This window comes from Fringilla coelebs (genome assembly GCF_963513975.1).
Source record: "Fringilla coelebs genome assembly, chromosome: Z".
In the NCBI taxonomy this organism is placed as follows: Eukaryota; Metazoa; Chordata; class Aves; order Passeriformes; family Fringillidae; genus Fringilla; species Fringilla coelebs.
Genome location: NC_140031.1, coordinates 19,718,051 through 19,862,229, shown reverse-complemented (window position 1 = coordinate 19,862,229; position 144,179 = coordinate 19,718,051). Strand labels below are relative to the sequence as shown.

Here is a 144,179-nt window from a genome sequence, read left to right as displayed (position 1 = left end):
ATTATTTGTTACACTTATGCAAGAGCATTATCTTCAGTAAACCTATTTTTTCTATTCACCAGTCTGTTTCTGTCATGGCTTATTTATGTGTGAACATGACTGACTGAAGCCAATGTTGTCCACAACTGACAAGTGCCAGACCTACAGTTCAATCAGCCCCTTCTTGGAGATAATGTCAAGGGTTTGAAGTAATGGGACAAAAAAAAAAGTGGAGAGAGAGAAAATCAGGGTTAAATTGATCCAATTCTTCGCATGTAAAAGGGATTCTGCCTAATAACACCAAGCTCTTTTTTGCTCTCCACACACAATACAGCTTAAACAAGTCTAAATCTGACCTTCAAGGAAACATGTGACTGACATGAAAATACTGAAGTTTAAAGTGGTTTCTTCAGACATTTCCTTCCAAAGTGTTTCATTGCACCTTGCAAAGTGTTTCATTGCACCGACATAAAAAGCACATGATACCCAGGGTTTTTGGTTATTTTTAGTGAGATGTTTAGACTGAAGCACCCAACAATGACACATTCATTATTCTTTTCATTTTATTTTATCTTTGTTTAACAAATAATTTGCAACCATTAATAAAATTAAACCTGATAAATGAATGATGCAGCTCCTTTCAGTGTTGTTCCCAATTCCCATTTCCAATACAGCAAATGAAGTACCTGAATACATTTCTTTACATTAAGTCTCCACAGAACACTGCAATTAACACAAATATTCCTTCAAAATTACCAGCTGCTTCTGTGCTGCAATACATATCAGTTCTGGAATTTAATAACATTTTACTGAACTTCCAGAAGATAAAGAGATGAGCAGTAGTCACTAAAAACTCACTCACTAAAAACTCTATGGGTGTTTAGCCCATAAAAGAAGGCTTATGGACCTTAGCATTCCCCAGAAGTACCTGAAACGAGTCTGCAGCCAGGTAGGGGTCAGTCTCTTCTCCCAAGCAACCAGTGACAGGATGAGACAACATAGCTTCAAGCTGTACCAAGATCAGTTCAGGTGTACATCAAAAATTTCTTTATGGAAAGGATTGTAAAGTGTTGAAACAGGCTGCCGAGGAGGTGATGGAATCTCCATCCCTGAAGGTGTTCCAGAAATGACTGGAAGTGATGCTCAGCACTATGGTCTACTTAACACCTTGGTGATCGGTCGCAGTTTGAGCCCAATGGTCTTGGAGCTCTCTTCCAACATAAATGACTCTGTAATTCTGTGACTTGTTCTGTATGTTTTCTTCATAGTGTTCTCAGTAGAGAGACCCCATTAATTAGGACCCCTTCATCAGCAGCACACCCCTAGGGGGTTTATATATCTGAGTACTAGAACCTCAGACTGCTCTTGTGTTATGAAGAACAATGATTGCCTAGGCAACATTTGATTGAGTCATTTGCAGGTCTTCTGAAACTGGCTGCAAGGAATAGATACTAAACAAACCTAACCCTACTTCATTTTCTGGCGAGGCCACGTCTGTCTATGTCTTTCCAGTAGAATAAGGAAAAAGAAGAGAAGTGCACTCAGAGAAATAATCTATCTCCAGTGTACTACTCAGGTATGATTGCCTTCAAACATAGAGAACTGAACGGGATTGCACAGCAAGTACTTCCCAATCCGATGTGCCTGTGTTAGCAGGACACCTTAGAAAATTTTATACAGACAAATAAATTATACCTTTCCTGAGTTTATGTCTCCACACCGATGGCTAGTCAGAAATTTGTAATTACCTTTCACCTTCCAGAAAATATTTCAGTAAACACTGGAATTTGGCAAGCTTCCATGGTTTAAAATCTTACTGGGGAGAAAACACCTAATGTACGACACATGCAATTGCATATGAAAGTGCACAACTTTTCATTTGTTAGTGCCTGGGTTTTTTTGTGTTTGAGTTTTGTGGGCATCAGGGGATGAAAGCAAAATCTGGAATGCTTCAGTAAAGGAAATAAACAAGGTAGTCTCTCAAGTTCTTCACTTCCGTTCAGGCAAATGATAGAAGTGATATGGATACTACACCAAGCAAAACCTGCTTTTCTGCAGCTGCTCTAAAGTGTTAGGTAACCAAGGCTCATTAACCTCACAGAAGAAGGCAGATTTGATACAGTGATCACACCATGGCTGGGACATGGTCTGTTTGCATCAGGAACTGCAGGAGAATGGACCATTCCAGTTCCTCTATATAGTGTTTTTGCATTTTCCAGGTTTAACTAGTGAACTCTCATAGTACTTCTGAGAAACAGGCAGAAGCAAAGTTCACACACATGGCTTCACGGATGGGGGGAGATGTAGACAGGACTTTTCTCACATCTGAAGGCTCTGTGTGCCCAGCAGCATGCCTTCTTACTCCATTGCTCATCCACAACTGTGTGTATATATCACAGTTTAGAAAAGCCAGTCTTTATCTCACTCTACCAATTCCAATTATACAATCATGGGCTAAAGTGGTATCCTGGTTTGGAAGGAAGCGGGTTTTTTGGGATGCTGTGGTCAAACCAACAGGTGCTCAGATTTGAATATTGGCAGCTGGTGTGGCCACTGAGGACATGGACACGCCTGTGAGAACACAGGGGGTTAAAAGCTGAGAACTCCCAGGGGAAGCTCTTGGGTTCCGTCTGTGGAAGGGCTCAGAGCTGCCCTGCCCGGCTGCGGGCTGGGCGGGGAGGGGAGGCCATGCGGCCGCTGAGGGAGGCCGGGCCTTGGACAGAGAAGGGAGGAGAAGGCCCTGCAGGATGGAAGGGTGGAGGAACCCCGAGAGACATCGGGCAGCACCCCCAGGAGAGAGAGAGAGCGAGCCGGTGTCTGTGCCTGTGCCACCCTGAGGTTTGATAGCACGGCCGGCCCAGAAGGAGAAGGGGGGTGCGGGGAGGAGGCGCCGGCAGGGCCAGTGGGGGAGTTCGGACAGGCCGGGCCTGAGACTTTTAACCCTTTTTTGGGTGATGGGAACCTTACAAATGCTGATTCCTCCTGGAGCTGAATGAGAAGAGAGATAGAGATGAGATAAGAGGAAATGGGCAAGTGTGATGAAAGTCTAAGTGGAAGATGTCGAAGAGTTGAGAAGAATCCTAGGTGGGAGGAGGTGATGGAGTGGCCTTTGGCTGGACTTTTCTTGTACAGCCATGGACAGAACCATTTTTGCTGTGGCACAGAGACTGCATTTAGGGGGAGGCAATGGCTCGGAGCCAAGAGAGGGCAGTGATGTTCTGTGAAGGAGTGCACGAACAGAGAGGCCGGGTGAGGAGGGTGGTGGTGGTGCCCTCCATCTTCAGGGAAGGAGAAGAAGATCTCTGTTCTCGAGACCCCTCGGCCCCAGGGGTGAAATCTGGGGGGGACAGGTGTCCCAAAAGTGAGAGACTGTGCTTTTTGGGAACTGGGCAAACATCCTTGAAAAGGAGAACCCTAGAAGCAGCTCTGGTCCATGTGCAGTGGTGAGAGCACTGGGCATGGAAGGAAGATGTCACCATGGCAAATGATCTCCGGGCGGTGCCACGTGTGACAGGGAAACACAAGAGGTTTCAACTGTGTGTCCAGGGGAAGCCCGTGGTGCAAGAGAGACTCCTCTCTCCTTGATGAGCTGAGAATTGATTATCTAAAGACTGGTGATGGACTGAGAGTTGATGATCTGAGGGATGGATGTATTGGAAATTTGGTGAGGGGAGGAAGAATGTTTTTGGAAGGTTTTCATTCCGAGTTCTGTGTGTTTCTCTTTATATATAGTTGTAGGTTAATAAAGTTTTTTCCCTTTTTATTCCTAAGTTGGAGCCTGCTTTGCTCTATTTCTGATCACATCTCACAGCAGACACCAGGGAGAAAGAATTTTCATGGGGGCACTGGCATTGCACCAAGGTCAAACCATGACAAGTGGTATACCCACTTTCTCTACACTGGGATGTTTTTGTGTGTTTACTGATTTTGCCTGGTCCGATTTTTCCTTTTACTGTGAACACAGTGAGCAGTATTCAAAGATTGGGCAAGAGCACAGACAGAAGTAGTGCAACCACAGAGTCACAGACCTCAGCTCGCTTTGATAGCTTGCTGATATTAAATATCTTCCCACTACCATGTTAGGAGGTATGCTGAGCCTTTTTTATTTACACTTTTCCTTGCATTTTTTTCCTTTCATTTTTTATTTTTACGTTATCCTTTTCTATACATGCTTTTGAATTTGATTCCCAGTCCCTGAGTATGTGCAGAGACACCAGGGAGAATTTGTATGAACACATAAAGATGGATTTCAGGCTCCTGATCCTCTCCTAATCACTGTATTCTACAAGGTGCAGCCTGATGAAAGGCTAGATAAGAAAATATAACAGAAAAGGCTGAAAGTGTGAGAAGAAAATTCTGACAGGTGAGAATGTCTGTTTTGAAATAGAAAAACTTACTGGGGGGGGAAAAAACAGTGGAAAATGGGTCAGGGAGGCATGTTCCAGAAATTACTGCAAATGGCCTTTTTGGAGGCAGGGTTGCTCCTCCAGAGGTCATTAGCAATCTGGAGAAGAACAGGTATGTTCCAAGGACTCGGAACAGTGGGTATGGGGAGCCTGGCCCCCGTGGCTGGCTGGTGGCACAGGGAGGTGCAGGCAGGTAGCGGGGGTCTCTGCCCAGGTGCCCAGTGCCCACCCAGCTGTGCAAGGATGGTGAAGAGGATCTGGCACGTTGCAGGCAGCACCTCATGCCAAGGGTGAGCTGGGGGCACTGCCTGACTCCAGTCCTGCCCCTTTGATGCTGCATACATTTAAAATCACTGCAATGGTGTGCAGTCAAACACTGGTTAGGATAGATCTGTGGTGGGGTCACCATGAAGTATCTTTTATTTCTGAAGGAAGCATTCATGAGAAAGTAAGGAGCAAGTTATTAGCCCTTTAAAGACAAATAAAGCTTTTCTAATCTACATCAAACAGAGATGGGCTTGACTAACACTATTTACACTTTTAATTTTGTCTGAACTTACATGGTATCTTGCTAGGCTACTCTATGCTAACTGGTGGTCTAAGACCCAGAAACTCCTTCATTTAAAAAAAAAAATCTCTGAAAGAGGACCTAAGAGTGTTATATTATTCTGAATTCCATTTCTTAAGTTTCTTCACCTATAAAATGGGAGTATAATTTTCTTCACAACCTATTAGGGTTCATCAGTGGATGACTGTGCATGTACATAGTTATACCATGCAAGGCCATATTCTATTAAACTTACTCCTGACCCATTTTTAGCTGTGAAAAGTGTCCCTTTTTTTTCCACCAGAGTTGCCCAAAGGTGAACAAAACAGGTGAATAAAGGTTAGCTCATCCTCACAGTAAGTTGAGACCTTTGTGCTAAGTTCAGGAGGATTATGGCAGACCTCAGCTGTGTCACCTTTGAAAGGTCTAATACCTGCCTTTGTTTGGAAAAGCTGCAAGTAATAGGGCTGAGGTCTGTAGGAATCTAAAGAAATAATTCAAAACCACAGTAGCTTTCATAAGGAATAATCTTCTTTCTCTATATTTTAAGAGACCTATGAAACCCCAGAGAAGCCTTGGAGTTCTTTCCTCAATAAATTGAATTCTTCTAGAGCAATTCTGAAGCTTTTGAGTTTTGGCTCAACTCTGACCCTTATTTGCCAGCACTGCAGGACACTGAGCTTGCCCCAGTGCTTAAAATGAGAAAGATTTCTTTGTCTTGTGTGATGGGAACCATGGCACCATAGCTACTACCTTACTCCTCCAGAAGAATAGTTCCCGTAAGGCAAAGCTCATAATAATTTGCAGCAGCCTAAGGGCAAAACATTTCTAAATTTTCAGGAGAAATCACTGCATGTTGCAGGACTGCTGGCTGTTATTTTGTTTAAATACCAGAGACGTCCATTGAGAAGGTGGCCTTGAAAGTACTACAGTAAAACATTCATTTTTAAAATATTTTAAAATGTTTCTTGCTGGTGAGAGGAGCCACTTAATCATTTAAGATACTACATACAGGTCTTTCAGCATACTGATCCCTTTTCCATGACCATCACCAAGGTTTTGAATGCACTGGCAGAATTTTATTGAGCTGGTCAAGATGAGGTTGAAATATCTGCTTATTTCCCTTACAAGCATTTGGAGGGCCAATATTGCCATCCTAAGGATTAGAGTGAGATTCAGACACTGGAAAGAGAAAATACACAAAGTGAAAATTCCTGCAGTTTGGGAAGTATTCCCTGGAGCACTGTCTCAGCTACTGAGTCTGGCTGAGTTGCATGTGGGCTTTTCTTACAGGATTCCCAAGTGATTCATCTGCATTCTGACTCATGGCTGTGTTGATGAAGATGTGAACTAACCAGAAAATGTAGCACTCTCCCCTCTGCAGGGTCAGACCTGACCCTTTGCCTTCCCCACGTGAATCCTCTCTCCATGTCCTGAAGGAATGATTGACCATGACAAAGGCTGTCACATCCCAGCCAGTGACTGCCACTTCTCTAGGTGTGGCTTAGATGAAGCATGTTACCATGCAGTTTCAGGTGCTCCCCAGCCAGCTGCAGAAGAGTCTGGCAGTGCCAGGCAGAAGCTGCGTGTCAACTCAGAGTTGCACAACACTGTGAGATTTGAAGGCCTTCTAGCTGCAAATGTTGATAAATACATACGTTGTCCCCTTTGATTAAATAGTTCTAGACAGAGACTCTTAGCAAATAAGATTGATTATTATCAGTCTGGCATGTATTCATCATGAGATGAATACATATTCCACTGTTTGGAGAAACAGTTCTTAAGGTTCTGGCTTACACATATAAGGAGCTGACTCCATTGCAGATCTGCTTTCAGTATTACTGAAACTGAAGCCTCCAATGAAGACAGCTTTCATGGAAGACAAGGCTTGAAGGGACACAGAGATCAGACCCCGCTGCTCCAGGCAAATGCATCAAAATTTATTGTTTCATAAACAGATTAAGCAAAATGTAAAAACAGGTTTATGATCCCAACAGAATGAATGGATGTTAAAATAATTCACTACAGTGGCAACAAAAATATGGTGCTAATTCCTTGCTCAATTTTTTCCAGGCATGTTTATTAAACATTCATTTTGAAGTCAGTATTTTCTCTTAGCTGTGACTGCTTTCCATCTCAGCAGTAAAGCACTCTGCTTCCCAAGGTATTTACAGAGAGTGGCCATGTCCCTTTTCCCACAGACAAAGACAAGAAGCTGGGAGTCTGGCCCTTAGGACAGGCTACCACTTCCCTGGCAGTCCTAGGAACCTCCCTCTGCCCAGCTCCCATCTGAGCTCCTTCCTAAACAGAGGAGACCAGACTTACGTGCTCATTTACAGATGGGGTATCTGCAGTGTTGCACCCTCTGAGATCCAAAAGATATTTCATCCTAATGACACCACTTGGCTAGGGTTGCATGTTTTTTCCCACAGGCCTGTTATATTTGTAGCTATTTTATGCTCAGCAAAGGGTCTTAGGACTTTCTTTTGTCACAGCCAACAACCTTACAGCAGAAACATTTGTTCCCTGTGAGTGAGATGCAACAGCAAATCGTACACCACATCAGTTGGTTCCAAGCACAATTTTATCTGGTCCTTCCTCTGAGTTCATACTATCCCCCTTCAGTGCCAGAAATGCTTCCTACACCTCCAGCAGCCCCCGCCCAGCCCACTGTAATTGCTCACTCCTAATTTGGACAAAGAATGTCTTCACAAAAATAGCAAGAGGAAGCCTAGATTACTGACTGCATTTTTACACTCCTTTCATTCTCATTTGCAACCTTTTCACCACACACACCTCCCCTACCTCCTCCTTCACTGCATTAACATGCATTCCATTCCTCCCCACATCTCCCAGCCAAGCACACTTCTGTCACCAAACTGCTGGCCATTACCACAACTTCAATTTTTATTTTTATTATATAATCAAAATTCATAAGCAATTTCACAAAAAACATTCATCACATGCCAGATCTAGGGAAAAATATCTCTCTCTTATGTAACAGAAATAAAAAAACAAACAAACAAAACAAAACTATACCCATCCCCTCTGCCTCCTCAGATTTATATTTCATATATATATATATATTTTAAAACCCCAAAACGCAAACCAAAACAAAACCACCACACAAAACCCCCCACAATAACAGAAAAATGTCTGCCACTGAAGATGCTTAGCCACACTCAGCTGGAAAGTTAAGTTTCTGAAAATTTATGAGTCCACTAGGAATGAACTATCCCCTGGAAAGAGTGAGGTTGGCCTCTCACTTACCAGGGGTGGCTTTTCTCATCCATCCAGAGTCAGTGGACAATCCTGCTGGCTCTGAGCAGAGCAGAAGGAGAGAGGGATGGAGCTCCTCACAAGGACAAAGAAGAGGTAATGGCAAGGAAAATTGACTTCTGGAAACTTTTACAGATCCTATAAAAATGAGTCCAGGACCAGTCTGCTTAGGGCCACCTTCTGCACACCGTGGTTTTCTTGGTAGCATTCTTGTGTCCTCCAAACAGCAATCTGTGAGGGATGAGGCAGAGCCCTGCAGCAGTGGGATGATGGGCACTGTCAGCAAGGAAGCAGAGGAAAGCCCCACCCGCACCATCTTGTACCAGCCCTGCATGCAGCATCGGGGCTCTTCCCACCCGCCAGCAAACCCCAGCCATGCTTCTTGCTCCATGGGCCCTCAGTGGGAGCTACATCGGGGTTTGCCGTCAGCTGCACCTCTGGTGGTGGCTGTGCCCATGGCAAAGTTCCTGAGCTGTTGGCATCCACCCTGGTGCCTGCAGGAAGGGTCTCATGTCACACTGCAACACCTGCCAGAGGGCCTTTGGACAGCGTGGACACACAGGAACAAAACCACTGCAAGGGCTGGTATGTATTGGTCTATAACACTTCTGCAGACATGCTCTGACTGATGTTCAGCCTGAGTGCCCCAGAGGCACAGACGTTCCCTGATGCCTGCTGGGACCCATGCCTGCTCCTTCAGTGACACTCCATCACCCACGAAAGCCAGGCTGGAAAGGGCTGTATCTCTTGGCACCTGCAGGCACTCAGAGTCACACACATACAAGTTGTATCTTGGCCTGGAGGGTCAGGGCTTCCCTGTAGGATCAGCATCTCTCTTCCAGATGATGGTGGTGGGTGTGTGCTCTCTGCCTCTTTCCTGAACAAGCCAGCAGAGTGGGCTCCAAGCAAGAAGCCCATCTCCCGGGGGATTCTCCTGCTGCATGGAGGCCAGGGGCTTGTGTGACAAGCCTGGTGCATTAAATATAGGTGCATGAATGACTGCAGCAGCATGCCTCCCGCCCTGTTGCCTGAGGTGTCAAGTGGGGCCTTCATTAGCTTACAAGGGGCTGCTGTTGCAAACATGTCAGCATGAGCACTGTTCCCAGCACAGCTTCATTGCTTCTTCCTTGCCTTGCTGTGGTGAGAAATGTAACACGAAAAAATCTAAGAGCAAATTGTCACACACTCTAAAAGCAGGAAGGCTTCTGGGCTGTCCAGTCTCCTCTGGATATCACAGACTGTTAGGTTTGCTCTAGACGTTGTTTCAAGTCTGGAATCTGGACACACGATGCACTGGATGAGCTCTTCTGAGTCCCACAGGGGCACCAGCATTTCCCAAGACGTGCATCTGTCATCCTGGAACAAGTCTTTGTGTAAGTGGCAAATGGTCATGATGCTGTAACTTCCTCTCTGGGCCTTTGTAGTTATTGTTGTGCATGTCCTGTTTTCCATAATTATGTGATAGCTGGGTCAGTGTGAACTCCAGCAATGAAGAGCAGAGAGTAATACGACAGATCTGGCACAAAAGGAATCCTGTAATGAGATTTATGCATTTGAGGTTTACTTACTTAGCAGTTGTTTTCTCTGCTCATACCATCTTTTCCTGTTACACAATGGTTATCTTCATAGAATACACTGGATTTTAGACAGACAAAAATGACTTAACCTGTAATTAACCCCTGAAATGGTTAATTATCATCCTACCTGCCTGTACACAGAAAACAAAACCAGCATGAAGTGCCTTGTGCTTTCCATTCCTTGTGCCACTGAAAATACTACAGGAAAATGTATTCCCCTGGTACAGTACATAGGATGGAAGATAATGGCATAGAAAAGAAAAATTAAAAACTACCTGCTGAGATAAGCTAAAATACAAAATGTAAGGGGCAAATACTTGTCAAGAGAAAATTCTGAAAGCTAAAATTTACAGAAAAATTTAGACAAAAACTTTACTTATTGATTTGTTTTCAGTAGAAAAAACTGAAAAAAACCATGCACCACAAGAAAAAGGTTGCTCTGCCACAAGGCTGACTAGAGCCCCTGCTGCTATCATAATTGCAGAATAGTTGTGTACATACTAAAATAGGACATCCCTGCATCCCATATAACTCAGAATTGAAAATATCCGCCTGAAAAAATGCTTATAATTATATAAACTATGTTTAAAAAAAATGCAGAAGAGAAAATATTTTGTTTTCCTCTAGATATTTTCTTTATTGTAAGTGGCTTATTAGAATTATGGTATATTGTGGTTTGTAGCAGAGGATTTTGTGTCTGGAATAATTAATTTTCTCCTAACATGCTCACTTTAAGCATCCATTGAGAAAAAAGTATACCACACTGTAGTGATGTACTGCAACAGCAGAGAATTTCCTGTTAATCATATGTGATGCCAAAGGCCCTCCTGGCATTGTCTGAGACGCTGCTGTAGAGCCACTAATTTTGCATTGTTAGTGTCGATAACTTCATCTGAATACAAATATAAATACTATAAACAAATTTCAAATTAAAATACGACAGGAAATCCTCTCTCCTCCTGAAAAAAAAAAGCTGATATTTAATTTTTAGACAAGCTGTTTTCTTCTTAATATCTTCGCACACACAGTTCACCAACAGCTTATCGCAGGCTAAGCTGAGATGAGAACAAACAGGATGCTGTCAGCTGCTCTGTGTAGCCACCCATGGGGATGCTCTTACTCCAGGGCAAATATACACATGAGTCTGTCCCCCTGCTCAGGGAAGGAGTTGCTCCATGTAGTCCATAGGCAAGAGCATGCTCTCAGCTTGTAATCAAGAAACAGCTGACGTGGTCTATCTGCATGCCAAAAATTGCTCCAGAAGAGCTTTGTACTGGACCGTATTCCAGGCAGAGATTTACCCTGGCGCCAGGGGGGATTTAATTTCTCTTTTTGCTCCCAGTCTGTTGCCCCTTCCCCCTGCCCTGCACAGCATAAGGCTGTATCCAATTCCCCAGTTTCAAGCATCCATGAAGGTGAGCACAGCACCGGTGACACAGGAGGCCCAGTGCGGCCACAGAGGAGAAGAAATGGAAAGGGAAGATGCTGATGCCTCTTTCTGGCTGAAGATGTGTGCCACCAGCCGTTCCCCATCACATGAGCCACCATGCAAGGGTATAGAATAGCACTGAGAACAAGGTGTGCTTGCACCAGCACACACACCTTCCCCGTCTATTCACATACAGAGCTATGTTGACTCCAGTGTGTTCCAAGGTATCTCATAAACACAATACTGACTTTAAAAAGCAGAGATTAAGCTAAATCACTTAGAGCAGTTACATCCTTCTATGACTATGCAGGGCTGTTCCTTACCACTTGGAGCTGAAAAACACCGAATTATGGGCTTCATACACATTCTTGGCATATTATTCTTCTTTCACAGGCAGGAAATATTTTTCTAATCTTCATCTAAATTTGCTCAATATGCTGTCTCCACACTGCTGATAACAAACCTTTGGAAACTAGTACTCTGCAATAACAGCTTTGCAGCATTCCCTCTTCAAACTGCAAGCCTGGATTGTGGTGAGGGAAAGATCTTGCCTTAGAAGTGTGCCAACACTGCGGGGACATTACCGTGGCAATCAGTGCTGAGAGCACAGCAGTCTGACAGCAGTTTGACTTGGGAATAGCCAGCAGGGTGCCACAGCAACATGAAACTCACCATGAAAGCCCTGGGTGAGCAGTGAGGTTCACAGCTAACCTGGTTAGAGCTCTCAGGTTTTTGAATCACTCTGTTTGCTTTTTTCAGTCTTATTGAAATTAGTCAAAGTCATCATAGGTATCATCAAAGCTAGAAATGCATTGAAGGATACCCACAGGAAGGAGGCTAGCCTCTTCCAAATTTGACAGTGATAACTTCCTGGTGAGGAAAAGGATGTTACTAAGAAAAAATAGGAAAAAAAGGGCATTGATTGCTTCAGCTTAAAAACCCCACAATGAAATATTGCATTGTTTTGAAGTTTACTCTTGTCTTCCCTTCTTCCCAAGCTATTTTGAACTAGGAGACAGAAGAGTTACAAAAGGGAGAGATTTTCTTCACAACTTTTGCCTTTTAGAAAACAGACATTTCTGTGCTCTTTTTGCACCTTGTTTTGATGTCTGTTTGGTTAAAAAACATGCTTTTGAAAATGAAAGGAGGGTTGATATTAAGGATTCCATACCTAGTCTCATATTTCCATTCTTGTTAACTCTGTAAACCCTGACAGAATGACTTTCATAGTTTCAATAATGGCTGTCCTTCAACAAGATAAAATGCAGGTAAAATTCTGCTAAGCCTTGAACTCTGCCAGTCTCTCTCCATGTTGAAAGTACAAAGAAAGGATAGACCATGCCTTTGTAATTTCCCAAAAATAAACTGGAATAACTTCAAATTTTATTTTTCTTCTCAACTTAAAATTGTTTATCACCCCCACAGAGAGAGTTTGCAAAGGAACTGCTTTGGTTAGGAAACAAACTTTAGGGGTAGGAGTATGGGATATTTCTTTGCACTTTTCTAGAAGACTCATAGGTCTTTTCTGTATTTCTGTGTCATCCTCAGAGTTTTATTTCTGTTCAGTCCCAGGCTGAATTTCTCCAAGCAAGGACAACTGCCAGAGCTGCTCAGGATACCACATTTTCTAAGAAGTATCCATGCTGTCCACAATTTTAGTGACAGAGCAGCTGAGAATGTTCCAGAACTGGCCATGGAGCTCTGGCCCAGACTCCTGGGACAACAATAGTCTTAAAGCCCTACAGTTAAAGGCAGTATCACAGGTTTTTACAAAAACCCAAGCTCTTCCCCTCAGATACCTTTCTCCCTCCATAAAAATCCAAACTCCCTTCCTTCAGCTCTAGTTTCTCAAATAAGGCATTACTGGCCAGAACAAGTTCAGTATCAAAACTTGAGTGAAGGTCACAGCTACTCTATGCAAATGCAAATCAAAATACAGTCTACAGACATGGCTTCTTCATCAAACCACTTGGCACACAATTCTTCATTTTGATGTGCCTATTACAGGCATGGGCATAAAAGACGCCGTGGTGGCTCCATGGCACTGCAGCCTGCGACAACACACATTCAGATAAACATACTTGCTCACAGCAGGAAAAAGCTGGAGGTTGGGAGGAGGGGGAACAAAATCATCCAGCTTTTCCCATCCAACTTTGTGGTTCTAGTAAAAACACAATCTGATCCAGATTTCTGAAGTGTTTTGAATAAAGCCTAACAGCTATGCACCCACAGTCTTTTGGAGCTCTCTAACAGCCAAAGTAAAATAAAGTGTGCTATATGCTACAACATCCCAAAAGTTCAAGGGCATTCATAAAAATAACCTGGATACTCCAAAATACCTATGATTTCAGATCACCAAAACCTGAGAAAAGAAAAACTTCATCAACCTGCCCCTTGCATTTTTCCAATAAAAATAAAAGCCTGTATCAATTCTGAATGCCAGCAGATTGTGCAGGCTAAATATCTGAAAGGAAAACCTTTATTGTAGACTTGCAATTCAGAGCTTTTTGGAAGCAGCAACTCAGCAGGATAGTCAATAAGACTTGTAAATCCATTTACTGCATGTTTTAGATCAATTTCACTCTGAGTTCTTGTACAACATTTCAAACCTGCTGAACCCCTGAGACATTCTTTTCCTGTGGTGCCTTTAGAATAAATCTCTCAATCATCGGAAAACATTGTGTGTTTTCCTTCAGAGCCGTGACTTGTGGCTGGTATTTTAAGCACCATTAAAACTAAGGAGCTGAATGTTGAAAATAAAGCAGTAAGTAGATCTTTCGCAAGTTCCTTCCTTTCTTGCCATACCGTTGCTTTTGTCTTTTTTTCAAACAAATGAATGATTCAATTTTTTGTTATTGTTCTTTTTTCCACTGCCATGTCTTAATTGCAGCCTGCATGGACAAAAATTAACAATGCATCAAAAATCAATAAAACTATGTGCAGTGTTTTACTTCAATTCACTTACCTGTGTTTAGCTTTATGACAAGTTATGGCTTGGCAAACATCTTACCAGGGTCTGATTTTTCTTGTTTACATCTAACTCTGCTGTCACTGCCCACTGATCTTCAGTAACTCTCCTGAAGTCTTGCCTTGCATCCATAGGAACATTTTGAAAGCAACAGGGAAATTTGCTACAACAGCTGTGAGCTTTAGCCCCTCTCCTCTAGATCATAATATAAAAAATAAAATTCCAAGAAGGTGTTGGTCATGAGTTATTTTTGCCTCAATGGTTCAAGGGTTTTTATTCATAAGCTTGCTTCGAGGGGTGCCTTAAGGGATGAAAGAGTTATTGCTTGGCAGTATTTGAATGTTATCGCCCTGCAGTATTTGAATAAGTGCTACAGCTCAGAGTAAACCACCAAATGCACGCAAAGCTCTAACACCCCCAGACTGATACATGCAAGCACCTACAACTGTCTGTGGGGATTGATTTAGATTATAAACTGTACGCTGCTGTTGACTCAAGGCTGGTCTGCGCACGCAGGCAGTGTGAAGGGGGGCACGGGCTGGAGTCTGAGTGCCCGCAGCCCAGCAGCCGCCAGGGTCACCGCGAGCTGCAGACACCAGGCGGGTGCCATGCCAACAGGTTCCCAGCAACTGCAGCCAGCTCCCAAGGAGCTGACCTGGGAAATGGAAATCACTCAGAAGGTGACTCTACAGTGAAGGTAGCCCGTGGGTGAAGCTTGTGCGTTCTGGAAGCTGCTTCATCACTGTCAATACCTACCATCCACTAGTGATTGCTGGGCTTGGGTTACTGTTGCTAGTACACAATAAATTCATGTTACATAGACCCACAGGTCTCTGAACAGCTGCTGCTGGCCTCCACTAGAGCTAGTTCAGCTTTTTCCATTAAATAACACATTTAATTTTGTCCCCCATATTACATCTGCACACAGATTTCAGTGTTTTCATTATTTAGAATTATTCACTGAATAATGCATGGGAACATCTTGCAGACCGTGTACTTACTTGTGAATGCTGTGCCACAACTACTGCTCAATAGCTGGACTGTGTGATTGGTCACCAAAGTAAAAAGAATTTTTTATCCCCACACCGAGAAGTATTTTCAAGTTGCATGTTTTAAAAATGAGAAAAATCAGTCAAATGCACTTTTTGCCAATACCTATAACATTTCCAATTCCTTTGTACATTTTTAAGAGAATAAATTTTATGTGTTTACACATGCCATCAATAAAATGTGAAACAAAACTGCAATTGTAGGTAAATAAATAAAGTCAGCTCTTAGCCTAGTGGCAGAATGCTTACCTAGGAAATGGGAAATCTGTGATCAGCTTCCTTTTCAGCCTGAAGGCAAGGCAGTCACATCCCTGCAGCTCCTGCAGGTCCATTCCTCCCCAGCTGAGTCTTCCAGGTAGGGACATCCTTTACACTACACTTTGAAAGTTTTCCTCTTATGAGTCAAAATTATGAGTTCCCTGAAGCTGGGGGTTGGCAACCAAAAAAATCAACCAAACCCAAAAAAAAACCAAAAACAACCACCAAAAAAGAAACCCAAACAGCAAAAACCACAAAAACACACCAAAGAAGGGAAAACCCCTAACCAAACAAAAAACAGCCAATAAAACAAACCCAAATCCAATCAACCAACCAACCAAAAAAAAAAAAAATCAAACTACCAAAACTACTAAAAACCAAGAAAACCTGATTTTGTAACTTTGCAAGCTGCTTGGTGGGAGACCTAGACCCAAGGCCCTTTTCTGGAGAAACCCTCTGAGCTGCAGTAAGGAGACAATGGCAGAGGGTAGCACTGGTATGGTGAAAAACACCTTCTAAGCAGCAAGACCTGCTCACCCCAGGACAAAGGAGGTCACTGGTCTCTGTGTCCTGAGGGGATGTACAACAGCCAGAGTACAGCTCTGATTCAGGCACTGGGGAGGAGCAGGTAGAGAGGAGAATATCTGGCTTAATATCTCCTCCAATTGACTCCTGATTGCTGCTTAGCCAGTGTAGGAAATTTGGAGCTGTGTTACCCTTCCCATTGATTGACCAAACAGGTCCTGTTTTGACTCTGAAACACCCTGCCCATGATGGACACCTAGATCTTTAGACAGTGCATGGCCTATACAAAAGTCCCAAGCTCTGTACCTGGTCCCTTGGCCCTATTTTCAATTACTTCCCTCTTCTGGAAATAATTCTCATGTGACTCTCCCTGGCAGCAGAGGGGAAGTGCAGGACATTGTGGGGCCTCAGAAGACCTGACAGGAACCTTGCCTCCCTCCAGCTCTGCATGCATTGAAGGGGACAGGGGAGAACTCCGAGGCCAGAGACAAGGAAAGGTATGAGGTCATCCTTCCAATGAAAAAGTAAGGTTAACTTTGCAACAAATACCTTTTGAAAGGAGAGGGATGGTTTTCCAGAGCTGCTATAGAAACAGAAAAGCCAAAGGTGAAACAGAACAGTGGAATATGACAAAACCAAAACCTGTGCAAGATCCCATGTTTCTTATAAAAGTTATCGATTTTGTAGGTACCAGGGGTTTAGCCTCAAAAAAATTATGGTGGTTTCTGCACTATATCCTGTTCTTTGTTACCCAAAAGATCCAACTATAAGACAGTGACAGAGAGAAAGAGATATTGAAAAACGTGTCTGCATTTTTTCTCCAAGTGTGCTTGACTCATTTGAAGTGAGTTTTTCTGTCTTGAATAACTGAACTCACACATATTTTCCATTGTCTGCCGTTACCTGCGGTATCCACTGAACAAGAGATATTGAACATGAGGACAACACTGTGCAGCAGAAGGTGCTGTCAGAGGAGCAGAACTACTCAGTGATTTTGCCCTTGCAGGAAATCCATATCCACAGAGATTTCCTGGCATCACTCCCTCTGTCATTAGGTGGGTTTCTTTTCACAGTCATATCTTTGCTTTATGACAATCAGTCCTTCCTTCTGCCTCTATGCTTTTTTACCCTGCTCCATCTTGGCTGACATCTTCCCTTCTGCACTTTCGATTTCTCTTTGCTTATTGTCCTTCAGAAAGACAGTAAGTCTCCTGTAGGGAGAGGTTCAACTTGACTCATTTCTGCCTCAAAGAGAATGTAATGAGTCATTCTCTGGCCATGTTGCCCTCCCTCAAAGAACCAGGAGAATAAGTTGGATAACCTCAGTTAAATATGTATATATTAAAATTTTTCAAGACTTAGCTGTTTTTTGTACAGACCCTAAAATCTCAGTGTAATGTAAGCATGGTAGTAGCTGATTCCTCCTGCGGGGCTGCCACTGAGCAAGAGGCAGGAGATACAGTCACCCCCACCTCCCCCTGGAGCTGCTGTTGTGGCCAAGGACCCATTTCAGATGACTGTCCCAGTAAAAAGGGGGAGTGAAGGGCAAAGGAAGCATCCCAAACCACTCCTCATTCTGCCTTGGAGATGGTGAAAGAAATCCCTTCTCTGGGGGCTAGGAACAATAGGACAATCACAATTTATATAACTTCTGCTGGTGAAGCTACAGTGACATTACAAGGCATGTCAAACTTGTTGGCAACACAGAGCCCAGATCTCCCTTTAGCTGGAGGAGTCCCACCCAGCCACTTGCCACCCTCCTAGGATGTTCAAATGCATTACCTCAAGCACATTCCTCCTGCTTTTTTGCTGGCATTGAGATGTATTGTTAGTCAACATTAAAATGCAAATATGCATCCAGGACTGGATGCTCTCCTGCTTAGCTGGAGACACTAAGGAGCTGCTCCAGCAGTGCAGGTTCTAGCCACTTTGTTTCCCTTCACTGAGAAAAGTCCTGGGACACAGTCCTGTGCACAGAGATGCAGATGCTTTTAAATTGCCACCTGCACTTGGTTTCAAAACACAAGTGCAAAGGAATGCTCCCAAGTTCAGGCCCCTCAAGCTTTCATTTGAAAACAGCTCCTTGTATGCCCATATTTCCCATCTGTAGGGCAAAACCCTCCAGCTGCTGAGAAGCACAACTGACAACAATATGCACTGAAATTAATAAAATTTGGAAGTGAAGCAGCAGGCTCTATCCTAGTAACTGAACGCAGGGCTCTGTCAAATGGCTGGCCTGGTTCAGATGAGCTGCCTTGGGTCACAGAATCGCTGCGGCTGGGAGCTGAGGTAGTGAGGTAGTGTTCTTGGAAAGAACACCACACCCACAGCTCACCCACCCCTGGGCACAGAAATTAGAGGCTGCTGTGGCAGAGCTTAAGATCTGGATGTGAACAGGCACTGCCAAGCACACCTGTGCCCCCAGCATGGCTGGCTGGGCACTTGACAATGTCACCGAGCTGTAGCTTACTCAAATGTCCTCTCTCTCTAAGGATCACCAAAGTCAAATGCAGCATCAAGTCAATTATCCACTCCTGGACTCAAAGCAGGCCTTTCCCTGGAGCTGTATGAGTTATGGATTCAGTCAGATCCTTGGTGACACTGAGAAGATGTTTTTTGTTAAGAGTCAACCTAAAACAATTAAACTGGTTTTTGCTAAGGGAGCATTCACAGTGGATTAAAATGTTCAATTTAACCTCAAAACAAGATTTCTTGGGAGGGTGTGGGGGAAGGAGAATTGTGCCTTTTTCTCAAAATTAGGCCAAAAAAATATAGAGGGGGAGTTGAAAAAAGTTGCATTGTCTGCTTTAACATGAAACAAATAAAGTTGCTTTACAAGTCATTTTCCTTCCCAAGTTTAATGCAATTGCCTATTCAGCATGAGAATAAAATGACTCTTTCTATGATTCATTCTCATATGAAATTCAAAGGGTTTAAAAATGTGCCTGATTTTGGAAAGTTTCTACATAATTTTATAGCTCAGGCTAGTGTTCAGTTAGAAAGCTGAGTTCCAGCAAAGACTGCTGACTATAGTCAAGGAGAGAAATCCCAGTGCCCAATAGCATTGGCCTAACAGCAGGACCAGAGTGCAGCAGGGAGTGCAACCTCAGAATAGCTTCTGCAATGCTGGATGGGGCTGAGGAGGTGGAGAAAGAAAGAAAGAGAATCGGGAAGTTTAAAGAAACACAGGATGTGCAAGAGGCACCAGCAGAGTGATTCAGTGCGATTTTCCGGTAATGATGAAGTTGCAGGAAGGGTCAAGAGGCAACACCCACCCACAAAATTCCATCTCCTGAAACATTCAGAGAGGAGAGGGTGGTGGGACTGGGGTCAAAAATTTGTAGTTAAAGTTCTTATCTCTAAGTAGCATGGCCATTTGAGGAATCTTGTGTTCCTGCCTCCATGTTTCAAGGATCTGTATTTCTGCTCTTTGTGGAGAGATATTCAACCACATGTTCTTCTACACCTATGAGAAAATAGGATTAGACTAAAAAAACCCAAGTAAACCTGTTACATTACAATACCTCCTACAGCAAATTATTAACAATAATAAACATACTACATCACTGTATGCCTTTTAATGGCATACACAAATGAGTTCAGGATGTATCCCTGGTTTCCTCAGTCCTGAATATGATCTAAGAGCAGGAGCAGAGTTCACAGCCTTAGCCAAAACAGCCAACAGGCTGAGATGGGCCAGAGGCTCGATGGTCACCGAAGAATGTGCAGCACAGCTGTCTTGCTGTCTTTTCTATGAATTACCCTGTAGGCACAAGAATTACATAGTAGAAATATGAGCTCTTGGACAAAATTTCAGCAGGAAAGGATATTGCTGAGTAGAAGCAGAGGATGAAGTTTGAGCTGGGGCTGCAAATGCAGAGTAGCCCAGTAACGCCAAACAGTGCAGCTAGTCAGGCTGAGCAGCTGCATCTCAGGCTGGGGGAGACTTTCTCCCCAGAAAGAGTACAGCATGAAAACATGCTTACTCCTGTCCCTGGGCCTGCAGCAATGTGAGCTGTTCCTCCAAAACTATATTCCTAAATTCTGTCCTACCTTCTCGACTAAAGTCAAAACTGGTTTGCTAAAGTCCTATTTGCATCACCCTTGCTAAGGGATTCTGTGCAAGTCATTGTGATACAGGTCTGTAGTGTAAGTGAAGAACAGATGCAGCAGAAGTATAAATTTTAGGCAGGAAGAAATATTTCTTTATCCTATATGTGGACAGTATTTCAGTAAAGTAAATAAGAAAATATCCTGGAAAGTAAAGACTAGAATAAAACATGCCAAAAGCGGGGTCTCAAAAGATTGTTAGTAAATTCTCTACTTCAAAGCAGTAATGGGGAAACTACATCATCCCTCTGCCATTCCATACAGAGTCTCTCTATCGGATCAGTGAATAGGCAAGTGCAGCCAATCTTCTTGCAATTTGCCTGCAGGTTAAGAATTTGGATGTTGGTAGAAAATTTGATATTGAGTCTGAACATTCACACACATCTGGACTTTAATGTAACACCCTAAAGGAAGCATTGCTCTAAATTTTAAATCACAGTGAATTTGATGAAGGGCTTGAGATGATCTATAGGAAAAGGTCAGAAAAGCTGTAAATGTTTATTTCAACGAACTTAAACAAGTGCTTTCAATCCAGCTTTTACACTTTCATCTATGTTTTCACTCACAGTCTCTGCAGAACCCTTCTAGGGCTTTTCTGTCCTAGAAAATCTTTACCATGCATGCACTGAAAGGCAGTGTATGTGGCATATAGCCCATAAGGGACCAGGGCAGTGAAATCTGCAAGCAACTGCATTGCAATTGCTAACTCCAGCACAACAGCAGAAAAACCAGCTGGGTAAGAAAGGGGAAGCTTGGACACATTCAGAAACATTAACTCTTTTGGCAGGAAGGCTAGGGGCTATCCTGCTTTCAGCAGGAAATAATGAAAGATACCTCAGCTGTTGAGAAACCATGAAGAATATAATGGACAACAAACCTCATGTGAATCATGTTAAAGACTGTGCACACAGGGCATACACCTGAGAAGTCATCATACAGCCTTGCAAATACCTATTATTTGGGAAGGGAAAAAAAGTAGGGGAAAAAAATGAGAACAGACAAGCCAGGCCATTATTCTTTTCTCACAGAAATGTTAGTAGGTTCTGAGTCACTTGTGAAGGGTGGCAGAGACTTCAGTGGAAATGGGTAAAAGGGAACATTTTATCTGTCATTTGGGCCAGTTGGCTGCACACATTGCAAAACACAGATGTGCCTGCCCTGCAGCATGCATAGGAATAACTCACTAGACACGCCTGAGCTTCAGCTGTGCTCACTCTAGGCTATAAGCAGTATTGCCAAGCTGTGTTTGAACTCTGCCTAAATGGTTGGTGATTTGTATGGCCAAACTCTGGTTCCCAGAGTGGGAAGCCACCATGAACTGTGCAGGAATTTGGAACTGTTGAGTCTAAAGCCAGGTAGGTGTACACCCTCATTCTTGAAGCTAGCTAGCTACTAAAATCATCTGTAACAGGGAGAAAAATAATGATGGGTTCCATGGCAAGCTCCAATATTACTAACGACATGTGCTTGTACATCTGAGAAAGAAACATTTAAAAGATAAAGGAAATCTGTGTTAAAACTGCAAGAGGATTAAAAAAACCAACAAAACCTCACAAAACCTGAGTTTAACCCTGGTCACACTGACACGTGGCTCCTCACAGCACTATTCCATATTACTTGCTGTGTGCACTTCCTTGACTGAACTGAATTTTGGAGTAGTTACATAACACGCAGCCCCAAACTGTGTGTCACAGTCCAGTGACACCTACTTTTGTCTGAGCCCAGCTATTCTCAGTGGTTTGAGTGCTATTTAAAAGGCCATAGCAAGCATACTTGCAGAGCATGTGCTTTCTGGGGTTTAGACCCATGACAGGTGAATTCTTGGTTTAGTTTTCTCTAAACCCTCATCCTCTTTTTTCCATCCATGCTCTAATGCATGGAATTCCTGGTCTACAAAGCAAAGCAAGTAACCTGCAATGCAGCAGGAAGAAGCAAACAGTGAGTGTTCATGGCACAAATGTCAGGTTGAACAGGATCAAGTCCAGGCATGAATGGCTGCATACTTATAATTTGTTGAAGTGATGCTGCCTCTCAGGAGTATTTGCCATTCCCAATTCAGGAAGGTACATGTTTGCTTATTTAGGCTTGCACACAGAAATCAGGTTAATAGGTAATATTTGGTAAACAACTGCTCATACAGGCTCACTACATTTCTACAATGACTACTGCATATAGGTAACAACTATTTCTTTAAGCTATTGAGTATTGTTCCATCTGGCCAGTTTCCATGGAATACTTTTCTCTGTAGTGGCTACTGAAAGTGAATGATGATAGTATTCTCCCAGGTCAAAAGCAAACCTCACAATGCCTACTGTAAATTCAAGGGGCTCTCATGCTGCAACAACAGGTCCACAAAGCTGAGGTGCAGTGGCTAATACTACTTTATCATCTAGGGCATCTCCAGCAAAAAGAGGATGGGTATAGGGTGAAAGAGAATTGGAATGATTTTCAAATAAAGGTAGAAGTTCTCAGTATTACGATGCTGGACAAGACTAACATCTCTTGACTTCAAAGAATGAAGAGTTTCGTATCTCAAGCATTTAATGCCAAATATTTGCCAGGATTTTTATCTTAGTACAACTATTTATAGTGGCTCTAATGCTATGTAAAAGACTGCAGCAACACATCCCTAGGGGTTTATATTACTATTCAGCTTCATAGTTCTTTCACTTTTTCAAATAAATCATGAACGTCTTCAGATGTGTCAGAGGCATTCCATTTCCTCAACTGCAAATGACAAATGAATAATAATACACGTTCTTTACTTTTTTTCCCCACTCCAAATTCCTGTGCAGCTCTCCAGTGACTCCCGTTGCTGCATTTGGTCTGGTTTTCTGCATGTGTCCTGCAAAATGACCATGAATCTCTCAGATTTCATGCATGAAGACCATTCCGTCTCAGTGCCACACATACTGTATTCTGCTCATTTACTCTGACTGAATGTAGTGGTTTTTCTTTCCCATTTGAATGTACAGAAATATTTGAAAATAAGGGAAACATTATATGGAAATAATTATTCATTATTCTGTTGAACTTGGGCACCAAAGTAATCCTGTGAGTAAACATGGAGCAAGACCACTTTGTTGATAGTTTGTGCTGAAGACTGTGATTTCAGCCTTGTTTCCCAAGCTAAATAAAGCTAGGGCAAATATTCAAATGTTAAAAAAAGTTGCAAGCTATGTTTGTGGCAATTAGAAATTAAATATTTTTACTCATGCTGCATATTAAAAGAACATCAGTGGAGGCACTACTTGCATTTTGGGTAGGACTGGCTGGAATAACTGCAGACATACATCATAATCAAAGAGAGATGTATATAAAGCATAACACCCCAAAGTGACAAAGACAACCCTTTGTGTCATCCTCTTATGAGCTGAAGGTCACACTGACGGTCCTCTGTGTTAAAAAAATATAGTGCTGAAGGATCACCTAGGTACTGATTATTCTTTAGCAAAAAGGGCATTAAATAACCTATAGCAGCCTCCAATCTGCCATCACCTGGCTCCGAAGTCATCACTAACCTCTGCTTCCTCAGCAGAGACTTGTAGTGCTCTTTGGGAAAAGTAGAGGCTCCTGTGTGGATAACTGTTGGGAACCATATCTTTTGCACATGACTTCAAATGAAAAACTTTTGAATCAGGAATGACAATACATGTTTCAGGTCAACAGACTTTAAAACATTTTGAGTGAACAGACAAGATTCCTCAGTTGTCCCAGGTTTCTGGTTTACAATGCCATATTTAGTCCTGAATATGATGTGTAAGAAATTTGCTTTACCTGTAAGAAATTTGCCAAAAGAGTGCAGGATGAAGGAAAATTTCCATTTCAACCAACCTCTTTAGAAGCCATATCAAGGTCTCAATCTTGCTGTCAACTGGGAGATTCCTGTCAGCACTCAAACCAGGGAAATTCCCAAAGCTTAAACCTTAAGACTGCCCTGACTGGCTGCCCTCTGCTGTGCCCTGTAGATTACAGAGGGCTGTCCTGGAAAAACAAAACAAAACACCTGATTAAATTATGCTAATTAAAAAGTCTCCACAAAGCAAACCATGGCATTATTTTTGCTTTTGCAGAAAATGCTGCTCAGTAGCAGTTATTTTCCACAGTCAGTTCTGCTATGAGCTGAGAGCAGCATACAAATTGCCATAGTTTAGGAAAGAAATTAAACTTAGTTTTTCTGGAAAGGCACACAGGAGGAAAACAGTAGTTAAAATCATCTGAAGAAATTACCTCAGCTAGACCATATCTGAGACAATTGTAATGTCATCCTCATAGAAAAGGGTTTAGAAGACCAGCTAGTCACTCAGTACAGCTAAATCAGAAGCATCACTTAGTTTTACCACGCTCAGACTAAGTTTAAACTTAATTCCCAATCTGCATTTTAACAATAGACCTCCAAGGGCCACAGTCGGGGAATGTGGTCAAGGCAGAGGTCGTTCCTATCAATATTACCTGAGTTGTGTTGCAAACACAATAGGATACCAATGGTTTGTAACTATATCCATCATTAGAGCAGTTTCTACAGAACAGATAAGATCAAAACAAAAGCTCACTGACCCTCTTGCATTTCAAGATTCCATTATCTTTATTACAGAAATCCCTGAATGCAGCTTCCCATTACATATTTAAGTCTGTGTTGTCTCTGACACTCTTTAATTCTCTCAAGATCTGAAAGCACTTTTTCTCCACACTTATTAATTTTACATGGTACTTTGAGACAAGTTAATAATAGGATCCAGCTTATCCATTGTCCCACTGTTGAGGAACCAAAATGCATGGATAGCAAACCTAGTACTAACAGCAATGCTATTCAGATAATGTTGATTTTCTCCAGCTGTGTCAGAAAGTTAAACAATCTGCTGCTACTGATCCCCCCAATTACTGTGGAAGACAGTAATCAAACTCACAAGTATTATATACATATAATCAAATTTTCCTTCCAAATGCTACATGAATGGTTATTGCAATTTACATCTGAGGTTCATATGCTACCACATTGATACTATCTGTGCAATGGAGACACAAATTGATTAGCCAGACTATACTGCTCAGCAGAAGCCCTTCTCCTTCCCTGAAAATGTAACGGGCTCAGGAGGGAAAGGAGGCACCAGGGAAGTGCCATATAGTTTTAAATAGGAGAAATCTTTTTCTTTCTGTGCCAATTCCAATACCTACTCTGAAGGCATATGTGATTCAAGGTGACGTGGGCCATACTGTGGTCTTCAGAAGACACCAGTGTAATAAAAAGATTTACCTGACAACTTCAATTCAGGTATTATTAATTATCAAAGGAAGCCAGAAAGCAGCTTGCAATGAGTGATTCATTTGGGTAACACACCACTGCTCTATTTGTGATTAGTCTAAAACAAAATCTCATCATTATTTTCAGTTATGAAGTTTAGGGAAGTAAACTCCACCTTTCACAAAAGTAAAGCCATGTGTAAAGACTGGATACATTGCACAGTTTGCTCTTTGTTTCCACCAGAGTTACATGTTGTGAGCCCCCTCTGGGATACCATTAGAGTGAAGAATAGGGCCCTAACCTGACAAAGTCATCTCTAACTGGGACTCTTGCAGAAGGAAGGCAGGTTAGAGGGAAATCTAAAAAAACCCTGAGTCTTTGAAAGTAAAACCTAATAAATAAGATCATGGAGCTTCAGGATTTTGAGTTAAATGTTCTGGTGCCCTTTTGGAGAAGAAAGAGTATTAGAACCCCAAAGAGGATCCCCCAGAGTATTAGATTATGAACTGCAGACTTTCAGGAAGATGATGACTTTGAGGAGACTGTCTAGGTTATGCTCCAGACTACTGCTCTCACCTAACATTTGCACCAAGGCATTCCTCATGCACATAGATCCAAAATTGTAACTAGAAGTACTGCAGCTGAGCCCCTGTCTGGCCTATTGAAAGGACAGAGCTGCCAAGGTCACGAACTGAGGGCACCCAAGTTCATCTTGCCCTGTGCTGTGCTGTCCCAGCTTGCAGTTCATGTCCTTGGCATGAGGTTCTGAAGATGACTTTGTTCTCCAATCTGCCTGCAACTGACTTGGTACCCACCTACCCTCTCCCCTGAGCCTTCTGGGGCCTGCTGAAAATTAGGAAGTTTCTGGGAGTTTGGCAGGAGAGATTTGCTAAAGATATAAAAGGAATTGTGTGATACTGCACCTCCATCAGAGGGGAAAGCAGTCCATCTTATAACAGCCTTTACTGCCCCAGTTGTAAAAACTACTGATCACACCACAGCTCAGTCGTCACTCTATTTTCTCTATCTCTGGGATTTTCTTCTTTAATTATTTTTTAATGGTTTGGTTTGGAAGGGGACCTTGAAGATCATAGAGTTTCAACCCCTCTGCTGTGGGCAAGGACACCTTCAAATAAACCAGGTTGCTCTGGTCTTGAACACTTCCAGGGATAGGGCATCCACAACTTCTCTGGGTAGCCTGTTCCAGTGCGTCACCACCCTCACAATTTTTTCCTAATATCTAATCTAAACCTACTTTTCTTTTTGAAAGTATTTCTTCAGTATCTTCCTTCCCATCAGTAGCTGGTTGAACATCTCATCCCAACGCAACATGGTCCCCTTTTTATTTCCCTGTGGCCCCAGAGGCTGACCACAAACACTCCCTGCCTTGTCTTTGAGACTCTTCAGGCATATTTTTCACCCTACAGTCAACATAGTTTCATCCCACATGGTTCATTTGGGGCACCAGACTGCAGTGGGCTGCTGGCACACACCACACAGAGGAGACTCTGTGACAGAGAACATTGTGTTTCATGGGGAACAGCAAGGAAACACAACAACCAACCACTGAAAAACATATGTTGTTTCTATATATCATGCAAAAGATTTGAAAGACTGTGGTAGTGACCCCAGGCTCAGCCATGTCCAACAGAACAGCATCATTCCTGCATTTAACACTGCTGTTTGCTGCTTGTGCTGCTTTGCAGAGCATGTTATCCCCTGGGATCACAGCTCAAGTCTGAACTGCATCACTTAATCCAGGCTACAGATCTGCTTTGCTATCTCAAGTGTGACAGACAAGCTTCACGCCCCTGAGCAGCTGCAAAATGCTGCACAGCTTCCCTGCTCCAGTCCCAAGCTGCTGGCAGCTTGCTAGCAAAAGAAGGATCCACTCCAAAAGTGCTCACAACAGCTTGGGTGAAAGGTTTTTGCTACAGCCAATGTTAAATGCCTATTGTTGCTTATAAAACAGTCAGAAGCCCACTAAAATCTCTAAGAAAACGAGTAAGACACATTATTGTCTAGAAGCTAAGTTTTTCATGGGAGGAATTTTAACAAAAGCAGGTGTAATGGTTGCACTCAGAACACAAAAAACTAGAACAGTTGCTATATATTTAGATTTATTTCAGGACATAAGAAGTAGGGAAGAAGCTGGAAAAAATATGCACTGTATCACACACACAGAGGAAAAATTACATGTTCTGAAAATGGCTGTCATTTCCATATTGCAATTGTAAAAGCTTTTGGATATCAAACACATTATTTTGCTACATGCTGGCACCACTGGAAGTGTCACACAACACCCAGGGTTTCTTAGATGCCATTGAAGATTGAATTGGTTTGAAGAACAGAAATTACAAACTTCACTTCAGACAGAAGCCAGTATATCCTCTTCCAGAAAAAAGACAAATGTCTGTTTTAAACCCTTTTATGGTGGTGCCTGTTACTATCAACATCCTTAAGGATGTGTTTCTATTTTCATTATAAACTCGTGCTTTGAAGTGTTTTATAACTCAGCTATAAACATATGGCACTTGCAGGGACAGACACAACTCTTCTGTTTCTATATCAGGATTTTAAAGAGGTGTGCATGCACACATGCATACGTAAAACAATGGTGGCATCCAAGTCTTTAATGCAGTTCTGTAGCCCAAAATTATCTAAATGAAAAGAATTAATTGTCTTCAACCTCTGACATCATAGCTCTTTACTTTCACTGCTCTCATGTAGTCAGTTATAATTTAAGAAGTTTAAAAGCAGCTGCTGCTAGACAACAACAACTTCTACTGAGGGTTCTAATACTACCGCAGCAGGAGCTTCACCTGAAGAGGGAATCTCCCTTTTCTTCCCCAGGCACATTTCTGCAGCAGGCCTGCCAAGCCATTGGGTAAGCAAGCAAGCAGTAGTCTGAAAACCTACTTTAGCAGGCACTTAAAACAGCTACCTTTAAATAGGAGAGTTTTTTAAGCACTTGGTTGAAAAGAGCTTTGATACATTTGCAGAACATCAGTGAGTGAAACAGAGTTGTCAAGAAGCAATTTGTTTAAGTTTTATTTTTCACTCCTATTCTGCTTTTTATTTTAATCTGTTGTAAGGAAAACAAAGGAAATTAAATGAAAAGTTTCTCCATTTAAGAAAACCTGGAGGTTCTCTCTCCAGCTTCCCTGGCACACTCCCTGCAGCCCGTTTTGTAGATGCGCTGTGTCTCACACAGAGACCGGTCTCTCCAGGCAGAGCAGGACAGACTCCTCCCAGGTTCCATCAGTGGAGTTTTGCAGATAGGGGTGGAAGTGGGGATCACCCCAGCAGCTCTGGGCAGATGTCCCCTAGGGTGATACACTTTGCACGGGCTCCTACCAGCTGCTGAAGGCACAGGTTGTGCACTTGACTGAGCATCTAAACCCTCTTGATAGTGAAGTAGTTTATGGAAGTTAACTGTCGACCTCACTGACTATTCACACACAGCAGCTCAGCTGTAAGATTCTGCGTCTTACTAAACAGAGCTAAATCCAAAGACAATTTCAGACTTATATCTGGTCTTCATGTTAGGGATCCCTGCCACAGGACTTCTAAACCTTAGTATATAGAATAAGAATTTGTGGGGAAAAGCCCCAAAAAACCATATTTAGTCTTCTTGAATTACAGCTTCCAGAGATCTGTGTCCTGTATGTGCTTTCTGTAACATGAAAAGGGCTCTGCAGTTATGCTGCTGAACATTAAGTAAATGCAGCAAACTGAAAACCATTTGGAAAAGCCAGACATCAAGGATGCATTCCACTAGGCAAGGAATATGCTTTACAGCAGAATTTCAAAACTCTGTACTTTCTGAATTTAACTATAAATCCACATTGTTGCAATTCAGCAAATATCTTAATTACTCCCAATTCTTAACTACGGAAACTTGCCAGAACTGCTGGCAATTCCCAACATCTGCAGAAAGCCAAGAGCTGCACAGAATAGCACTGACTCCAAACAAAGGCAGCAGTCAGTCAGGCTCATGGATGGGATGGAGGACCCAACACAAGGAGGCCCTAAGGAAGGTATGTGATCTCTCAGTCACATACCATGCACAGGGATCAACGTGCTGCCTGAATCTTTGCCACCATTTGTACAGCAGAGAAGCAATTAGTACTAGTGAAAAGAAGGAAGAAGCATTTTCTCCAGGGCTCCCTATGCCCATGGCTTATCAAGACAAGGACTTAAGGACAGAAATAAACATGCTGACTCATTGTTTTGTTCCCTTTGCTGCCCTCTGATCTGGCCATAGCACACCCTTGCAGCATGTTCATGGATATGGGTATCAGCTAGCCAACTCAGAGGGTCCACACATTGTTCCTCAAATGCTTCACCCAACTCCAACATCTGAAGAAAATCTTTGGCCCATGGATAAGAGTCGTGTTTGGGCTTGGCCACCCACATACACACACACACATTGTCTCCACACCATGAGGCAAGTCTACATTTGTCTCTGCTTAACATGCTCACCTGTAAGTGCACACTTGAGTGGCAGCAAAAACAAAACCACTGTGAAATTAGTAGCAAATTCAGGTCCTGAACTCAGCAGATACTGCTTCTGCTCAGAGCTCTCAATGCAGCTGCACTTCTCAAGCACCTGTCCAAACACTAGAAATGTCTTTTCATTTTATTCCTATCACCAGAAAACAGAGATTTGGGATTGCTGCTGGTAATAGATAACCTAGATGTATTGTAAGTAATGCAGAGTGAGCAATGAGATAGCCCAGTGTAATCACCAGTGTGGCAAGTGTGCCAGAAACATGTTGCTCTCCAATTCAGTAGCACAAACAAGTTCATAAACTAGTGTTTTCATTCTGTGCTCAACAGAGTCAGTGACATTTTAGGTCATTCAATTAGGTCTCCCACATACACAAACTGTATACAGACCATGCGGGTGCTAAAAAACTGGCAACTAAAAGACAAAATTATCCTGTCTGGTTTGCCTGAACTTTTCTAGAATGGAGAATTTGTGCCTTGGCTGTGCATATGCTTAATGATGGATGCACTTCAACTCTTGCCAGTAATTACTGTTTTCTTGACTTGACTCTTTCTGATAAAAAACCAAGTGTTGTGAATCATTGCCTTAAAAAAAAAAAATTTGCTTTTTAGCTTCTGGCTTTTATTGCCTGCATTTGCTGTGCAACGAAGTCCAAATGCTCACAAAATGAATGACATCAAACTCTGATTAGTGCCATATTGCTTCCTCATGTGCAATGGCCACTTCTTCTTCCACAAATGAGGATAGCACATACAGCCCCTCATTACCTATGAGGTGTGGTAACTTACCAGTATTAGGCTCAAGGTTCCCATGCAAAGTCAAAGTGAACCCAGTGTGGACAAACTCTATTCACTATAGCAGTTAAAAGAGGAACATGGTTGAACATTGTATATACCATGTGACTTCATTTTAGATGGAGAACACAGTGATACCTGGGAAAATGCACGCTGTGAAACCAAAGCCACCATGCAATAGTTAAGTCTTCCTCACGTGGACTCTCCTTCACATAAAATACTGAGAGGTTCAGAGCAGATGAAAACTCTTAAGTACAGTCTCCCTCTACAATCACCACTCCATAAGGCAGTACTTAAGTTTCTTTTTCAGCTTTTGGCATCATCTCACATTAAAATTTCCAAACATGTCTATTAGGCTTCTCAGTTTCTCATTAAACGATTCAGACAAAGAATATGAAAAACCTGCTAAATTGCTAAGTCGCAGCTAAGCCAAAGGCCTTGTAGCACACAGTGGTTTTAAATCGGACTCCAGATTTGCAAGAATGGTTGGAGAGGCCCATTTTTCAAAACTAAAAGTCCCCAGAACTGGCAGCATGACAGAAGTGGAGACAACCTTCTGAAAGATGTAAAAATTGCAGGCTGCTGGAGAAAAAAGTATGCACTAGGTCAGACATTTGAATTGACACAGAGAGCTGGTGGAGCAAACACATCCTGAGTTATGAGGCAGTCTTCCCATGCTCCATCAATGCCATACCTGGAATCAGCCATCAGGTGGCTAGAGAGAAAAAGGTTTTAAACTAAGGAAAGAGAACACCACCCAAAAATATCTCCTTACTGCTCTCCCACCAAAACCAGCTGGAGAGGGGTGATGGTTGTCACAATGGTGTTAATGAGAGCTGCATTTCACACCTCCATGTTCATAGTACAACAGGCAGACTATGAGTGTGATGAAATTCCCCTCTAAGTACATTTATTCGCTTATTTCAGGAAGAAGTTAACATGTCTTCCATTTTGGTATTTATTTGGGATATATTTAATTAACCTACTGATCTACTAAATATGTTTGAAGCATCAGAGGCACAAAAGAAGTAATGTTTTCTTCAAAACCCACAATTTCCATTCATTTAAGTGACCAACTGTTGTTCAGAGTTTTACAAATGGGATCTTGCTGGGAAAGCATTTAATGTAATTTTCCTTGTTGCAACCTCGGCCTCCTGAATTGGTTTGGTTTGCTGCTCAAGGTTCCTCAAGATGCTGGCAAGATGGCCCAAGCAAGGCCAGCCTTTGTCCTACACCCTGCCTTCTCAGAGGCAACAGAACACCTCAGGGACACCATTTGTTAAGAAATGAGTTGTCATCTGCCTGACTCTTGCCTGGGCATTGGAAAAGCTGGGCACTATTGTGTTATGAGCAGATATTATGCTGCTTAATGCAATATAGATCGTCTGGAAATGAAGGCCACAAACCCCAAATGACTTTTCCTACCCACTGACCAGGCAGAATTTGGCACTACTTCTCTTGCTACTTTTTTTTCTTATAACAGGCTTCTCAAAAGTGTCTGCCAACATTAGCCTTGATGTAATTCCAGCAGCTTCACCAGAGGAATATTTAGCTCTGTCCTTAATCACCCTCATCCATTTTTTGACTTTGCAGAATCCTTCTGTGAACAGCAATGTGCCTTTGATGCCTCAGACAGCAAACCAAGACCTCCCTGTGGTCAAACAATTCCAAGGTCAGAGTGGTGGAAAGGCAGACAGTGCTGGTTTTGCATGTCAGCTGTGGCTGCTCCCTTAGGCCTCACTGAAGTCACCAGCCCCTGCATCAGCTCGCCCTTCCCATTCACTGCTCCACTGATTCTTCCAACACCAAGGACATGGTTACCAATAGCTCTGTTGCTCATTTTACATCATCAAACCACAAATACATCACCTTTTAGGTAAACATTTTTCCAAATACAAAGCTCTATAAAGTACATATGCAAAAGGACAAAGGCTAAAGAGGAAGAAAAGAAATCCAAACAATTAAATGCATTTGTCACAAAACTCAGCAAAGGATGACTCATTGGGTGGCTTCATGATTGTGGTACTTCCTAGTCATTATTGCTCTCTACCTAAAAAGCTATAGAAATTAGCCAAGGTTGGCTTTAGAAATAATTTGTGCTTTGTAGTCAATATATGTTAATAGAAATCTTAAGTCCTGTGACCTTGGAGTTGTCTGTACATACAGCAGCTAATGCGATTTTTTTTTAAAGACAGATTATTTTTCTCAGAGCACACAACTGTCCATTTTTAGTAAAAGCAGGGACACAGATAACACCATAAAGATAGATTGCAAACATTTCAGCTGACAGGTAGGCACTACTTGATGCTGAATGCCCAGGGTGTTAGTATAGGCAATATGTGCAATATGGAGAGTACACTTCACAGGAGGCAGATCCCAGCAGCCTCTTCTCACAGGTAAAGCTGTATCTGACACTTTGTTGTCTCTCCAATTATGACTCTTACAAAGCTTTTCATTTCACATTCAGTATAGTCTTGCCTGTTGCAAAGCAAGGGCTGGCAAAACACTGTGGTTTATTTTCTTTGTTTCCCCACTTATCCTTTCACAAAGCACACACTTTACAAGGGGGAAGCATTTAAAATAGTGGAAAAATATTTGTCTCTGAATACTTTACCTCTAGTCAAAACTGCAGAGCAAGAGGACACCTGAGGGTATCAAGCTTCTTAATTCAGGTAAAGGTATCAGCTATACTGCTGCTTTTCCAAATCATATCCTCCATTAAAATTAGATTAACTCCTGGAACTTTTGCTTTTAAAGCAGAAATGGAAGGTTGTATGATTTTTCAGTTAAAAAAACCCTAATTTTTACAAAATCACTGAGATGAAGGCAACTCAGTGTAAACAAATTACTGTAAATTCACTCTAACTACAGCTCAGAAGACAAAATTTCCATGTCAGCAGCACCCCAGTTTTGCTGCACTTGTTACTTACACCCACTTACACGGAAATCTGAATTGCTAAAAAACCAAACCAAAACCAAAACCGAAAGGAACAGCTCGAACTAATTTGACAGAACACTAAAGAAATATTAAATAGTGATTTTCAGACTTCTGAAAGCCTCTAGCAAGAGCCCTCAGGCTTTTCTTTTTTGGTGGATTCCTCCTACCTTCACAAACCAAGGGCAGGACATATTGAGATGCTTAACTAGAGATTGGCAAAATCTCTGTTAGAGCTTGAGGGCTTGTAAGGTGGTGTGAACTGCACTGCACAGCAACAGTGCAGGCACAGAAGAGATTTTGCGCAGTCATGAAAACAAGCCAAATGGAATTCTATCAGTTCTGCAAAAAGCAGCAACATGCTTGCCCAAACCAAGCGACAACTACCACAACTGCATTTAATTCTAATGCCTGGTCTTCAAAAAGGCTTCAGTTTTGCAATCTACATAATCCAGAATTATCCTTACTGTGGCATTATTTGTAAAATTAGAAAAAAATCCAAAAAACTAAAAGAACCATGAAAAAAAGCAACCATGCAAACCTTATTAAAAAATGAAGTGATACTTCCTCTTTTCCTTCCTGTGCTACAGTCCACAACAGATAATTCATCTAGGACAAAGTAATGAACCAAAAATGTAATGAGAATTCAATACTCGGAAGGAATTGAAGTCACAGAATGTCACACCACACAATTAGGTCAGGACATCTCAACTGTTCGAAAGACTTGGTAGAAGATTCGTATTTTACATGACAAGTTGTACAAAGATTCAGACCTTTTCCTTCTTAATCTTCAGTGACGCAAGCCTCACTGTCAGAATTCATGGTTACACAGGTATCTCTCTTGGTGCTGCATACTAATTCTCTTTTCAACTGCAGATACTAAAAAAAAAAAAGGAATTGAAAATTACCACATCAAATATGAGATCAAGTAACATTCCTAAGATGATTAAATAGTGGTAAAGCAGAAAGCTCCTCTTCAATTTGCAACCACGCCATATTCCATTATTCCCCAAGGGCCAGAAAATTCACACAATTCCTACGGAGTAAGGGCTCAAAAAAATAGAAATATCATCTATCAGCTGATGAGCAAGAACTTCATATTGGGTGGAATGAGCTGCATGACTCAAAATATACAAAACACTTTAGAAAAGCCAATCGATGAATAGGAATAATTGTCCTTGAATACATCCACAACACATCTCAACTCTCATGGCCACCCAAAAAATCGAGAGTGAAAACACCCCCCCACACACTCCAGAATCCTACCAGGACGGTGCATCAAGGCTTACTGTTTGATATACAGAATACACCTCTTCAGACACAGGCACCATTTGGTCCCTTCTCTCCTTACCAGGTCTTCCTCCACCAGCAGCTGTGAACACTACAATTCATCAGCAGAATTTTTGAGGTACACAACATTTACTTCCTGGACTTGGTGGTTGTATTGCATACCACCATACTGCAGTGATGTCTTTAGACGGGCATTCATTATCTATGAATGAATGAACACAATTAAATTCCACTAACAGACACCATTAAAGGAGGCAGAATCAACTTTCAAAAAACTAATTTTAATCAAAACAAAAAAATTGTTGATCATTAACAAGTTTATAAAACAGTGATTTAGTTACATAAATAAATTGATATCAGTGTATCAAATCTTAATTACTTTCAACTTCATGAGCATGTTTACATGGGTGATGAAGTACAACCTTTTTACCTATTATAATAAATAAAATGGAGAGCATGAAATAGTTTTTCTAAACAAAAATACCTACAAACATACCTCTAGCATGTTCTCTAATGAAGGGAACAAGAGACACTGGACAACTTTTGCACCAAAACATAAAAACTGCTTTAAAAAGCACAAGGATACAGAACCATCAGCTAAAGTAAAGACACTATACTGTAACCAAAGTTGGTATTTAATAATATAATGAACAGTTTGGTAGTTAGATCTCCAGTTTGGTTATTTTAAAGCATTAAGACAAGGCAAGATAGAAGGCTGCTTCTGTTTGAGTAATTCTAGAGAAAATAAAATATATTAAAAAAACAAACTGAAAAGTAGAACAGTCATACCTACACAACTTTCTGTCCTGCACAAAGTCAAAATACCTATGCAGAATATATATATATAATATATATATATGTTATTTGTGCACAAAGGTTAGCTTATTATTAGCTCACTGCAAAGGCGTAACGTATCATGTCAATAGTTTTGGAAAACATTTTGCGTTTTGTGTCAAAAAGGATATTCTTTAAGTCTTCTAGGCTAGGAGGCACAAACCCCAATTCTGGCATACTGTATTCTTAATGCTAAGGCTTGCTGCTCTGGCTGTGTATTTTTCGTTGTCCCTCTTTACTATAGTGCCTGTTACAAGCATGTGTGTATGTGTGTATACATATATATGTATACACAAGTTGTATAAATATATATATATATAAAATTTTCCCCAATAGGTATCAGTCCAACCATGCAATCCAAAAGGTGGCTCTGCATAGATGCCCAGCATATAGTTCACCACCTGAGCCAACCCTGAAGCAAGGCGCACTTTAGTCCTTCTGATAGGTTTTTTTTTTGTTTAAAACCAAGCTACTGCAGCTTCAAGTATTTTGCATTACATAGATTTTTTTATAAATTAGTTAATGTTATATTTTTCAATATTCAGACATATACTATAATATATATACAGTACAATAAATGCTCTCATTCTTTTTTAAATTTTTTTGATAAATCCCTGAGAATGTATGTTGACAGTCGCTAAGTTTCCACATGCACAAGCATTGTGTGCCATGCTTCTGGATGAACAGCACTGCAAAGCCACGTGGTCAGCCTTTTAACTATTAGTATTTCGTTTGTTGGTTTGTTTAAATATGCTGAAATGTAAGGATGAGTTACAAAGGAGTAAAGCTGAATCCATTCGAGGTACTTATCACAGGATGGAGGTGTTTTGTTTGGTTTTTAAAGCCATTGCAATATATGTTTGTTTTTGAGGCTGTGAACGTATACAGAAAGAACAGGAGAGCAATGTGGGCTTTTGCCACTTGACAACATATACTCAGTGTAAACCAAACCTTTTTTAACCTCTCTCTCATACAAAACAGAAAAAAGAAAAGAAAATTAAACACACAAACTTTCACAACATGACAGTTTAGTTTGCAAACTCAATATAACTATACACATATAATACCGGTGTGGCTCTGTTTCTTTAAGTTAAAAAGGATACAAAGGCAGGCTCAAGTAAAAACAAACCACCCCTCCCCCCCAGTCCCCCATTCACGCATTTTCATCAACCAAACCGTTCACGAACCAGCATCATCAGTTTCTTTTTGCCTTTGTAGATTTGTTTTAGGTTGTCAATAAACTGTGTAAACTGGATGTGACCATCATGAGCCATTAGGAAGGTCTCTCGTGCCTTGCTGAGGAACTCTATAAACTCACTATAGTGTCGTGGGCTGATGTGAGTGAGACGTGAATGAGTTGTATTAATGTAGGCTCCAATTGTGGCATCCAAGAGCTGCCGTAAAGGGGCTTTGTCCAGTGACATAAGCTTACCAGAGTTCCTCCTTCCATGAAGTCCCACCATGCCAGGAGTGGTCAAAGTACACCTACGCAAAATGTCCGACAGTACTGTTGCACACTTGACACTTTTGACCACCAGAGGTATTATAGCTGCTAGCTCATTTTTCCCAAGGGAGTGGCTGAGCGCACATGCCCAGAGAACGTCATTAATGGCAGGGTGTGTGTCCTGATTGTAACTCAGGTTGAGATGTGTCATGGCCAAAGTGGCCAGCTTGTAGGCCCGCATGGGGTAACCACGGTGCTCCATGTATCGTGCTATGGTAAAAAGCTGCGAGTAGCTCATGCCAGCTGTAGCAGCATCTAGAACGATTTGGTAAGCAGTCTCAAAAGCTATGTGATCCTTTTCACATAGGGTCAGTGCAGAAAGGGCACAGTTTTGAGGATCCTTCATGGCACACTGTAGAGCAAGCGTCCTAGCACTGCCAGCCAGCTTCTCCTGCTGATGGCAGTCCAGATGCAGACGGACAATGGTGCTGTTGGACATCACTGTCGTAGCAACAATACTAGTGGCTTCTGTTGGAGTGAAAAGTGTAAACCAATTTTGCATGATACTATCCAGTGCATAAACACCTGGGAGAGAGAAAGAAAGGATCAGCCACAAGTGATAAACCCAGCAGATAGAGATGTTCAGCAGATTATACTCTCCACAAAGTCTAAGAGGTTACCAGTACATCCCAGCAAGAAGGGCTCACAGACAGCATGGCTAGAAAAGAACATTAAAACTAAGACTACTGTACAAACTCTGCAGCAACCACATAAACCGAGAAAGTAACAAAAGTAGCCTGCAAGATAAGCTTTAATCTCCTGTTGTGACAGCTGAGCTGTTTTACTTAAGACAATTTGGGTAAAACATTCTGGCTCATTTCATCTCATTATCTCACTCAAAAGCAGCCCTCACCTTGCACACCAGGGCAATTGCAACCTCTTTTCTCGCTGTAAATCTCAAGGCACAGCACATGTGAAAAATAGGCAAAATGGCTTTATTAAGAGAACACTGTGGTATACCTTAGCAGAACTTATTAAGCACACCTTAAAGCAATCAAATTCATAAGTACATGATCATCAAGATCCTTATGAGAGAAATACAGTGAGCAATATAAACTAGCGGATATTATAATTCTCAGTGCCACTGTATTCCCAGTGTGTTTCACAGCCAGAGGAAACACTGACTGGCAGGTTCCATAAACTGAACCTAGAATTAACTGGAGTGCCTTATTGCTAGAGGCAGTTTACACACATTTGTGGCGCACCTAAACCACACACAGAGGTCTTTATTTTGTCTGCAGGACTCTAATGCTTCTCATGCACCCCAGCACTCATTTGCAGCAAACCAGCATAGCCAGAGAATACAGTATCTTTATTTAAATAAACAGATTCCCAGCATTACCATATTGATTCTTTACTGTATTGATTAAGACTCAAGAGTACTTTCCACAACATTTTAAGTTCTTCACAGGACACTACTATTAGAATATGTAAACCAATTTAAAGCAACTTTAAATCCAGTATCTTATTTGCTGAGATGCAGCTGCATGAAATAATACTTAGGCACTAATATCTGTAAGATAACCTCAGCAAAAATTACCTTAGCAAAGACATAAAAGCAATAAAACAAGAGCATTGCATGAAAATTTGCAGACACAAACCACTTTCTGGCTGAGAGCATACAAAGGCAAGCTCTATTTCCCCATGTTATTGACAACAATATATGGCCAGCTAAGCATAAAGCAAATAATGAATTAATACAGCAGCAGCAATCTTCCTAAATTCTGAAACTCAAGAAGCATCTGTGCAATACAATCCAACTCATATATTTGAAGAAGAAAGAAATACAACAGAAAAACACCCTCTCCAGAAATACCCTTACTGACAATTAAAATGGCTCCGTTATCATAAGTAGTTAGATTGTTCCCATTAGCATTGCTGCTGATTTTTGATTTTTTTTTTAACACCTATACACCTTTTAATGCAGTCATCTTCAATTTCTGACCCTGAATCCTCATTCTGAAGATGGCAAACCTTAACACAGAAGGTTTATGAGATGCCTCATGAAGACATGCAAGAAATCTATAGCAAAGCCCAAAATGATCCAAACATGCTACTTGAGAGAGAACAGATTTCCCACTTCTGTATTGAGTATTTTGGGTATTGAGTATTTGCAATTGGGTGCTTCCCATAGGTTATGCACACCTCCACAGTAAGGGGGAAAGCAGTCAACTGCATTACTCAACTATTGTCTCACTTGCTTTGCGCCTAAAACCACCCACTAATCACTACCAGAATGTGTTCTCACCAAAGGAATTTTAGAGAAGAACATGAAGTGGGAGGCATTTGCAGAACTTGGGTGTTGACAAAGAAGATCAAGCCCTGTAAGAGTAGCTGACAAGAAATATTTCAGAACATACCTACTTCTGTTGCACATGTTACCAACCACCTCACCATTTCCCGCCGTCGCCAATTCAGCGTTGACAGTGTCATCCGCATCACCTGTTAAAAGAACACAAACAAAATAAAAATTAATTGTAAACCCAGGCCATAGACAAACAGAAAGGAATTTTAAAGTATTCAAAGACAGTGGAGTTAAAAATGGCAGCCTCCTGCCCTCTCCACTCCATTTCCTCTTTTTCAGCTGATATGTCAAACAATTTGAAAAACAATGTTTGGATATTTTTGAACAGCATGCAGAGAGTAATTCCAACTGCAGACCCTTCAAGGATAGAGGACAGACTGTTTTACCTGGAGGCAAGAAAAAACCCTATCCCATAAAAAAGCCTTCTCCCAAGCAACAAAAACCAACCATCAATTACCAATTATTGAAATTAAATTACGTAACATCGCCTCCCTCTATGTACAAGTATATCGGTGCATATTCCAGGGCATATAATTGTTTTAAGTAGTCAGGTACTAGATACTGAACAAAGACAACCTAATTACAATTAAGTTGAGGAGAAAAGAAGGGGGAATCATCTGCAGGCCACTAGAGACAGTGCTGACACTGTTTCTTGCAGGAAAAGCCTTACTGTAAGAAACTACGCAGCTGGGAATTGCTGGAAATTACACTGCTATGCCTCTTCCTTCTGGAAAACAAATCTTTAAGATTCTTAAAACATCTCTGGTAAGCTTGCAACAGAACAGTGGGCAAATTCTTTAACAGTTCCAGTTTGTTGGGTTTGTGACATTACTTTCACTACATTTTGTGTTGAAGATATTCTGATGACACTGTCATCAACCACAAAAGAGTATCCATGAATATCTAAAGTGTGCTGTTTCCATTGAATGATACTTGATGAAAACTTGGGACACACAGGTCAATTGTAAGGTTTTTTATCTCTCTCACATAAACATTTAAGGCAAATGAAACAAACAGATTTCCACAGTGACCATGGAAATATGAAAGCCTAACAAAGGATACAGAAAACCCTCAGCTTTTTGATTAAAGATTTTAATACCTTTCTTCAGCATAAGAAGCAACTGGGAAAATATCCTTTCCCCAGAAGTCTTTGGAGCTTTATTTACTGAACCAAAGTAATAAACGGTTTTCTGATCTTTACGTGTTTTTTTTTTTTTAAAGAATTCCCTGAAGAGGGATGGAGATATTTGTTTTTGTTGAAATTAACTGCATAATCTCTAAGATTCAAAAGTGTCAGGTAATATTTACTACTTGGCTGTCTCCTTTCAGCTTGCAAAGTCTCTCCTCAGAGCCGGAAAACTGATCTGCAGTACTTGTACACCTCAAGCACACTCAGATGCATCTGACTATACCACAGCTTGTGGAGTACAGGATGTTGATGGAAGTGAGAAGGCTGTTGTCAACATGCTCTGCCAGTCATTATGGTTGACCTTGGCTTTCAAAAAGCATGTATCAGGTCTCATTTAGGGGAAAGGAAGAGAAAGAAAAGGGAAAAAACCCTGAAGACCACACAGAAAATACAGGGTATTTCCAGCAAGCAGAGTAATGTTATTTTCTAGCTAGTCCTATATAAAATCCTGAACCCACCACACTGGTCCTCTCTCACCCCTGAACAGAAGAGTGCAGCCAACAAATGCCAGCTCTATCTTCCACGTGAATGACACAAAGGGACTGTGCCAATTCTTGGTCTGTGTTTATCAGTACATTAAGCTTGTAGTAGAAAACAAAACTTAAAACCAAGTCCAGACAGAGCCCAAAGACTGTATCCTTTGCAGTGCTTAAAAGCTACATGCACCAACACTGCATCAAATTTCTTTCTTCTATTGTAATAGCAACAAATTAGGGAAATACCTGAAGACCCAACTCTAGAGAAACTTTCAGAAGAGTTATGTCTGGCAAGCTGTCCATGAGTGTTGCTATTTTAAATGCATCCTGGGCAAGTTTGAAGATGTGTGATGAGGAGTGGATATTTTTCTGGATGGATTCTAACACTGTTTCCAGTCTCCGAACATCACCTGCAAGGTGTAAACAGAATCACCAAAACGGAACAAGCTCTCAAAACATTCAGAGATCCATTATATTTGAGCCTGACATTGCTATGCAATAGTATGTTGTTTCAATTACACACACTCTGTTTTCAGAAACCTTCTATAATTAAATTGCTAATGAATGAGAGATATAAGAGACCACAAACTGCTCTATCTGAGGGTGTTAATGCAGCACAGGGCCAAAAGTCACCCTGATTTGTGAATTTTAGAACGGACTTGTCCACTTCTGTGTCTCACAGTCAATGTCATGTGACAGGAGAATAAAAAGCTGTCTCATCAGCCTTGTACTAAGCTCATCTAGCTACCAGATAACTGAATTAACTACTATGCTAGAAAGTTACATGACAGATTTAAGCCAGTTCAGTTTGTTGCGCCCATTTCAAACTATTGCCAGACTGTGATCTGGACTCCTAAGCCTGAGTTTTATGATCCGTTTACCCATGCAATATTAAAAGCACACATTTAGCTGAGCACGTAACTGACCGCAATGTACCTTTGGCTGCTGTTAGCATGGTTGATGCCAGCTCACACTGCTGGGATTCGATATGACTTAGGGTGAACCAGCGGGGATACCGGTTTGGAACAACAGATGCAATGTGGTGAGGGCGGGACAAGTCTCCTGAAGGAGCTGTGGATTCCAGTACCAGCAACCTGAAATAAGAAAGAAATCCTCTTTCATTAAACCACTATTACATTTGGTTGTTCAGGAGCTAAACTAAAGCTGCAAGAATACTTGGTATTGTCTATGAAATATGCTTTTTCCGTTCAGAAAAAAAACCTGGAAAACCACTTCTCTTCTTGGGAAATCTCAAAAGTTCAAACTTTCCTATATCAATAGGCATTTTTAACCTACCAGAATTTTCTAATGTACCCTAATCAGATGTTAGGGTGGTCCCAAACAGCAGTGACAGAGAAGTTTCCTTTAATATGACTTTCAGACTCCATTTGCTCATCAAGTATTCATCAATCAACAACAGCCTTACCCAACAAGGAGCATTCATACTTAAATTCAAATTAACGTGTTGTTGACTACTACAATCCAAATGGCAGCCCGCAGCAAAGCTATAGCCTTACTGCCCCTCCAATACACTAAATACTGACAGTACATCAGCTATGCTATAAATGTCAGTACAAAAAATAGAAGTAAACAAAAATAGGCTATTTTTCAATACAGATAGTTTCAGCATATGAATGGTTAAAGAAATAGTAATAAGGCCATGTCCAGAAGAAAAGCTTTTCCAGGGCTTAGCTTCTTGATGTCTCTTAGTATCTGTTTGTCTTTGTATCTGAGGTCTGTTTCTACCAGCTTTCATATGCCTGTGATTTTTGAGAAGGAAGTGATCTGTGAGGATCAAGGAAGTTCCATCTCTTTTCACAAAACTGCAACTACTGAACATTGAAAATCCAATGCATTGTGTTTTTCCAGTGATAGACTATTTCTTATAGAATAAGCCCATCTAAATGTAAGTTACAATTTCTTATATTTAAATAAATACCTAAGTTCTGTAAGCAGTTGTGGAGTATGCTGTTTTGGGGTTTTTTCCACATTAAGATGGATTTGAGTTCCATCAGGTTTTTTTTTTTTTTTTAGAGTCCTGAAGCATATGATATATTAGTAAAATAATAATACAGTATAATCATATATTTAAGAATTCACGAAGAACGGTAATTTTGAACATACAGAAAGGCATCTAGCAGGCACTTAAAAATACAACACACCACCCAAATAACTATCACACACATATAAGTGCACGAAAATAGGAAAAAACCCCTTGTATCAAGTAAATCTATTCTCCAGCACCACAAAGACACCTCTTCATAAACATATTCTAAGCTGATTTTTTCCAAGCATGGAGTGAGTCTGCAGAGGTACATTATAAGATAGCTTCAATGAACAGAAAAGATCCTAGCTATTAAATTAAGAAAGGGATTAGTAGGTTTTGAGTAAGAGTAAACAGCCAAAAATCATGAAAGTAAGGCTGTTTTGGAGAAACCTTTGTCACTTCGCATTTAACTGCCAGCTTCTGTGCGCTTTTGCTGTGAAAAGATGTGCTCTTGTGAATTGGTGGCTTTCACACAATTTTGGCAAGGTTAGGGAACACCAGAAAACCACACATAGATTTAGCATTCTTAACTTTTTTTCCCCCTTTGAAACATCAATTACTTAGTTAGGTTTTAGCAAAGCTACCTTGTGAATAAACATCACCATTAAAGTCTGGGTCCCGAAGCCTGGCTGAAATTCAGGCTTAACAAAGGATCAAACCAAACTAAGCCAAACATTCACAGATTCCAAGTGAGCAGTCAACTGCAGATCCACATTCTCCAAAGCTATGCTCCATATGTTTCAGTCCTGCAAGCAGAAAACTAGATAGAAGTGACCATCAAGAATTACACCACCCTGTCCTTGCAGACCTGAGGTGCATACATGAAAGGCTTTCTGGTCTGAGTTTCCATTTATTTCATATTAAGTGTTCCATACACTAAAATACAACTCAAAAAATTAAACAGCAACAGGTATTTTTGAATACAGAAAGGTTAAATACTCCTGAGCTGCCATGGGTAATTGACCCATGTAGACTTGTATGCAGACTGACACGGAACACTTCTATCTTAAGAGCAACTACCAGGGGTCTTGTGAAATTAATTTCTTTAATAAATGTGAGAAAAGAGATATGCTTCACTCCTAAAAGCATGAACAGCTGTAGAGATTTCCATGCAACACCTTTACAAACTTCCATATGGGATTTCTGTCCTCGTCACAGCCACTTCCTCCCTCCCATGGAAGAAAAAATGCTCAAGTTTTTATCTTCTGACCCATTCAACTTCTCAGCCATGAGACAGACATTCAATCTTCATGTTTGCTTTACTCTTGTCTCCTCAAGGCAGTATTACATTACTTTTTTATTTGGTTTGTATTGGGAGTCCTTTATTCACTGAACTAACATTCTGGTGTGAATGGAAAGAATAATCATCCTTCTTCAGGAGAATTTAAGAAGTGCAAAGAATGCAGACAGACATGGAATAGAAAGCATCTAAATCTGCCACCACTACTGCTCAAGATAGCAGCCCACATTTCTGAAGAGTGCCAAATATCAAACTGCAAAAAGAAAGATTACTGTCTAGGGCTGAACCTTCATCTGTTTTATAAAGTGATGAAAAAATGGCTATGGAGGGAAGATAGCCCTAATTGCACTGATGTCCCTGTGATTTCACCAGATGCAAACAAAAGGACAATTCTTTCTTATACTGGTCTATTTAAGAAGTAATTTATTTGGTTGAGATGACAGCTTTATAGCAAATGAGGGCTGGAGCTACCCAAGACAAACTGGAGATTTCATCATTTGGATCTTTCAGTGTCTTGTTTATTTTTCTAGTTGAGAAAGGAAACTTCCAAAAGAGAAGTTTTCAGAAGTTTTCAGAAATTTCAGAAAACCAGACTGGTTTCTGGGCAAATCCTTGTTCAAACAAAACTGCATATCAGCTCCATTTTCACTGATGCAGTCACGAAAGTTGCTTCAGCTTTGGAGGATCATTTCAATAGCTTAGTTTAAGGAGTAAAAATCCATTCAAACTACCTCTTGAGACATTGTGGTAGTAACTGAAAGTAAATACAAGACAAGTATGTCTTATTAACATTTTTCCTTAAAAAAAAACCAAAACCACACCAAAGACAATCAAACCAACCAAAAAAACCAAAAATTAAACAAAACAAAACCAACCAAAAAAATCCACGTACCAAATTTTGTACTATCATCCTGTTCTGATATAATCAGTAATTCATGTACTTACCTTGAGATAAAAGAAGACTAGCAAACTTAGCAAAACTAAGTGGCACAAGTAGCTTTCTGATCACACATTTGAATAATCTCAATAGTTCATCAGTAATGTAGTTTTGTCTTCTCAATCTATTTCCTAAAATGCTAATTGTAACCAGCAAGCATGCATGGTCACTCCTCACATTTTTAAGACTCTTCCCATAACATCCATTTACTAGACCCTCTTGGAGGCAGAAAAATTCCAGCAGGCTAAGCAGACCTTTGGCTTAAACTGACAGCTATATTTTGCTCCTATGCAGGGCCTCCCATTTAGTCCTTCAAACACAAGAATTATTTTCTCCCTATTTAGCTTTTAGGAGAGAGTAGCTCCAGAATAAACACCTCCAAACCATACAGACACAACTTGTTTGATGAAGCTAAATACTCATCATGTGGATAGCAAGTCCTTCAGTCACTGTGCAATCATGCTTGGTGATAATGACCAGGAAAACTCAACATTTTTTCTTTTCTATAATCTAAGACTTGACTGCTCTTAGTATTCAGCTGTGGCTATTCTTTGCCAACCATCAACTACTAGGTTCTTGTTAGTGAGCAGACAATTCAGACAGGATCACTTTCTTCCCTGAACTCTGTGTAACAACAGTTTTATCACTGATGCGTTTAGGTCCTGGAAAACTTGTTCAGAAATATTTTCTTAGATATCATTACCAGTCTGACCTGTCCTGAGACAGCACACACAACACTGCCCGAGAAACAGCTTTTTCCTGATTACTGAAGACAAATGGGATGCAAACCAGATATTTTTCTGTCATTGGACGTACTCCATTTAGATCCCAACATTCACCCAGAAGAGGCTAAGATGTTATAAAGCACTAAACAATGTACAGGCTCTGACCACACTACTCAAATCTATTGCTGGGAGTCAATTTATAAAGTCAATTTATAAAATGGAAGTGAAACAAGTTGTCCTGCTAAGCAGATTAAGCAGCAAACAATCCTGAGACTTATGGTAAAATACCTCTTTCCTTATTTCATTACCAATATCATCATGCACACACAACCAAATGGGTGGGAGAATTCATATACCAAAGTGGCTTTATAACACAAAATCTTGTGCCCCAGGTGTGGGGTTCTAGAAGTATCTGAAACAGAAAAGCCTGTTTTACAAGTATAAATAAATATTAATTGGACATTTATAAATTATTACAATATAGTTACTACAAATACCATTTACTTTTATAGATGACAGAACCAAAACAGTACTTCCTTGACTCCTTGAATGGAAGAATGCATATTGTACAAAAAGAGACTAGGTCTTGACTGCCAAACCTTTTCCCCCTTTCCGCATCTATTACTCGTGCTCTTTTTAGATGACTCATGAATACGTACCGCATGGCTCTCAGTGCAGTTTTGTATGCCAATTCAGCATCATGAGGTAGGAGAGAGGTGAAGAGATACTTGGCAAATGTGTGCATTGGAACACTCTCCCGATGGATGACTTCACCTAAGCCACTGTATGGTCCACCTGCGGGAAAAAGAAACAATATCAGCCTTTACAAACTGCTAGACCCCAACTTCTGAACCTTTAAAAGCATTCAGTACACCTTTAGCTAGAAGAGGTATTCAAAGACATAGCCTCCTGCACAAAAGGTGGTTACATAGCTATTTTCATTGAAACAGATAACACATCATATATACACAATGTGTTACAGTTATATAAAATACCATATATTATTTAGGAAAACAAGACACACTGCAAATTGTGTAATACTAAGCACACTGCCATACGAACGACAGAATGGTTACAGTACTTCATGGGACTCATTCAGCAAGCCTGGTATGCAAAAACAGAAAGTCATAATCCTAGCTCTGCCTCCACACAGTTATATTATGCACATCAATACCCATGCATCCTGTCAATGTGCCACTGCTTCATCACAAATTCACCAGGAAAAAAAAGAACGATGACCATAGAAAAATCTGTATTTTTAATTGAAATTACATTACTATTCACCACAGCAGCACATGGTCCCTCAAATATCTCACCTGACATTGGCATTTAAATAACCCTTTGGTCTGGATGCAGTCATGACTCAAGTCCCAGGTCCCACCCTTGGGTCACAACAACCCCAGGCAGCTCCACAGGCTGGGAACAGAGTAACCGGGAAGCTGCTCAGTGGAAAAGGACCTCAAGGTGCTGGTGACATGAGTCAAGGTGTGCCCAGGTGGCCAAGAAGGCCAATGGCACCCTGGCTTGGATCAGCAGGACCACAGCAGGCATTGTCCCTCTGTGCTGGGCACTGGTGAGGCCACACCTCAAGTGCTGTGTCCAGCTCTGGTCCATCACTCCAAGAAAGACACTGAGGAGCTGGAGAGAGTCCAGAGAAGGGCAACAGAGCTGGGGCAGGGTATGCAGCACAAGTCCTGAGAAGTAGCTGAGGGAACTTGGGCTGTTTATCCTGGAAATAAGGAGGCTCAGGGGAGGCCTAATGATTCTCTATCCCTGCCTGAAAAGCTCCAGACAACCAGAGACACGATGAAAGGAAATGGCTTCAGATTGTGCCAGGCACAATCAGGTTTAGACTGGATATCAGGAAAAACTTCTTAACTGAAAGGATGGTCAGGCATTGGAATAGGTTGCCCAGGGCAGTGGTGGAATCACCATCATTGAAAGTGTCCAAATCAAGTGTGGATAGCCACTTAGGAACATGGTTTAGTAGTGAAGATAGCGGTGGGTAGCTTAATGGCTGGACTTAACAGTACTATTAGTCTTTTTCAACCTGACCAGTTCTGCGATGATGAACACAAGGTCAGATCATGCACCAAAGCTGGCTGTTAGTCCAGTATACCCACATGATTTTAAAATTTCTATTTTATTTATGTGAAAACGATCTCTATTATTAAGGCAATGGATTTTTCTCACTCAGTAAGGTGTAGATTTCAATTTGATAACAACACCATCATGATAGACAACAACAAAATTAAAAGCAACAATTTACTTGCTGAGTTTCAAATGTTCACAGTGCCTAAGAATCCTATTTCTACATTTTTTCCTGCACACTTAAGACTGTTATTCCTGTTAATAGGAAAGCTATGTCAAACAGTTTCTGACTTCAGCGCCAAAACGTTCAGGCATTAAATGCAGTGAGATACAAAATAAGAATCTCGTATTAAACGTTACTGGACAATTATTGCAGAGATAGCACTCAGCAGTCCCAGAAGCTACTACTACTACTACTAAGACTCCAACTCATCACACGATGGATGGATGGATGGATGGATGGATGGATGGATGGATGGATGGATGGATGGATGGATGGATGGATGGATGTGTGAGTGCACTTCTGTTTCAGCAATGTTTTTGACTGCTGCCTCAGCACAACATACAAGGATAGAAATCACTAGGCATGAAAAAATTCTGAGCTCCATAGGTGGGCATTTCTAAAGACCAAGGCTGATTGCAAAGTAAATGTCAAAGACGATTTAGTAAGAGACAGCGTGTCTCATAACCATTTGAAATGAAGCTGAAAGCCATTCAAATCTAGCTGGCATTGTTTGAATGAAAGAAGCAATTTCATGTATGTTTGCCAGTTGGTGGTGCAGTCAGAAACTCAGTTAGGACACAAAGAACACATGACAAAGAATTTATATGAAAATATATTTTGCCATTAACTTAGCAGTCAAGTTCTTGCAAAACAGTCTTATGTTTTCCTTTCCCACACACTCAAATGGTAGCTACACACAGCATGCATTAATCTGCATTAACAGCATAGAAATCAGCTTAATATTGGATTAAGTTTTCTTTATTGTATCTACCGAGTTTCAACTAAAAACTCACAATTGGTATGATCAGCACCTTGAATCACTGCACAGCTTTTCCTCCATGTAAACTGGCAGTTTCTGCCTAACCTGGAGCAAACTGAAGCTACTGCAGAAAAGCCAGATTTCTCATCACACACTAATGCAAGACAACTGCTGCACATTGCTCACAATGGCAATTTTTAGGCAGTTTTATTAGCAGACTTCCTGCTATGATCAATTCTTTACTACTCTAAGAAAACATAAAAAGAATTTCAGTGATCAAAGTAGTAAACTGAATTATTGGAGAGTATGTCAGAGAAATCCTGGCTTTTTCTCATAAAGCATCCTTACCAGTAAACAGATGCAGCATACTGATATTATAATGCAGAGGAATCCTGCATGCTAATAATTAGATTGAGACAGTAGCTTTTCTTGTCAAAAGGCCATAAAGCAGCAATACAGATACACCACAATGGAAACTTTCCCTGTGTCGCAGCTTCTCTACAGTTTCAAAACTAGGCAAAAACGCTGACTTAAAGCTGGGAACCCTAAGCAATATATTGTACCTCTTCCATAAACCTGACTGTTGTGAAACCAACAAGCGCATACACTCAAAATCTGGGTGTCCCACCCAGACTTCAAACACCTGGATTATGCCTTTGGCTAATTTTTTCCCCAGTTGTTTTTTCTTCCATTCAAAAAGAACAAAAACCAGAAAGACAACCTTGGAACCCCTGACCATCACTCTCTGAACACGTGCTTAAGTGCTACACGTTAAGCCTATCTCAAAGTTAAGGCAAAAGTACACACTTCCATGTACAGATGTTATTTCAACACTGCCTAATTCCAAAACATAAATGGTGAGTCATGGTCATAACTTATGCACAAGACCAGACCCAAAGACACAATATTTGACCGAATAATTGAGATTCCACCTATGACATAAACTTCAAAGGCAAGTAATATTCTTTATTTTCACAAATAAAACGTTGCATTTCTGTCTCAGCTATTACCTGTGAATTTTCTGAGCTCTTCACTTTGGCACAATGGTCAAAATCTTCATACATTTATAAAGCTGCCAATATAGTTCCTTTCACAGAATACAAGGAATAGATAGAATTTTGGTATCTGGGAAGTGTTGATAACTGATATCTGTACTATACAATAGTTAGCCTGGAGTGTATAATGAGGTTATTGAGATTACCACATGCAACAAAAGTAAAGAACAAAGTGTATTCAAAAGGTTTATAGGTCAGTATATGCCTTATCTCTGCAGTCACATGATATCTAAAGCACAGCAATTCTCGTAAGAGACTTGATAAAACTTTCATGGAGTTCTAAGCAAAAAAACCCATCTGAAACATGTAAGGCACTTTCTGCAGGAACACTAGTTCTGTGTACTTGTGTAAGTGCAGACAGTTTAGAGAAGCATTTAGCATCTATGTTCAGCTACCTTCTAATAGGAAGACTGCTTGTTTTCGAAAAATCTTCACCAGTGTATCATCCAATTCAATTTCTTGTAGCTTAGAAATGAGCTGCTCCTCATTTCGACAAACCTTCTCTTGTGCATACAAGCCATCTGGCATTATTCGCTGCTGTCCCAGCCCTATTAATGCTACTTCCACAGCCAGCGTTAAGTAAGATTCCCCTTCTTCTAGGAACTTGTGTGCAGGCAGGTGCTGGTACTCAAGAGATTTGCATTGCCCCAGGTTCTCTGTAAGGGGTGACACAGAAAGAAAAACACATCAGCAAACCATTTTAACCCATAATCTGCCAACAATGCCACATTCACAAATGCTTCCACTGTTTGTATTACTATTTCAGAATTATTTAAATCATTAGCTAGTTTAAAAATACAACACTCCAATCTAAAATACATAATCTGATTCCAAATAGCAGAAATACACAAAAATAATTTGGTTTTAAATAATCCATTCAAGTAAAAATAAAAGTTTTCATTTCTAAACTGCACAATTTTTAAAAAGGCAGCTCCTCCCACTTTGTGTTAATGAGGACAAAATTGTAAGATCCATTCCAATTTCTTTCCCTACCCATTTCTGTATTTCCTTAAAGCTCTGGTGTGCAAGAGGAAGGGAAAAGTGCTTTTACACCTATTTAGGAATCAGTTAAGTTATTAGAATTGTGCAAATACAATAGGCCCAGGAACTCCTCACCTTTAATACATGCTGTTTCCTAGTACTCTTTTCAGGCTTTTAACTTGTTACACTTGTGCTTATGATAAAAATGCATATTGTTAACATTAGAAGTCCTACTTTTAGCAACAATTACAAGCAAATCCCACACAGGCCAAGCCATAAACTGTTTTTAAGAGTGCTATAAATTCATCTGGCACTTCACAGACACAACAAATGACAAAATGCTATTTCAGCTTGCAGCATTTTACAGCCTAATTTGGAAACAAAAAGTTGTAGTTGTCAGATGTAAGGAGATGGGCAACTGCAAAAAATGGAAAGGCTGAATGCACTTGGAAAATTGCATGTGTGTGTACAAAAGGAAGTTACTTTTCAGCACACAGTATTTTTATTCCATGGGGTTGCTTTGGTTTTTTAATAACAGCGGAGAATCTGATTTCCAAATTTTTTAATTGAAAGTTTCTCCAGAACTGGTGGGTAGGAGAGTAGAAATTTATTGAAGAAAATCTAATTGAATAAAAGGAGTTTTGAGGCAAAGCCCCAAGAAGATTGTGGATGTGTATATAAAAGAGCTTCAGGTAAAGTAATGAATCCAATTTCTGTCTGCACTTGTAGTGTTAAGAAGCTATCCCAAAGGTGGAAAAAGACTGAGAATATGGAATTAATCAGTTAAAATCCTGGGGAACAAATACTGAAATTGAAACAGCTGTATATATCCTATCCCTATCCTAAGTCATGTACTGATATGGCAACACTATTTTCCAACTTCTACCATTTATAGACTATATATGTTACCGATTTCAAGTGTTCTGTCATTGTTTTGTAATATTATGTACACTGTAGCTAAGAAATCCAATAACATCCAGGGCTGTATTTAGAAGTGTTGCCAGCAGGTCGAGATAGGTGATCTTGCCCATTTCCTCAGCACTAGTGAGCCCACATCTGGAGTGCTGTGTCCAGCTGTGGGCTCCCCAGCACATGGGCATGCTGTAAGAGATCCAGTGTGGGAACACAAAGATGATTAAGGGACTGCAGCATCTCTCATATAATGAGTGAGAGAGGTGGGATTATTTAGCCTGGAAAAAAGAGGGCTCAGGAGGATCTTACCAAAATGTATAAATATCTGATGGGAGAATGTAAAGAAGACAGTGCCAGACTCTTCTCAGTGGTATCCTGTGACAGGACAAGAGGCAATGGGCACAAACTGAAATACAGGAAATTCCATCTAAGCATAAGAAAACACTTTTTAACTATGAGGGTGGTTGAACACTGCAGGAGGTTGCCCTGGAAGGTTGTATAGTCTTCAAACTTGAAGTTATTCAAAACCCAAATGGACACAGACCTGAGCAATGTGCTCCTCTAGGTGACCCTGCTACAAGCAGACCAAGTGGACTAGATGATCCCCAGAGGTGCATTCCAAACTTAACAACTCTGTGATCCTATGATTTCTGGCAATTTCTCAGAACAAGGACAGTGCAATGTATGTGGAGAAGACTGCTGCTATGAAGTCTTATTGGGTTTTATTTCAAACATGAAATATGTAATTTTCTTCAAGAATGAATAACTGGTAACTTTTAAGTGCTTTCTTAGTTGTAACATTTTCTCCCCCTTGTGTTTTCCTAGCATATGCAAATGTGAGTTCTTATACTATAGAAACAGTGCCTTTGAAACTGATTCAAAAGGCAAGACAGAAAAATACCTCCAGTAAATGAAGAAATGTACCAGACTGCTGCATTTGCTTGGTCTTACCCGTGAAATCGGAGAATCCATGGAAGCTGTCATCATCCACCCTGCAGGCTTCCATCAGGCTACCAAAAAGGGTGCCAATGGGGTCCAAAGGGTGTCCCACCCAGCCTTCAAGATTTGTTATTGAGGTTACTCCCCTGTGGAGAAGGTCTGTGGCAAAAAACACACACAGAGGAGGGAGGGAGGGAGGGAAAGAGAGCTCATGTAAGCCCATCAAAACAATTACACAAGTGAAACTGCTTAAAATACCCTCAGTACAGAATTCAAAGCATTTCCAGTAGCTTCTGCACAGAAAGAGAAAATAGTATCTTTCAGGGTGAATTCACTGCCCTTAGTGAATATGTAAATGAGGAATAAGAAAAGAGAAAGAATGGAAGCCAAACTTTTTGAGCACTAGCAAAGCGTATTATAGATCAAAAATTTCAGTGGCAGTGTCTTTTGAAATCTCTTCCTTGATACTACTAGAACTCTTCTGAAAATGTCTGCTTGAAGAATTACAACAAGAACTTATTTTGTAAAATATTTACAATTTGCTCACTCAAAACCACACAATACCCTTTTTACATTTTTAAATTAACCTGATGGAACTGAAATAAATGAAAATATTCTAAAATATGTTCCAATTTCATAAACTGTGAGCTTATACAGCACCTCTCTCTCTGCACTAAACTCAGGATGACAGTTACTTTATAAAAAAACCAAATAAATGTTTAAATAAGGTATACAAGAAAAAATTGTCTTTTCATAGGATCAAGTCCATTTTTGGTCATTTTAAGATTTTAGTCCACAAATACCTTCTTCAGTATTATTATTATTATTATTATTATTATTATTATTATTATTATTATTATTATTATTATTATTATTATTATTATTATTATTACTATTATTATTATCATCATCATTATTATTAAGTCCACAAATACCTTCTGTAGCCCATACCCATTATTTGGTTAGAACACAGAAAAAATATTAAGTGCAATGAATTGGAGGAAGTGTGATTGTGGTAACAGGTATTAGCTATTCCCCAAATGCACATCCTACGGCAACAACTTCACTTTGACACTCCCAGCTTTCTTCCTCCCAGACGTACAGACACAAGTAAATGATGAGAGATCAGATGCATTATTGACTACCCTCTAAAAACTGTATACAAGCCATTATAGCTGCTCTGCTTCTCTGCCTGTCACACATTAACTTGCACCTTCCTTCATTCTCTCTTGTTCACAAAGTATCATATATCTGGGTAACCACATGCACTAATTTTTTAAGTCCTGCTTTCTCCTATTTAAATGAGTGGGGGCTACAAAATGAAACACAGACACACTGTCAGGATGGTAGAGATTTTTTTAAAGAATCCATTGGTGTGTAATATGAAAAAACTCAAGTAAATCATTCCATTACCTAACAAAGACAATAGGCAGAAGGAATAGTACCAAGAAGGATTCATCAGGGTGACTTCTTACTGATTCACTTTGTTCTGTTTATTCTGTTGTGCCTACTTATGAGCTTCTCTTGTGTCATGCCAACCAAAGGCTTCAATCATCTCATCAGAGATATTTAACTTAAAATCACACAAGGGGTTCTATGGACATCAGATCAGCCACATAAAAGCTAAGCAGAAGCATGGGGTGTTTGCTGAACAAAAAGCCTAAAGCTGGGCTGTAGCTGCAGTTTGCCTCTGGTTACAGAGACCAGCACACTTTATGGTATTTAAAGAGTCTTTTAAAAATTTCCCATGAAATTAAAAAAAAATAATAGCAGTGAGTGAAAACACAGAAACAACAAACTACTTTGTTTCAGGGCAGGATAGATCACATTTCATGCACTTTTTTAAAATGGTAATAGAATATTAGGTGATAGTTACAGAAACGGGAAAGGAATTTAACAGAGGTACTGAATGCTGCACTAGCAACTGGGAATGAAAAGGAGCACTATTACCACCAGCACACTTGCAACAGATTTCTCACACCTGCCATACCACACAGTGGTATGAACACACACACTGACACAGATACTTCCCTTCTTAATAAAAAAAGATTTCAAAAAAAAACACTTACTCCTTTTTTCTGTGTGAAAAAAATGCAGAGGCACATAGGAACTGCAGTTAATTTTTTTTTCAGCTAGGTGCATATATTATCTTCTAAATGCTCATTTCTGGGAAACATCTGAACATACACTTGAAAAATTTACACATATAATTTCACACTGGTATTTTTGACTACAATGCATGAGGATACATACAGTTTAGAATAACAGGGAAGATCTAAAATAAAATTTGAATGAAAGGATTAGTGTAGCAGCTGAGAAAGTAATTCTAGTTTTTCTACATACACTACCACAAAGCCACCCCCTTATCCACTGCCTCTTCAAACTACAAAGGTTCAGAGCAGAATTATTTTGGGTTGCAAAGCATTATAAGAGATTCTCTTGGAACACACTGCCAGATTTGATGAATTTTTGTAGTTCAGACTTTGCCTCGTTGTACCCTCTAGACTTACACATCAGAATATAAAGGTCAGCAAAATTATAGATCAGAGAAAAAAAAAATAAACAGCTGACATGCCAAATGCAAAGTGACCCGGTAAACAGGGTGACTATTTTCACTGTATAACCAAAACCCCTGATTGGAATAAAGGCCCTATCATGCCATATATATTGGAGAAGGCTGAAAAGAGCCCGGCACAGCTCTCAACACAGTTTACAAAAAACCTCTGACATCTAGAATGTGACATTTACCACCATCCAGACTGAAGAGTTAAAAGCCATCTCTTTCACTATAATTTCAAAACCAGTTTCCTCATGCAAACTTCCTGGTGTTACTGTCAACTTGCACGCCCTTTGCCCTCCTCTTCCACACATTTACCTTTCTTCTGAGCCCGGAACATTTCCAGCTGTTTCTGCTGCTGCCTCCTTAGTGTATTAACAATAGCTATTGCTAGCCTCAGTGCTTCTCGTGGGTATCCATGAGATCGTAATGCATCCACCCTCGCGCAGGCTGTAGGAACATGTTCTAAAACAGAAAAAGTAACTGAAGAATAGCAATGCCTCCATAAATGCAATGACCAGTTTGACTAGGTTACACAAAAGGGCTTTTTTTGTTTCATTTTTTTCTGTTTTGTTTTGTTTTTAAAACTATGGAAGAGAGACTTAAAGGACTACTTCTGAGCCAACATTTCAAGGCAGCCTCTGTTCTTTTTGCCAGGCTTTTCATCCATCTCCCCACTACCTCCCCCTTTAAAATAATGCCATAGAAAATGAACAAAGCACCAAGTCATGGAAACATCTTTCTGGTTTAGCCACTTACCATGCCAGAGGGGCCACCCCTGAGAGTCAAAGAGCAAGTTTTCAGTGTCGTCATGGTAACAGTAGTTGGTGTACAGGTCACTGCTGATAATGTGCTGTAAGTGGCTGTCTTGCCAGTGCAGATCACACGCCTCAATGGCTCGAGTAAACACTGTCCGATGTGGCCTGTTCGATGAATCTGTCATTTTCACAGGTTTAGAAAGCTGCATCAGCTTTTACTCATTCATACATGAATCAGTCATTCACAGTGTTCCTGTCTTCTGCCTATTCACCAACCCCCAGCCGATGGCAGTCTGCCTTGCCCTCTCTCCACCAAGCAGCCTGCAGATGATATTTCACATCCTATTATTACCCAAGAGCTCAGACAACGTGTGTGCCATTCATCTTGCATTGAGAGATCGATCCAGACACCAGCACAGCTGATGGCAGACAGGACTTTGCACAGGGAACTACTAAAGGTGAAGGACATTCAACAGCAAGTACAAACTAGAATGTATATGGCACTCAAGCATCCCCAGTGTCTCTCCTTAGATCCACAACTGTCAAAATAAAGGAGGAATAAACTGCATCAAAGATTTGTAATTTTTCTTTCTGAGAAGTGACACTAACTTTGAGCACTTGTATAACTTTGTTCATGAACATAAACAAATACTATTAATAAAGTGAGGTCCTGAAGCCATAAGGCTGACATAATCCTCATTGGACATCTTCCTAAGGCAAAATTTCTCTAGTGACATGCCACTGCATCTATCAATGCTCAGAAGTCATGTCAGAGTTATAAACAGCGGGTCCAGGTTGGTCTGAACATGATGAGCAAGCAAAATACCTCTCTAAGGGGTCATTTGCTGAAAGAACTCATCTTCCTGGCTGGTTGTGAAATTTAATAATGAAAGAAGTTTTTTCTGTCACAGGTGATCTTCCAAGAAAAAGAAACAACAATAAACCTGACTAAGTGTAGACCTGATACCTACCAAGAAATTTAATCTTAACTTTATTGCAATTGTATGCAGAATGTAGTATTACTGATGGTTTGGTGGACTATGAGCAGTTTCACCTGCAAAAGCACCCTGCGCTTTGCCTAGTTATTAGCAGTCATCTTTGTTTGAAGATGACTGTACAAAGCTTCTGTCAGATTTGATAATCACATTTGAGATTAGAAAGCATGATATTGAGTACAAAGACATCTCCTCCAAGACTGCAACACTGCAGCTGCACCCTCCGCACACCTAGTAATGCAGATGGTACACACAGAGCATATCCTACAGACATATGCTTCAGTTTCTCATATACAAGTTTCAGGTAGTTTAAAAAATCCCTCTTTAAAGAGCTATCAAGGCTTTGTAACTGCAAACAAAATAAAAACCCCAATACCAGAAGGAATACTAGAGTATACAGTCAAGCAAAAAACAGCGGGCTTTACACAACACACTTGAAGGACATCCGATTTTCATGTAACAATAATTAGAAGCACCAAGTGAAGAGTTAGAAGACCTAACAAAACACAAATACCTGCTCTGAAAGTGTTACAGCCCACGTTTAACAAAAGACCCACATATTTGCTCTTCTGCAAAGACAGAATTAGTACAATGGATTTTTGCTGGTCAGTCCTCAAGAGTTACTTGTCCCAGGAAAGAGTGCTGAATTCTGCAAGGCTAGAGTGTATAAGATAAAAGTTATATGTTGCAGTCAGTGCATATATTTAGGCTCACCTTGGTTAGCATTTGCACCCTGAGGCAAAGCATTGGTTAAATTGGACAGCTCGTTTCCATGGTTTCCATCTTCCCAGGGACAAACATCCACACTGTTCCATTTTTTCAGCTGTTTTAGCCAACTGGACTTCTGCTCCAACTTGCAGTGGGGATTTAAGACTATACACATCCACAGAGCACCTGATTTTAAAAAAATTGCTAAATTATGTTTTCTATTAAAAATGCAGCAGCCAATGACTAATTGCAAACTTCTACAGCATATACTTTTCCACCACTCAAAGGCTACACTGCTTGCTTCCCAGCTACGCTTAACATCGCACAGACTGAATCCCTGATACAAGCATTCGGGCTGGTGTGGTCAATTGAAGCAGCTGAAAGATGGTACCAAGCCAGCCTTCTCAACTAAAAGGCATTAGTATGCTTTTGTATTAGAAATTCAGACTTCCCAGTGTATGGCTCATCAGACAAGAACATCAGTCAAAGGCAAAAAAGAATTCACTGAAAGTTATAGAAGTTACATTTAACCAAGTTTTTCTTCTAATTTTTGTATGTATCAATGAGAACTATGTATCCCTCAGCTTCACATCACGGAAACCAAGACACACATTAGTAAGACAAGCATCTTGCAAACATATACTTTCACACTCAGAACTCATCAGAAGTAATTAATTCCCAAACACAACTGGGTCTCAGATAACCAGTACACACTAGTTTTGTGCAGCATGATATGAGTAAGATATTTTTACAGCAATTACTTCAGTAATTTAGTTACTCTAGAAAATTTGTTTTACATTTTCTGTTTAGGGAGTTCTAAGGGAAGGCTAATTTGTGCTGACATATCAAATACCCCCACTTCATAAGCTGCTCCCTGAGACTGTATCTAGCACAGCAGGCATAAATGCATCTAGGTGTCGAGGCAATTTTCAAAGGGAAAGGTTTTTCTCTAAATTAGCTGTCCCTTCACCAGCTTGAACTTTGACAGAAGTATGAAGACATCTGAAAGTACTGTTTAGCAACAATTCATTTGCTCATTAAGGACGTGCCTTATACACTAAAAGAGATCACAAGAATATGCTTAGACTATACACTGTTCATGACAGGCTGGAAATAAAGCCAAAGAATAAAAATGCAGCTGGTTCTTCTAGGATAATAAATGTCTCCCATTCTGGGATTCTTTTGCTAACTAAAAATGCAAAATTGATACCCCGGGCACAGGGGGCCTTTTTTTTCCTCTACATCTGAGGAACATCACTAGAGGCAAGACAATTCACCAGCCTCCTAAGGAAACTCCACTACACATGTGGTACATCTATAAGGCAGGAGAGGGCAAGATAACCTGAAGTACTAACACTCTTTAAAAATATCTGTAGTCTCATGTGGGAAACTATGTCAAGGCTAACTACAATGTTAGTAGTCATGGTCTCTGGAACTCAGGCAACTTCATGTAAAGAATGACTGTACTTCCAATAAACCCCTCACAATACACTTAAAATTTCAAAAGAACCCACAATTGCACCCTGCTCCCTCTGACTTCAGAGAAAGCTGCATGCAACATGTGAGATCTCAAACAGCTTTGATGGCTGTTGATTCCCTGCAGGAAGAGGAGTGTGAGACAAAACTCACAAGAAAAAAAAACGGGAACAGAAAGAGCTCCTGTAGCACTACAAAGTGTACTACCTGGAAGAAGGATGCATAATGCCAATGACCCCAACCTCTTCAATCTATTTGGATTTCTAAGTTGTTTTTGTTAGTTTGGGTTTTAGTGAAGTGTTTTATTGTGTATTTTTTTTTCTTCTCCCCTCTTTCCATCCCTGCCCCAAGAGTATGCATTTATTTCTATTCGTATCTCTTCCTATTTCTGCTCCCTTCCCCCTCCTGTAACATGGGCTCCATTCTGGCTGTTTCAATTCACTGATTCCTGCCCTGCTCCTTGTGCTGAAAAGTCTGAGGAAAATATTCACTTGTGTCCAGACTTTATCCTATGTCAAGTGACAGGAATCTGGACGATATTCTTATTTGATTCTGATGCCTCTCAGTGGAAGCCCCCTCAAACTAGCCCTCAAATGTCAACACCAACCTGAAGGCGTACCCTAGTCTCAAACAAGAGAGTTTCTATTTCTGCCTGATGGCTCCCATTTGAGGAAACTGCTGATCATGTTTACACTTTACTACAGAAACGGCCTGTGGATAAAATGAAGGACAGGTACTCATAATTTCCAAGAAAGGTATAGGAATAAATCTCTAGTGACTTCAGCCTAAAAACTGCTGTTGGCAACAGTTCTTGCTCCAAAGAAATCTGGAACACATTTCAAAATACATTCCTACCATTCTTAAGTTTACATGTATGATTATATTTTATGATGTCACCAATGCAAACTACAATATGAACAAAAGTCTCATTAAATAATAATACTTTTTAAAAAGAGACACCAAAACCCCAGAGAAAGTATTTTTGTTTACAGACTGCCTTTCTCTCTAACATAGCTCTCTCTCATTCCTGTCTCCTTTTCCCCAGTTTTTTTCCATACTGGTTCTCAGAATGCTGACACGTCTTCCCCCCACTCCAAACTGCATGCTACTAGAACACAACTGAAGTTCTTGTTTAAATTCCTGGACTCTAACCTGTATCTTTCAGTACAAAACTCACAGCACAGTGCCAAAGCAATCACAATTCAATACACAGGAAGTTTCCCCAGAAAATATTTGGAAAATATGACATGTTGCAACTACAATTTGATACTTCCACAAGGGAAAGGGTATTAGAGCTGTCACATTGCAGTGAGGAATTGCCTGTTTTGATTCAACACTAATCTCTTGACCTTAAAAAAGGCAGTTTTGCCAAAACAGACCTTTGGATCAGACAGAGCTCCTTTTGAAAATGCATAATTATCATTCATCTTTAGTGTTCATCACACCACCAAAAAAAAAAAAAAAAAAAAAAAAGGAAAAATTTACATGCAGGCCTTCCTTGTACATACAAGGGAATAACAGTACTTTTATGTTTCTCTGGAGACATCCATACCTTTGAATTTATGGGACAGTATGCATTTACATTGATCAGGATTTAAATACACAAACTGAAAAACGTTAAGAGCATTAAGTCACCGTAAAAGTAGATGTAGTATAGAACAGTAGGATAACTACACATCCTGTGTACATACATATCCATGAAGCTATACTGAGGACCCAGCATACTATTCTGTTCATCTGTTTGATGACACTCTGTTTTTCCTAAAAACACCATGCTGTCTTTGTCAGGGGTGCTGTACAGCTGAGCTTGGGTCAGCATTTCCTCATTCACAACACCTGTGTAATCAAGTGCTAAGACCTGGCCTTCGCTTTGGAATTATACATTTCATATACTATAGATCAAACAGTGCATTTCCAAAATTAAATATTCAAGAAACAGGTGCTGTAACATTTCCTTGCCCTTTCCATTAATGCACAACTTTATCTTAAAAAATAAGCTTCAGGAGTAGTATTTGACCATTTAAAAGAAAATAAAGCCAGGTAATCAAGATCATACCCTCTGCCCAAGGGACAAGAAAGCTTCAGCACCTGCTGCACAGTTGCCGCTGTACCCCACTTGAGACTAATCAATTCTATTACAAAAGGATAATCTTCCAGCATTGAAAGTGCCAGAAGAAAAACAATACTGGCAGACAGAATCTACAAATGCTTTGAAGTGTGTCAGCAAAGGACTTAAAAATGGTTTACATCTGTATTTTAAACACATACCCACTTTCACTGGGACAGACACTTGGAAACCTCAAAGAAAGTACTGTGCAGTGTTTATTGCTTCTGAATGAGAAGGACAAGTGCCTTCAGAATAACTGGCAAAGCCATTGCCCTTCTCCAGGCATGGAGAGATCTCCACCAGAACAAAGCATAATCACAAGTCCCACTGCAGACTGCTCCAATTAAACAGTTGCCTTTACAGAACAGTAAAGACAGGCAAAGTGCTTTAGGACTGTTCCCTCTTCAATTAGAACATCAAGAAAAACTACTCTCAGCACTCAGTTGCATCCAAGTTGCAATTTTATTCACAAAAATGCCTTAATGCATTCTGGTTTCAATATTTAGCCTTCAGAAAAAAAGGTTTTCTTTAGGTGTTATGCTTCTTGAAGAACAGAGTGCTTAATTTTGCACTAATTCATTCTATTACTGAATTAAACTTTGATGTATTGGTCTTGACAAGTGCTTCATGCTGATTGCATTGTGTATGATAGCATAATCATTACTCTTGCATTTTACACTGGCTGGCTGATTACCACAATAGATTACCTGCAGCGCTGATGGCAGAGGGAATCACTGCCCTTCTGCAGGCTAGCCTCCAAGCAGGCATTTCAGAGAGGGGAAGTGTAAAACAGAGACAAAATAAAACGCCTAATTCCTTAAGCTTCTCTTTCTTGCTGCCTGCTGCTGCTATAAGGGTTAAAGGCACATGCGCATTTGGCTGAAACAGGTATTTACATCTTGAGATTCTATTCCAAGCTATCAGCAACCATGTGATCTGATTTCTGTGTCAACTACAAACTTCTGCTTTCTCTTTCTGTGTTTTCAACTTTTAACAAAATGGAATAAGGAATTAACCACACACTTCTGACATTTTGCATGAGCCTGTTGCTCTAGGTTATGACCTTTCAAGAATGTTTTAAAAATTCCTGCATCTTTGCAGACACTCTGCCATTTGACCAAATTGTTTCAAAGGTTTTCAAAGAACAGGAATTTGCTTGAAAGGTGCAGCTTACAGTGTGTCAGTGGACTACGATCTCCCCAAGAGAACATGGAGGATCAGTCACATGTTCATATGTATGCATCGGTAGTGCTCTATAACCTAACCACTGTAGCAAGACAGGGGCTATTAGTCTACAAAGCTGAAGAAAAGTATAAAGAACCTTGAAATGAACCTCACTGATTAACCTTCCTCATATTTAGAAAACCATTTAATCATTTGTTTACAATCAATTAAGTGAAGGCAAAAGCACTGCTAATACTATCATATATAGAGCACAAAAACGGTCCTTTATCTTAATGTAACTCTTCACAATTTTAACTAGCTGCCAATATTTTCAGCTAGGTGGCAAACACAAAGTATGCTCCTGACCAAAATATGTGTCAGATATTTTAATTTATCTAGCAATACACTCTCAGTAGTAACAGTCTTTCTTTAGAGACTTCAAGAATTTTCAGAAGTTGATGTGACTGTAACTATAAATGCATTAAACTACTTCCATTTAAATGAGATAATTTTTAAGGAAGAGGAAGAACAGGAGATGTTTGTCCAACAAAACAAGCCATTAATAAAGCAGAGACAAAAATACTTCTCCTTAACAAAAAACAAACAAACAAACACCTACCAAAAACATGGAGCAAGTGCAAACACTCCCATGCATACTAGGAATTACAATTGCCACAACTATCCTCACAGAACATAAATAATGCACTGTAACTGACCAAAGGAATACATTCTGATTGTCTAGTTTGAATTCCTTCCTCCTACACTTTTGTTTCTCAAGTCACTTCCATCTTCCAGTCCCAACATGACTGCTGAGTTTTTACAAAAACAGCAGACTTCAATTACAACTTCTAATACAAGAATCTAGCACAGCACCTGGCTAGACAGCTTACTAATTACCTCAATGCAAAATTCTAAGGTTATTTCTATTTTTTTTAAGTTAAATTTCTCCAGCTCCAATTGTAATTTTCATCTACTTTTTGTGGGTTTAGAACTATTTAGAAGAACTGTCTTCCCTACAATTTTTTTTGTCTATATAGTAGATAAATTATAAAGGATTTCCTTTGCCTTGACTTGACACACCCAAGTGGATTGATATTCTTGCACTTTTCACTTCCAATTTTTGAGATTTTTTTTCCCCAGTATTCATACAAAACAAAAAATTGGAAAATAGCACAAGGCTAGGTGGCTTAACCAGATAGAAAGCTCAGAAGTCACTGAAAACTCAGTAAGTACTCCCCATGAATCTATCACTTCTCTCTAGGTCTGGTATTTACTAGAAGTGGTATTGGAAAATTCAATGGCAGCCTAACGTTACTGAAGTATGAAAAATAACACTAGGGGAAAATAACACTAGTAATCAGCTTGGCTTAGAGTAAAACTCTGTCCTTAATCTTTGCAGACATGATTTCACAGTGAGGGCTGCAATGAATTGTGTACCAGCTTCAATACACAACATTTTTTAGGACATTTTTAGGTAAATCAGTTTAACATCACAGGAATTAAAAAAAAAAACAACTGCTTTAATACAGGTACTTACAAAAAATCTGAACTTCTTTCCAACCAACTAAACAGAATGGAAATGCAACTGTCTGTATGACATTCAAAATAAACCCCTCAAGCTATGCTTACACACTAAAGGTAATTACTGTGACCATTATTTCTGAAATCTGATAAATGCCACAGGATTAGCTCAGCTGGTTAAAGCATGGTTCTAATAACACAAGGTTGTGGGTTTGATCCCCATATGGGCCATTCACTTATGAGCTGGATTCAATGATCCTTCTGAGTTCATTCCAACTCAGAATATTCTGTGAAATTACCTAAAAAAACCCATTTTTACTGTCATAGTCTGGTCTCACATACACCCTAATTTCAAATACTATTATGGCAATGTCAGTAATGGAGGAAGAAGGAAATGATCCCCAGAGAAAGTGGATAAAATCCATCTCTGCAGAACAGCAGCCTAGCTCCATTCACTGAGGAAATGAAGGTGACAGCATCAACCAAGACACTGTAGGGCCATGACAGCAATTTAAATTGTCATCCATAACTCAGGTCTTAGAACGGAAAAACTGTCTTGTGATGCTAATTCTGACCTACTGCCAATTTAGCACCTCCAACAACAGAAATAATTCAAAGACACTGACATAAATCAACCGCTTGTTCTGTTAAAAAGCAGGTGTCACCTTAAGTGCATGACCTGAGGGTACATGTGTTTCTTAAGACAGCTGAGACTAAACAATATTAATGTAACCACCACTTAAGCAAAGATGGCCTACTGGATATGATACAGTTTAAGACACAAATACATGAAGGATACCACTCTGGTGCATCCAACCGCCCTTCAAAAACAGGACTTCCTACAGCTTTCATTTCAAGGCCAGAAATGCCCTACCTGCAACTGACTAATTTACACTTAGAAATTTAAAGTTAACTTTATTTTCTACAAGTGCAGGGCATGGATACTTTCTTTAGCTTTAAGGCAATACATGATGCAATTATAAGTGAGTATTATCAACAACATCAAGACAATATGCATATAAACTTGGCAGTCAAATCTCAAACTCAGAGTCCAGCTGTACTGTTTAATAAAAACAATAAAATATGGTATACAGGGGAAAGCAAATATCTCTACTACATGGTTGACCCTAAAAAGGGACTGCATGCAGTATGCAGGTCCAGAAAAATGGTACCAGAGCACCAAAACTGTAACGAATGCTTAACTTTATGCATTCTTTTTCATGCCAGCCCTGGAGTAATCATTAAGTCTGGCACCAGGAAGGAATTTCTCTAGAGGAATACTGGCAACAGCCATAGCTGCTTTTGTCCTTTTTCCGCCTCCACTTAAGCACTAAGCACCGATAATCTGTTCAGAACAGCTGGCATGTCCCATTCATACAAGTTTGTCTCTAACTGCAAGGGAAGGAATGCCTGAGACAGAAATATAGATAGAGATTAGCTTAATTCAGTTAAGGTTAAAAGAATCTAATGTGCTGTTTTCTAGAGATCACTATATATTTTTATCAGGAAAAAATTCAGAGTGGTTTCCAAATTTAAAAAAAAAAAAATCACAACATTAATAAACACTTGATCATTAGTTTGCTTATGGAAAAATGGTAATTAAATCTCTCTTAATTAGTCTATAATGATTCCTTTGCTAACCTCAACTTTTAGAATTAAGCTTTAGATTAGAAGCAAGGTGTTACTAATAAAGGTTAAGGCATGATCCGTCAGGAAATATATTGTACTATTTCTCTGTATCACATGACCTTGTAAAATGGTACTTTAGTTTAACTTTTAACACAAAACTGTATCACTCTAACCCAGAAAATGGTCAAAATACCAGTAAGTGTGAAATCAAAATAGACCATCAGCCTGACCCAACATTAAAAAGCAGTATACAACAGAGCAAAGTACTAGTAAAAACCTACTAAGGACTACTGCAGCAAAGCCATGTTATCCGCCAAGAAAGTCCTTTATAGAAGTAGTCCATTTAATATTCTAGTATATATTTAGTATATAACAGAAAGGATTGCAATAATGTCACTGGGAAGAGCTTTATCACATGAATGAGGCTCATTTCAATACCATTTGAGGTTCCTACACTTAAAGACTTTAGATTCTAATACGTGGTTGAGGTACAGAGATTATGCAATAAATGTGGAAGGTACACAGCTGAACACAGAGAGTACCATTTAAGTTCTCAGCATCATAAGATAAGATGACCAAGAGAGACCTGGATCAGCAGGAAGCAAAACCAGAACACATTTACCAATTCTATTCACTACCCTGCCTTGCCAAGGACCTCTATGGACACAACTTCTTCCCCATGACAATGCCGTCATATTTCTACTTCACAAGAAACTAATCCTTGACTTTAAAAAAACCCAACTCTTCTCCCCCATCAGGAGTTCTTAAATATCAAAATGGAAGAAATCTACTAGAAATGTTTGTTTTGGAACATGGAAGTTATACAAAGTTTCTTCACCTTGAAGATAAGCAATAGGACATGAAGATACTGATAATGGTAGCTCACAAAAAAAAAAAACCTGATTCTGTAATCTACACGCTGACAAGGTGTTGGGCTCCATCACTCCATCAAGCAGTAGATACTTGTCTTAGATTCTTCTACTTGACTGCTTTCATCAGATTAAACATCTGGGATTTAATTTAAGAGTTTCAGCTTTATTAAGCTGTCACAAGAGCAGCCCTATTCTGATAACAGTAGCTGGTCTAATTATGGCCTGGTTTAGGGTTGACAAGTGCAATGATTCATTCATGGCACACAAGAAGCAATAAAAAGTTGTTTTGCATTACAGCTTTAAAAATGTGGACACTTTTTTCATTTAATTTGTCACTTAGCTTTTGCTAAGAGGACTGTTAAATTGCAGTAAGAGGCAAATGGGGCTTTTAGTTTAAATGCAATCCCCATATTTAAATGATTTGTAATGGCACAGTGCTCAAGTGGGAACACTATTGTTTCACAGTGGGCCCTGATGGTGACATGTGACTTTTGTATTCAGGTCCTGTATTATCCATGTGGCTAAAGGGCTTCCAATTTCATTTCACAGCCAGAAGCCAGCAGAAAACACCAATTAACTTGCAGATCCCATTTGCCGACAAAACAGTCTCTTCCCAGTGTCTGGTAGCGCTCAACATTTCATTCCAAAGCAGAGCCTCACAGCCATCATGATCACTGGGCTGTAGTACAAAGTCAATTTTTCCCCTTTTTAAGGGAAATATCTTCATTTTTGATGAGAACAAGCAACTATTACTTTATTTTTTCATGGATGAGTATTAATGGCTTACCCATCTACTAAGATTACACAGTCCATTTTTTTTTCTCTCTAGACTACAAAGAAAGCTTTCCTTCAAATCAGAGATCTCAGCTCAACAGGCACCAGCAGGTATTTACTTAGCATTTCCATTTCCATACTCCATTTTACCAATGCAATTTAATCAAAAGGCAAATCAAGGGGCTTCAGATAATTAATCATTATGACATCCTAAACTCCTCAACCATGGTCACCAGGAGTCAAACACCTAGGGATCAGCACGTGGAATTTATATACTGGGATACCATTTGAAACAGCAACATGAAGAATTCCAGCTCTGCTTTAAACTCTGCCAAGTGGAATTCATGCATTACTGTGGCAAGTTGGCAGCAATCACCAGTGCATCACGGAAATTGCATCTAAATTCTCCTGGTTTGAAAAGTATCTGAGCAAGCCTTAGAGCTCTGACCTGTAACCTTTCCAATAGTATACCTCAGACATTCCGTAAGTAGCATACAGCTCATCCCGTTCCTTGAAGCAGAACAGGGAAATCAGCTAGGCAATTATTATATTCTTACTCCCTATCTAGAGGTTTCAAAAAACAACTGCCTAGTTATGTGGAAGGCCTTTTTTTTGTTAACATGATGCTTTTGAATCATGAGTTGCTCGAGAAATTAGGACTTTGTACTAAAAAATTGCCAGATTCATACTTAGACCTAAAGTATTTCATATAGGGGTCTTCAGTGGACGTTTCAGTGATTTTGGGGGGTTTTTAATTTTTATTTTAGGTGTGCAGAGTTTCCCTGCTGTTGTTTTTAAACCAGCACCTTCATTCAAACCCAAAATGACTTTTACTGAAATCAACAATTTACCACAAACTTCAACAGGAACTATGATCAAAGCTCAGTGTGTCCTTCCAGTACCATTGCCAACACCCAATGCCAGGCAGGAAGCATCACTTAAATTTTAATGGAAGGTTCAAATGACCCAGTCAAGGAGCAAAGCTGAAGTTATTTAAGTATGCTTAAAAGTCTATGCCAAGATGGAACTGACAAAGTGGCCATATGCCTAGCAGTTGGCAGACAGCATACCAAGGCAAGCAAGAGTGCCTTTATTAAGCAGAGTCTATATTTACTTACTTTGTATGCCCTAAAATTCTCCCTAACTACAACAAATGGCTACTTACCTTTGAGTAAGTACATGAGAGTACAGCTAAAAGATTTTTCTGGAGACATATATATATATACACACATATATGCCTCTCCCAGATTACTCTGAACAGGTAATAAAAATGTTAAATATGCAGAGACCAGAGTCTCACATACTCCATCGATATTTTGGTTCTCTGACACTCTAGAAGATCACAAGCCAACATTACTTTGTAACACCATGATAGCATGACTCATTTAAACTCAGCCTCTGAGTTATCTCTTCCAATTGAAGAGATCATATGTTGCCAGGGCCGGGCCACCCTGATTTTCCCTCTGCAGTCTGCTATTGTAACTCTGGTCTCCCTGATAATCTACTTGAGCTTTTTGTATATTCACTTTTTTTTTTTTTTTAAGATGCAAGTTTCACATGGCAAAAACAATGTTTAATGTGAAAACAGGGAAACTAAAGCAAAGTAAAATCCTAGTAAAAACACTGCAGAAGCTTGTAGCCTTCACATCAGGTAGAAGTTAATCTGGAGCAATTCACACAATTAACAGCATTCTGGAGGCAACTTGCTATGCATCAGTGGAAGGAACCAAGATATCCTACCAGTGGGGAGAAGAAATCGTTTAAAATCATAGACACTACCTGGACATGGAAGAACCAAGTTAAGTTCTACCCTTTGCCTACTGCCTACCTGGTATGACTGAAGGGTATTTGCAACTGAAACCATGGTACAAGATCAACATTTTTGATTCGCTTAAGAGGTGTCAGAGCAGTCCAGAACTGAAATAATACGGTCTGCCTCAGACTGCAAATACAGCAGCACAGGCAATGGTAAGGTTGCTTTTTGGAAGTGACATCTAGAATTCTGATTAAATAGAAGTAAACTAAATTCAATTAATCCAAAAAAATTTGTTATTTGATCCCGCAGACAGATAGATTACACATCCTCTACCTTCAGACAGGTGTTGTCAAGAAAATTATGTTAAAGAAGACTGATGAAACAAGAGGAGCCACTACAAAAATTTAAAAAAAACTTTTTTGTTTATTGACAGCATGTGGCAAGACTGCTACAGGTAACAGATGGAGAACAAATTTCTGCCTCTCCCACCACCTACCAACTCAACCCACATAAGCAATGAAGCATGAGACCCTCCAGGTTTCAGTATTGTGGGATACAATTTTGTTCCATGTACGTCCAGCTAGGCCTGTGCCTTGCTTGGAAAAAACAAGACAAGGAATCATAAAAATGGTGGTTAAACTTGCAGTTGTTTCTAGACTCCAACAGAGTTTTGTGTGCTATGATATTAAGGATTTTGATCACAAAAGTATAGACAGCAGTTTATTAGCCTAGTACTTCAATTAGAGCGAACATTATTTTTGCTATATAGGTTATAGCCAATCTTATCCCACCAGTTGGTATCTGATTCAATCATGATAATTTCTGACCTCTAAGAGTGCAAAAGTTAAGTTTTGCATTTTAGACTTCTTTTCTAAATGAAGCATATTACTCTTACTTGGATTTGATTTCATTTAGCTTGATTCTGGACTTCAAATTACATTAAGAGCATTATGATATTTGCTCTCTAAATTACTACATAATGTCTCACAGGACATCATCTGTTAACTTTTGCTTGTTTGTTATTAAATGTTTTTATGTTTTCTGCCACATAAGTCAGACGTAGTCATACTGACCAGAGCACATCAAAACAGACTTCTTTAAGCCTAGACTTGAAAAGCCTTTCCAGAATGAAAACACAGGTTTCTACTCCAAATTCCATGAATCACAAGGCAGCTCCATTTAGGCCATGCATGTCTCCAGTTTGCTTTAGGAAAGCCTCCAAGACACCTGCAGTAAGGTTTGGAATGCTAAGACAGACGCATTAAACGTTCACTAATACACTCAGCGAATTACCTCTCAGAGGAATGAATTAGATTTACCACTGTATTTTAAATCAGGTTGTCTTTAATCTCCCACACACTTGCATATCTACTAGTTAGTAGTTTGTTACAGTACTTTATATCTAGGAAAGCAAAGCTTGTGGTTACTTTCTATCTTTCCTCTTGTAGTGCCATCTTGAAATACTGTTGACATTCACATTCAAGTTGTATTGATTTTCCCTTCAGATAACACCCTGTATCAATAGAGGCTGAGAGGGATTTAGAGCAGCCCTGCAGGGAAGTACTTGGTGTTACTAGTGCATAAGAGGCTGGACAAGACCCAGCCATGGCACTCACGGCTCAGAGAGCCAAACATGGCCTGGGCTGCATCCCGAGCAGTGTGGGCAGCAGAGGAGGGAGGGAATTCTGCCCCTCTGCTCTGGTGAGACCTCACATGGAGTGCTGCATCAGCTCTGGGGTCCCAGCACAGGAAGGATATAGACCTATTAGAGGAGGTCCAGAGAAGAGCCACAGAGATGGCAAGAGAGACAGAGCACTGGCCATAAAAGGAAAGGCTGAGAGAGTTCAGGTTTACCCAGCCTGGAGAACACTCTGGGGAGAGTTTAGAGCACCTAAACCTTCCAGTACCTAAAGGAGACCTACAAGAAGGCTGAAGAGGGACTTTTTACAAGGCATGTAGTGATCCGACAAAGGGCTTTATAGTGAAAGCTGGAAAGTTTAGATTTGGTATTAGAAAAAAATTATTTACTGTGAGGGTGATGAGGCACTGGAACGATCTGCTCAGAGCACCTGTGGATGCCCCATCCCTTGAAATGTTTCAAAGCCAGACTGGATGAAGCTCTGAGCAAACTGGTCAAATGAAAATTGTACCTGCCATGGCAGGGGTGTTGGAACCAGGTGATCTCTAATGGCCTTTCCAACCCAAACCATTTTAAGATCCTGCGATGAGATTCTTATAGATCTTGAAAATTTCTGAAGTAGTGGTTCAAAACTGTATTAGAGAGGTCTTGGACATCAGTTTGAATATACCTCTCCCATTTCAGCCTGTTTTATTCTCTTAATTGACCAATGAAGTCATGTATCAGGGTAAGCTCTTCTGTAAAGCAATATTAATTGTTAGTCTTCTGGATTTTGTCTCCTTTCTTGCTCAGTAATTGACTTCTGTAATTGTGAACTGGTTTCTCCCTCAACCTTTCCAGCTTAGCACTAGAGGCTTATGTATTTCACCTCAGCTGTGCAGCTACATTTCCACTTTTTGCTTTATTCTTTCTAGAGCCTCTAGTACTTAAAAAGTGTTGGAGCTGTACTTTTTTGACATGTTTCCTCTCCTCCAAATGCAACTGTTTCATACTGTAGGTCAGAAATTCAATTTTACCCAAACTTAACTGAATAAAATAAAACTGCAGAAAACTCTAATATGCTTAGCCTAGAACCACAACAGAAGTTTTTTTCAACTCCAAATATACAACTGCTCCTTTATTATACATATGAACACCTAAACGAGTCTGTGAATTTACCCAGTTCATCCCAGAGCTGCCTATACTTGTCAGTCATTGTAGTTCCTTGTTGTCTCCAAAGCGACAGACGAGGGTCAGCCATGAACTGTTCTGTTATCAACGTCAACATGCGAGCTCCATTTGAATCCCTCATTTTTAGCATCTCTCGCACCTAGGAAACGAGTCTTTTAATAAAAACTTGAAAAAAGCAAAGAAATCACATAACACAGAAAACATGCTGCAGTGTTAAATACTGCCCTTTTGCCAAGTTAGAATGCAATTCATGTGTGATGGGAAATTTTTAAGTAGAAAAAACAGTCTGCCTTCCCAATTTTTGAGAAAATTTTGGGCTCAGTATCCAATTGCAATTCTTCAGAGACTTTTTCCACAAGCAATCCATAGGTGTATTATACAAACTGCTGTAAGGTTTTCCAACCTTTTGGGGGTGGGAAGGAAGAAAAGAACAGGAAAGCTGTAGAAGCTTGAAATGTTACTTCATATCCTTACACTGATCAAGATACATCAAACTGTAGTCCACTGCTCTACAACGCATTGTCAAGCTGCCATTGTATTCCCAAGGCTTTGTGTTATTTTAGAACAGCAGAATCTGTAACTTTGAGTAAGATGCAAGCAAGTACAGACTGGCTTGGAGAACAGGGGAAAGAAAAAAGGTTCAGAGTACTCAACACACCTTTGCAAAAAGCAAATTGAGCTGCTTCCCTGATCCATGGTATCCACCCTGGGAAAGGAAGAGTTTAACCTGTTCTTGGACTTGTTCCTCATCCAAATGCCAGCAATTTTCATCATCTATGCTAGCACCTGCTGTTGGGTCAGGAGCACCTGCAAACAGCAAGAAAAGAAGTCATTATTTTCTACATGAAGAAGAGAAGTTATTGAGTCCAGGGGAGAGGACTACTGCAGAGGTTTGGGGTCTTTTTGTGTCTTCTCCTGCTTTGGATGCCTTGATTTTAATCTAAACAGTCTTTAAAATAGACTTAAATTTCTTCTCAGTAGCCTTAAGCACTTAGAAATTATACCTTTGAAAAGGCATTTAAATACATAATATTCTCATCTCTACAAAAAAATCAGAATCAAGGCAAGGGTTTTTCCTCCCATCTCAGCAGCTACACTAGAATGATTTTACAAGGAAAATTAAGACTTTGAATTATATTTCTACCACTGTGATGTTAAAACCACTCTCCCCAAAACACCTGTGTAATTCCTGTACCTTCAGCAATCTTGCTCAGGTTTAAGTGACTGCTAGTGAGCGCTGCTATTGATGAACATGAGGAGAATCATCACCTTGGTGCCTCTGAGCTGTGATGGCTCTGCAAAGCTAAACAAAGAGTAAAAAAAATCCCCAAACAAATCCAAAGTCTTAAAGCACTAAAGGCATTTCCATCATAAGTAAGAGCTACAGATACTTAAGACTATACTGCTTTCAAAGGAAGCATTTTTACATAGGCAATGTCATCTGCACAGAGTCAATTTAGAGCTGCTCGACTGGACCTGAATTAGCCCAATGTCAACTGAAATGACTAGATTCACATCCCACAGTGATTTGGCCACAGATTGCCATAACGAAGCTTTTGCAGATCAGACCAGAGATGTTCCCTCTCTTAAAGAATGACAAACTTAACTAAAACAAGTTCTTGCACCATCTAGTAACTATATTTTTCTGAAGAACCCTGCACCTCCACTGGACATTTTTTAAAAGGCCTTCAAACTGAACAGGCTGAAAAGTACTTATCTAGAGTGTTGGGCTCAGCTCAGGGCTGGGAATCACCATACCACACATCAGTTATTTTAAGCATGGGCTGAGACACAAGTTGACTTCACATTTTAATTTTGAACTTATCACAGCTGCATAATCTCTATCTCTATTATGTTTTGAGAAGATGTTATAGAAATTGAATCATGTTCAACAATCTCTCTCATTGAAATCTGTGTCCATGTTACCTCTGTAGAAAAAAAAAAATACTGCCACGAAAGAAAATGACATAAATTTCTAAAAAACTGAGATTTTAAACAGAAATCCTAAAAACTTAAAAAACCAAAATAGCTACAACTCTACGATATATAGGAAAAAAAACCCATTGATTCTATTGATTCAAGTGTTTCACAATTGCAGCTCTGCCATGAAGGTGAAGTTTTTAAGTACTCATAGGAAATGCTGAATCTTTATTCAGTGAAAATACAAACAGAAGATTTAGAGGGTCAGAGGGATGTCTTATCAACAAATTGCTGAGACAATAAACAAAAATTTGTTCCAGCTCAGCAACTTCCTAAACTGCCTCATTTTCACAGCCTAAAGCTGGGAACACTGCACTGCTGTATATATACACACATATGTGTTTAATTAATAAGAAATTGTGATTTTGGAGGTATGAATAAATTCTCCTGCTTTCCACAGAAATACAAAAATGTCTCAGAAGACAAGAATCAAGCTCAAGACAGCATAAAATCCAAGGAATCAAAAACATGCTCTTCTGCAAATGCTTCCATCTTCAATGTATTAGTTTTAAAGGGCTTTCAATTCTGTCAGCTACATGAAACACATACTGGTAAGTCTTTGGTTGCACAGAACAAGACAAAAAGAATAAGCAGTGCAGCTGTTGCAAAGACCAGGTTTGCAGTATCACCTTGCAAATAGTTTAAATATTTCATTGCTGTAAAACACTAAGAGGGTGAAGAGGAACTATATAAAAGCAACAGCATACAAGATACACTTAAATTTGTTCCTTACTTCAATAGAAATTTATCTTTAAATAATCTTGGTATGGTTACTTTCAAACTGAATTAAAAATAGCCCAATATTCCTCAGCTAAGCTTCTCTATTTAGGGGATGAAAAAAAATCCTCCTGCAACTGTTTACACTTTATCAAAAGCTCACCTGTCATTTTGTGTTACAAGGTTAGAAAAGCAATACAGCTACCACAGATTCTTTAACAACAGGTTTCCTTTACAAAAATAAGCGTGCCTGCTACCCAGGGCCATCAGCACTGCCTCCACCAAGCCTAATCCTGCCAGTATGATCCCAAATATATCTTAAGCAGGAGCACAGTATCACTATACTCACACCAATGTTACTTGCAAGCCGTTAGGCCAGACAACTGTAAAAGCTGAAGATGCCAGGAGTCTGCACCTTACAGTGCTCTTCAGCACAGTATATAGATACTCTGATTCAGAATGATTTTCTTTCTTACAAGATCTTACATAGGCAACATTCAGTATGATCAAAATTTTTAATTCTAAAGAAATTTCAGTGTACAGCACCAGCTACAGTTGCAATTCACCCATCTTTCAACCCTGTCGGCAATAGTCTTCAGCAACAGCTGTGGCATGGGGACATTGCATCTGATCAGGCACAAGTCCAGCCACCTTCCCACCAAGGCAGCAGCCAGGCAGTCTACTGATGCCACTGGGGAAGCATCAGCTTCTGCTGCTTATCATTCTTCTTTTGGGGTCAAGATGTGACAATCTTCCACGTCTCTCAACTAGGCAAATTTAAAATTCACTAGGTTCACTTACATACAAGGTGACTCATCTAGCCTGTTTCCTCTCCTACTGAAACAGATCATGGATGGGATTTCTACACTGGCATTTCTCTTCTGAAAACACAGGACTGGGTGAATAGGTAAGGAACTATCTGAATGAGCAAGAGGAGGAAGCTGCCTTAGGGGCAGTGAGAAGCCCTAGCAGTAGCTTTCAGGAAGGCTCAGGCTCAGCGTTAAATAGGCAGAGCTGAAGGTTCAACCAAAGGCAGCAGCTTCACACAGGATGTGGCACGGTCCTGAACAGGCACTAGCAAGGCTTTGGCAGAAGGACAATTTGGCTGCAGAGAGGAAAGAGGAACATGAGCAGCCCTGAATTTAAACTCTGCAGGGCAGTTTTGTACCAACGCTAAACCCTGTTTCTGACTTGTAACCTGGGGATAAGTGTTACTCATGTGCTGTAGAGAGATGTCATGAGGACACATGAGTTCATATTCGAACTATGAAAGTGAGAAGTACTGTGTAATTACACTAATATTAAAATTGTAATTAGTGTGTCAGTTTATAGACACTAAACTAACATATTAATCTCCTTCTCCCCAGCCTCTGGCTTTTTAAACTTCTGCCATGACTGGTCTTTGAAACGCACAGTACATCCTGTACATACATTTAAACACAATAAATAAAGTCTTCATAACCAGTATACAGACACAGCCATATATACTTACTCATGCTTTTTTACTATAATTACTAAATTGCAATCTCAGCAGTCAAAGCAGGAATATTGTGCACTGCTGTTTGTGACACTGAACACCTAACAGTATTTGAAAACAGGGCAGCAGCCTCTTACATTTAGGGTCATAGCATGTTAAATATAACCAACTCCCAAGTTCTAAGAAGCAGAAGCATTTGAAAAATAAACACTTTGTTCATTTACACACCATTTAAAAGCAACTGCTTTCAAAATGAGCAACCATGTTTAAGAACTGATGCTGTACACAGAGAACTTAACCTCACAAAATAGAAGCAAGTAGGGAGCAATGACTAAAAACAGACTAAGGAGTTCTTATGTTGCCAGCTACTCAGGGCAGATCAACAGGGAGATTTGGATAAAACAAGGCAAATTGCTTCCCTGATCCTTATTTCTGAAGTACCACAAGAGTTGACTTCAAATAAAACCATGCCAAATTATTCACTTGTAGCCATCCACACAGATATTTTCTTGAACTTTCTAATAAAAATGTCATTGATTTAAGTATACAAATGAAGTGTAAATCAGTTACATTTTATTAAAAGTCATCCCATGGCAGCATTAAGGAGAAGATATAGAAAAATTATTACAAATAAAAAGCATGACTTAATGAGTATTATGTGAAGACAGAATGAAAGAAACCCAGCTAGAAACCAATGCTGCTAGATGCTGATTCACAACAGAAAAGTGATTGATTTTAAAAACACAGTATACTCACATTATTCTAAGCAATAATTACATAAAAACCAACGATCATTAAAATAATGATTCAAAAATATTAGTATGCCTTTGATTCCCCAAATGATTCCAAGCTTAGACATAAGTCACGTAACTTCAACACTTTTGGGTGAATTATTTAACACCTGTTCAGCAGCCCACAGCACCAAAGGGAAAACAGCAAATGCTATGAAGCTGTCAGTGATAACAACACAAAACATGGAGACTATGCTAAGTTGCTGAAGAAAGTTAATTAAATCCCAACGAGTTTTTTAACTTCAAAAAATTCTGCATTCTCTCTGTACATACAGCCAAACATGCTGTATTATCTACTAACAATATCTAACCTCTCCTGCTAAAATCCACATCTCACAAAAATCCACATCGTATAGCTGTATCCTTCAAAACTTATTTGTGCATGGCAGATAGAAGAACTTTATCAGTATAGATAAGCATACTTTATTTTAATTATTTATCTTCCATGTCTTTTAGCAAAATCTCACTATTTTCTATGCAACAAGTTTTATATTTATGCTAAGTGTATCTGAAAAAACTTTTCCTAAAAATATTACTTTCATAAATTATTTTTCATAATCACTGGTCACTTTGCAGCGACCAGTCTATTCTTTTTATTTTTATATTCTACTATTTATTTACGTTTAGTTAGGTTCTTTAAATTTCTCTAGTTTTGGCTACTCTTACTTCCTCCTCAGATCTGGCTCACCAAACAATTCTCATACTAAGCACTTCACTTTCATTCTTCTTGAAAGGAAATTCACCTGCCATTTCCTGCACTCTTCTTCGCAACTAGACTCTCAATCAATTTTGCACTTTAGGCAGGGCCATGTGAGCGATTCCATAACTTTAAAAATAATTTATTTTCTTTAACATTACACATTCTTTTTACTAGTAGATCAGCAATACATTTTATTCAGCCCTACCCCAACCCACAATATTCTATTAAAACCCCCATAATTCTGGTTAAATACAATAAGTATATCTAAACACATATTAACCTGTACCTCCAGATTGCCTCTTTGAACTTAATAGTTATAGGAACAATATTATATATTCTGAAATTTTCTTTGAAAGCTTTTTTTTTGGTAGATGTTTTTTTCTTGAATGCCTCCCCCAGCACAGCTAATACACATTACAAATCAACATTTGCCTAGGATGTACCCACACTTGCCTGGACAAATGCAGAAAAAAGGAGAGAAACAAGGTGCCTGTCCTTCTCAGAAGATGAATATACTTCAGCTGCTTCCTCCCAGACCCTTAAATTTGAGTTCACCTGTATGTGGGTCTGTACTGGCAAGTGATTTTAACTGTGAGTTGGAGAATCAGAGTATGGCAGAAAGTCTAGAGAAAGCCACATCGTTCCTCCAAGAGCAGATATTGCAACAGCAGCAGTAAACACTCAGGAAAAGAAAGAATACAGCTTAAAAGGTAAAGCTTAAGGTTTGCCAGGCTGTCCTTATACCAAAACCAGCAGAGCCTTTTTCACTATGCACAAAAAACCCAATGTTAACACATGACAAATATAAAAACAGACCTTCCCTCTCTCCCTCTGCCCATCCCACAGGTCCTTTGCTACTTCTACTCAAATTCCCATGATCACAGTTTGGCCTTTCAAGCAATTTACTGAAGTGAGAGTTTCATACCTATGAAAAGGCAGATCTAAGATGACAAATCCAGGTGACAATCTGTTGTCATCCTGACTGCTCTCTTTCTAGACTACACATTCTGTCCTACAATTGTACAAAAATTAAAAGGGATGAAAAAAGCCTCAGCTAAGCAAGACCCAAAGCTATATCCAGCTTCCTGTGAGTGCATGCCCAAACAAAAATCCAGTGTGAAGCCAGCAGTTCTGTAGTACAAACTCCAGGGAGGGTATCAGTATTAATACATGCAGTTGTCTTCAGTATGGATTACACACCACAAAACTCCAGTTGAGATCATCAGGAACATGAACAGCTGTAACAGTGTCACATGAAAAACTCAGAATACAGTATCTTTTCAAAATTAAGAGGTGCTTTTGTGCACTAAAAATATGCAGAGCACTCTTGCAATCACCACCAAGTGAAAACAGCATGGCAAATACAGAAAAATATTCCCACTAAATCACTTGTCTCTCCTGAAGAGGTTAGCGATAGCAAACATATTCTTCTTCCTCTTTTTTCTCCCTGCAGTGAGGCTTAGTCATTAAGCAAGAAAGGACATTGCATCACTTGTGTCCACCAAGAAATTTAAAGGGATTGGTTATTGTAAACCTGTGTCAATATAAGTCATTTCACTAATTCTCCCAGTAACCTCCTGAAAGGTGGCCAAAGACAGTCATTGAATGCTGCATAACACAGGTTTGAGCCGGTGAAACATTATCCAATTAGCTTCTTGTTTAAATGAGAGAACTGGTGTTTCATCTAATCATCTCTCTCATGAGTCAGCTCATAAGGAAGACAAGACAACTGTGGTGAGAGCTCTTCCAAGTCCCACACCATTCAAACATACAAAAAATTCTTTTTAAGAGTTGATTTTTTTTTGCATATCATTGAAAATATATATGAAAATTAGTTCTAATACAGTGACCACAGAGGTAAAAAAAATAAAAGAAGGGAAATCTTATATAGAACACTGAAATTTAACTACCTCTAGGCAACACTGAAAAGAATTTCCCCATCCAACTCCCGACTCAGAATTTGTCTTAATCTAAGCTGTTTCAGGTTTTTCTGTGCCAAGTCTCCTCTACTTTCAATAAACAAGTTTTTCCAAGTTTTTCTTCTCACTTATCTATGCCTTTGAGTAGAATTTAATATAACTTATCTTCAAACACCAGTTCAGTAAGGTCAGATTATTCTAAGCAAGACAGGGCTTCAAGACAGTTTTGTGCTACAAACTCAACACCTGCAGCACAGGAGATACGAGTAGTTAATGGTGATCTTGCATTCATCACCTATGATATTAGAATGAGAAACTTTTATTGGTTATTTTTCATTGAGTTTTTTTGTCAGCTGTATTATTTTCAATCTAAGGAATTTGATTCAAGATCAAAAGAACAGAATTATGGTATGAATCCCAAAAGAACACTTCTCTACAGAATAACTTACTTTTTCCTTATAAGAACTATGTAAATTTTCAGTATTGTGAACACAAAATAATTCAGACCATGGTTTCATGTATGTCTGAGAGGAAAAGCAGGGAACTATATAAAGTCTTTTATAACCCAGTCTCCTTTGGTAATAGTAGTTCATTTTCTTATGCTTCTTGGATGTTTTACTTAGGCTTTTGCCATTTTTGTAGAAAACAGTCAATAAAGACATGCTGCAATCTCACTTACTAGGAAGACAGCAACAAATGGAAGAAACAGTTCAGGTTTTTGGATAATTTTAAACTAACCTACTCAAATTCTTTGTGAAATGTCATAACTGATCATCGACTTAGAATAGGAAATAAAAAAAACTTCTTGCTATTTTCAATGATACAAATCTCAAATCTTTCTCCAAAACTACTTAATATAATAATGAGCAATGAGATATTTTGACAGTAAATAGCTGACAAAGACTAACATGCCTATGATTAGTCTAATTTACAGACTTCACATTTATCAAGTCTGTAACAGTTTGTCATTTCTCTAACGTTAGCCATAGTATAGCTAATACAGACATTTATAACACCTGTCCTTTGCGTCCCACCCCTGCCTTCCCCTTTTCTTGTCCTTTGTGTCCCACCCCTGCCTCACCCTTATTCTTCCTTACTCATTAGCTCACTAATGCTTAGGTTGTTAACATCTCTCATATGATACATGCTTTCAGCTTACAACATCCAAGCACGTTCCTCTACTGCTTAATGTCCTGCCTCTCTTTTAGTTCCACTTCCTTTCCACTGTCACCATTACATTCAACAACTACAGCAACTGCCTTGCCTCTGGCCACATTTCCATAGCCTCCAGGGCCAAAAAAGACCACTACTCCAGAAATTCACTTTCTCGCAGCATCACCTGTCTGCACTGGTTAGGGTCACAGAAGCACAAGGAAAAAGTTTAGGCTGTCAACAAATCCTGTTATTAAAAAGACTGGTTTTTTTCTGCCTACACTGTAGCTAACATACACAAGGTTTTCTTTATCTTAATATTAAACATCTTGGTTCTGTTTGTATTGCAAGTTCTTTGAGTAATGGTCACACATTTAACACAAGACCTGTTCCTGTCAATGAAAAAAAAAAAAAGAAAAGATATTTTTAGATATTACGTAGCTTATTCTTTCCCCCTGAGTTGCCCTTATACTTACAGCTCTGGCCACCTGAGAGGATGTTTCTATCATGTAACCTTACAGGAACACATGACTCTAATAAATGAGCTGGGTCACACCTCACACTCACAACTACCCACTCTCAGTTCAGCAGGGTCCACAAAAAAGCCATGTCAGATGCCTCAAGTCAAACTCAGCACCCTCTAACAAACACAAGTAGTCCACAGCAAAAAACAGCCATTAAAATCACATGTAGCAGAGAGAGCAGTAAAGATCAAGACTTTAGCTATGCTGTAACTGCTGTAGCACCAACAGGAAAAAAGCGCTGAAATGCAGTTTTTATGTTTCTTCTGACATCATATATAAACCAAATCCCAAAGCTCAACAGAACTATATTTAATGAATGAAATAACAGTATCATCTACTTGCTTTTATGTTTTGTTGTTAAAACAAAATTCCACAATCAAAGTGTCAGAAAACTAGTACAAAGAACAAAATAACAAGACACCACTAGTAAGTTGATAAAAAGAGTTCCTTTAAGCAATATGGTTATACAAAGAACACCACTACTCAGTTTTCACTAGTTGGAAAACACAAGCATGAAGCAGAGCAGGTCACTTATTAACTGAACTGCTGAAAACATCAAGCTTATTTCTTGTGAGTTCTTTTCTATATTCCAAAGAGAGTAATTTTCTAAATATTTTAAAATCAAGGTTCAGTAGAAGAATCCTCTTTAGTAAGCACCACTGAATCCCAGAATAACTCAGCACAGAAGACAACTAGGCAGGTCACATGCCCAAATGTACAAAAAAAAGCTAAAAACCTATGAGGAAATGAAACAAAATGAAGGACAAGTATCAAACTCACCATGGACTTGATTGATTTCTGAATTCTGAGAAAGAATTTCATCTGCTAATTTTTGAGCAGTTGGCAAAACTTCTGTGTGGTGTACTGTGATCAAATACTGCACAAATTTTTGTAGTTGGTCTCTGTTCATTTGAAAGAGTGTCTCTGAAATGGGAAGATGCAGTTTGACCTGATCTGGCTTGCGGATCCGGTATAAAGAGAGTGCCACAACGTGGGCACAGTAAAATATGTCCTTGTTTCCACAGCTACAGGTCACTGAGGTAATCTTGCAACGATCAAAGCTGATAGCTACATTGCAAACAGTTTCTGGCTCCGATTGCATTGCAGGCTCTGTTACTGTGCCACTCAAGTGGAAACCTGTGCGGGAGGGGAAAAAGAGAACTTAATGATACATGTAAAATACTATATCTCATTATCAAGGAAGTTTTCTTAATGAAAAATTATACATCTCAAATAATTTGCTTTAATTACAAATATGACTAATCCTTTTTTCCATACATAACTCTTTCATCTCCAATAAATCAAAAGGGGAGTAAGAAGTTACTTTACAAGCCCTCTGCCATACCATCACAACATTCATAGAAGCTTGAGAGCATGAGAACTATTTATTTAGTAAATGACAGCTGCAGAAGCAGACCAACATCCCATCAAACCCAACACAAAACTAGTCAGTAAATTGGCAGCAATTTTCTAACCCCCCCCCCATCAGGGAGCCTGCAGCACCTGTCAGCAAATTTAAGCATTCTCTCAATAAGTGAGAAGGAAGTAGTGCACTCTAGTGGCATGAACTCAGGTTCTAGTATCAGCTGACTCACTGACAAGTCACATATCCTCTTTGCTTTCACTTCTCCCACCACTGACATGAGGCTAATGCTGACCGTCATCCAAGTGATCCAGTAGAACGGCTGCGTTTGTGTAGCATTTTGGACATGTAAACTGCTGCAGTTACCAATACACAGCATGTCAGACTTATAACACTGAATGAGACATATATGCACTGTTCCAGATGCATAAGCAGTCTGCATTATGGTTCTGTTTTTCCATCAGCATAATAAAGCACAAGGCAAAAGAGCTAGGTCTGTGTGAATTGTAAGAAGACATGGTATATCCTAAGCAAGATGTTACCTTCAGCAAATATACCATGTCAGCACAGCACAAGATCTCAAATGCTGAAGATTCAACCTAAACCCACCTGTCTGTCCAACATGAAGGCCCAGGCTTGGATCTCAATGCTTTATCACTGAATAAGGGGGTTTCTTTTTGATTTTACATAAGCATGATATTGATTTCAGCTCAAGCATTAAATCAGAGACACAGACACAGGACAATGAAACTGAATTTCATATGCTGCACCAGCACTAGATTTGGAAAGTCCATATACAATCTGAGATAGATACAAGTAAGGTGTTATATAATAAATACTTACAAAGGAAAGAATACAAACCCACACTTCCCCAGTATGAAAAAATTGATCTAATATTCTTGAAATACAAAGTAGTGTACTGCAGGAAGAATTATCACATGAAGATTAGACATGGGGGGAGAGGGGGAAGCAATATATACATAGGTCTAATCCAAAATGCTGTATCCCAAACCATTTTTAAAAAGCTCTGAATTTTACAGGAAACAAAAAGGAAAATCTGTTCTTTTTTCCATTTGTTTACACTGTATGTTTCAGAGCAGGTTATGCACTCAGCATCACTGCAGTACTCTCGCACTCTACCCTGAAGAAAGTCATATACATACTACTGACTATTGACTTTGCAATGGGATGTTTCCCAGGCAGTTAGGAACTAAGGCTGAAGAGGCAGTCAGTGTAGTGCACAGAGAAGAAAGGCAGTGGATGAACATGACCAGGATCAAGCAGTATTCTCGCGCCCACTCACCCCTTGTTGAGAGAAAGGGAGTGGAAGTGCCCCTCACATCACGAGTTCCTTCCTCTGTCTTTCCTTTTGGTTTTTAACTAGCCACAGAGTTTCTTTAAGTGCCTCCTCTCAAAAAGAAAGCCTTTGTTTAAGTTTAACCGGCTCTATTTATTTCTGGTTCATTCTCAGTACATGGAAGTTGGATTGGTGGTCCCAAAGAAACTGCATGCAAAATTATTTTAATTCCACTTTCCTGTGAAGCATACATAAAAAACCCCATCTATAATCCACGAGCTGAGGAAAAATCTAACACTTGAACACAAAAAGAGCCTGATACTACTCCTTCCTACTTTTTGTAACTACCTGGACTCCTATTAAATATAGTAGAAAAATGCCCAATGAAAGCTTTTCTGTTAAACTGATCCAAAGTAATAATAAAACAGACCAATCAGCAACTCTAACAATATTACCACTTACAATTCATCAGTATATTGTTCAAGCATACAAAAAAGTTAAAACCCTCCAAAGAAACATGAAGGTCTCCAGAAATAGTCAGAGTTAAGAGCAGGCCTGCCCTTAAATCCCTGCACTGCTTAGAGGTAAACACAGGGTCATGGCTCCCTCTCCACTGAGGGCTTTTTACTAGGAATTCATTTTACAAGCACCAAAATTTAGAAACAGATACCGGTCTAAACAGTGACAGTGCTAACACAGTCACCTTACTTAACCTACCCTTCTTAACTTACTGGGAGTTTAAACAAATTAAACACCTGCTGCTCTTGCAGGCTAAAGACATAGAAGCTCTGTATTAACTATTGCACCAGGATATGTATCCTAATTATGAAACTCTGTTTTGCTCCTCTTTATCTGTTTGCATTTTTAAAGAAAGAAATTGTTGTTAGTAAATATGACCTTCAAAAAGTTTTAACCATATCAGAAAAACTAATTCAGGAAATTTCAGCTCAGAAGCACTGGTAAGGCTGCTGTAATTTAACCCACCAGAAATCAAACAACACCTTCACCATTGACCCTCAACACTGCAGAGTACTGAACAGATAGCTTTAATTTTTTTTTTAGCCTAACCATCTAATATTCTCCTACTAAAGTATGGAAGGATGGAACAGGTAAAAAGTTGATGCACTTTGCTTTTCTAGAAAGTGTGCACCGGCAGTAACTTAAAGCATGTCAAGAAGCAAGATGCTACCTGCTTCCAGAAAAAGACAAAAGGAATTACTTATGTGGGGACTTGAAGAAAATAACATTTCACTGACAGGTCCAAAGGAGCAGAAAAAGGTCTCTTCAGCTAAAACTTGCAAGTCCTCACCCTAAACAAGTACTTCCCTTCAATGGGAAAACTTCTTTTATCCAAAGTTACAGAACCTTTGCTAGAAATATTTATCCATTTCAAACAACTCCAAGAACAATGGAGTTTTTTTAGTTAGAGAGCTCATTCATTATTAGCTAAAGACAACAAAAGTGTCGCAGGCAGAGAAGTGTGCTCACTACAGAAGCTATTTAGAGAACAGGCACATTTCACCTTTCCCTTTAGCAGTGGCAGTTTGAAACATTTTACTGTTCTCAAACCAGCTTGTGATCAGTAACTCAAGCTCAGCTAACATGTCCAATGCACAGAGGCTTTGCATTCTGCAAAAATATGTTTAGAAAAGCAGCTGAAGTACTAAGACAATGTCCAAGCTAAAGCTCTTTTACAAAACAACTTTGCTTCTGTTGGACACTCACTTCAAAAACACCTCAGTGTTATTTAATAGCCAATAAAATAGCGTTCTCAGCTGTCATACTTTGGAAAGGAACTATGCCAAAGTGCCATCAAGAAGAAAGCATTTAAAAATCTGTGATTTTTACAAAGCAACTTTTTCCAAAATCTGCTAGACAGCATTCTGTTGACTAAAAATATTCTGGGACTTTAAAGCCACCTGATAATTGAAAATTCACACTATTACAATACAGTACTTGCCAGCACAAGGATATATACCTGTCATAACAAAAACACCCACCACTTTAAAGTAAAACAAAAGAAAGTTCAAACTATATCATACTAAGGAGTAGAAAAAACCAGTGGCGTGAAGCAGCAGCAGGAAGGCTTTTAGTTAATCAATCCAGAACCAAAGTTTGAAATAGTGAGTTTCACTACCTCATAGGATAAGCAGCAAAGATACTGCACCAAATAAGCCTTATTAATGACATCTCATGAGCTTTAACCTCTAATGTCAGTGTTAAAAAGCATCATGCTTAATACGCCCAAGTCCAAAGAAACATTTTGAAAACATACAGATCAAGAACTATCAGAAGTAGCCATGTAAAATGCTGGGAGTGGTGTGGTCTATGTCTCTGCGCATGTTCAGTCAATAATTCCAGAGGCTAAAAGGAAATTAAAAAAATAAAAAAAAATAAAATAAAATTAAAAAAAAAAAAAACACCCACAGAAATTACTTTAAGTTTACACTTGCAAATAAGAGATTTGATTGAAACACATCCATAGATCTCCACCGGGTATTGTTTATTTTTAACAGAAAATATAAAAAATATTAGAACTGGATTACAGTAATACTCCAAAGCTTAAAAATTGTGCTCTTGATAAGCTTTCTGTCATGTGGCTTTTGACAACATTGTCCATGCCTCATCCACTATGTCCACACTCTCCTAAAATCAGGAAGTATACTACCAGCTATATTTGGAAATGAATGTTCTCCTTAACATTGATCCACCAACTCTTTTCCCAAGTATACATGCTACCTGCTGGTCAGGAACACATAAGAGCTGTTCTACTTTCACAGAAGAGGCCACCAGATTAAATTACTTACTGAGAAAAAAACAGAAGAGCTTCTTCTGTTCTGGGAGCTGGGTAATTCAGCATACAAGACCTATACAGGCAACTCCCCTCAATATAATTTTACATTGGTTATCAGAATTGTACTCTCTGCCTTCAGCAATCCTTAAAATAATTTGCAGGCCTACCAGCTCACATTTATTCAGACTGCTATATTACTTGGCAAACACATAATCACTGTGTAAAGTGTAAACACGTCTGTTTCATCCTGCCTCCCCCTAACAATAACAGTATTTTTAGAAGTGGTTTTCCTTTGCAATGGTAAAGCATCCTACATTCAATTCTGTCTGACCATTGGAACACTCTAAGAACAGATCAACAATGCACTTTGAAATTATTACAAAACCAAAACTTTGCATGCCATCTTAGCCTGAAGCTAATTTTAACAACCTTTTCATAAAACAGAGAAAACATTGATTTTAAATGAAAAATATTCACCTATCATATCTTAAACATGCCAATACAAAGACATTAAGGAGTTGGGAAAGAAATTAAGAACAATACATAAGATGTTTACTGTTTCTGATCAATGCATAGGGTATGGACAAATTTATGTTTTGACATCACTGTTACCTATAATAAAATTAACATTACCCCTGCACCCAAACACTAACAGAGGATCTATCTCAACTAAGCGCCTGGATTTCACAACTCCCTTTCATAAAGATTATAATCAGGATTTGGCATTTCAGTATTTTTGCAAGAAAGACAGTGGGAATAGCATTAAGTCCACACACACCGGACACTGACAACGTTAAGGTTCACTAGCACTGGCACACTTCCAAGAACATGCACACTGCAACAGAAGCAGCCATCATAACTTGAACAACAAGATTTATTTGTCCCAACACTGAGCTCAACAGCTGTATTTAAAAGCACCAATGTTGTAGGTCTTCCAGCCCAAACCTCCAAGTCTGACAACTGGTCAACTAATTATGTCTGCTAGACAAAGGCCTCTACTAACCCTAGAAGCCACCTTTGATCCTATCTGCTGCTCAAAAGCAGACATGTATCACTGCAGCCCAAGCAGGGGTCATGGATAACTGTGGATAAATCCATCCAGATTACTCTTCCTTAAAAGAAGGAAAGGCTGTGCAAACAGCAAGTAACACAGGAAAATGCCTTCCACTACCCAACAGCTGTATCAGATCTGAACTGGTTTATGACAGACGCAAACTGCAGCAGCTCACACTGTTTGGAACAAAACATGCACCAAACAAACATGGGTTCATCATGGCCTGAAGGGCCCCTCAAGGTCTCACTGTTATCCCTGTGGTTAAACAACTTGCAACCCCACAGGAACACCACACAAACCACAAAATGGCACTCTCATCAGCACTGCTCACAGCCTCATATGACATCTCTGCAAAACCTGAAAGTTGTCTGCACTTCAACTCATTTTATACAGATATAGTCAAGCTCATTTTAGGTGTTTGTAGCATTAGGCTTTGTAGACAAAGGGAAATAGCAAAATCTTGGTACAAGAAAGAATTTTATTTAGAATGGTGCTTTCCAGACAGCAGTAACAGAACCTTCCTCTAGCACAGTGATGCTCAAACTCTGATCTAGGATGTTGCGGCAAATGATGCTTATGGCTCACAAAGCAGAAGCAGAGATGAAGCAGACAAGTCTCTTCTGTTAAAGGCTAAACACAGTGCCAAGAATCACTAAAACTGTCAATGCTGATAGTGTTGTCAAGTCACAAGGCTAGCAATCCATGGCTGCTGGTCACTCTCTCTCAGGTGTACAAATCAAGCCTTTTTGTTGGTTTGTTGTTTGCTTTTTGTTTTGGTTTTGTTTTCCAGTTTTGCCATGTTGTTTTGTTTTCAGAGGTCATCAGTTTGAAAGAAACTATGCTCCTCTATGCTACAAGTATAACAGCTCCTCTCTCACTACCACATATCCTGAGAGCACAAAATTCTCACTGTGAGCCTGAAAACCTCAAAGCTGATGGAGAGCTAAGTAGAGTTTACTGTGAGAAACCAGCAGATAGGAGATTTATTTATACACATGACATTTTTTCAAATAATATAACACAGAGATCATATGACAGCAATTTACAACAAGAATGTGAAGAAATCATAATCTTTGTAGAATGTGGGCAAATCAACCTTTTTTAATTTAGAATGCATGGAATATTGTAATCCTCAAACTTCAGAGAGACTTAATAGCCCAGCTGAGGTGGGAGGAACTGCATGGATCTCTCATACAGCAGCTTGCTACAGCAAAACAGAAATCACTGTCATCAAAACTACTCTGATGCTGAATAAAAACTAGAAATAAATTTAAAATTAAGGCAAGAGTAACAAAAAGATAACGAACACTCAAGAAAGCTGCAAGAAGTGTGAGCTTATAACACACCATGATGTCCAGATCACCTACCTATTGTACACTTAAATGCTTATGGGTAGATTTTGATAGAATATAAATGTACGCCAACATCACACTCAAGTTTACATTTATCTATAACAAACGCAAGAAACCAGAAGGTTAGGAGAGACTACTAATCTACATTTCAATTTTGATAAACAAACCTTCACTCTGCTGGCAAATTTCACAGGCTCGTGTTCATGTCAAAGGGAAATGCTTGAGAAAGGAGAATGCGCCAACAGTTTACAGGGAGCTGAACCCTGAGAATACACTGAGTGCCTAAGAACAAGGACTGATTACAACCAGTCTTCACAGGATCAGTGCACAGGTATTTGTTACTAGCTTTCCAGAAGGAATTCACTCCTGCTGTGATGGGGAGAAGCTGACATCTTTCCTGCAACCACCAGGCAGCAGCAATTCCTCCTGTAGCCCAAGGTATCCATCTCCCACGGTGATATCATTTCAGCTTTTATTACAACTTTAGATTTTAATCACATTTGCAGAGAGAAACTATCATTACTTGGTAGTGCACAAGCAAAACTTCACACATGAGAAAGTGACTGCAAATGACTAAGATCAACAGAACTGAGCAGACTAAACCTCCCATTAAAATATCCTTAAAGCCATACAAGAAATGGGTTGCTCCTGCATTTCAAAAGGTAAATTTTCAGAGGACTTTCAGTTATTTTGAACAACTGAGAAGGATCCCTTGCCTGTAAAATAGATGGAATGTGATTGTTTTTTAAAGTTATTATTTACTGCTTTACAGCTAACAGCAGAAGTTTCTGGTACTGTATGTCAACAGTTGAGGTTTATCTTCAACTACAAATTGGCTGTCTACACCAAAAGAAAATAAAGAGAAATTAAATTACCCGAGACTGAAGAAAACTTTCAGCCAGACCTACTCATTTAAAACGGGGAGAAAGAGGACAAACACAGTATAACAACTTTTTCTTTTTTTTTTTTAATTCCCCTCTGCCAGTTCAACCACATCTCTGCCCTATCCACATTGTTTATTGCTGCTACCATGTGTTCTTTTCCTATGTTACACAGGTTATATCAGCTTCACTTTATTGTCTGAAGCTAGGGTCCATCTGTTGTATTGCACTAAATAGTTTATTCAGTTGTTGTTTTGCACTGGGTGATGGGAAATTTTACTGAGTATGTTAGGTCAGGTGGATGGTTTTTCCCCTCCCCCATCACATGGTCTCTCCCTCCCCCCCCCCCCCCCCCCCCCCCGTTATACACACCTGGTGGTCTGTCCCACGGGTACCTGTCCCTGCCCCCATCCCCTTTGGTATAAAACTCCACTGCAAGGGTGCCACGCTCTCTTTTCTACCTGGGTGGTGCTCTCTTTTCTACCTGGGTGGTCGCTGTCACCAGAAGTGTCCTGTCCCAAGCCAATAAACAGGATACTCATCCCCCCGTGGAGAAGAGCGCTTCTCGTCTTCTACTTTCATCTATGCAAGTCCGTGTGGGCTAGAGTCTGAACTAGCCGGATGTGGACTCGTATAAAGCCCAGAAACCCACGGATTACTGCATCCATCCTCATTAGTAAAGCATTAGCAGTAGCTGTTTTCGAGGACAAACGAAATTTGACTAGGCCACAGAACAGCAAAAACCTCAACAGAAGATGCGGGAAAGCAAGATGGAAAAACTGTGAAAATCACATCCTCTTTGACTCATTGCCTAATCATCTGAAAAAACTGGTTTTTTTCTTACCTGCTCAGTAATGATTTAATCAAATTTGTATTTGTTAATTGGAAGTAGATAAAATCCTAAAAAGGAAGATGATATAAACTTAGAAATTTTTGAAATATTAGAAGATTACTCCTTCCTGGAAAGAGTGTGTCTGGATTTCCACAGCCATACTTATAGACAGAAAAACCCAGCCCACAATGTCTGAAACACAGGCATCCTGCAGTAAAAGGTACTTAGGTCATTTCAACAACAGAAAACATTTAACTGATTGAGTAATTTAAGACTGCACTCAAACAGTTCAAATCTAGGCCATGAAAAAGCACAGGTCAATGTAATTTTGAATCTAAACTGACCTTCCATCAGGAAATGTTATAATTTGCCTAAAAGAGGAAACTACCACTCCCATTTCCATTACTAGCTGTGGAATAAATAGTTTTCTTTTGTTTAAAAAGGGGAGGGGGAAAAAAAAAGAGCTCAATGCTGCACTTGTGCCAAATGAAAAATGGCACTAGAAGTCACAGAATGTAAGGGAAACCCTTTCCGTATGGCCATTATTCTATTTTTGCAATTGTATACTAAATATTCACAATGACAAACATTCACAATGTTTTGTTGCTTTATTTTTTTTTAACAAATGTTGATGATCACTGCAGGAGTCAGGTTGCTCACTGAACTGCTATTTTATCAATAATCAAAGCAGAGGAGAAAACACAAAAAGAGGCTTTTAAGTGTGAAAACAACAAACACTAAGTACGACTTAAAGAAAGGCTCAGTTCACTTTGGACTATAAATTTTACACAAGAAAGGTTTTCAGCAACTTTCTCTGGTCACCAGAGCATTACAAAGGATTCCAGCAAAAATAATGAAGTACAACAGAGTACTTCCTGAAAAATCAAGAGAGAAAAAGCCATGAAAACCACTGTGTTGAAAGAGTTCCAGAACAGAAGTCTAAAAATCCACCAATATCACAAGTGAGTCACCCTTCCACGGCTGAAGCCAACACTGGTGGAAGCATTTTTTTTAGCTCTTGTGGGCCAACTGCAGTAGAGTCAAAAATGAGGACTGGAATCCAAAAAATACTACAGTGATGACAATAAAAGTGTTTTAAGGAAAAGGTCAGAAAAGGTCACTTGTATTACAAACCAGAACATCCTTGATAACACTGGCACACAGCCTAAACCCACAAAAGCCGAAATCCCGTATGAAATCAGGTTCTTGTGGTTCACACTTTTTCCATTCTGTTGCTAAGTTAGATCCTAATCCATTTCCCTCAATTGAATCCATTTCAATCATTATGCAATAAAATTAAATCAATATACAGTAGCCATAGCAAGTGCACCCCATTGCCAGAGCTGACTGGCAAGACTTGCCATAGCAGCATTCCTCCATTCTGGCACGCACCACCTTCCTCCAGACATCAGATGAAGAAGGCTAGGTTTCATGTAAGAAAAACAGATTTCCAAAGGCAGCAACAATTTTGAGTGTAAGCTGCTCACATATCTGTTCCTATTGATAAAATAGAAATGTGTGCTAGCTCAAAGGGGGGGGCGGGGGGGGGGGGGGGGGGGCTGGAAGTAGGCTCCCAGGCCAGAATTTTTAGTATTTTTAATTTCTGGGAGCTGTGTGCACAGCAAGGACTTGGAACAAGTAAGGGTAGGTATGTGCAGGTAGGAAAGCCCAACGTACACTTTAAGCAAACGTGAGTACATTCAGAGCACATGGCTGCTCCTCAAACAACGCAAGTAAGACTAGTATACAATTTTCTTAAGGATAAAATTGAGAAGACTTCCCCATCCCCTGAAGCCACACACTACTTCTCCTTGAATTAGCAAGGCCTACCATTCTTCTTTTCGAAACCCAGGAAGTTTTTCAGCAATATTTAACTCTAACCTGCAGCCCTCAGAAGATGAAAAAGTTGCACTTATTCTGACTGTTAATCAAAGGTTTTACATAATACATCAGCATGTAACATGCACGCTATTCAAGCCTCCAATAACATGTACAGGGTTGAACAACAGAAGACAACATAAGACCTTTATTTTCCTAATTTATGCCCCACAGTCACAAAACCACAAATCTTTCTAGACACCAACAATGTGATAGTGAAAATTCTTGAAAAGACAGGGGATGAAGAACAAAAATCAGAACTGAACGAGAAAGCAAAACTTCTATGATAAAGTAAAGAAAGCAATCTAAGAAAGAAGAACAAATTTATACAGCAAAATACAATTTACTTTGTCATTTATCAAGCAAGTTACTGGAATTCATCACATCTTATTTCAGCCTAAAGACCAGGTTTTAACAGCACAAACTATCAGATTGACAAAAGACCAAAAAAGCATGTCTTGGTAACATACAACATTTCTAACTTTCACTGGCAAGCCAAGGAACACCTTAGAACTACCTTTCAACAGAGAAAAATGAAAAAATTACACCGCCAGTACAACTTATTTCACTTTTATAGTGCAATTCAGGGAGACATAAAAATAAACTGACAGAAAGGATGGCAAGTGTCTCTACCAGGTAAGCCAAGTAACAAGCTGCTTTCATGAAACTTCTACAGTTTCTTGGTGTTAATTTCTTCCTGGGCCTCAGCTTCTGATAACTTATCTAGACTACAAGTATTTGCATTTGTGATAAGCTGCCAGGTAATGTACTGGTGAAGGTGTGGTTAATGCCTCATTTTGTTAGCTTTGGTTGCCTACTAAAGTAGTGAAGAGCTGGACTTGCTGATGAACATGATACCCAAACCACAAGACTAAGAACACGGCTGAATAATTTGGTGACACAATGCTGTGTGTTGATTTTACTTATCTCAAACCAGACAGTGCTCTTGTAGGGGTACTAAACATCCTTTACATGCTAGTCTCGTGCCTACAGGGCCACCTTTTGCAACGATGAAAGACTCTCTGTGCATGCTCTTAACCTTTAAAAAAACCTACCTAAATATAATTGGGAGGGGGGAAAAAGGGAAGACCATTCCAAGTTCTTGAAGATCATGTCTATTTGGACTGTGAAACAGATCCAAGTAATGACAGACACTGTCAGAAAAGCTGAACAGGAATCAGGCCTCTAGCATCAGTTGCTGATATAATTACTAAATTAAAGATTCTTTTCTAGCTTAGACTAAAGTAAGACTAAATTCAGTGATGTATTGGATTATTACACAACACAAGTCACCTAAGATTGTACTGTCACAGTCCATTTAAACAGCAAGACACTGACAAGATTAGTTACGAATTAGTTTCCAGTGTTGCTCAATATACTTGGATTGAGAGACTTACTATTATTTGAAGTAGTTCTGCATCACAATAAGAGACAGAGTAGTTATATTCAGTATTTGGCCTCTCTTACACTGACAAAGAACCATAACCTGAAAATTCAGTTTAAGAGTATCAGTATCCCAGTCTTAGCAAAATAAATTCAAATACTTCAAAAGTCAGGCCCCTTACATAAAAGCAGATAATTTATTTTCTTCATACTTGAAATTGTTCAAAAGAAATTTGAAGTATCTAGAAAGAATGTTCTCATCCCCTGCAATAACATCCCCATCTTTCTGCAAATGTCCCTGCTTTCTTTGAGCAGAGTAATTTCAAGGAACAAAACTGGGTACTGTGTCAGATTGTCCAGATTTTAAAATTACAATGATGCCCAAAACAAGTTCATCCATATCCTCTTCAGACAAACAGGAAAGATAAGAACTGTTGAACCAGCACTATGCTCCCAGAAAATCAGTTATGATTTAGGTTATTTCATTTGCTGTAAAATGGTTAAAATAAATCATTCACTATACCATGACAGACTATGTAGCAGGGATTACTGTTTCCTAGATCTGGCTTTTCCTGTTTACTTAGTCAAACTGGAGGCCTCCCCCTCTGATAAGGAGTGAGACTGGTATCAGGAGCTACAAGCATTATCGGGAGCTTCCTTACAACTCTGTCTTTTCTCTTTGTCTTCTGAATCTCTAGATAAGAATGTGTCATGTGCCCTATATGGCATCTCCTCCCTTTTTAAATTCTCCAAGCAAGTCTTAAAAGCTAAATTTAAGATTCACAGATTTAGCTCAGTCCTAACAAGCAATGTGGATAATGAGGTTAAATGGGGTCAGTTTCCTACCTAAATATTTAAACATTAGACTGACTGTTTTTAAAATACTTTGAGAACACTTAATGTCAGCAATGAACCTATAATACCCAGTTTGTTGGCCTCTGCCTAATTACTCAGCAAGAAAATCCTGTTTCTCAGAAAGAAAACTCCTATTTCTCACCTCTCACAAGACAAAGCCCATGAGCTGTGCAAGTGCTAGTGGAATCTTTCAATCTGTGACCAACATTAATCAGATCAAAAAGCATTTTCATATGCTCTGAAAGAGGGATGAGGGAATTCATGGCTCACCCTTTCAGTGTCAAATCTGTACGCGTTTGCTTAGTTTTAGTTGATCTGCTGGTTGCACACATGGAAAGAAGCAGAAGAAAAGAAGATATCTACCATCCCTGATGAGGCACCTAAATCAATCACCATCTCATCCCTGCAATGGTACTTCACATGACCACTTGTCCCTCTGCCACAACAATTCCTCAACGTGGAGACAAACCGCCAAACATCTGTGCTGGTTTTGGCACAGTTAATTTTCCTAAGAGAACTGGGCTAGCATGGGCTATTATTTCAGATTTGTACTGGAAACAGTGTTGGTAACTCAGGGATGTTTTAGCTGTTGCTGAGCAGTGATCACACAGGGTCAAGGCCTTTTCTGCTTCTCCCCCCACCCCACCAGCAAGGAAGCTGAGGGCCACAAGGAGCTGTGAAAGGACACAGCCTGGACAGCTGACCCCCCACTGAGTATAGGGATATCCCACCCCATATGACATGATGCTCAGCATATAAAGAGATCGGAAGAAGAAAGGAGGAGCCATTTGGAGTGATGGTGTTTGTCTGCCCATAGTTATATGTGATTTAGTCCTGCTTTCCTGGAGATAGCTGAACATGTGCCTGCCTATGGGAAGGGGTGAATGAATTCCTTTTTTTGCTTTGCTTGTGTGTTTGTTTTTTGCTTTACCTAAAGTGTCTGTACCTCAATTCACAAGTTTTCTCACTTCCATGCTCCTGATTCTCTCCCCTATCCCACAGGGAGCAATTGAGCTGGTAGCTGTGGCTGTGTGGAGCTTAGTTGCCAGCTAAGACTACACCATGACAGCATCCCTCTTTATGAATTCACCCCCAAGAGCTCAGAAATGTTGCTCCATTAAAAGCATATCCCAGTACATCCTGCTGGTTAGGGCTGCTGGAAAACTCTACCCCTCCCCAATCCCCTCTGGTCTCTCATGCACTATCGAGCTGAAATTAGCTATTCATTACATGTGAAGGAGTCTCACATAGAGCAGCACCCTGCTGCTAAAGACTGCTATTTTACATGGCAATTTTGCACTACAGCATCTGCTACCTTACTAATATGTATATTTAATGCCACTGCATAATGTGCAGAATTATATGCTGTTCACTGCCTGTTTGTTCAGATATTACAAGCCCGTGAGAAGCACTACTCTGTTTGAAAAACATTATTTTTTTTATTAGGTTTTCTCCCAGGTGTTCCTTGTAACAGAACAAACTTCTTGTTGTCCCAAAAAGAAGCTTGTGCACTACTCTAGACTAAAAACCCCCATGACTTGAGGACTATATTAGTAGTGCAGCCCCCATGGCTTCTGGGCTGCACTACTAATATAATTTAGTTTATTTCCTGGGTCTCACTCCAGGCTATAGTTTTACATTGTTCCAATATGAAAGGAACTGGAAAGGGAATCATATCTTGACATCTGATTAGATATGTACTCCACACTACTCTTGTGGTATGTACTCACACCACTCCACTGGGAATATGAATACTCAGAGCAATGGCCTTTGCAACAGATTTTGTTCTTTCTACTGAAAGACACTCAAAGAAGTGACAAAGTTCCATCACATGCACTTATAATTTTGTTTACAGAGTAAACTACCTCAGAGGAAAAAAAAAAAATAAAAATCAAAGTTTTAAACTAGAGGGTTTAGGAGTCAAGTGTGGGACCAACATGTCAGGTGTATCATGTCCCACAGGAAAAACTTCAGTATCCTCATTTAAAGCCAATCTCATCAATCCTTCCCTACTCCTAATTCAGGGAAGAGTGATTGATTATGAACACAGTTATTCCAGGTGGCACAATGATTGTCCATCCAGTATAGAAGCCAGTAGCATTAGCATCTATGGTTGCCAGCTCAGATTTCAATTTGAATTACATACCTCCAAAGCAATCAAAGTATAGGAAAATGAATCTACTCTGCATCATCCGAAGTGATGCCCTCTGGGAAATACTACTTTAAATCTGATTTTGAGGAAGTGATTACCTGATCTCTGCTGGAAGGCAAACAAATTCAAAGCAAAGGAGATTCCATTATTCTGAACTAAAGCAAGCTCAACTAGGCATTTAGAGTTATGCAGGCAGACATTTGTTCCAGAATTTGTCTTCAGACCATTGTGATGTTAGAAAGATTTGGGAGCTGTAACAACACTTAAGTGTACCCACAGGATACTTTTAGGAACAAAATTCCAACCAGTCCATTCTCCTTGGTATAAGCTACAAATAAATCTATAGATGAGTAAGAAATAGCAGAGACAGTCCTTAGTGGCCAAGCATAGCCTCAGTGAGTCATCTCTTTTCTACTATGAGCATTCAATAGTCAATTAGACTATTATTTCAATATGAAAGGGTGCCCAAAGCTTTCCTAACTCTCCTTTATTTACAAAGTAGACAAGCTTGATTCCTAAGGACAAAAAGGATTCCAATGGAGTGGGCCTTTCTACTCACCCAATACACACAAAAGCTACTCTGCTGTGCAACGCGAAGTCTGCCCTGAGAATTTTGTAGAACTAAGCATCGCCCCAATGCTTGAGAGCATAAACGTATCAGGATGCTAACAAAGGTTGCTGCCTGTGATGCACTGCTGATGAGAAAAAGGATAGCAGAGAAAACTGTACCTGGAAGGAACTCCAGAAGTGAAGACCAACTTCTGCTCCTTGCACACAAATGCACACACGCGGCGTTTGTATTAAAACAGAACAATGGGGAAATTCTCAGTTTATCTTCTACATTTTGGGCTTACTTAAGATATTATACTAAGTAATAAGAACATCTTCATCATATGAGGGTGAGCAGAATCCTTTCTCAAGTTATGCCAGATTCAGAAAAAAACAAAAACAACAAAATCTATTTCTTCTGCCACAGGCATATTTAACAAAGAAACCCCCATGCAGTCCCCATGAAGAGAAAGAGTTTGAATAGCAAAATAATGAAGAAGAACCAAGAGACTTCTAAAACAAACTAATATATATATATTTTTAATTTATCTACACAAAATGCATAAAGCAGAAAATGGATTTGTTATATTTTTGCATGGGAAATTTACTATGATTTTAAAATATCCCTGCGAGTGATAAAACTGGCTAGAAAAAGAATTCATTTTCTTTTTAAGAGTAAGCATGTCACTGCCTGAACATTTCGTTTTGAAAGGCCATGAAAACCTTCTAGACCATGAAAAACATGACAGTTAAAGAAGCCACCTTTTAACTTGCATTCATAAAATCTATTGCTGTAATGAAATGGTGGTTAATTAAGTAAAGGAATTAATACTTTCAAAATGCTCTACAATCTGACACAGCTGAAACAAATACTACTATACTATACCACTTGTAGTTATTCCTTCAGAGATCATATTGAAATCAGCAGTACATTGACCTGAAAACAAATTGCTTAACCAGTTTCTTTCCATAGTGTAATTACTTTAAGCGAGTAAAAAAGCCTAATAAAGAGAGAACATTATTTTGAATTCAGAGCTCCCGACTGGAGTCGTCCAGTAAGAAAATGTCTTTCTTGAAACATCTTTCCTTCTTACTGTATTTAAAGGGTAAAGAAGAAAAATACTGCAATATCACTAAGTACCTCTGCCTTCAATGACATTATGAAGTTTGTTTTGCTCTTTTCCTCAGAACTCAAAAGGCTCTGCTGGAAGGAAGCCTCTCATTCCAACATTTGGATACTGCACACCACTAGTCACTACCACTTCAAAGGGCAGAGAAAAAGCTTCGAACACACCAGAGGCAGTTTGCTAATGTCTGCAGCAACAGAGTGTTATTTCTACTCATAATCCACAAAAAATCATCTGCAGAGGGTGGAGTGGGCAGAGGGATATATTTCCTCCTCTGTCATGGGTTGCACAGCATCCCATTGAGAAATGATGGTGAGAGGGCTCGACATCAGAGTGGGCTAAGCCACAGCCAGGCTGACAGCTATACTGAAGAAATGCCTGTGCCCCTAGGCCCAGACAAGCATCAGGCTACAGCTGCCAAAAAACTACTTCCTATTTGGTGCACTCCGACAAGCAGAAGTCTGTATGGGAATAGTTTGCAGGGCAGACTGACCCACCTCAGATGAAGGATGTCTAGCACAGCAGAAGATGAACTAACTAAGAGAGTAAATGAGCCCACACTGCCACTCATGGAGGAGAGATCGGCACAACCTGTGAGTAATGTCAGCCCCAAAGAAGAGCAGTGCTTGAGGAACATGCAGTCTAGACAGGATGGGGGCGGGGGGTGTGCAGCTTGTTTGCTTCGACTGTTCCACAATGCAGACTTTTCCCACATCAAAAGGAGGGGAAGGGAGGGGAAAGAGACAGGCAGCCTTGCAGGAAGACCTATTACACTCTTAAAAAAAAGACAGAAAGAAGTCTGTCACCATTTATTTGTGAGACTTACTTCATGTTTCAGAAAAGCTGATTTGCTATTTAATAACTCAGGAATTGTATTTTTCCATACATGGGTCACCAAAAACTGAATCCAATTAATTGTCTGACTGTGTCCAAGTTGATGCCAAGAACCTTCCAGTCTATAATTTACCTTCAGAACCTAGACAAAACCACTAAACTGACTGCTTTAATGCATCATGGTAAACAGCTACCCAACAGATTAAAAATACAAAAAGAACAGCAAGCTACCCTACGCATCTATGCTTTGCCTATCATCTTCTCTCAAAAGCAGTTCTCCTGTCATATGGCAGCTAGCCAAATGTACCAAGTCTCAACCTTTCAAACAGGAAAATGCAATGGAGTAAGGGTGAGGAAAGGATAAATTGAATAATTTAAGTCTTCACAACCCAGAAATTATTTGAAACACAGTATTTAATAGTTACTTAAAATATGCATAACTAGGTTTGGAATAGTTATACTCATTTAAAGCCCAAGCACATTTGTTTCTGTATAAGTAAACACAGTCTGACAGCAGTTTGGATCACCTATCAGAATGAATCAACTACAAGTTTAATAAGCATTATTTGTATTCTACATAATAGACTATGTGTTCTTTCAAGCCACTGCAGAAATAACACATTTAAAAGTCTTTCACGGTGTACTAAATCTATGGTACCTAGCAAAACACAGCATATTCCAGTTGGAGGCTTCCCAAACCATATCAGTCGACTTTTTAAATATTACTGCCATCTGGCCACTAGGCTTTGTTTACCAAAACAGTAGCTGTGCACAAATTTCTACTGTAGTAAAAAAAAAAATTAAGCAATGCCATTTGGTAACTCACATTAAAAAATGGAAAAGTCTAAAACAATTTTATCAAGCCAGTTACCATTGCACTCAAAAAAATTAAACATAGGTAGCTTTGTGTTTGCTATATTTTCCATTTCAGTGGTTTAATGTTTTACACCAACTCATTTGCCACTGGCACTCCCACAGTCCAGAAGTAACAGTGACTGAAGAATATGTGAAGAGCAACAAAGAAAATATATCTTGAATTATCTGTAATTCCATTCTGGATAAGTACCAGTGCTACGGAAATACAATGTGAAAATGATGCCATAGCAGTACACCTGATCATGTCTGGTCTTAGGGTACGCAGCAAATCATAGAGCCTTCTCAGAGACCCCAAAACCACACTGAAGGCACAGATTTATACCAGGGGCTCTTCCCAGTGTCCAGGCCATAGTAAACAAAACAAATATTTAAATTATGACTAGTCTGAAGCAATGCTCAATGAAAGCTAGGGAAGTCTGGGAGCAGTGGGAATATTTAAATTGGAAAAGAGCCTGTGGGTTTTTTTAATTACAGTGTATTACATTAATCAGGCCTGGAAGCCACAAACCCAAGGTTCTTTGTGACTGAGTTGTCAAGGTAGCACAAAACACTCAAGGCCAAACAGGTGAAGAAGCATTTTCAGCAGTTTACTTTGTGGATATCTTATAGGTGTATGGCAGAATTCAATCTTTAAATAAAGGCTGAGGCATCAGAGAGTAAATAAGATTTGCCTGGATAAAAGCCAATGATAGTATAGTTACAATAAGGTGTTTTTCCAAGTTGTACTGTGCTGAAAACATGACCTAACACTCCGTCCACATATTTATTCACTTCAGTACCTAAATAACTAAATATATGAGAACCTAGCAGTTGCTTTAAGTATGCATAACTCAAAATGAAACAGCTGCACCAATTTAAAGCAAAAACACATGGTGTGTTTTTGTGCAAGAAAATATTGTCTGACAGCAATCTGGATCAACAGCAAACTTAATAAGCTATTGGATAATTAAGAAGAGTTGTTCATACTTATGTCAATAGGCTGAGTTATGTGGTTTTGTCCTAAATGTTCCACCAGGAACTCTGTAAGGTTTGGTACATGCATACACATTCCTCGTGGCAGTTACAGCTTGTTCCTATATCTGAATGAACACAGCAGATTACCAAGCACTTTACAGCCCAGAACAGCTCTGCAGGCTGATCTTGCTGAGACTTTAGTAGAAGAGCCTTCATTCTCCTCCAGAGAGCAGTATTTCTTGACCCACAAATTGTTTACATGTTGATGTTTTAGAAAAAATTCAGTCTTTCTGGAAGCAATAGCTAGGCTTTTAATTTTTTTCTCCTCTCTCAAATCACAGGCACTGAGGTTATCTAAGAAGTGACAGTCCAATCTGACTCAAACAAGTACAGCATCTGGACAAGTTTTAGCCTGATCTGACTTCAGTACTTCAGTACTGAAATAAAAGATTTCAGGCTGTAAGTACGGACTCTTCTTGCTAGGGATCAAACAAAAAAGAGCTATAAACCACAAGCAACCAAAAAAACCCAGCATCACACAATCTTACTGTAAGATCACACAATATGCATGGAAATCAGTGAATCTATCAAAGTTAAATATCTCTGTGAATGGATCTCTAAGCGTCAGTAAAGTTATCATTAGGGGGTTTAGGTATTATATATGAACCATCTAATAAGCCAAAGAGAGAAAGCAAGAAGGTACGTATTCTCATCTTGTACAAAACAGTTTTCAGAAGGTCTTAAAAATGAAGGAACCACATTAACTTTCCTCAAGTGCTTTCATAACACGCTTTTCATCCCTAGGATAAAATAACACCTCATAAAAGATTCAAGTAACCAAATATTAATGAATAGCACCAATGTGATCCTGAGATGTTATGATACTGCTCGCCTGCTGCGTATTTGAAAATGACAGGTGCTGCATTCTCACATCTGTCTGTGACACTTAGAGCAGGCCTGTGCTGTGCATAAACAAGGCCAATACAGGTTATACAGCAGAGCGTGCCAAGTAAATCTCTGAATAGATAAGTAATGGGAAAAATAGTGAATAATTAAAGGACATATTTCAATTTCTGAAGTCAGAACAAATTCTATATTAGACACACCTTCACAATTTTTTTTTTTTTTTTGGTTGCAGATCACTGTTAGAAAAGGCAAAAAATACGGATTACAAAAAGAGACAAGCGATAAAAACTGCAACACTAGACTACTACTCTAACTCTACTTATGTCCCACAGAAAAAGCTTGCAATGTGGTGCTTGCTTCAGAAACAGTCACTCTTCCAAGAGATTACTTTCAATTGTTCCAAACACAGCTGGCCGAGAAGACTGCTAATAAAGTACCAAATTCCATTTATTTTCCTTTTAGATAGAGGTAGAAAAGAAAACATTATTTTGTATAAAGACATCTATTTTTTTTAATATTGCCTTACATCTTCCACCTTGACCTCTTCTGTACTTCTTTTATCTGGTAAAACTAATAATGACAGATTGTCATTGATGCACCAAGTGTTTTTGCTGTTTGTACAGTATACACTTAGTCACAGTTCCAGTCTCAATGAAATCCCTAGAAGTTAAGAAACCTTTATATTTAGTTTTTAAATCTGACTGCCAAGGTGTATACAGCAATTCAAACAGTTAAATGAAAGGTTTCAAGAAATGGTGGTTGTTTTGTTTCTCCTCTCCTCCCCCTTTCTTCCTCCCTCCTTAGTTCTGAAACAAGAAGAAATCCCCTTTTAATCCTTCCCTCAGCTTCTGACACACACATAACTGCTTTTGCAGTGCTAAGTAATACCAGCTGGAGTAGTGCGGATGAAAGCATTATTCAGTTGCCCTGTGTTCAGGAGGTGAAATCCATAGGCAAATTTGCACACACTGTCTAGATTCCCTTATTATCTCTCCAACAACACATACACATCTGAATTCAAATTTAGCAAAGGACAAAGTTAAATTTAATGTAGTTGAGAGGAGGGAGGAAGAATTGTTTAGGAATTCTCCCTGAGAAGCAGCGGGCTGTATTAGAACAAAGCACCTTATGTCTATCACTTCTTTGTTTGGGCAGGTTAAAAAGGTCATTTATGCCTAAAAGCATCAAATTAACATTTGAGGACATGAATTTTAAAAATGGCTATTCATTTCTCCTCTCTAAATTGATACTGACTTTTTCTTTAACATAGGGGAGAAGTTCAGGGAAAATGGAAAATACACAGCCAAAGGAGAAAGAGCCCTCTCCTCAGGCAAATTAGGCATTGACTTTACATCCATATCAGTACGAGGTGACTATATCTTAATTACACCTAAGAAATAAAGTCGGCAGTTCAAAAGGTGTCTAATATAACTAATTTTTAATTGCTAAATAATTCTTGGCTATGATATGCAAGTTTCTCCTTCCTATCCACAGAGACAAGCTCCAATATTCACAATGTGAAATCCCCACCAGCAGAAACAGCTTTCAAGCATGCTTGGCACCTGAGACAGTACTGCTCATCTTGCTAGTCCTGATTTTAATAAACTACATCATAACTTAGAACACAAATACAAGCATTTATATAAAAGGTGTTGGGGGTTTTAAAATAAATAAACAAATCCTATAAGCTTTTAAACTACGTAACTGGAAGTATTTGGGACCAGGTTCTCTAGGCTTTCTCCACCTCTGAAAGCACCTGTGGTTTCCACCAACTCTTCACAACTAGCATTGACTAAACTATGAACTGCATTTCTATGAAAATTTTGACAAGCTAAAAAGCCATTCACAAAGCCTCAAATGTTCTTCACAAAAATATCGTGCTGAACTCAAATTATGCCCATTGGATACAGTTTGAGCAAAAGCTCATACCTCATAATTTGCTTTTTCCAGCTGTCCAAAACCTATCTGATTGTGTTGCATTCACGTCCCCTTCCCAGGAGGCAGAAAAACAACCTGCAGATAATGTCCCCTGCCACACAGAGGTCTTGCTGGCTAAAGAGACTCTAATTTTAGACAGTAATTCCCAAACAATTGGTAGCACCAGATCAATTCCAGCAGCTCAAACAACAGTGGCTAATGAAGACAGTGCCAACATAGTTGTACCAAAGAGGAGGAGAAACAGAAGAAGCACATGGTAGTGCGCACAGAGTGTTTATGTTTGCAATATCTCTGGGATACTCCCCTGACTGCCAAAAAATATCACATGGAATTCACTGGGATTTGGCTTTTAATGCTTCCTTCAATGAGTAATTTTTATTTAAGGAGAGCATGACAACATTCACCATTCAGAACTGTCCAAACCTTACCGCCAAAAAAGGAACACTTGCTGAACTTTTTCAGACTCAAGAGCAGTTCAAATATCACTTACCAAATATAACAATTCACTTCTAGCTAGCTTAAGACTCAGAGAAACTCAGATACTCCATAGCATCTTTAACAGTGCTGCTTCACGTAGGAACCAGACAGAAAACACTCAGAGTAACCCATAGGAGCAAAAGCTCCTAGGCACTAGTTCATGTTTAAAAATGTAAATTGGTAATACAAAACACAGCTGTTGTTTTAAAGGCAACAAAAAATTTCAGAAAACAGATCCATACACAGGCAGGTGAAGGCAAAATTTTCTTCATGTTCCCACCTGTGTGGGAGTGCGAAGAGTCTCTGCCACTGCTTTTTGCCAAAACAGGAAAAAAAGCAGCAAGCAAAGAAGAAAACTCAGCCTGCATAAAGCTGCTTATAAATGCTTTGTCACTTTTCTTCTGTAATTATTTTTTGTGTTATTTGTTGAAACATCAGTGCATAGAAAAGAGTATTATCACATAGTTATTCACATAAGTTTTTTCTGAACAGAGAGGAATTCGTCTTTTTGTGCCATTATCAGCATACAAAAAATAGATATTGTACTTCTACATTACTCAATTTGCACCTAATAGGTTTTTAGTAGATTCTTATTAAAAACACCAGGTAATTCCAGATAGGCAGGAGCAACTATATCAAAAACCTGTGAATATTTTTTATTATTTATTTCAGTTAGCTTTACAACAACATATCAATTATAAGGATCTGCGCAGCAACTGTCACTTCAAAGAGCATAGTCTCAAGAGAAAGTTTTCAAAATGTCATGAAGCCAGCTGAAACCCCATCTGTACTCTTCCAGTCTGCTCCTAGAGATACAACAAACCTCAAAGCACTAAAGCAATGCAGACACTGCTGTATCTCTATGTACTATTACAGTATCTTTGTGACACAAGTACCACACTGTGTTACAAGAATTTGCCAGCTACTACCAAACAGCTCTGTGATATGCTTCAAGGCTAGAACAAGGTTCTATTTCCTGGTATAACCAAATTATTTCTAACTGAACAGGATCCAGCTTTTTCTGCCTAAGGCCTCCTACTAGCACAGGCCAGCCACATCCAAGCCACACCAACTGGTGTCTTGCTTTGGTAGGTACACAAAAGATACACCCAGCACAATAACCTGTGCCATTTACATATTAAAGGTAATAAAATGCAGTTTATATTATACAGAATAAGGTATAAGAGTGGAACATATCAATTCAAAATTCAAACTAAAAAGATACAAGATTCACAACAAGGTTTGAACCAATGAAATAAAAGAGCTCAAAGTTTACAAATTTTCTATGGGCACTCATTCCAACAAATGTTGGAGAATATGCTCCTTCTACACATTTAGCCACAGGTCCCTGGGGACAGTTATTTTACTGTTACTCAAGTAATTAGAGAAAAATGTATAATTTATGATAGTCAAACCAGTTACTTGCATCAAGTCTACACTGAGCAACAGAGTCCTCTGGGCCACATGCTGCATTTTGTATAGAGCTTCCAGAGACATTAACATTCAGTTTCTCCTTGTTGTTGCTCAGTTGAGACTCCTTCAATCCCCCAGAATGTCCTGGTAAAGGGCACCAATAATTCTGTCTCACACAATGGTTGACATTCTGGTATAAGGACAATATGGGATGCTGGGCAGACAGACCTGAAGAGAAAGCTGCCAAACATCTGGGGAAGGAGAAGTGGAAAAGGAAATGATACACAGCAAATGGGATGAGAATGAAAAGTTGTTTATTTGTCACCACCACCATACCCAAATTTCATCAAGGCAATCATCAAGAGAGACTTTCATTCTCCTGATTCACCAAACCAGAAAGGAGAGAGGGAAAAAAAAACAAACACCACCAACCAACCAAAACATCCTGATATTTTAAAGGCAGACAAGCATTTTCATCCCTACTCCATGCAAACTAAAAAACAGCTGCAGGACAAGAGCCAGTTTTGTAGCACAGCACAGGACAAAAAGGAAGAGGGACAATGGGTAGGAGGCATTTGGAAAACTTTTATACACTCATCTTCAGCAAAGGATTAGTTTCAGAACCGTTAGACATGCCTTTGCTGCACCTAACAACAATCACTTTTGGCTACTCATAATACTCAGGAAACAGTTTCTATTGAGTGTTATTTTCTTAACTAATCAAATAGCTACTTAATTTATTATTCCGAATTTATCTGCTAGCTGTGAGAGTATTCTACTGTCAGCTCTCTGGGTTCAGGAGTTCACCAGATGGGATGTCCCCTAAAACTGATATAGTGGGGGAAAAGCAGGGGAACAAGACGTGGTGTCTTAATCACAGTAATTAGAGAAAAGTAGTTTCTGTAGAAGCTTTATGTGAAGTTCCATTCAGGTTAATGCCTCTAGAAAAGAAGTGAGGCAAGAACATGCTGAGTTTCAAATTTCTGTAAGTATTAAAACTTAAGGACACAAATTCACCCCAAGAACCCCTTTGCCAAAATACCTGACACGGAAAAAAAAATCCAACATGGCACTTCATACACTCTGAGGGAAATAAGGATCCTGAGAAATCTGTTAGTACACACAAGGCACTTACTGAACATTTGATCTCTTTTGATTAATACTGCCTGCCCATTATCAGAGTGATGCAATGCCTGTAATTGCAAAGGGGTTGCTATTATATGATTTTAGATGTTTAAAAGTCTTTTGCTGCTTTCTTCCTGCAAACTTAAACTGAAATTGTACTGAACTGGCAATACTCCTCCAGTATGGACAGAAAACACCAATACAGGACAGGACCGTCAGCAAGCAGAGCAAAAAAGGAAAAGTGCGCCACTCAGGCACCAGAGCTGCAGCACCACTCAATAGTTCTGGGGTTCAGCTGGTTGGTTTTATTGTTTTATTTGTGGGTTTGCGGGTTTTTTTGTTTGGTGTTTGTTTGTGGGGGTTTTGTTTGTTTCTTTTCTGTTTGTGGGGGTTATTTGTTTTGGGGTTTTTTTTCTTTTCAAAATTATAGTAAATGCACAGGATTTCTCAGTGGATACAGCACTGGGTTCACTTCCCTTCTTAACAGGAAAAGGGCATCTCTCTCAGAATTGCTTCTAAGTTTCTTTCATTATGAGTCATGATGACAAGACACTTCAGGGAACATGTGTATTGCACATAAAAACAGACTCCGAAGAGAAGTCAAACATCAAATATGAGGAACTTATATACCATAACACCAAAAAAACCCTACACAACAATATTGCCTCTGCCATGTTAATTCATAGATTCAATATAAAAATAGGCATTTAACAAAATCCATCTCCACATATTAAATTAAACTTCTGACAGTGAATTTCAGAAGTAATATGTTAAGCTTTATCTGGTGCCCTTTTTTTTTCAGAAATGCAGAACCTCAATGAGTCTCTCAGCGCTCGAGCACAGTGTAGGCAATTCCTATTAAATAGCTTGCAATATTTAGAAAGATTGAAAGATCCAAATTCCTGTTTTAAATGGCTTATGCTGCATTTAACTAGACTTAGTATTTTACAGCTCAAGAGGAAATCCCATATCACGCTCAGTGGAATGAGAGGTATAAACTAGTCTGATTCATAAAGGCAACCCAGAGGCTTCCTCATCATCACATTGTGTCACTACTGCCCCAATGCTCCAGACAGAACTTGAGGCACCACTTTGGTATGCACTGTCCAGTAGCAGTCATAAAATTTTATAATAATCTGCAACAGACAAGACAGTGGAAAAAGCAACACACACAAAGCAAAGTGACTCACACAGAGTCATGCATCATCACAATAGTACAAACGAAACTTACTACTTCTGACCCCTAAATCAGCAACCACTAGATGATGTATCAAATTTTAAAATACGTTTTCCATACTAGTACTTCTGATGTTTTTTGGCTCTGGTTAAGACTTGGCCCCAATACCACTAGACAGTGAATTTCATGAACTAGACCTTGCAAGAACAAGCTCTTGCAAGAACAAGCTGCTCTATCAGGAATGGGTCTATAACAATGTCACCAATATCTGCAATATCACTAACAGGACAGGAAAAATGGGAGGAAAGAGAAAAGGGCTTCTCTTGAAGTCTTTTTCCACCTCACCTCTCCTTTGCAGAACTATTAGTTGAAAAATTCCATCATGCATTTCTACTTAACCTCTGAAGAGAGCCCTGCAACCTATAACTCTAATTTATATAAAAGCATTATACCACTATGACAAGTGCACACTGACCAGGGACATGTGATGAGAAGCACTGCCCCAGAAGTTCTGCACATTTAACAGTGAAGACCACAAGCAGCAAGACTGGTTAGAAGGGAGAAAGGCAGACCCCAAAAAACCCTATTAAAAAAAAAAAATCAAACACAAGAGCAGCTTCAAAAAAGCTGCCTGGACCTGCTAGGCAAGTATCCAGACATCCCAGAAGTTTCTGCAACCATAAAGTCTCCCAGAATCCCTTCAGTAAGAGGAAACATTTAAGTATTGTTCCACTTACCTATACTGCCAGAAAGGATGACAGTGAAAATTGCTTTCTGTCACTCTTACACAAGGCTGGATACTGTCCGGGTTTTGTTTGGTTTTTTGGGTTTTTTTTGCATTTGTTTCATAATAATAATCCAAAAGCATAGATCCCTGAAATCTGATTATAGAGCTGAAGAGGGTATCACCCAGAGGATGCATCACTCAATCAAACACAAAACCTGGATAATTTTATTCATTTTAACTAAGTTAAAAATGAAGTTTACGATCTTGCCACTCTCAAAATATCTTCCCATATAAGCTCTCCCCCAGCTTACGAAATCAGGGGCTGTGACGGCACCACTGTGCTTTGCTGCTGCAGTACTTCTCTCACCCGGCGGACAGCAGAGAGAGGGCAGCAGCGCCAATAATGCCTCCCAAAACCCCTAACCCCGGAAGCTCAGAGCTCTTCACGGGCCCACCCGCAGCCCTGAGCAGGAGGGGTGCGTGAGCGCGCCCATGGTTTTTTCCCGTTAAACGCAGGCCGTCCCTCCCGCCTGCGGCGGGCAGTGACGGGTGGGCGGGGCGCGGCGGGCCCGCCCGCCTGTCCCCCGGCTGAACCGCCGGCCCGCGCTGACGTCAGCCGGCGGCGGCATTCCTCAACAGCGCCGCGGGCCCGCGCCGCCAGCGAGCGCACACCGAGCCCTCAGCTGTGCCGAGGCAGGCGAGGGCTTGGCCGGGAGCCAGGCTACTGAGCTCAGCATTTTGCAATGCACTTCCTTTTTACTTCACGGCTTTGCATAACGCCGCGGCCCCGCCGCCCTTAACCCCTGCGGCCCTGGGGTCGCGGCCCCACTCCGTGGGCACACCAGGACAAGAACAGGGAGGCTGTCCCGACCAGGGAATCGCCGTCCCGGTCGCCGGTGACTGCGGGCTGGAAAGTGAGGAGCCAGCCCCAGCACCGCCCAGCACATTCAAACCGGGCAGGACCACTCACAGCCGTAATTTCCTCCGGTTCCACCCAAGCCCGCATGCTGATAGCCAGGTACGACACTGTATTTATAGCAGCTCTGGTTTAAATCACGTTCTCATATATGATACAGACGAAGCCTGAAGGTGCCGCCGGTCGCGCAGATTGATTCACCCGAGCATAGAACAGGGCGAGCACCACTGGCTCTGTCTGCACTGGAGCTAGGCACTGGGTGAACGTGGAAGGATGCACCCAGGTGACACGGAGGAGGCTCAGAATAAGCACGTCTAAAACCTGAGGTGGAAACGAGGCTAAGAATAGCTGTGGTTATTACAGCCTGCTCTATCTAATGTGCAAATGTTTTCCAAATACCTCTACAATTTTGAAGAAAATGAAGGACGCTTTCTGAAGGTCACGATACTGTAGTTTTCACTAAATAGCCCTGCTACTTTACTTGAGAAGGCTCCTATTCTAGAGCTGTGAAGGCAGTATAGTAAATTCCTTCCACCGCTCCACCCACACTGTTTTGGGACTCTCCGAAGATAACAGCCCATTTTTAGACTTGTAGTCCCAGACTGCAGCTCCATTACATCCATGAACTATTGCAGCCCAAACTGTGCCCCTACAAACACACACCAGTTGTGTTGCCAGTAAGACCAAGAATAATGACAACCATAAAAGAAAGCTTCATTATCCCTGAACCTCTTTTGAAAAAGAGGTTTTAAGACTAAGTTAAACACAAGGGCTCAAGCTAGTTTAAGACTGAGAAGTGCAAGTATCACCAACCATTGAAACCATTCCCAAATAAAGAACTCACGATATACTATGCTGTCATGTTCTCCTTTTCAGATTCATATTCCGCCTGATCAAGTTAAGCTCTGGTTTTCAGAGAGCGTGCCTTGAAAAAATACTTTTCTAGAATATATAGAGGTTTTGCCATTTTAGGTGAACATCTATTCAGTATACACTACCTTACCCAGTAAGGGGCACTTCTTTTAAAGTAGTGGTCACCTTAAGCAATATCATATAGAAGTCTTTCCTGTGACTGTCAGCATGACCTCAGTACCATAACACTACAGATACTGCCCACCTAAACTAAACTGATAATAAAACTATAGTTTTTACTTCAGTAAGCAAATAAATTGCTAACAATGTATATCAAAAAGCCATTTATAAAAACAGGAAACCTTTTCACAGATATTTTCATCAGCTGCTTCCAGCTCTCCAGAGTCATCTACAACCAAAGTAAATGGTTTATATTCAGGTTCCATATTCCTGTAAACATGTCAGATATCCCTAGGAAAAAGAAAAAAAATATCTATATATATCCTGAAGAAGGGCAAGTACAGCACTGGCAAGGACTCTTAAGCTTTTTTTTTTTAATTACAAACTGGATTTCCTAAACATGGATGTTCATGTTCTTAACCGGAAAAAGAAATTCTGATTTTTAAAGTTCTCCACTTCAAGAAAACAGAACAGGGAGATAGCCATCTCATCTAGCATTCCTCAGATCAAGATTGCTCAGGGACAGTTTGAAGCGAAACAAAAAAGCTTTGACTTCTGTGCCATAGTACTTTCATGCTACATTTTCATTTGAAAGATAATAGTGAGCTTCTAAATTGAATGAGCAGCTAGGACCAGTGAAAAGATATCTCTTTCTCACACTCCCCACCATGCCATGTATGCAGTCTAAAGCATGATTTCAACAAGAGTCCCTTTCACAGGCTTCTGTAACCACCACTTTTAGAAAGTGTAGAAGCTCTAGCCATCAAAAGAGCATAATTAAACTAAAACACGCGGCATACACAATTTTAATGGGTGGCATGAAGAATTTCAAATATTAGCAAATACCCATCTCTTCTGCAATTCCTTTTACATTAAATTCTATAAATCTTGCCCAGATTGCATGTGGTAGTAAACTCGACAAACTGAGGAGCTAACTACAAGAAATATTTTGTCTGAATGCATAACTGACACCAGTGTTTAGATGTATGAAATAAATCAGTTAAGTGTCTTCAAAGCACCAGGGCACTTATTTGAATGGAAAGTTCCCCATAGCTACTATAACTGCCAAAACATATATTTGTAGGAAAGACTTTTATCAGCAAATACAACACAAAACTCCGGCACAGTAGGGGATGACTAAATACTTGCTGTTGGGGCCATGACTTCTGGCTTCTTTGATGATTACAAGTTTAGTCTCTGCTTTACACATGGGCTTTGTACTTCTTTTACATTTAACAGGTAACTGAGTTGCACAGGATCTGTCACTGTATCTGATCTATTCTATCACTGCTGTGATAGAACGTGCAATTCACAGATTTACTGAGACATTAATCTTCCTAAAATTGTTATAACAATGCCAACTCCAAAACCTGACAAAACTATTCCTCTGGCTAACTGACAGCAGCATTGATCACCAAGCTTCCATCTTCCTACTTTAAGGTTTTAATTTGTGACACTTTCATGAACTCTAAAAAAATACCTCCTTATGAACCTCACTTGTTTCTTCTGTTACAAGAATGCCCCTAAATCATCTCAGCTAATAAAATACAGCCTGAGACACTACATGTTACAAAACTGAAGTAACAATTACTTATGGATGTAGTAGTGGTCAGACATCATCCATTTAGGCTTAACTTTTCACCATGTTTATAACATTTCCTCCTCATGGTGATTCCAGGTACTGCTGTCATTGAAACTATGTCCTTTGGGTGGTTTTTACTGTATCACCATTTTAATTATCTCAGTAAATAAAGGTAATCAGCAGAGAAGCCAACCACATCATGTGCTGTTTCTGGCTCTTGTCTGGGATTCGAAAGCAGGAAAATGATTGATCCAGCACATTTAGCATCACCAGGTTTGTGTTTCACTTACAGCTTACCACTCAAAAAAGCTGAACATCTTGATAATAACAAGGGTGGCTGCTACTATCTTCAGAAGTCTTCTTAAAATAATCACATTCCTAAATTATATCATGGTATTCAACTTGCCATTTCTCTCATTTAAAACAATAAATTTTACTTCTGCCTGCTCTTTACCCCTTTGATTGTTTTATGCTTCTATTTTAGCTGTAGAGGACAGTCTGAAAACTTCAAACAAGTTTTAAAAAAGACTAAAGCATTACAAGAAGCAAGTAACTGATAATTCAAAATTATCTTCTAAAGCTTTTTCCAATTAGTTTTTTTTTGATTTCAGAAGATGTTAATCATTATTTTTGAACACTTTAGTTGCCAATTACCCAATACTGTTATTAGGCACCTATTTAGACTCTGAAAGAAACCAAGCGTTCACATCTTTGTTCTCATTCACTTTTTTTTTGTTTTGCTGCACCTTTTGCATCATAATTTAGGAATAAACTTTTCAGAGGCAGGACTCATTAAGCTTACATAGGATCTTGCACAAAGCGTACAAAATAATAAATACTGTAGACTACAGTACAGGTGGGTAATGGCAGAGATGAATGGGAAATATTGGAGTGACAGTGTACTCAAGCACTGAAAAAACCCTTTAGTCATCTACTGACATCTTCTCTACTATCAGCTAAAGATGAAGACTAAAGTGTAAACAAATTATTCTACTACGACAAACAATTATTATAAAAAGCTTCTAATGGAAAAGGAAATCCAGAGAGGAAGAAACCCAACACGTGAATAAGGCAGTGAAGGGAAGCAAAAGGACAGTTCTGCTTAAAGATTATATAGTTAGACTCTCCAAAACCATTTATTTAGGATCTTCATTCTCACCTCCAAAGAGAAACACTAAAGCAGCTCTTACAATCAATAAACAGCTTCTGTTTTTATTGCCATTAAATATACATCACTAGCCTTGCTAATATTTTTGAAGACAAATGCCAGTGCTAAACTGCACCCATTTTAAAGCTGGCAACTCCAAGTTCTATTTAATAACAAAGTGAAGTCTTGCATTTCACTTCTGCAGACTAAGACATGTTCTTCTCCTGTGAGCGCTGCACTTTCAAAAGAACTTCTTGATCATATCTACACAACCAATTTTCATTCATAAGTGGTCTAAAAAAGGAGTTTGAAAAAACCTTAACTCATCCCTTTCCTACCTTTACAGGTATCCTGCAATGGATAGTTAAGTATGAAATCACTCTGTGTTTTCAATCAAGTGTTACCAGCTTACACAGTGGTGTATCAAAGCTTTAAGCATCAGGCTATTTCATGAACTCTGCTAAGGTTCAAATACTACAGAGGGAACATTTCCCAGCCAACCTGAATATATTTGAAGAAGCAAAGCAGCATACATTCCTTTTATTTTCTTTCTACCAGCAAAAGACTGGAATAGGAAGAAGTTTGTCCAGTAAGGCTTTTACATGGTCTTTTTCTGAACTACATCAGCTAAATCAAATGCCTCATGGAGTCACCTGAAGGGAAGGGAAACTTGGCTGTCAGATATTTATGTTCTTCCTTAGTTTTGGGTGGCAGGACACAGTTAGTTTTTCCTCCTTCCATCTTGTCTTTCAGAAAAGCGTCAATAGCCAGGTCTAACGTAATTTAAGAGCTGGCTAGTAGAATCTGGGTAAGCCAGACACAAAGGGGATACCCCCCCCCCCTTCTCCTTGGACAAAGATTTAGCATAAGCACAGGTTAGAAGATATAAAGTAATAAAATGTTTTATTAGGAGTTTAGGATTAGGATTGGGAAATCCATAGCACCTCAAGCTAACATACCTGCAGGCGAGACCTCATGCATTACTTTCAGCATTAGGGAAAAGGCAGAAGATGGTACCAGCCACTGACACTTATTTTTGTTTCTATTCTGTCACACCAAGTTTTACCAAAACTCCTCTCTGTGGTTTTACATGGTCATTCATCTGATCAATGAATGGACCCAGCTAGGAGGGGGGGAAAAAAACCCACCCAAATTAAGAAAAAAAGATAAAAATCTCACCATGTTTTATTAGTTATATTCCCTGATCCACATCACCATGCCAGGACACATACTGAAAAAACTCAAACCAAACCAAACCACTTCTACATAAGTAAAGGAATAGCACAAAGACAGAAAAAAGCAGCTGAAAGCAACTCCAGCTTACACAGACATTGAGAAAAACATAAGTAAAATGACAGTCTGAATCATAAAATATATACAGAGTTCCATAGTCCATGGTACAGTGTACTTGCAAACATCTATATCTTGGCCATTTAAAAAAAATTTCACTACCTTAAAATGTAGATTTCAAAGTAAAACTGGCTAAACTAAAAATGCCACAGCTTCCTTACAGACAGTAGGTGGAAACACACACCTCACTAACATTCATTCTCTCCCTACTGCATTTAAAAGTAAAAAGCCCAGAACTTACATGTTAGTTAAATAACTCACCTGACAAGAAAACAACTGTCCCTGAACAATTTTTACTCTCATGAATACCTTCATCTAACAAGACACTACCACGTACTGATAGGAACACTTCCACAGACTACAGACATTCTGAATATACAACTCAGCTCCTTGCAATTTCAAGTGAAAACCACCAAGTTTCAACCTCGGCATTTCATTATGACATGGTTCAGGGTATATATTGCTAGTTACTTTCAGAACAGTTTTCTAAATACCTAACAAGAGTTAAACCTGTCTTCTTGAAATGTCAAGCATCCACGAAAGACACAAACTCCACGTATGCAACCTGCTGGAGTTTACTGAGCATCCCTTACAAAAAGTTGTCCTAGTTCAAACTAGAAACTTCCTTGTATTTTCTGCCTATATATTCTGTAAGGAAGCATGATCCTTACTCAGGATCCATATAGTCCATACTCAGGACTATAACTCTTGCAACTGAAAGAGTGTCATCATCACAGGGTTAAAAAAAATACAATAACAGTATATTATGCTCCAGCAGTACAGTCCTAAAATTGTGTAGTGAACAACAAAGCATTACACAAAAAAGGAATTTCAGATACTTAAAATAAAAACAGTTCATAAGCTGCTAGACAACTACCTGTTTAAAACACACTATTCTGAGCAATTACCCCTTCTTACTGACATATTATTAGTTCACAAAAAATTTGAAACATTCCTGCCTTGTGCCAACATGGAAAGCCAGTTTTATAAACAATGGTATTGCTGTGACAAAAGATAAAATTAACAAGTGCATTGAAACACTGAAGGGAAACTTTCATATGTCAAAATTAAGTGGCACTAGTGACTCAAAGCCCATCCAACAAATGCCAAAAATATGGACAACAAATTTACAATCCAAGAAAAGATACTATTACAGAGACAAAAAAAAAAAGAGATACTAGTAAAATCCAAAACTTGTAGAATGTCACCATAGCAACACCACCACCTACAGTGGTAATGTTCGGTTAATAAGAAAGCACTGAATTTCACTTCCATTTACAGAATGCTGGGTCAGGGTGTGGGGAAGAAGGGTCATTAGTATGGCACACTAAAGGATTTTGTCCCAAGTTAAGGACAGGACATTAAAAACAGAAAGGACCATCAAAGCTAATGACAACAGGATGGAGGTCTCAGGGAGTTTGATCCAGATGGCCTTTGTTAAGGGGCAGTCCCACTGAGAAAATGAAGCACACCAGCAGCCACCCACCCTCTTAGTCACCTCAAAATAGCAACTCTTGGGAAGCCTCTTGAAGCCTCTGAACAGACAAATGTCAGAAACTGGGCATGCAAAGACCTAGAAACCAACCCACCTTTGTATAAGTCACCTTCTCCAAAGATCTTCAGGGAACCCTCCCTGGAGAATAGTATCCTACATTTTAATACAAAGGGTTTAGCAATAGTGAAATAAGAACAATACTTACACGGAATTTGCTTCTTGCTGTTCCGAAACTACCATATTTCTCAAGGATAAAATCATAATCAAAATTCTCTACTTCAAACCTTCACTGCTCTTACTTCAGAGAATGCAACTTTTTAGAAGTATTTTTCAAAGAGCAGCCTTTCGAGTCTATTATGAGGTGGTAGTGACATCAAATTTTATCTAGTATAATACTTAAGTCAGTATTGTAAGGACATAAATTGTAACATCTTAGCCAAAGCTAAGCCGAAACTCCTACTGATAATCTACTCCATGTCTCATGCTCCAAGCCTTTTGATTGAAGAGACAAGTTAAGTATGGTAGAAGATGAAGAAATCAATGGTTTACAGGTGAAACCATAATACTTAACTGCTGTGACAAATTTGGTTGCAGTGACAATGACAGACTTGGCTGCAGTAATATCTACTTCTAAGGTGGAAAATACTTCTCTAAGTTGTTTTATCTTCTCTCTCCAGGAGGATGTTGGCTAGAACAAGAGTGTCACTTCACAGTCAAAAGAAATTGTCTAGGTAAAATCTAACGATGTACATAAAGCACTTTCTCCTGCTGTTTCATTGACTGGTGCAGAACAAGGGAACTGGGAAAGAAATAGGTTTTCATCCTAGCTGCCTCATGAGACATGGTCTAATCTATGGACAAAAGAACAAGTTATTAACCTAAAGACACTGAAGTATAAAGATAGGGACATAGCTCTGGCTGAACAGAAACAAAACTGTTCAACAAAGCCTGAACCTCACCAAGCTATATGTTTTCTTCCAAAAATTTTAGGAAAAGGCAAGTAGTTAGCCCATCCTGTCACTTTTACTTAGAGAAAATGATCTGAAGCATGATAATCCTTCTGTCACCTTGACAAAACAGATCTTTATGCACAAAACCATATAAAACGTACCAAACCTCTAAAGATGACCAGAAACAATATTGCCTCAATTATACTGTTCTCTAGCAACAAAGAGTAGTTGTAGTGTCCTGCAGAGGCACAGGACTAGAACAGAAGCAGCCAAGATTAATTTTATTAGTTGATAATTTCCTCATAACGGGGGGGAGGGGGGGGGAGGGGGGAAGTAAAAACTTCTACAGACATACTTGCACAAATAGCCCTGTCAAACTAAGTTTCTTAGACCTAAATAACTTTGCTTTTGGACTGAGAATATACATTTGCCTCATTTGGCTGGGTATTAATTTCAAACCTATTAACATGTTCTCCAATCCATAAACTCCAGCACTATTTAATTTCAGTGTGGACTTTCAGAACTCCAAACTCTTCCTAATCAATTCTTACTTCAAAAGAATCTAATTTGCTCTACCTGCCTTGTACTCAGATATTTTCTTAACTATTTTGATGAGCGGATTAAAATAATTTTAAGGAAGAGGCAAGGCAAAATTTTGTATTGATGGGATTGGTGAAACAAATACTTTGTTAAACCTGTTAACAGCATGAAGGGAACATGAAGGAACAAAGCACACTTCTCAGTAATGTAACAGTTATGAGTCCTCTGCTGTGCTCAATACACTTTCCTGTGTCTGACATCATAATAAGCATTTTACATTTTTACGTAGTCTCACATCTTCAATGATTCACTACAGAATATATGAACTTATCTTTAAATATCACGCGTTCTTTGTATTACATTCAACACAGCCTCTATTTCTATTAGTATTTCTGCAGTGTATTCTAAACAAAGCACTTAGAAAGCAATCTTTAAGCACTGTCATCTCTAGCATTTTCCTTCAAGTTTATCTCCACCTGCTCAATATGTCTTCTAGAGTATGTAGGAAGACTACAGCTTTACAGATTCCAAGCCCATTCAGGCCCACCTAAATGAAAACACCCAAAAAGCAGCAAGTATTTGACAATTAGGTTGTGTCTAGGATTTCATCCTTACACATCCAGAGGTTATGGCATAACATGCTTGAGGCTTTCCACTAATATTCAAAGACATTAGAAGATCTTCATTGTTCAGGCAGGGAGTAGAAAATAAGGTGTAAGTTCCCCTAAAGGAAGACCACTTTAAAACATGAGGATTTGCATAAATTAGAATTCTGAGACAGGGGCAACGACATAATCTGGAGCTATGAATCCACTGCTTACTTACTTCCAAAACAGGTTTTTGTTTTATTTAGGAGGAATAACCTGCAAACATCTGTGATGCTCTATCATTACTGAACTTCAAATTTTCTTCTGAGAGCATGAACTAAAACTTTGACTACAAGGTGGTGTCTGTATCTATTTCATCCCTACTTTCCGGACTTCTAACCATACATTTCTGAAACACAAGCCTGAATTTCTTAAGCATAATCAAAAACCAGAAAGAAAAAAATCTGTTTATTATAAGAACAACAGAAACAATAGCACACCCCAAACGTGAACTTTAGGAAACAAGCACATTTTAATTTTGTTTTTTTTTCTAAACTCTATTGCAGTATTTTTCTTCTGCAAACATAAGTGACTTCTCAAACACCAAGAAGGAAGAGTAGAAGGGAGAATAGATCAGCTACCTGCTGCTCCATTTCAAAACAAGCTTCTAGGTAGAACTGCAATCAGAAAACCCAACTTATAAAGATAAAAGGGGAAAAAATTAATCAGTACACAGTTGGTATTTAGCTATCCCTTCACCTGCATGAAGTTGTTTATGCTGCAAGTCTTGCTGTACATGGAAGTCACATAGACTGAAAACTGAGAGCCTCTGGGCCACTTTCAAGAAAAGAATTGCTGTTAAGAAAGGAAACTTTAAAGAATTTAACTTTTCAAATGTAATTTTGCAGCTATTTTCCTTGCTTGTCACTTCCTCTAACTGTGACAAACTGCCTCTGTAAAAAACAATACTTTACTTACACAGCATTCTCTGCTCTACACTGAAACATTTTTCAGCATTTGTCCAGAAAGTAGCCATTTATGTATTTTGCAGCTATAATTTTTGAGTTTAGGTAAGACACAGTTGTAGGAGATTCCTCGTAACATTTATGTACATTCTGGAATAGTCAGACCTATCTTGATATTTGCTGGTGAAAGGGGGAGGAAAGAAAGCTATCTGTCAGGATCTCTTCCTTGCCCTTTCTTTCTCCACCTACATCACTGTTTCCATTTCAGCTGAGGCCAGTGATGAAACCAGAAGGTACACCACTATAGAGCTTTCTTCTTGTTCTATTATAACTACATAATAAAAAGCAAAGCAGGTTTTTTTTTATTGCCATAGAGAAGAAACAAAATAGCCAACATTTCTCAAAGAGAGAGCCTCAATTCCTCTTTACCCTCACTTAGTTCTATTCAAGATAATCTGAGGGAACCAGAGAAGTGGGGAAAAGAGGCAATCCAAGTAAAGCTTACATAAGTACCCTCATGCCTCAAGAGTCTTATCTGTGTGAACTAAAGCAACCAAGTTCTAGTAAGCAGAAATCCAAGCAAATCATAGAAACAGCAAGAACGAACAGCATGCTAACAGACTATGCAATTCATTAATTATTTTGTAGTTCATCACAAATAAAGAAGCACCAATTCTAATCTCCATCCACTAAGAGAATGCTGGTGTAAAAATTCAAGCTTGAAAATTAACTCATCTTAAAAAGGAAATTGTCCCAGTTACACTGACAGGGTAAATGCAGAGTTATGATTGCTTTTTAAGTGTTTTTTTCTACTTTCGTTTGGGTTTAAGGGTAGTCTGAAGCCAGAACCAGTTAAAATACTCTCTTTTGATTGTTATTTGAAGCCAAGGCAGCTAGTGGTATCCTGGGCTGGAAGAGAAGGAGTGCTACCAGCTGGCCAAGGAATGCGATCCTTCCCCTCTGCTTCGCACCACTGAGGCCACACCTGAAGTGCTGTGTCCAGGGCTGGGCTCCCCCCTACAAGACAGACAAGACCTACTCAAGTGAGTCCAGCCCAGGACCACAAAGGCCCACATCACTGAAGCAGCTCACACAGAAAAAAAAGGCTGTGACTGCTCGCTCTGGTCAGCGTGCAGAAGAGAAGGCTCAGGGAGGTCTCATCAATTTGTACAAATACCTAAAGGGAGAGCATAAAGCAAACTGAGCCACACTCTTGTCCATGACTCCCAGTGACAAGACAAAGTAGAACACAGGAAGTTCCTCCTGAGCAGAAGGAAACACTTCTTACTGTCATAGCGGCTTCCTCATCAGTCTGCCCTGCCATTTCTTTAAACTAAACAGAAATCTTGGGAAGGAGTCAGATAAAATTACTAACTTCTTAAGACCTTGCATTTATTGCCCTAACAGTTTCATAAGCACGCTAGTAATACTCTTCAGCCTCGACTGAGAGTTCAAAATCCCAGAAACAGAATTATCTTTCTTCCTGGATTAACTCTGCCAAAAAATAATAAAAATAGACTAAAGAGTTTCAATTTCCACCTAGTCACTTAAAGACAGAGAAAAAAGACAAAAAACAAACAAAACCAAACAAATAACACCAAAAAACTCCCCAAAAAATCCCACAAAAACAAACAAAAAAAAACCCCACACATAAAAAAATCCACACCTCAGCAAATTCCAAGGAGACAACAGGAATAAACTCTCTTGATAATTGCCCAAGAATTCTAAAGCTTAAATTCAACTGCCAGCAAACACAGTGATAAGTGGTTAGTGACAAAAGAGTGAAAAGCTCAAAAGAAAAGGGCTAGTGTTTTTGTTTAAGAATCTCATTCTTCATGGAGCAGTAATTTTTTGAAGGAAACCAGTGAGGACCCATTTTGGTTGTGTTTCTTAAAAACCATTTTAGTGCCAAAATACACAAAATTATCAACTGCATAACTGCTGTACTATACGCTTATGTACAAACTTAGGTACGAAATACTCTACAAATCTGACTTCACCCATTTTGAAAATTAGATTGAAGTTTTGCAAGCACTTAATCATCTTTCAGGATGTTCCATATTAGTAGCATATGCCTTACAGGACATGGAATTCTTGCAAATTCAATTTAAGACTCAACAACACTGCAAAGTTTCATGCTCTTCAACTGTAAATGCAGCCAAAGCTAGGTCAGTAGCAGGAATGTCCCGTGACATACTACACAGACACAGCATAGGTCAACCAAGCCCCAGTCTTTCTACAGAGACAATCAAATTGCAAAAGCAAATTATAGCTTTTAGTAAGCCTTATTGCATACAGATCTTCACTGAATGAAGACATTTCAAGACTAGTGGGTTCCTCCATTTATACAAAGTTTCAAAGCCAATCCATAATAAATGCAGTAAGAAAAAGAACTGATCTAAGCATTAAACTAAAAAGGAACCCAATGAAGTTTTCAAATTACACAGGATATGAAAAACTGTAACAGTGACTGTCATGGACAAGAAACTTCATCCCACTATTTATTTGCAGCAGATGAACACAGTACAAACCAATAATTGGAAGAAGGGACCAGAAAAGCAGTTAAGGGAACATTATGATACCAATATCTAGCCAAAGAGAATCCAAAATGATCCTTGAGTTCCAGAAATGCTCCTCAACATAATCCATGAAGTGCCTTAAACAGCTGATATATTTTGCCACAAGCAAGATTAAAAAAAAGGAAACAGTGTTAAGTCTACAATTAGAGATAGGTCATTTGGACTTAAGTGAGGCGACCAATGATTGCCATCCATTATCTTCCTGCAGGTTGGCTTTCTCACTAACACAGAACATCACTGTATCATTTAGTGTTGAGTCTGCTGTGCTTTGATAACCCTGTACATGTCAGTGAACTGGTCTAAATAGTTTTCAAAAACGCATTACTATGCCCTTTAAGAATCCTAAATTCTTACTAGCTTTTGCTCTTTACAGACAATGTAGTTGAATAATTGCAAAGCAAAGTGATTTAAAAACAGTGTTAGAGGTTTATAAAATGGTGGCTGTAACCAGTTTTAAATTGATTTCTATTTTCAGTGAATACACTTGTCCTCTGTAAAAAAGCAATGTAAACACTCAAGTCTGCTGTAACTAAGCTCAGTGTCTTCTAGATGCATGACAAAACTAAGAACCATAACATTTTTAGGACTTCATGACTGGGACAGAATGGAACAAGATTAAAAGTGTAATTTAATTATTACAGTATAATAACTTATTCTCATTAGTGATTTTGAGTCGTTTTTGTTTTAATATTAAGTATCAATTATTTTGTCTGAGATCACAACTCAGCTAAGTTTAAACCTTTTTTCTCAAGGAAGACTCCCAAAGCATTCAATAGCACACATGTTCAAAGTGGTAACATGGCATATTAGAAATGCACTTCAAATTAAAGAAACTAGTTTCTATTATTTTTCAGACTGGTATATTCATAATAGTTTATAAACCAAATTACAAAACCAGTTTTTATCACATCCTTTGCCAGTTACAAAGGTTGTGATAAAAACTTTTTGTTCTTCAAAAAATTTTGACGGTTGTGATAAAAACTTTCATTTTGTTGTTTAAGGTAAAGCAATTTACTCTCAGCAAACGAATAAGATGAATGTACAACACTACCTTGGCCCATCTGTGGAAGACACCACTTTTTATACATAATTTACCCTGTATAGGGCAATTGGGCACCCTTCTTGTTATCATGCTGTTGTATTCAAATTCCTTTTCTTTGCGCACGGAGAACCCGATTTGATTCAGCGGCGCCGACCCTTCAAAGGAGCAGGAGCATTTCTCCCTTATGAAGTTCTCTCCAAACACTGCTGCCAAGTTAGAGGGTGAAAAAGCAGAATAAACAAAACACTGGAGCTAAAGTAGTCACACAGCTAGATCAAGACTGTGGTAATGCTTTAGGCTCACAGAAAAATTAAGGAGGGAGCAAGCAGCATTCCTTTAAGGCTATCTAAGCAATAACACGTATGCAAAGTAAGTGGTATCGTGTCTATGGAAGGAGATGACAAAAGCAAGCACATCAGATACCAGTTTACAAACATCAGGGCTTGCTTATTTTGAATGACTATTTCCATACCACTCCCACATAATTCAGGGAAACCCAAGGCCTCCAGGACCTACAGGGTTTATTTATTTAATCTAGTTTAACCCAAATGACTCCCCCATTCCTCACCACAACACAAATCACACAAATGTGTGCAGGCATGTCCATTCCTCCTTTTCAGCAATTATTCTCTGTGCATTAAAGCTTTTTATACAATCCAAAAACCAGCATACAAAAGCATACAGTTTTATTTGCTAATTATTAAAATCCTTAAAGATGGTAAAACAAAAATAAATCTTTGCACTTCAGTAACACCACAATTGAGGGAATTAAATTTCCAGATATGTTTCCGATATGCACTCATGCTGCCAGCTGCCTTTACATTTGTGTTCTGAGTGTGGGGGGAAATCTTTCCTACTCTGACAAAGGTCTTGGTTCTACCCAGAAGCCAGCTCACCTTACCTCAGAGAGTTTGAGTTTTTGTCAGCTGTTCGTACAATAAACAGCTGTGAATGTATGAAAAACAACTTACTACTGGCAAAACCCAAAAGCTGGCAAGTAGTTTCTATATTTACAATGCACAAAATTCTCAAAACCACATAACCATTTCAATATATATTCTGGAAGATCTTTTACCCCTTCTTCTCACACGAAATCTTATAAGCCTTCAAAATTAGCCTGTGCTAATTACAGCACAGTAAATGTAATTAGCTTCAGAATGCCAAATTATAGTGAGTCTCCCTGCTAACTGCTAATATAAAATGAGAAGAGCAGCACAGTCATCATCAGCACATAGGGTTAATGAAGGTTTACCTAGAGGTCTGCTCCTGCTTTAAGTGGACTAGGTGAGCTGATATAACTCTAACAGGGTAGATGCTTATAAACTGTGAACACTGTCAACAGAAGAATTTACTCTACTTTTCAGGCATGCTCAAGAACTTAGTATAACTTTGAGTAAACTTGTTAGAAGTCACAGGTTCCATTCACTTGCTATGTTCTTTCTCTCTTGAATAACCTCTCAATTATAGAACAGTTCCCAGTGTGATGTATCATTTCAGGTATAACTTCAACTGATGACAAAGACAGAGCACACATATTTTAACCACTCTTATGAGGAAATACATTTTTTGCTAAGTGACCAGGCTAAATGAAGCTACTCCAGCCTTCAGCAGAGGTTCTTCCTTTGCATTCATTCAGTTCACTCTCTCTGTATGAATCAAATTAAAATAGGCTTAATAAAGATGTGTCAAATTGTATTCCTAATAACCAGAATGCAAAGAGATAAAAAAGCAGTAATCAGGAATACATTTCAAGACTTTAGCAATTAAGAATTGAAGGACTTTAAAATATTCACAACCACTGCATCTCTGGAGACCAGCGTCACTTAAAAATATGTGGCTTAAATTGCAGCTGTCTTTTCATAATACACTACGCTTTGGATCTGGGTTTATCTTTGTCTTTCCATCTCCTCATTACTACATGAGAGGGGGAAAGATTTCAGTTCAGAAATGAACTGAAACTATCATGGCAGGTCAGTAAGAAACACAGTGTGAACCTGTATACTCACCATAATTCATCATTCAAGATCTATTTTTCCTTCATTGAGGGATGCCAGTATTTCTCAAACTGACACTCTGCTTTTAATGTCTCCATGTACTAAGTGTTCACAATGGTTTAAGTCAAGAACAGAAACTCCCATCTAAAAGCAAGTTTCATACATTTGATTTGAATGACCTTTATGATCTGAAGCGTCCCAACAGCAAAGCTTTCAATGATTATGCACAAAACATCTGTTTTCTTTATTACCTGGTGCTGCACTGTTCTTGCAAAGATAATACTAAAGAACACCTCCCAGAGACCCAGACTAATTAATTCTGGGCCTGTTGTTTCTGCTGAAGTACTGTGAGCTAGAACAGATCCAGTACTTGCATCCTGAGTCTGTGACAGATTCATCTTCATGGAAGCTTATTAAATCACCGTACACACTAAATTTTTCTGGGATGCATTTCACAGAAATTGCATGCTAAAAGTAATTTCATGAGTCTCAGTTCCTAGTCTGCACAAAATTTTGTCTGTAAAGATGAATACATGTAGGGAGACTACTTGATGAACTAAACCTACCATCTGCACAGCATAAGCAGCAGAAACTTTACCCTGCATTCAAACAGCACCTAAGGGGACAAAACTAACCAAACAATTTTAGAAATGGTAGTAATCTGTTAACAGTAGAAGCCCCTCCTCATATGTTCAAATTTAAAATCCAAGAGTTGTCTTAAATTTCTCTATTAGGTCAAACAACACACCTTACATAACTTCACACCTACTGTGGCAAAAGAACAAACTATGCACAAGCACAGCTGGTAGCACATTCATTGTTCCATGGAAATTGCCCTGTGGATAGTCTCCCAACAGGACTTTAGTTCTTGGTGGAAAGTGGTCAGGTGTCTTTCAGGAAGGTGAAAGATAAAGGTCTGAAGAAAGAAAATTACAGTGAGCAGCTGAAAAGCAGCAGCTTCTGGCCATACACCCACAGGCAGCATTCTCACCTACAGCTGGTGTGAGGGTATTTACATAATGATTCTGCAGGGCTTTGGCAAGGGTGGCAAGTGCTAGTCAAGATGCCTGAACCAGTTCCACAAAATTCTAGACTTGTGAGCAAATCTGTATGCAAAGACCTAAGTGCATGGGATTTAGTGGCAGACTCTTTTTCATTCAACCCAAGAGCAGTGATGAGAACATCCACTTGGACCTCTTCCATCAAGAAACATCAATCCAAGTAGTTTTACACTTAGCAGCATTACAGAGATGCAGCACATAAAAATTGCAGGGTTTTTAACCCTATTTTGAAAACAAATGCAAAAATAAATTTCCCCAGATTAAAGATATAACAATTATGAGTGAAATTTTAAAAATACTTTTTCTAGAATTACATTAATTACAATCTTGAATTTGTGCAAATAAAGAAATGAAAGTGCAGGAATTAACTTCAGAATGTCTACAAGCTCTGCTCCTCTCCTCTTCCCTCACCCTCGTCCCATCTTTTCCTGGGATTGTGCTGAATATAAACTAGCCAAGCTTCAAATTTGAACACTTTTGTTGTATTTGTGTATGTTTAAAGAACCTCCTGCACTACCCATGGGGATTGTTCTTTTTCCTATTTGTTAGTTTCATGAGCAATAGCACTGTGTATAGATCAAAGCCCTGTTCTGAAGAGCCAATTTGCCCTGATTGTACTTATCTTCAAAATAGCAAAGCAGAAGTAGGAATAGAGGTGGAGGGGTCAAAAACAAGACAACCACGAAACCACACTAATTGGTACAAAAACTAAAAGACTGATACACCTGAGTGCTTTTCATTTTCCTAAGCAGACAATAGTTCAAACTGGTACTTCTTGAACAAACCTGGCTTGCAGAAGTCATACTTGGCTTCCAAAGTATCACATTAAACATCTTTGATGAGCCTAAAACAAGATATGACAGAAAGTAGATACCTAATTTTATAACAATCTAATTTTATACCATTAGCAGTGGAGCTATAAAGCAGAAAAGATATCAGATTATGTAAGTTGACTTTCCTCAAATGAGAAATGTTTAGGTTAGTAGCCTAGACAATCATGTCCAGTAAACACCACCTGTTGTAGAGGTTTGAAAGGATCTAGACACTTCAGTTAGGGTTGGTGTCATGCTGGCTCCATTCCATCAGGAGACAATGAGAGAGATGAAGAACCCTGCTTAATCTTTGCACAACTTAAGGACCCCGTGTCTCACTCATGGGTGCCTTTAACAGTCTGACAGCCACAACTGTCGGAAGCCTCTAGGAAGTGAGCAGAAGCAGACTACTGTTAAAAGTAAGCAAGTAATAAGCTTTTATCTCCCACCATGCAAGCAGTTGAGAAAGCCAAAGCACCCTCTCCCAGACAGACAAGTCCCACAAAAATTCTCTATGGTGAAGAAATCAATTTCTGCCCTAAAAAATGGCCTCATCTGCACTGTGAAGTGTGCAACAAGGCATTTATGCACTTCTTCACCAGTTACAGGCAAACAAAGCTCTGCATTTGTTAGTTCCATCTGGAATAGACCATACATTGACTCTGAGTCCTGAAAACAGATCATTTCAGTAAACATACCTCACTTATTGAAGCAGCTGTCCGACATTTAACTTCCATGCTACGGAAGTTATACAGAAACACCATTCTGCTCAATTAATGTTCTACTTGGGGAAGCAGTAATGATACTGGAATACCACAAAGCTATTTCAGACTCTCAGTAAATCCATATCAAAAGTACTTATTTTACAAGCAGTAAGGCTTTTTCTCACCTACAGCCAGCCCTACAAACTCTGCTTGAAATCTCCACACTGTGCTCCATCAGTTCTTTCTCAAGCATTACTACCCGTAAAAAAAAAAGACCATGCCAGACACCCAAAGCCTCTGCTACACCACCACAACCTGCAATCTCCAGTGACTCTTGAGTAGCAACAGATGAAAGTTCAAGAAGCAAAGAAACTTCTCATTCTTAGTTATGCTGGCTCAGCACGTCTAGTCACACAAAAAGCTGTGAACACTTACTTTACTAACAGCTATGATGAAAATAAACAGGTCAACAGCTATGATGAAAATAAACACAAAACACACAATCTGGACACCAAACAGCAGCATAATAAGGAGAAAAATTACTTCAAAAGTCCATGTTTTAAGTATGCTGAAGTTCAACACTGCCACAAAAGAAGAGGAAATGCATCAACTTTGAAAGCAAAAAGTACCTTTTGCAACAGCTATGCAAATATAGACAGATATGAATTTGCACAATTGGACTAAATTGTTAGGTATTTCCTTCCCCTTTCCTGTACTCCTAGAAGTAAACATTTGTCTGGCTTTTTTTAACCACTGTTGGAGTGTGGGAGGGGTACTCATCACTCAGCCAAGGTTTTGTACCACAAAAAAAAAAACAACACTGTAGATGAAGTGATATGGAAGATGGCTCACTCATATATGCCAAACACAGCACCTGAGCTCAGGAAATGCCTTTCTTGGTAGCTCTGAAACAAACAGGCTGTCTTTTGCCACAGCTGAACTCCTGAACACAGCAGCTACCTCCTTTTTCCCAGGCAGCAATTACAGCTTCATGTCCACTTTAGACCAGTCTAAGTGTGACTGACACAGAAAGGAGCCCTGACTTTCTCAGTGCCACCTTGTGCAGTCTTCTCTCCCTGGCATCAAGAGTAGCATTTTCTTGGCCAATAAACCAGGTAAAACTCACTCAGCAAGAGCTGAATTTGTAAGCAGGCCCGTCACCTGGCTCATCGTGCAGCTCCACAAGGCCCAGCAGAAGCTGAAAGCTTGAGAACTACAGTGTTCCTTTCACAGCAGCCTGCATTTAAGCCAGCCTAAAGCAATGATGTAACTTCAGGGTGAATAATACAGTGGTCATCACAGTGGGTGAAGTTCACAAATGCAAGCACAGAAAACCTTTCCAAAATATAAGTTTATAAGCACAGCCATGTGCATTTTCTGTTCTAAGAGTTACACAATGAGGCACAGAGAAGTAAATGAGTCATGGCTCAGCAAATGAGTCAGTTCTTTCATTTACAATATTCATGACAAGTATTTCACCATGGAAAATAATTATTTTGATAGGCCTGTTTTGTAGTCTGTCCTTGGAGGAGTTCACTGAGTGACAAGAGATTGCAAGCCTGCTGGAACATGCTCGTGGAGAATTCCCATGCTCACAGCCACACTGTGCTTCCATATCAGCAGCATTCTTTAGGGCAGCAGGCTTGGGCAACCAGGAATATGCTCCCTCACTAAGAAAAGGAATAACTGGAAATATAGTTACAACTTCTGTCAGAGTTTAAGGCCTTTATCCCTTATAACCTTTGTCAGCCAACTTTAGGTTACCAGCCTCAAGAAAAAGATAGACATCAGGCCTGCAGTTGCACTTGAAATCCAGATTTACAAAGACCAGAAACTATCTACCACAGCCCTTGTTCAGCTCACCTCATCTACACAGGTTTTGCAGGCTAGTACAAGAGCCTCCAAACAGCTGACATGCATCACTCAAGTCAGTGGAGGCCCTGTGCTGCTGCACCACATCAGGGTCTGCAAGTTGTCACCACCACCCTGGACACCACTGTTAGACACCTACAGTACATACTGCCCACAAACATCGCAAGAGCCCCCTGCTTGCAAATACACCCATTCCTGACAGAAAGCAGCTGACCAAAGTTGATTTTACCTGTGCAAAAGAAGCTGGTCAGTGCTGAGAGTATGGCGTGAGGGCAGTGTGCACTGCAGAAAATAAGCCAGTCAAAGGTCCCACCAGCCTGCATTGAACATGCTTGCTGACTCGCATTATTTGTACCCAACTACTGATGGAAGATTAAATTGCAGGCTCCTTCTCCAGCAGTCCCACCTCCACCCCACTGTACAAATGCAGCATGCCCACTCTGCTTCTGATACTTCAAACCAGCATCAACTGCAATATAAGTGGATCTGCTCTTGACTTTGTCCTCTACAAACACCACACAGCCCAATCCCCAGATTCACAACACTTACTGTCTTACCAAGGCTGTGTGACATGCTATACCCCCTGGACTCCTGGAACAAAACATAGCTATACAAAACCCCCCAAGCCTACCAATCAAGCTACATGTATGCCAGGCTAATATACAGACACTTCTTGCACTCTAATGCTGCTGATTCTCCCACCTCACTCATCCATTAACTTTTGCCTGAGGTGCTTTCATTATATCACACCACCTTGTCCCACATCACCCTCTTGGCTCCCACAACGAAGTCACTGAGTACACCAAGGCCCTTGCCTGGAATGTGGTTCTGCCATTGGGCCCTTGCTGGTTCCAATGCAGTGCATCACACTGGGTTGGCTCTCATCATAGTTCCCAGTGGCAATGTCTTCTGGATTCAGGTTCCTGTACCTTTCAGCACTTCCACAAAATGTTTATTCCCCTCCCAGAAACTTCAACCTTTACAGATTTTTGTGTTTTTCCTTTTACTTCCTTTCACAGCTTAACGTCTCATTGCTCAGTCATCTTCCTCTGCTTCCGCCTTTCAGATGTTTCTCAACATTTGATCTCTACTTCTTAACTTCCTTTTGTTATTCAATGAGGGAGAGGAAGCTGGACCTCATAACAGTCAAGATTCACTGAAGCACATACCCATGATTCACATCTTTCCACTCATCCATTGTAACATTTCACTAGCTATCATTTCACACCTTGAGTATCAGGAAGGAGCAGCTTTGATCTTACTGACATCTTGCTCCCTTAAGCATTTTCTACATACCAGGAATATTCAGCTTTTTGACAACAGCAGCACCCTTCCTTGTCCTGCTGAGCAGACACAAGTCCTTCCTTTCAAGTACAATAAAACTTTGGATCTCATTGGTACTGAGATTACAATGCTCACATCTGTCCTATGTTTTTAGTCTTTACCACTTATCTTATACCCCTACCAATGCTAAATCTGTATTCCATATGGCCTCTTATCAGCAGGAAAAACTCCTCTAGTCCTCCTGATCACCACCGCAGCAGCTCTGACAGTTGTCTTCCTCTTTCCCCTTCCTACTTATGTCTGAAGTACTGTCCCATGAACTGTATATCACTCTTCATCAGATTCTTTTCTGCACTCCCTTTCACAGGTCAGGACAATATATAGATTCTGGGGTAAAAAAAATATAATCTGCTTTTCACAAGTCTGGGTACCATAAATATTCACTACGGAGGGTAGGGGACCAAAATAAGAAAACAAGTCCCTTTTAGCAATACATGTTGCTTTAAAACTAAGCCATTTAACATCTATTCAGGAGACTTAAGCTACAATTCAGAAACAGCTTATAGTGAATGAAGTAATTATGCTGTGAAAAAAATCTCTTTGAAACAGCTGTACAAGACAAAGTCAATGGTTTTGTAATACTACTGGCCAAACTTCCATTACTACTGAACAGAAGCAAAATCTGAACACAAACAAATTTTGCTGAAGCAAAAGCTGATGAACACCCTTCAAACACATAGAAAGTCACCATTATCTGAAAAATCAGAGCATTACCTTTGTGCATCTGATACATCTTATTTATAAAATTGAAATTGGAACAAAAGTTTGAAAAGAGTGAGAGGACAGCCACTTCATAACTTAAAACTATCTTACAATTTCAAAAGCTACAAAACAGCTAAGTTACTGTTTGCTAACCTATTTTCCATCCTGAAAGCTGTTTTTCATTTTGTAGTAAAAAGTCTGTCAGCTTCCATGCGTTTGCTAACACCCATTAAAAGCAGATCATAGAGAGGGAAGAGTCATTCAGACTACATCCTCCTTAAAAATACCTCATCAGATATCTAGTGAGGTCTTTGACCTCTGTATTATCTCAGGAAGCACCACTTCCCCATTTCTCAGCCTCTCATCTATAAAGCATTTTACTCAGCATTTTATCCTCTTTCTTCTCTTTAAGCATGTATTATTTAATGAAACAAACTCTTGTTTACTCCTAAAAACAACTTTGCTCCCTGCTACCAAACAGTCATTTACATTAATCATGTACAAAATTACCTAGAAATCAAACGTGTAAACTACTGCCAGGATACATGACAATTTAAAAACTGATCACTCAAAACTGTCAGTAAAACTAAGTGGTATGCTGCTTCTAAAATTTATACACAGGACTAAGAAATTTTTTTCTCAGCTTCCTGATCCCATCAGACTTTCACAGCATCTGTTACATCATGTCCCAGTCCAAGACGCTGCCTACCATTCATGCATTAGCACACTGAGCTGAAGTCACCTCTATTAATTCATGCATATTCATATTTGACAAAGATGGTGCACTCACATATCATGGCTTGCAAAAACAAAAAGATAAAAAGCAGACATGCATTTTACGTCATCCTCATCCCCCTGCTGTGGAGGAAGCAAAATTGAAGTTTTGGGCTTCTGTATAATATAGCTACACTAAATCCAGAAACAGAATATAATGTACTTGATATTTTATCCCCAAGACATTAACTGTAGACAGTTTGCAAGGTTTCAGTTTACAATCTAAATCAATGGAAGAACTGACACTCATTTTGCATGTACCACAGCAGCAGCACAGCCAGCTGTCATCGGTAATAGCATTTCAGAATAAAAGTGTTCCGTTTTTTTCTTTTTCTTAAGCTAAACAATTCATTTAGACTATTGATTTTTCCCTGTTCTTGAACTTTTAAAATCAGTAGACTCAGCAGAATTGCCCTACCGAAGAATAAACCATGTTTAATCCAGTAAGCATGGTCACTAAATCCAGTTTTGTACATATGCAAATGAGTGTTTTACTAAGACTACTTTCCACCCTCCCAGAACAGTGCATTGTATTCCACCAATAGCAGAAGCAAAGGCTGATGGAACTGCTGTGGAAGTAACCAACAACTTACAGTACAGTTCTCCACTAAACTCATTTCCTCACATTTTCCAGAAGCTCCCAAGATTATCTGTAAGTGTATTTGGTAATGAATTCTTAACACAAATTTTATCTGCTATCCTTTCATAGCCACAGCTGCACATGAGTCAAAAAAAGGACCAACCATCAAGCACATGAAACTGTGAAGCTCACACTACCTGTATATATTTATACTACTGACAAACATATCAATCCTGTCATTAATCACTGAATATGGATTGGTGCTTTATGAACTTCAGCCTAGTCAAAATATCAAAGCTGAATGCAGAAATTAAAAACTAATAATAAAGCTCAGGAGCCACTTTTGACAAGGGCCAGCTAGAAGCTGAAGTGTTTGAGTTTAAAAAGTTTGTGCTGCCTTGCACACATAGTGGAACATTGCTATGCAGAAAGAAGGCAGGCCACTAGAATAAAAGTCAAACTTCAAACATACAGCAACAAATCTGAGAGCCACTGCTGAAGCCTTTAACCCAAAGCCAAGCTTTTAACACAAGCTTATAAACACTTAAATACTTGAAATACATGCAAACTTGATCCTCTACTCTGTTACAGGCTGTACATCTGTAACATTCTGTAAGGGTTTATAAAGTTTTAAGTGCCTTGATGGTTTAATGCTTTTCATTTCATTAGTCAGTGTAAATTAAACATTGTACTCAACTGCACAATTCCTGCATAGTTCCTGCACTGTCAGTGTATTACTATTGGCTGTCAGTAACCAGTTAGCAGTTAAATTTGGCACACATACAACAAAGTGTTTCATTTCTTCGAAGTCATACAGCTGCACAACAGTTGTTAAAGTAATTATTTGAATGCAATTAACTTTTGTGAAAAAAAGTAAAAAAGACAATAAAAATACATATTTCACAGACGTACATGTTAATATCTTACCTCTTATGCCATTTCCCCTATTACTTTTACAACGATGCCAAAACATATTAAAGGTCTGACACCAATTAACTATGAAAGATGGCTTATGTAAACAGGTGGATTGTTAAATAAACTCCAATAAAAGGTAAATCACTTGAATTTTTAGAACAGTAATTCAGTATATGAGCTTCCTGTTTATCTGATCAGCTAGCTCTACTAGCGCAGATTTAAACTTATTGACAGGTTTTACTGCATCCTTCCAATTAGCATCAGTTTCTCAGCCATTGCCCTTACATTTCCAAAGCAAAACTTCCAGGTATTTAGACTGTCAAATACACACACTTGAAAAGAGGAATGGAGGCTTACAGTAAAAAAATAATAATAAATAAATAACCTTCAAAGCCACAAATAAAAAACTACACTCTCTTTTTTTAAGTATGTAATGATGTGCAGCACAATTACTTTAAAACATACTTTGAACACTGCTGAAATCTGCCTTCTTTGAATATTTGGTTTTCACTTTTCAGAGGTGGTGTTGGTATAAATTCCACATTAGGAGACTCTTTAGTCTATACTGAATTGCGTCATATCAGAAAAAAGTCTTTTGTATGCCCACTCAGCTCTTACAGCAGGCCTTTTATCAGTTCTGACTTAACCACAAAGGAATTCTCTATACTGTAGTTACTATTAGAAGGCTTGACTCCTCCAGTCTGTTTGCACATTTGCAGAATTCAGTCAGAATGAAGTATCAGAAGTCAGAAAACATCTATTTTAAATGGTGATTTATATCTCAGCTTTTCCAGACTTCCTGGCCTTCCATAGCACAGCCAAGGCAACAAAGACTGGATGCATGTTGCTGCTTCAGATGACAGCAGGGTAATGTGCCGCAAGGCCATCACATAAATCATGGTAATTGGCATGTAGCTGGAAGGAGAATGCAAACTAGTGCACAGCACCAGCCAACACTGCCAATGATCCAGGTCACAGAAGGTTATGAAGCCACGTCAAGGACTGCACATATACCCAGCTGAGAACTTTTTACGTACATTGCCTTGGACAGTAAACCAAGAGCAAAAACTGGAAGTTCAGTGAGACAGATCTCTCAGAACAAGTGCAGTTGTTGGACAGCACTCAAGTATTCACGTGCTGTCAGGCTGACTGCATTCCAGGCAATCAGAAATCACATTAAATCTGTATCCTTGCCACACATGAAAGCTTTTTAAGATTTCAAATTAATTCATGTCACAGACAGCATATTCATAAATTAGGATACCTTTTGTCAGTTAAAATAGCGTGGTCCTTCTTTGACTTGGCTTTTGGGTTTTTTTAAAAGATGCAGTAAATTCTCCTACCTTACCCCTCAAGAAAATAAGCTGAAGAGAAAGCAAGTTAAGGAATGTCAGCAGCTTTCCTAAACTTTGCACTCATATTTACACTACTACAAAACTTCATACATTATCTTGACATCACTAGATTACCTAGACAGCAGGTGACACTTAAATTGAACTCATGCAGACATATCTTAGAGCATGCCATCTACTACAGTTCATCCTTCAACAGTAAGAACTGCACCTGACAGTTTACTATATTTTTTCACTTGAACTTTTTAAATTAGAACTTGACCAGAGTCTTAAGTAATGATTTAACAGGTTCATTTATAAAAGCAAATGATACAGCAAAATACCGCAACTAGCAAATTATTTTTAAGAAAATCAGTTTGTCTGATACTGACTTTTAAATAGCCCTCTGTCACACACAGATTTCACATTTAATTAATAGTTCACCTATGAAAGTTAACACATAGGGAGAGAGAGCAAATGCAGTCATCAACTGCTGGCATGACAAGTGGCTCAAATTCAAACATTGCTACATACCAACGCATTGGATCATACACAAAGAAGGAATCACCTTCTAAAAGAAATGGCAGCTTTGAAAATGAAAATTGTTTTCTTGGAAGTGAGGAAAGCCTTGAAATTAAGGGGAAAATAGAACATAAGAAACATGAAAACTGACCTAAAACACACAATGAAAAATTTTGTTACATGAACTAAATACAGCACTCCTATACAAAAGAAGATTTCTCTTTCAGTTTAAAACTTGTGATGGCAAGTGATTAGCAATTATTTTTCTTAAAAAATAAATGAATTCTACAGTAGTATTGACATTGTCCAATTACACTTATCCTACTATACACAATTACACAGGAAGATGATATATACAAGTTTTATTTTTTTATCTTGAAATCACTCTAAAGTACTTACACTCTCTTGAAATCAAGAATAGATTTTTTTAGAAAGCCTGAATTAAATGCAGGAGTTGATTTACAAAGTTTTTCCACCTTTAGCAAGCTGGTCTTGAAAGACAGCTTTTTTTTTGCTTCTTTAGCTCTATTTTTTTTTCAGGGTATCCAAAGAAATTATTCAAGGTCAAGGATAGTGTATTAGAGCACACACAGAAAACAGCTTGCATATTCATCAATTAATGCATTGCATTCCAAATCCTACAAGGAAACTAGAAAGCATTAGATGTCTCCCTTTCAGGAAGAAACATTTAAAAGTTAGCTTACTAGTTTCTGTTCTGGAACTTGGAAATATAAGTAGCTATTTCTTCAAGGAAATTGAAACTGGAATTGATGAATGCATTTTCACAAGACTCTCTAGGCGTGGAACTAAGTAAAAAAAAGGCAAAAAGTCAGACATCATCCGTTTACGCCCATACCACAATATTGTATTAACAAATTCTGGATTACTTGTTTTACTCATAGGTTCCCAACCAAACCCCCTAAGACGAACATGATTGTTCCTTCAGCATGTCTGCACACAAACTCTCCTCTTCAAATAGGCAGAATTTAACACAACCTTTTCCTTGGAAAAAGTTCACTACACATACCAGAACAATTTGGTATCACAGGTCAAAAAAAGTTAACACTAAACAACGCCTTCACTGCCACTAATGACAGTCTTAGGTTTGTCATACAACTCGGTACTACTTTCATTAAGTAAATCCTTCTACTAAATACATCTGTCCTACAGGTTTAATCAACAACTACATGTATATTGCACACACCAGTGAGAATCACCATATCTGCTAAAAGTTGCAGTTCAACTCACTGCACAATATAACATTTGTGTCACCTTCGCAAGCAAAATACCTGGTATGGTTTTATCACAAGAAAAAAAACAGTACTTCATGTTATATCACTGGCACTCAACTGAGTCCCAGAAGAAGAGCAATTAATTTTTACTTGCTCTGCCATTTCAGAAAGCTTTGGGTTTGGGTTGTATTTTTTTTTAGTAAAGATGGCTAGGAAGAATCAAAATCTACCTCAAATCACTGTCCACCAAAAGGATCTGAAATCTGCTGACTACAATACAGATTCCATCAGAATTACATGCAGCCACCAATTTGGTTTTCTAAAGCCTTCTCTTGCTCCTGGTGAAAAAAAAAGGCTTCTCCTGGTTTTGAAAGCAAAACAATCTCCTATCTTTAACTTAACAACAAATTAAAGAAACATCAGTGACCTTCAACCACTATTTCAGAAAGGAGAAATTTTACTTTGCTTTTCTCCAAGAAGCATTTTGGTTACATCCCCCAACCAGGTATCTCTGAGGGGCTTCCAAAACACAATCCTGCAGCTTCAAGCTAATGATGCTCTTCAGCTGAACCTCCTTCCACAGACAGGGCGGGTTTCTATCTCATAATATTAACATCATATTCTAGAGCTGTGGTGAGTGCCAGTCAATGAATTCTTTATATTTTCCTTCCCTAGGAGTCCCCTCCCTCCAACTCTCTCTCTTACCATTCATACCTAAAAGCATGACTTACCACAGTCATAGAGCCTTAGGCTACCATGGAAAGGGCTCTAACTCCTTCAAGAAAGGCCTGTATGAGTAAGCAGGGTCTACACAACAAATACAAACCTACCTCAAATTACCAACAAACAGGGATACTGTAGGAATACTTGTATGACATGTCAAAAAAGTCTCAAGTACTTCTAATGTGGCTGCAGCAGTGAAGCTGAGTTTTACAGCACCACAGCCAAGGCAACCTCTGTCTTTCCCCAAGCAAGAGTCATACCAGCAGAGGCACAGGGGTTTATTTCTTCTCTTAGAATAGCTGCATTAAGGGCTCTCGCCAGGTCAGCTGTGCTATTGAGGGATCACACCTCTTCTAACCTTGACAGCCACAGCTGTGACGACAATACAGTACTGTGTACTAATTCAGGACTAACCTCAGAAACCAAATATACACTTCGCCATCTAAAACTGTCTGCTTGCTCCTGGACTTTTCAAAATTTGGCCAAATGAAACAGAGTCAATTTCTATTTTTCCTTCCAGATTGTTGCATTTACTCATAAAGTGCTTTCTTATTTAGACTTTAATTTTTACTAAAAATACTTGGTTTGAAATAAGTTAAACACACGCATGGTAAAAGAGTTGCTTTATGCAGTTGGGAAGGTTTGCTTTAGGAACCTGCATTCTCTGGCTCTTTTGAAATATACTAAAAAAGAAAAACTTTCATGTCCAGTTGAAGCATATTAAAAAGATATAAATACATCAATACGTTAGATGGAAATTGAATTCTGAAGCCATCTTCTTTGGAGAAAAGCCTTTCAAAATTAAGTGATGCTAATTATTATGCTAGGACAGCACCAATAAACTACAAAATAGGCTAGCAGAGAACCTTACTGCCTGATTACCAAGGAGGTTATTTGTGTGTATCACTAATATCATCTACATTTGTAGACGTGTGTACATTTGCATATCACTACATCATCTTCATTTGATTTCAGATTTTCTTTACAACAAGATAACACACAAGAGATTAAGTTGGTAGGCATGAAGGAGGATCACATGAAGATTTTTAGCAAACCTTAGATACAAGGTTTGGGAAATCTTTCTGTTTAAGATTATTTACCATGATAAAATAGCCAGAATGTTTATTTACGGCTAGACTGAAAAACTTAAAATGTAAAATTCAGAAGCAAATGGTGACATTTAACTACCGCTGAACCAAAATTTATGTATCTCTCAAATCAAGTCCCGCATTCCCTGTTTATAGTAATACTTCAGGTTACAAATAGGGCTGTTGGAACTGATATGTAATAAAATATATTTTGTCCAATAACTGCACTTTTCAATAGTTCAATAGTAAACATTTACAGAGTTTCCATTACTCACACTGCAAAGAGCATAAGTTCACATTTATATGGTTACTAAACATGGACTTACATAAACTTAATTCTAAGTTTTCAGCAGTGCCAGATATTCAGCTGTATTATATTGAACCAATTCCATTCTCTGCCCAACATAACTCACTCTAGAGCAGAATCGCCTTTAACAGCTGCACCTTTCTGCTTCACTATGACTACCATGTCAGCAAGACCCCGGCATTAATGACACAGCTACCTACCCAAATTACACAAGAACTTTCCTACAGCAGGACCTACCCAAGTCCTCCACAACTCCCGCACCAAAGGCTTCTGTCAAAACAACTGACATCTTTCACATCACCAGTTTCCACTACTACTTTTGCAAGAATGTCAGAGGAGGCTCACATAAGGTTGGGGGGGAGGGGGGGAATACAACAAAGCAAATGTATTTTCAGCAGTAGGTACAGTACTTGCTTGAAATGTTTTTCAAGGTTCCAGAAAAAGCAGTCAAAACTTAAGTCGTATTCATGCATATGTTCTTTCTACATACTGACCCTTGCCAACATTACTCAATGCCCTCCTCTTTGAAGACACACAAAAAGTTACTTTTTTTCTTTCACAACTACTCACTGAGGCCTATTACACTGCTGAAAGCAAGCAAAGCAAAGTCCTCACTGGGTGTCTGCCTCCTAGAGAAGATTGCATTTTTTACTTATTGCCCCTTGGCTTTATTTTCACAGTGAATTCCTGGCTTAAATGCAATCAGCCAAGAAACCCTCCCTACGTGCACTCCTGTCATTCCTAATCGCTTGCAAACACAATCAAGTGCAAGCAAAAGGGAAAAAAATCTCAGCACTGCCAACCAAACTAAAAAAGCACTACTTCTGGTTTTGCCAGTCCTGAGCAACCACAAATGCATCTCAGACCCCTTGGAAAGAGTAAGTCAAAAGATCAAATTTAAAATAAACTTGATTTTAAAAAAATTAAATTAAAAAAAAAAAGTCCCCCTAGGCAGAAGAGAGGAGCATTGAGCCTAAGAGCAGAGTCTCATCTTCCCTTCGGAAAAAAAACCTGATAGCACATTTGCAAGGTGCCCGCCAAGTCAAACCCGCAGCAGGCAGCACCGAGATTTTGGGGGAGTGCGAAGGAGGGAATCCCGGCGCCCCACACACACAAAAACATACACAGAGAGCCGCCGCCGTCAACAAAAGGCGAGCAGCAGCCTCTTTTGTCTGTCTTCCCCTTTTAAGGGGAGGAGGAGGGGAAACGACAGAAAACTGAGAGGGGGGAAACAAAAAGAAAAAAAAAAAAGACGCAAATAAACATGAAAATGAGAACAAAGTGGCCGGGTCGCACAAAGAGCATCACCACCGGCGGAGGAGACTATCTGTCGGGGGCGGCTCCTCTTTCATTCAAGGAATGGAAGGGGAGCCGCCCCCGGCAGACAGCCCCCACAAAAGTGGGGGAATACCCACCTCTGCAGCCCTTTAAACACTGGCAGGGAGGAGTTAACCAAGGGAGCCCGCAGCGGGTGAAGAACAGCGGCAGGCGGCTGGGCTGGGGGTGAGGAAGAGGACGGGGGTATTGTTCCAGTAGGAGGAAGAGCTTCGTTTTCCCCCCCTTGTCACGAAGCCGCTCATCCTAAAGCAACCCCCCCAGTCGTACCACCCCCGGCGGGGCGAATCGCGCCCCCTCCCTCCGGCTCGTCGCCGCTGCCCTAGAAATGCCTTTGTTCGCGGATCCCCCCCGCACTCCCGCTGCCGGGGTCTCGCACCGCTTTTATGTCTTTATTTTGGACGGCGGTGCATTCCGCCCCCCCCCTCCCCCGCCGGCCGCCCTTCTGCTGATTCATTTCCACCAGCGGTCCCCCTCGGGATGGGGGGGGGCGGCATCTCCTCGCTATTGTGGCTCGAGGAAAAGCGATGACCCGGATTACCGGGGGTGGACGCCGGTAGGAGGGCACAGCCAAACGGGATTACACAGGCTGGATTACCGGGAGCGGGCACGGCGAGGTGCGGGGCTGCGAGTTAAAGGGACAGGCGGGAGCCGTGTCCGTGTCACGGAGGCAGGGAGCCACTGCGCGTCCCGGGCACGAGGGGGAGGAGACCGGCGGAGGAAGTTGCCCGGCCCACGGTACAGCCGGGGAGTGAAGGGTTCGCACAGGCCGGGCCGCAGACGGTAAACTGCAGCGGAGAGAGAGGGACGGCAAGCGGGTGACACGCAGGGGGAGACCCGCGGCCCCGAGCGGCGGCGGCCTGGCCCGGGAGCGGAACCGGCCGGTGACTCACCGACTTGCAGGACGTTATCGACGCAGCCGCCGTCGAGCAGAGCGATGCCCCTGCGGAAGGGCAGCCGGTTCTCGTCGGCGGCAGCGGCGGCGGTGGCGTCCATGGCCCCGCCAGGCGCGGCGGCGCCCCCGGGACCGGCGGCGGGATCCTCGGCGCCGGTGTTGAACGAGGAGTACATACAGATCTCCCTCTCGCTGCGGGGGAAGGACCAGTAGACGATCCTGCGCTGCACCGGCTCCGGAATCCGTTCGAACCGCTCCTCCACCCGCTGGAAGGGCCACTTCTCCGCCACCTTGCGAGCCGCAATGTCCAGCAGGGACTCGGGGCTCTGGGTCTTGCCGAGCGGCAGCAGCCCCAGGGCGGCGGCGGCAGCTGCGGAGGAGGGTCCGCCGCACAGCGCACCGCCGCCGGGCCCTGAGCCGCCCGCCCGCTGCCCCGGCCTGCAGCCCGAGCCATAGCCGGGTCTGCAGCAAAGGCGCTTGGCGGGGTGGGGGAGCTGACCGCGCTCCGCCATGATCGCGCCGCTTCTAAGCCGACAGCGGAAGTGGCTGTACCCTATAAACGGCTCCAGGAAGGCAGCGAGGGCCCGCGAGCCCCCGGGGACACGCCCCCCTCTGCCCTTATGTGGTGAAGAGGGCGGGGCCTCGGGGCCTCGCCGGCCGCGGGGGGCGTGGCCTTATGCAAATCGGCGTCACAACGTAAATAGAACGGGGGGGGGGGGGGGAAGAGGGAAGAGCGAAGGGGTGGCGCGCGCTTCACCCCCCCCCCCCCCCGCCCCCTCCTCCTTCCCAACCTCTTCTCCCGTTGATGTCACGCTCGCAAGCCCGGGCGCGCCCTCGCGCGCGTGGTGGGAAAGGGGGCGTGGCCGGCGGCGCCCCCGGCTCTGCCGCCATATAGGGAATGGAATGCGGGGGCGGGGCCGCCGCCGCGGCCTGAACCCGGTCACCTCTGCCGGGAAAGCCGGAGGGGCGGGGCGAGCCGCGCCTCGCCGACGGGAAGTACGGTACCGGCTGCGGCCGCGCCGCCGTGACAGGCCTACGCTCCTGCTTCAGAGACCGGCCGCAACAGGCGAAGCCCTTTGCGTCCGCCCCTGGATCAGGGGCCCAGATGCACAAGCTCTTGAGCTACACGAGTGAGGCGCGCTCTAAGACGTGTTGGTATTGAGTTTTGCGGGGAGTTTTATTTTCCTTCTATTAGCGGTAGTACGGTAAAGGTCGTCATCCCGGTGCGCACACCCGGTTGGCTCTGCAGATGTCAGGGCTTGGAAGCGCTCCGAGAGAGCCGAGACACAGGGCAGGGCAGCACGGACCCGCAATGACTCAACTGGAGGCGATGAAGGCGCCGTGTTTACCCAGGTGGGTCGTGACACAGCGGAGAGTCAGGGTGTTTTCGGTGATCTTTAAAAACCGTGCCGTTCGAATCCGTACCGGCGCCTCAAAGGATAGATAGATAGATAGATAGATAGATAGATAGATAGATAGATAGATAGATAGATAGATAGATAGATAGATAGATAGATAGATGGATGTATACATATGCTGAGGGTCCCGAGATGCGTGGCGCCAGGCTGCCCGCAGCGCGGAGCTGCTCCCGCCGCCGCTCCTGGAGCACCGACCGCATGGAAGTGCCGCACGGCAGGGATCGAGCGAGCGCAGCCCACAGCGCCTTTCTGCGCAGAGAGGCTGTGGGCTGCCTGTCATTGCAGAGCAACTGCGGTTGACTTCTGTTTCACTAATTAAATTTTAAAATAAATATGTTTGGGATTTTGGAATTTTATCTCGGAAATGGGATTACGCTTTCATGCTTCATGGTAGAGCTGTCGCCATTTCTTATTAACCGAATTTAAAACCAATTTTTTTTTAATTAATTAAATATTTCGGAACTATAGCTTGTCAGAGGCATTTTTTGGCGGCTCGCCGTTGAAAACAGCACTTACTTGGCCGGCGAGCGGCCCTTTGCTCGCATGCCGTGTCCTGCAGAAGCCGTAATTGGAGCGGCTTCTCTCCGGCAGGCTGGTTTTCCCAGGCAGACTACATTTTCCATGATGCAGCGCAAGCCGCCCCCAGCGGGGAGGCGGTTCCGTCAGGGAATGCGGCGGAGGAATGTCAAGCGTGCCCGGCATAAGATGTAAGCGGTGCAAACAACATCGCCTTCGCTCGAAACTTTGTCGTCTCCTTTTTGTTTGCACCAACCACACACACACACACACACACACCCCCCCCCACCGCCGACGGGAACAGGAGTTTATTTTGTAGTCAAGCGGTTGAAAAGCTTTGCAGAAACTGCATTTTCCATTAAAAGTGGGTGCGAAATTGAATGAAATTTATCAGACTCGCTGACCGATTTTTAAAGATTG

General features: G+C 39.9%; 1 protein-coding gene across 2 annotated transcripts; it reads right to left on the bottom strand.

Moving 5' to 3' along the window:
• Positions 1-36,894: 36,894 nt before the first annotated feature.
• ZSWIM6 (zinc finger SWIM-type containing 6) lies at positions 36,895-142,354 on the bottom strand (the record flags this gene model as incomplete). 2 transcript variants are annotated; one of them, XM_084224911.1, is made up of 14 exons in its annotated part: positions 36,895-37,764; positions 39,600-39,681; positions 41,456-41,619; positions 42,146-42,303; positions 46,818-46,953; positions 50,683-50,943; positions 53,132-53,278; positions 55,995-56,141; positions 56,436-56,612; positions 58,144-58,323; positions 72,234-72,384; positions 72,904-73,052; positions 82,286-82,642; positions 141,824-142,354. In XM_084224911.1, the coding sequence occupies 14 exons, from the start codon at positions 142,335-142,337 to the stop codon at positions 36,902-36,904; spliced, it is 3,486 nt and encodes a 1,161-aa protein (XP_084081037.1). In that variant the 3' UTR covers positions 36,895-36,901. The 2 variants fall into 2 exon arrangements, with proteins under 2 accessions (XP_084081037.1, XP_084081036.1); XM_084224910.1 differs by lacking the exon at positions 58,144-58,323 and having other exon boundaries at positions 141,824-142,337.
• Positions 142,355-144,179: the final 1,825 nt, after the last annotated feature.